Source organism: Pan paniscus, chromosome 10, assembly GCF_029289425.2.
Source record: "Pan paniscus chromosome 10, NHGRI_mPanPan1-v2.0_pri, whole genome shotgun sequence".
In the NCBI taxonomy this organism is placed as follows: Eukaryota; Metazoa; Chordata; class Mammalia; order Primates; family Hominidae; genus Pan; species Pan paniscus.
The window spans coordinates 14,803,755-14,931,151 of NC_073259.2; the positions used below are offsets into that span (position 1 = coordinate 14,803,755).

General features: G+C 39.3%; 3 protein-coding genes and 1 pseudogene across 4 annotated transcripts; 3 read left to right on the forward strand and 1 right to left on the reverse strand.

Moving 5' to 3' along the window:
* Nucleotides 1-14,284: 14,284 nt before the first annotated feature.
* On the forward strand, nt 14,285-14,692 carry LOC100979955 (small ribosomal subunit protein eS17-like). Its single transcript, XM_034934995.1, has one exon. It carries the CDS (start codon nt 14,285-14,287, stop codon nt 14,690-14,692), a length of 408 nt encoding a protein of 135 aa, XP_034790886.1.
* A 1,841-nt stretch (nt 14,693-16,533) lies between these two features.
* Nucleotides 16,534-53,316, forward strand: LOC117975372 (tropomyosin alpha-4 chain-like). 2 transcript variants are annotated; one of them, XM_063592996.1, is made up of 10 exons: nt 16,534-16,757; nt 24,323-24,343; nt 24,919-25,087; nt 25,769-25,853; nt 31,190-31,307; nt 36,572-36,686; nt 38,918-39,027; nt 47,586-47,744; nt 48,658-48,888; nt 52,961-53,316. In XM_063592996.1, exons 3-10 carry the CDS (start codon nt 25,039-25,041, stop codon nt 53,045-53,047), a joined length of 954 nt encoding a protein of 317 aa, XP_063449066.1. In that variant the 5' UTR covers nt 16,534-16,757; nt 24,323-24,343; nt 24,919-25,038; the 3' UTR covers nt 53,048-53,316. The 2 variants fall into 2 exon arrangements, with proteins under 2 accessions (XP_063449066.1, XP_034791217.2); XM_034935326.3 differs by lacking the exons at nt 16,534-16,757; nt 24,323-24,343; nt 24,919-25,087; ... (4 more) ...; nt 48,658-48,888; nt 52,961-53,316 and adding an exon at nt 33,584-35,935 and having other exon boundaries at nt 31,292-31,307.
* LOC117975371 (ran-binding protein 6-like) lies at nt 42,121-44,468 on the reverse strand (annotated as a pseudogene).
* A 319-nt stretch (nt 53,317-53,635) lies between the features above and the next one.
* On the forward strand, nt 53,636-116,479 carry LOC100983219 (ovostatin homolog 2). Its single transcript, XM_063592959.1, is given in 36 exon segments — nt 53,636-53,719; nt 54,063-54,212; nt 54,929-55,099; nt 67,486-67,654; nt 68,466-68,550; nt 72,085-72,202; nt 76,247-76,358; nt 77,127-77,236; nt 77,578-77,736; nt 78,427-78,654; nt 80,129-80,183; nt 80,987-81,132; nt 81,489-81,638; nt 87,440-87,610; nt 88,412-88,556; nt 89,952-90,057; nt 90,496-90,548; nt 90,551-90,723; nt 90,969-91,098; nt 92,670-92,788; nt 93,500-93,551; nt 94,342-94,425; nt 95,148-95,321; nt 96,076-96,157; nt 96,785-96,941; nt 98,935-99,009; nt 100,150-100,315; nt 101,082-101,293; nt 102,293-102,335; nt 110,911-111,080; nt 111,655-111,767; nt 113,189-113,279; nt 113,676-113,744; nt 115,056-115,158; nt 115,848-115,922; nt 116,322-116,479. Coding segments are annotated over 35 exon segments (4,278 nt in total). The 3' UTR covers nt 115,901-115,922; nt 116,322-116,479.
* Nucleotides 116,480-127,397: the final 10,918 nt, after the last annotated feature.

The following is a 127,397-nucleotide window of genomic DNA, read 5'->3' on the forward strand; positions in this document are numbered from 1 at the left end:
GTACCTCTGCTGCTGCTGTACGCTGCTGCTTCAATAAACATTGCTGGCTCTAACACCTCTGGCTTGCCCTTGAATTCTTTCCTGGGTGAAGAAAAGAACTCTCTTGGGCTAAACCCCCATTTGGGAGCTTACCTGCCCTGCATCACCCTTACAGTGTCTGCTCATACTGCCACACCCTGGACTTTTTACATACTCTGCCTCTGGAATCAGTAATTTTTGCCTTTTATTTTTTAATACATCACATTCTACTTTCAGCAGTTCCCCTTAATTATTCTTATTCCACTTCTTCCTTGACGTGTTTTGGGCCTCTAATCCATTGTCCTTGGAAGTCTTCCTTTCTTCAGCCTTATACTGGTTTAACATTCCTCCAGCGCAGTTTACTTTCCACGACATTCCATTTGATTCTCCCACTAGCCAAATTCTTAACACCTGCCACACACATTTTTCTGTTTTCTGTTTGATAAAAGACAACTCTGGATCCTTCCACATCCTTTTATGCCCTTATATCTGGCATTTGGATTGCCGTTGGAAGGACATTACCAAACTAACCAGATAAATACCACTAGATACCCACGAGCCCAACCCTCAAGTGAGCCCCCAGCACTGCCAGACCATCTTACAATTTTCCCCCACTCCACCATTTTGCTTGATGGGTATTTCAAACACTATTCTCTGTTGTATTGTATTCACTATTGTAATCCATGAGAAGAGAAAACCTTGGTATTAGTGTCCTGAAGAGAGTGGTTTCCATATACCTGTTGATTGAATTCTTCACAGATACTTTGTGAATGTGTGTTGTGGCAGTCGGAACGGCATAGTGAATATCTTCTGCATACATTAAGTGTCACCAGACCAGGGACAGGCTCTCCATATGTGTACCTATAACAATAAGGTGGCCATGCGAAAAGCTACTTAATAGAAATAATACTGATGTTTCTTCAACTGATTTGATCCTTTCATACATCCACCTTAAGCTGTTCTATTACCTTCCATATTATTTCCATTTTATAAACACTTCTTCTGAAAGACCGTGTCTTAATTGTCCATAACTCTAAGAAAAAGTACTGGAAGAATCTTTTTGAAACAGCTCCAAATGGAAAATTACCAATTTAGTTTTTCTCAGATCTTTCTTCCCTCTTAGTTGCGGTTTTACTATAAGATGGTCCTATTTCCCTCTTTCTCTGCTGTCAGATTATCTAGGTCATGATTCCAGCTTTGACAACACCTCCTACATTGTCTTAGGGCAACATATTAAGACTATGTAGAGAGTGTATTTCTGAGTTCTCCTTGATTTATAGGTACTTTAAGAAAATAAATGTGAAGTTAGATGGAAAAGTAGTAGCTATAAAACAAAAATGTTGTATCATGACTCAGTTTGATTCTGCCTAATATGATAAAAGGAAATGACACAAAGCCATAACTAATTTGTTGTCTCTCAAAACGTGTTTTGTGGACCACCAGCATTGAAACGATCTGGGATACATGTTGACATGCAGATTTCTGAGACTTTCCTCGATGTATGATTGGAATCTTTGGACATGGGGCCAGAGAATCTGCATTTGAAGTAAGCACACTCCCCACCCCATAGATTCTGTTGAACACTGATGTTTGAAATCTATTGCTTTAGCCCAAATGATGGGGCAGATAAGGTGTAGGGTCAGTTCCCCAAGCTTCTCCTTTTTATAGGATTACTTACAGAATAAAAATATTAGTACACACAAGCCAATTAGAACATTGTCTGGCCCATTTTAAATGTCCAGCGAATGATTTTATGATTAGCAGATGTGTGTCATCTGCTACTGTACCTGCTCCCTACTGTGAGCTTAAGCAAGCTACAAAGAGAGGTATTCCTCTCCTAATTAAAACACTTCCAACTTCAGTAACTGTTATTTACAATACCTCCCCTCAGATAGAGTACGGAAATAGAAATGAGATGAAAAAAAATGCAACTCACAAGGCACAGGTTGTTATCACAAATTTTTCATCTAGAAAACCAATAACCTTGGGCATTTTTACTTGGACCTCAAATTTAGGCAAAACTGTTTCGATAAAAAAGAAAAAAAAAGGTGAGAGTGGGCCAGAGATCTTACAAGTATTAGTAGTAGATGCTATGACAGAACCTTTAACATGTGGTCACATGAAATGACTTCAGCTACAACAGGGAGCCCAGGGACAATACTGAGAAGGAGAAGCCATTCATTACCATGAGCAGTTTGTACTATGTTCACTTGGTTAACTTGATAATACATTCCCTAGACTCTCTTTCTCTGAATTTGTGCCAGATTTCCCAGATAGAGGGAAGGCAGCATGATTAGTCCCTGAAGATCATCACAGTTAGATGTGGTAAAGAGGGACCAATAGGTTTCAATGTATTCTTATTCTTTCCCTCCCTAGGCCCAGCTCTTCTTCCCAAATGCCAGCCCTGCTGACTAACAGAGGTCTGAGGCCCATCATCTGACACCTGGCTATAAGCCTACTAAAGTGGTAGCTATGCAGAGTGCAGAGGTAATAATCTTCCATAGATTCTTCTGTCAGCTCCTCTGCATGGTTGGTGCACTTGGGCAGCTGAGGGTCCCTTGCTTCCCAGACCTTTGCAAGCTCACATTTATACACCCCTAATCATGCTTCAGAACTGGCTAGTAATTTTCTCTCACCTGTCAACTCCTCCTGATGGCCTCTTACTTTTCTAGCTTCTCTCACAGTTTTGTAAGGTGTTATTCCTACAATATAATCCTATTCTGTGATTTTGATGGCAGTTCTGACGAGTTTTGGAAACGATGTTTTGTGATAGGACTTCTCAGCCATGGCATAAAATATTTAATTTACATTACAAAATCCACATAACTGATAACTAATAAGATGGCTTCAATGTCTGACTTAGTAATCAACTATGGTTGAGTACTAACTAGATCAATTGTGTTAAAGTTTAGTTGACTACCATACTTAGTTGAACTATAGTTTAGTTGATTACTAAATTATATGGTTTAGGAATCATAGTTGATTAGAGTAGTATAGGTGTAGGTTATAGACAACCATAAAATAATTCCCGGAAATACTTTCGGTTATAAAATATAAAAAACATACATAGTGTATGTAGCTGACACAATGTATTGGTTAACAATTTATGTTTGAGTATCAATTCAAATCTTTCCTACCCCTTAATGACTCTGTGATTTTTTTAAGTTACTAACTTTTCCAGTACTGATATGCTCATTTGCAAAATGGGAATAATAATAGTATCTGTCCCAGAGGGGCATTGTGAGAATTAAATGAGATAGTACATAAAAAGCACTTAGCAAATATATGGGTAAATTTAAAAGCTTGCTAATTTTCAACTATTGTATGCTAGACCTTTGATTCTTACCTACATGTAAAAATTATCTAATCTTAAATACTCTGATGTTATAAATGCCTTACACATAGAGCATTCTTACTATATTCATTCATCTCAAATGAGTGCTGTATTTTCTTCCCTGACTCTCTCTGCAGCATGATCTTGTGGGAACCCAGAATGGGCTCCACTGATAGCGGGAAAGAGAGTTGGTTGAGTCCCCCTTGCAATTTGAGACTTTGCCTTTGGAAAATTTGGTTCTTCCTGGGGTCCTATAGGTAAAAATATTATGAGTTCATAGAAACAATTGAAATATATACCTTTGAGTAGAAGGGCAGCTTTGCGGGTAAGAACGACATAGGCAGCTGTATCACAGATGGTTGGTAAATTGGCCCAAAGTTATTCGCAAAGTTTTATAGGAATTCCAGCCTGAGATAAGGGCAATAAGTTTACTAGCTATGAGATATTACAGGTAACATTTCATACTGATGCCTCTTTTTGGTATTATGTATATTTATTTTGGTCAGAAATATTGGATGAGTCACTAAATTGCATCATCTCAAGAAATGTTCCTGCATTTACATGTTATCCACTTAGAATTTAAGGTGGACAGAAAAACAGTATTTGTTTAGCTTTGGTGAAATGGTGAGGGAAGGGAGAGAGGCAATTTAATGTAACTTGTAGAGAGTCCTCATTCCAGTTGTAATGTACAACATACCACTTACCTCAACATAAACCACCGGAAACTGAAAAGAAAAAAAGATAGTATGAGCACATGGTAGAATATAGAAGGAGAAAACCATGACACCAGCACTGACAGAGTATATGGGCCAGAGAAAGTAAGTCTCTATATTCCAAATGAGGAAATACCCCATTTGGTTCACAGCACTTTGTATGTTTAGTTTGGGACATACATCTTTCACGAAGTCATGACTTCCCTATTGTTAAATAACATACAATTGAGGAAACCTATTTAGATAAAAAGGTCCGAATAATAAGTTTATTATTATTTCACAGATGATATTTGTTTAAGAGGGAAATCAAATTCACACATTTATTCAATGAAAGTAACTGGAATCTTTAAGAGGACAGCTTCAACTGCATACTGAATTCATTTTAAGAATGCAGTTTATGGAGTGCCTTGATTCTGACATCCCTTATTCTTCTAGCAGAGATACCCTTATGAGATCTTCATGTGGTGGGCTTAAAATACCTCTTTAACTGGTCTCAAGTTTCCCAAAAGAATAGGCCTTCCTTTTTCCCTCAGCCATCACCCATCATTACGAGACTCACCATTTCATCCAAAGGGTGGAAATTGACATCCATAGAGACAACACGGAATTTCACTGAAACAGAGGTATTTTCCTGTGAAATCACCCCGTGGAGCCTGGGGTAGTAATAGCATGCCTGAATTCCCAGGATTGCAGAATAAAGTAATAAAGAAGCTCCTCCCCTCTCCCAAAGTTCCCCTTGCTCATTTGATTCCTCATACCTGTTTGTCCTGGTTTGTATATGGGTTTGTCTGTCTGGACAAAGACTAGGTTCTCTGCTGTAGTTATATATATTGATTTGCTCTTTGTGAAATGCAGAGTTGCCCCCTCTACCTCCACAGCAATGACCACCCAGGAAGATGGTAATTCTGGAATCTGTAAAACCGAAATGAGCTGAAGAATCTGCCCAGACTTACTTCTGAATTTCTCAGCCATTAGAAGTTTCTGTCTTCCTGGTTAGTCCCTGAGAATTAGTAAGGGATAAAGTCAAGGATAATGCTCCTTGTCTTAAAAGTAGATTATTATGATGTTGTAACATGACAGTAACATGATTGAAGGAGAAAATATTGCAATAAAATGAGCTAATTCTTCAAGCCAGTTATGACTGAAATGGGATGCTTGCATTTTCACAGCAAAATGGTGATATTAAAATAATTATTAAATTTTATTTTTCAAAGGTCAACAACATTATATATTATCTGGCCAGGCACGGTGGCTCATGCCTATAGTCCCAGCACTTCGGGAGGCCAAGGTGGGCAGATTTCTTGAGCCCAGGAGTTCAAGACCAGCCTGGGAACCATAGTGAGACCCCCACCTCTACAGAAAATCAAAAAATCATCCAGGCATGGTGGTGCCTATCTATAGTCCCAGCTACTCAGGAGGCTGAGCTGGGAGGATCACCTGAGCCTGGGTGGTAAAGGCTGCAGTGAGCCGTGATGGCACCACTGCACTCCAGCCTGGGTGCCAGAAAGAGACCCTGTCTCAAAAAAAAATTTTATGTTATTATTTGTGGTAACTACATATGATTAAACAATTAATACCTTAAGTAGTAAAAGATTAAAAGGACAATACATGCACTATCAACCATTGGTGAGATCTTAGATAAGTTATTTGACTTTATAAATCTCAGTGTTTCTATTTGTAATGGTATGAATATTATTTACCTCAGAAGTTTAAGATCAGATTAAATCCTTTCTATAACTACTGTTAAATTTTATGCATGGCACTCTGTTTGTAAATATCATGTAAGCTGTGAGCATATTCAGTAGAACTTCCATTCTTAAAATCTAAATTGAGATTCACTCTGTACTTCTCATTTTTCTTTCATTATGCATTTTTTATTTTCAAAGGATTAGAACCGAAGGTATCAGCTAATGTGCTCTTTCTCTATCCAGCTCCCTTATTTCAAGGATCAGTACTGACCATGAAGGAACTGCAGTAGAAATAGTTCCTCTTCGTCACCAGGTCTGTGAGGAGGGACCTCTTCTGCATCTTGTACATCAGAGTTACTTTCAGTGCCACCGTCTCATTCAGGTGATTAAGGATGACACAGGTCTTTTCAGGAACTCCAGTGCAGAGGTGTGATGGGACCAGCACCAGGTACTGCCTGTGGAGGGGAGAAGTCCAGATTAACTATGGAGGGGTCAAAAAGACATCATTATTATGGCCATTTTCTAAATAATCTTTGCTTTTGTCACCAATCATAGAACAGAGACAGATTTTAGCAGGAGTGTATTCTCCAAAGGCCAACCCAAAAGATCTGAGGAACTGAGAAAACCAGAAGTTAAACCCCAGATATGCTTCTCTTCTGTTGTGAAGTACTCACCCACATAATATTAGCAAAGCTGTCAATAGCCATGGGTAAGCAATCCATGAGTTATTATATATTTTGGATAAAAATTTCAAAATTTCAATATGCAAATCAATCAACAAATCATCATTGAAAGCATTAAGAACCTCTCTGCATGCGGTCTTGGGTTTTGCATGGATGATACTACAGATCTCTTTGTTCCAGGAAACTAGGAAAAATATAACATTTAATACATGGGGAGAAGCTGAATTGCTTTTCAGTATGACCTTGGGAGCAGGGCCTTTTCTTTCTTTAGCTCTTTTCTTTTCTTTTCTTTCTTTAGCTCTTTGGTGATGGAGACGAGGCAAGCTGAGCCAGGCTAATCACCAGACATATTGCCATATACACCCGGAAGAAAATACCACTCTCCTCTCACCAATTGCCTCTCACAATCACCCAGACACACTACATCTGGGGATGCTGTACGTGTACACACTCTTCTCTCTCTTCCTGAGTGTCCCTGTCTACCCAGAAAACTTCTGTTTGCTTCATAACACATATCTCAAAAGTGACTTTCTCTGTGCAGAATTTGGTGAGGCCCTCTCTCTTACATCAGGCCTGATGAAGAGTGGGCATTCTTTGGAAGTATTCTGACAGAATCCTGCAATGCCTGCTTCTGTTTTTCTTCTATAGTTCATCCTCTGTGCACCATCTCTCTACTTTTCCATACTGTGAGGTGTTGAGGGCGGCGTCTGAATTTTGCTAATCTGTAGATTCCCAAGACCTAATGCCAGCTCCTAAAGGTGTGCCAAAGGATTGAGTGAACTGACACACAAATCCTGGCTTGTCTGTAGAGCATACATTCATCTTGGCAATCCCTTATTTGAGGAAAACACAGATACTGAGTCATTTCACAATTGTCACGACGTGCAATCCATTTTATGAATCAATAAAAAAAGTATCCCTTTTTGGGTAGGAATTCTATATTCTTTTTTGGTAAATATTTCATAGATGTTGCTGCCTTATGTCTGTGACTTTCCTGAAATTGGAGGATGTCTCTTTCCACATGAGTAGTAATGACTTGCTGATACTTCCCGGCCCTTTTGACAGCAGAAAATTGTGTAGGGAATTAGGAAATACAGATCAAAGAGATAATAGAACGGGAAAAAAGGAGGACAATTTAATTTTCTGGAAATAATGCTTATGGTTCTGCAGCAGCTGAAGCATCACTGGGAAGGAGCAGGAAAAGCAGGATCAAGACTGGCTGTGGCCAGTTGATTTCCCATCACGGTGCAGAAAGGAAGAGGGCAGAATGGGAGCCTGAGCCCTCGATTCTTTTAACCCTGTTCTTGCTCCAACTCACTGGTTTTTATTTCATCTGATGGGCAGTGAAAGTAAACTGCCAATCATTTATTTTTGTAACATATTAACTACTTCCAGCATAAAAAAACAATTCCAGATCATTTTCATGACCATATGTATTAATTTATCCACTTTCCCAAATTTTCTAAATTCCTGAAAAATAGTAGTTTTAGGCTACCACTAGCTCAGGTCATTAATCAGTTTTAAAACTATTTTCATGAAAATACAAAATAAATTACATGGTTTGATGAAATAAACCAATATTCTTGCAGTTTTAAAAAGAGGTATTAATGTAAATCCATATCCCAAATATGTTTTGGTAGTCTAGGAAGCACAACATACATTCTTCACCCAAGATTCATCCTAACTGCCTCTTCAGTGAAACAAGGAAGTGAAATCTGTCATAGAATTTTAAATAAGACAAGTTTGGGAGCAACCTCTCCATTGCTTGAAAGATTCACTTTTGATTTGTATAAGTATTCTTATATTTATTATTTTAAAAAGGGAAGTTCATTGGGTATAACAACATATGTAATATATAATTACTGTTTCTTAATTCATTCAACATCTAGAATATAAATTCAATTAATTTATTTTATTCTCTAAGAAAATGATCTCTCTCTGATGAACATTCTTATTTAATTTTATCCTGAGTGATAGAAAATATTTTATCAACAGTGATGCATCATCCTATTTGCTTTCCAAAGGGGATTCAGATGTTAGAATTTATTTTTATGGAACACTGAAAATAAGAAAGTTCCCATTGTTAAATTAATAAAACTAGGGCCTTATAAAATTGAAGTCTGGATATTTTGAATAAAGAACTGATTTCAACTATAAAATAAGATGTGAAGAGAAATAGGCACTTCTGAGAATGGGGAATATTTTACTGTGTTCCTTTCTAAATTGGGGCTAGGCAGATCTTGACATACACTTTTCTATATGACCTGAAAGAGTGATGGAGAAGTAAAGATGATGTATGTGACAACCCTTGGTGGACTGCAAAACTGTAGATATGTAAGCTATTAAAATTCCAATGATGATAAACTATGGCTAAAAAAAACGCCAAGTCAAATGGAATAAACTGTAGTAATACATTGTGTTAGCCCTTGTAGTCGACAAATACTTGCTTGGGTGATTGTAAAACTCTTCTGCTTAATTTTGGCTCCATTTGTATGCTGTCTTACTTCCACTCATCTTCCCAGCTCTTCCCACATCCCACCCTCACCCCTAGATTACCATAAACGTGCTTATTCTCTATCAGTTTAATATGGGATAAATTAACCTATAATAAGCAGTGAATGACTTTTAAGAGGTCTCTATATTACTTTTTCCAGGCATGATCATACTTTTTAGATACGTACCAAACCTGTATTTGACCAAATGCTGAATGACTAAACATAAAATCCTTTTTTGTACGTATGAAGCAAAAATTATCATCACAGTTTGAACTTCTGGAATAGAAGAATAAATCTCAAGAATTATCAGAATTTTATCATTTTAATTTTTAATTAAAAATTTTAGTTGATACATTTGAAATATTTGACATTATAGGGTAAACACAATACTTTCTCAGCACTGTCAGCTAAGGCTTCTATACTCTTGGGATCTTCAAACATTTTCCTTGTATTCCTTAAAAGAATTTTATTAAACATGTAATATCTTACATATACTTGACATCTAAAATGTTTCACCATTATCAAGATGATAAGTGTAGTATAATACTGATGTTTAAAAAATAAAATGTAATACCACTTTTTAAATGTATCCGATGAAATGTAGACACTGCAGTGATTTTTTTGGCCACCACCGTTCCTGTGAAACACACATGAACACTTTTTTCACCAACAGGAAATTTTATATCACTCTTGTTTCTTTTTGGTCTTATATTTTCATTCTACTTCCTCAGGTAATTTTATCCTGGAGTTGCATACTTCAATATATTTTATTGATCGCCCTATTATATGTTTCTGCAACTAAAGATCATCGAAGATTACTATAAAAATATTCTTGAGCCTGTAAAGTTCTAATTAGTAATAAATGTTTTCTAGGTTGCATTATCATTAAAATTATTATCAATATACTATTTATAAAATTATATATCTGCTATAATCTTAATAGATATTAAAAATGAGAACATTTTGTTCAAAAATAATTTTTTAGTGAAATAAATCATGTATTCCAGCTGGCTCCGTAAGATTGTGTATTCTTGGATGAATATTGCTTATTGCTGGATTAAAACAAGTTTCATCTATTCTCTATTTGTTCTACCCTGCTCTATTTCAATTCTAGAATATTGCTGTTCTGTTTTCTATTGTATAGATGTAAGCACTAAGAAAACCTGTTCACATAAAGAGAGAAATAGAAATAGGGGACGTTCTATTATAACAATGTTATCTAATTATTTAGGCTTCCATGTTAAAAGCCAAAGGTCACATTATAACCATTAAAAATTACTTTTAATTATCTATCAGCTGATAAATCCTCTGTAATTTTATTGAAAGCAAAGTGCTAAACCAGGTCAATTGCAACAGGATTTGGAAATCAGCCATTATGATCATTCTTATTCTCGGTTCCTAGAAAGTATTCAATAAAGGCTTAAAAAGACTTATAAACGGCCACCAATCATTACTTTCTTACTTAAAAACACAACTTTTACCAAATATACTCAGAAAGTTTGGAAATTTTGAAATATCATTTATTTTAATATACTTTGTCAATATAAATCCTCATAAAAGGCTTTTATCTGATCAGAACCATAACCTGCACATTTAGCTCATTTCACTTAAAGAAAGTCTCCACCAGTAACCTGATTTGCAAAGCCAGTCCTTATTGTCAAAATAACCAGTCAAACTGGACTTATTTCTAACAGGAAAAAATGTTGCATTATTTTTAATTTCAATAAACTCACTAATATATATTCCCAGGATGACTCTCCCACTTTGCAATTCTAAGATGAAGAGTTGTGCTGAATATTTGTTACCTAGATGAAGTAAGACAACCCTACTTTGGTATTTCCTTCCATGCTTTCTGCTTTATTCTTATGGAACTCTCAGGGGGAATACAACATTGACAAGAGTTGGAAAAGAGAAGAGGGGAATTTTAAATGTGAATTGTAATCATTTCTGTCACCTCTACAATATGTATGAGTACTGAAAATTTCAGAACAGGCCAAAAGAATCAATTTCTAACATCATGTTTTTCTTATACCAGAAATAGTTTTAAGACAGATGGGTATATGATACCTACAATGGGCTTATGATGCCTTGATTAAGAGAGTTTGTGCAAAAGAGAATTTGTGCAAATATTAATATTTTGATTTATCTTTTTGTAAGAGACAAGCAAGGCGTTTTTCACTCCAAGATACATCTAAAATACATATTATAACTGAAAGAGAAAATGTATATTAAAATCAACTCATAAGTTATGCCTTGATTATATTACAGCATGATGACAGTGGTTTTATAACATTGCTTACAACAATCGTAAGATTATTGATCATGCACAATTTCAAGGATCCCAGAAATGACATTGACATAAACTGAGGGCAAAGCTGACTGTAACTAAAAGATTTTAGCCAAATGTCAAAGTCAAAGATAAATGTCATAGCGCCCTAACAAATAGTATGTGTTTATCAAAAGCGATAAACCTGGAGATGTCATCACAACAACAAAAACTTTCATGAAAAAGACAAGACAAAGGTAAGTTATGACTGTAATTGTAGCATTAAATATAGGGACTAGAAGAGAAGAAATATATGTGAAAAAAGTTGACTTTGTAATTGAGAATAGTTTTGATACATTAATTGTATAACAGATTTTTCAAATGATCCAAAATAAAGCTACTTTTCAAAGGAACTCTACAAAAGACATTATTACCTTTGGACATATTTCTAAACCAACTTTATTTTCAAAGAGAAATGTGTTTACGAAGCATTGAGCAACTTTGAGTGGGTTGAGACTGAAAGTATCCTTGCCACTTGAGTATACATTGCGGGAGGCAGAGTTGGAATCATTGGCATATGTGGAAGGAAATTAATGCATGTATTAGCACATAAGGGATGTCAATAGCAATACTTTTCATAAACAAAAAAAGCAGGATTATTGGTTGTAAAATTTATCTACCATGTTAATATGCTGAATAATCCTGTACGTTTTCTACCCTTGTGAATACTTGGGCTGGCAGAGAACAGGCTGGAAAAATCAGGAGATTACAGACTATGTTTCCATCCTTCAAGTATTTCCCTGCATGGATACTGAGACGTAGAACAAATGATAAAAAGAACATGATTAATGTGCTTTTTGTCTTATTAGAAAGACTCACACTTAATATGACACTATATTAATATTCAGAGATCAGGCCAGTGGGCTTGTCAACTGAGCTGTAATTCCACCAGCCTGCTCTAGTCAATACTGCAATGGTGCTTCCTTCCATACATATTATTAAAAACTGCCCTAGTGGCAAAATAATCTTCTACCAGCCCAGTCTTGCTTTTTATATTAGAATTAAAATTTTTATTCATTAAAAACATTATTAGGAGAGTGAAAGGAAAAGTCACAGAGAAGAAAAAGATATTTTCTGTATATATAATTGACAAGTGCTTATACCCAGAATATATTGAAGACTTCCAGAAATAAATTAGAAAAAGACCTAGCACCTTACACAAAACATCCAAATAGCTAATAAATATATGAAAAGGTACTTGGTCTCCAGAGAAATGCGAATTAATACCACAATGAAATCTCTACATATCCTCCAAAATGGTTAAAGTTAAGATTCATAATGCCAAGTTTTAGTGAGGATGTGGAGCAACCGAATCTCTCATCCAATTGTGAAAATGAATCATCATTATCTACTAGAATTCACCACCCACAGGGCCTCTGTCCCAGCAATTTTTACCGCTACATAAATACCCAGGAGAGTGACAGCAAATGTGCAAAAAGTCACGTATAAGAACATTTGCAGTTGCATTATTTGTAATAGCTCTAAATTGAAAACAACTCAAATGTCCCACAACAGGATATGTAAATTGTGGCATATTCATACAATTAAAACTTTATAGTGTTTTTCAATGAAATAGAATAATGTTAACTGCATCAGTGTCAATGAATCCCAAGAATATAGAACTGAGCAAAAGATTCCACATACACACACACAAACACGTATACACAAACACATTACAAATCATATAATTCTATTTACAGAAACACTGGTGTGTTCATTCTAAGTCATCCAGACTAGTCTTCTTTCTTGCTCTTAGTGAATCATCAATGGTAGTTTTGCTCAGGAGAATGAAATGTCCCATACTTGTACATGCAAACACTGGGATCCCCAGTTACCACAACCCCAACCTGATGGGTCTCCTACCTTCACCTCCTCAGCCATACTAAACTCCTTGCTTTTCTTTGGCAGTTGAGAATCTTTCTACTTGACTTGAAGCCTTCACACCTTTTATTATCTTCTGTTGTATTGTTCTTCTGCAGATGTTCTGATAGCTAACTTCCTTACTGCCTTAAACCTTTGCTCATCTATCAGCTTCTCAATGAGGTCTACCCTGATCACAGCATTTAAAATTGCAAAGTCTAACCCCAATCTTATGATACTCTTGATCTTCCTTGCTGTGCCTTTTTAAAAATAACATTTGTCATTTTATGACATGTTATAAAATGAACTTACTTATATTTCTTGTTTATTGCCTGTCTCTCCTCTCTGGAATATAAGGCAGAGATGTCTTGTTTTTCACTGTTTCTTATTATTCGGAAGTATATCCACTAATAACAAGCATTCAATAATTATTTGTTGAATAAATAAATGAAAAGAATTATGTGCCCATGAGAAACAACACTTGCTTTTTCTTTCTTAAAAGTATATAAAAAGACGAATGGATAAATTGAATTGTATGCATATATTTAATATAGAATGAAGCAATAATATTTCAAGGAGAATGAGTTAAGAATAACTTCAGATGATGTGAAGTCAGTCTTTGTACAAGCAATCACATAACAGAGTCAATTATATAGTTTCATCAGCAGATCACAGGGCCTTGTTTCTCTTTTGTTAGTGACATAGATGAATATATATATATATACACACACACACATACACACACATATATATTCTGTATAATCATTAAAAATGTTACTTAATGTAAGAAAGAATGCGGTTCTCATTTACATTCTTCTAGTTTATTATTATTTCCTGAGAAAATATTGCTGGGTTAATTATAAAATGGTGCCTGTGCTGTGTGCTGAAGAGCGCTTTGCTCAGTACTGATGATGCCAAGGCTGCAGTGAGCTAACTTGCATTTTTCTATCAGCTGAGGGTGTGGTGAAAGCTGAGCACAGAAAGATTGTGAGTTAGTTGAGCAAGAGGGTTACATGTCCTGGACCAAAAAGAAAGGCAGACACATAGCCTATCTGCTTTTTTCTCTTTGCTTTCCTGTTCTCCTGCCAGCCTGACCCTTTCTCCTCAGTTAGGACTCCATAGATAGTATTAAAGTAAGAATTTTTCTTTGACCAAGGACCTGCCAACATGGGGCACGTTCACACCAAAACTGTGAAGAAGGTGGCCCGGGTCATCATAGAAAAGTACTACATGTGCCTGGGTAACAATTTCCACACAAATAAGTGTGTGTGTGAGGAGACGGCCATTATCCCCAGCAAGCAGCTCCGCAATAACATAGCAGGCTGTGTCAAGCACCTGATGAAGTGGATGCAGAGGGGCCCACTGAGAGGTATTTCCATTAAGTTGCAGGAGAAGGAGAGAGAAAGGAGAGACAATTATGTTCCCAAGGTCTCAGCCCTGGATCAGGAGATCATTGAAGTAGATCCTGACACTGAGGAAATGCTGAAGCTTTTGGACTTTGGCAGTCTGTCCCACCTGCAGATCACTCAGCCTACAGCTGGGATGAATTTCAAAATGCCTCCGGGGGCTGTTTGATTCTTTCTGCAATGCTGTAATATTTTCAATAAACCTGGGACAACAACAAAAAATGAAGATTTTGTAAGGTCATAAAAATCTATTTTGAGTCCATGTAGCTTTTACCATAGCCAGTGAATGACCAGAGAATCAAAAGCCAACTAAACGTCATTGAAAGTGGTAAACACGTTTACATTTTCATGATTGATTTTGCAATAAAATGAGAGCACATAATAGCAATAATTCATAGTACTATAGCACTCCTTGGAACCTGCCTTTTTGTAGAAAAAAATGTGAATTTGACAGATGTTAGTCTGCAGTTTACTAAGAAGAGAAAATTCATACATTTTTAAGGAACAACTAAGAGGAACAATAATGGTATTATTTTGAGAGGACGGTGCCCATTTTTGAAAATCTAAAAGGGATCTTTCAGTTCCCCAGATGATATATAGGAGCTCCAAGGTAAAGGGAAGGATAGGTGTTGGGAGAAGAAGCAATAGACATGGTTGTATGTGCCCCTCCCAACTAGACCCGAGCATGGGACAAGGTACATTATGGTAAGCACTTCTTTTTGGGGTGTGAAAAATTCAGAAACAGAACCATTAAAATAATAAAACTTTAGTTTAAAATAAAATAAACCTGCCTCAAAATAGAATTACTGACATAGATAGATATGGACTGAATGTAGAATGGTAATGAGTTAAAACATCCTACCAAATGGTAAAAGTATTCTTAGGGATAAAAATTTCACAGTTTGCTTTTAAATTGAAAGTTCATCTTTTGGGTGTAGAAGAGAAAAGACTTGGGAAGAGTCAGATACGTGGAAAAAGTGATTAGTGGGTCTCCCTCAAACAGGTGCAGGAATTTGCCATGGGCCAAAACAGAAATAAATCATATATTGCAGTGGAAATCCAAAAATAAAGAAATACATATTTCAAATTGCTGTTTTTGATCGAACATGAATAAAAGCCTGTTATAGACAGACAAGTAAATGCAATTTAAGTAAGACTTTTTGAAACAAAATTGCATTAGAGACTATTTCTTACAGGGTCTCTCATTCTTACCAGTAACTTTAACCTTATCAATATTTTTTTTTTATTCTGAAGAGTTAGAAAAATATGAAGTATTTCAAAGAAAACACTAAAATTTTCTCAAAATTGCAGAACCATTAAGCCTGTGCTGATTGAATTAACTCCATGTTTTAGGTTGGTGAGGCAAGAGGACTTGCCTCTCGGGGACAGCGCCCAGGGGACGGGCATTAGAACATCGGCTGATGTTTCATCTGGTCAGGGAACCATCCAGCGCTTAGTACACCTGGCGCTAATCGGCGGGGATTAATCTCATACCCCGCAGCTGGCGGAAAGCAGCGGGAGGAGGCACCTAGCCCTGGGGTTGAGATTCCAGTTCCTGCGCGCGCAAACCACGCCCCTGTAGATTCTGGCTGCTGCGCGTTCGCGCGCGTCCCGGAGTGCGCATGCGCAGCGGCGGGCGTTATTCCGGCAGCCTTTCACTGAGGGGACCCGCCAGTTTCAAATTCAGTGGCGTTTGCCCTGATTCCCGGGGCCTGGCTTTCAGCGTAGCAATTCTGCCGGCGAAGAAGGTGAGCGCAGTGCTGTGTGGCAGCAGAGGTCCTTAGGACGAGGAGCAGCGGGACGAGGAAGGGCAGACTGGTGAAATCGCAAACTGGGCGTCTGTTCCGGCGCCGGACCCCTGTTTGCAAAGGTGGGTGGCCCGTCCGGAGCTGGAAAACATTCCGGAAGTGGAGGGCCGGGCCAGCGTGATTGACAAGCGGGAACCCCTGTGTGGGGACGGGGCAGGCCTAGGAAGGTTGTGCCTGCGGTGGAACTGGGCGGTGCGCAGGAGTGGGCATTAACAGCAGTTGCGTGTCTGGGTCTTAGATTTGGCCTAGCTGTGTTGAGCTTTTCATGGATTATGTTACGTAGATAAGACACTGCAACAGTGAGTGAGCGCTTGTAACCCACCTGTCTCTTACAGAAACTGAGCCCCAGCGATACTAACTTTAGCAAGGATACAGCTGGGATCCTAAACTTGGCAATCAGAGCCCAGAGCCGATAAAGTTAGCTGCGTGAGTCTGGCTTCCCCCGGGGCGGGAATCGAGGCGGAGCAGGGTACAGTACGGAGGCCAGGGATGAGTGCAGTTGACCAGATTGTTGACGGAAGTGTCACAAAAGTGGACTTAAATGTTGATAAGAGCTGGTTGGGTTCCACACAGGGTGCGAGCTCAGGATGCACGTTGGAGGGGACACAGGGCCAGAGCAAGGTGGGAATGCGGGTATTATGGGCCAGGCCATCCTCCAGCTGGTGGAGCACCGCAGCACTGCAGTGTGTGGCCCTGGCTTAACAGCAGTGCGGAAAAGCTTTTCTCTTGGGGCTGTGGTGCTTTCCAGGTGTGTGAAGTTAAAACATTTTAGGGCCATACGGTAGGTAGTACCTGCCACATAGTTGTCTTGGTCAGCCCCGGCTGCCATGACAAAATACCATAAACTGGGTGACTTAGACACAGAAATGTGTTTTCTCACAGTCCCAGAGGCTTGGGATGTCCCACAACAATAGTCTGTACTCAGTAATGAGTGATAACTGGGGACTGAAGAAAATGAACACGTTAAGAACTAATATGTTCCTGAAGTGCTTTCACAACTCTAACCTCGTTTTATGAGCGTGAGCTTTGCTGTCCTGGTGTGTGCCTTGGCACTGGGAGGTGATGGTTGTCCTCCACACAGCCAACCTGAAGAGGGCTGAACAAGTCACTGCAAATGTTTTTAATAGGGCTTAGTGAATCCGTTATACTCAGATTTATCTAAACCTCTATGATTTAGCCTGTGCTGCTTCTGGAATAATGAGATCCATAATTACCACTGATGGGGAAGTGAAATAATACTTACGTTTCTTCTGTATTGTTTAGTGTTGTCATTCTAGAGTTTGGTCACCAAGTCTGTCTTTTTTATCCCACTTACCCTGGTGGGAGGAAAAGTGAGGAGATAGAAAGTTTCAGGTGGCTTGGGGGTCTGGCAGATGTGGTTCAAATCCTGAGTTCAAGCACTTGCTGAGTGACCTTGGGCAAGTCATATAAGTTTACTGAGTCTCAGTTTCTTTCTCTATAAAATAGAGCTTATAAAAATACCACACAGGGTTGTGGGGTTATCTGAAAACGGTTTGAAACCATTAAAGAACTGGCCATTTAACTAATAGGTATTCGAGTCGTGGGACCTCCGTTACCCAGCCTCGGAAGAGAAACCTTTACTTACAGCCCCGATGTCTGGCTGGCTACTCATTCGTTCATCAGATTTTTGTTGAATGCCTATGAGGTGTTGAAGCACCTAGTTCTGAGTCCTGGAGCCAGAGAAGAGCAAGACAGACAAGGTTCCTCTATTTATGGAACGTATATTCCAGTGAGGAAGAATAAATAGGTTCAGATGGTGCTAAGAGCTATGAATAAATTAAATACAGAGTAATGTGATTTTTAAAAAGTGACTTAGAGCAAGCTAGGTGGTGAGGAGTGGGGGTGGTGTTTGACCACTGTCCAGCGGCCAGACAGCCGGAGAGGCTTCTCTGAGGAGGTGAGCCAAAGCCTGGATATTGAGGAGGACTCCTTCTCCAGGCCAAGGGGAGCAGCAAGTGCAAGGCCCGAGCTGAGTAGATGAGGCTGGGAGCCTGACCAGTCTCAGGCTGAGCAGTGCTCTGTCTTGAGAGGAGCTGCTGGTCAGCATTTTGTCTTGGGATTCAGAACGAGGAGACATGAAGACTTTTTACTTGGCAGTGGGAGCTGAAGCTGAAAGGTCCAGGGGCTGATGAGGCCACGTGTAAGCGAAAGTTCGGGATAAGCAGAAACCGAGTGCGCTGAGGGAGTGAGATTGTGGCTGTATCCGGCGCCTGGCTGAGCAGGAGAGTGAACCCCGTGGGTGTGTGTTTGCTGGTGACGTTCCTGGAGCTGTCTTGAAGTCCGAGCTGCCTTGCAGCTCTAGTCTGCTTCTGTTTTTGGCCTTTCCCAGATAGTTTCAATTCTTACTCTCAGTTTGTGAACCTCCCTTCAGTGAACCTCCCTTCACTTATGCTGGATATCTCTTGCGACTGGATGAGCTTCACTAAAGCACAGTCATTTGGACCTGGATTCGAATCCCTGGTTTTCCACTTTTTAGCTGTGACTTATTTAATTTCTGTAAGCATCAGTATCCAGTAGCTGTATCCTTATAGTGTTGTACAGATTAAATGAGATAATAAAAGCAAAAGACCACTGTAGAGTGTTTAACACATAGGAGGTACTCAAAAATTTGTTAGGTACCTTTCTTCCCCTTTCCTTCATGTGTTAAAGCTTTTTCAGTACATACCCCTCTCTCAGGATTGAATTGTAAATCATGTTTTTTAATTACCCTTCTTGTAATAATTCCTCTACCTCTGTAGTCATGTTTTTCTTTTTTCATTTTTTCTTGTCCCCAGAATGGCTAACAAAACAGCCAAATACACCTCTGTAAAGACAGAGGGTAAAATAATGCTAGTTCTGTGAGTTCTCTCTTCTTGTGCAAATCCATAAACTGCCACCAATCTGTAGTCATTTTAATTGCCCCTAAACCGAAGAGCATCGTGGCAACTACCTTTCCCCTCGTAGAGTGACACTATCACTAGTCTTATTGAGGCCAAAGTTATAAAGATGGGCTCTCGATCTACTAATATTAGTAAAATGGGTTTGGGACTTACTAACATTTGTGCTTAGAAGAGACAGACCTGGCAAAGAGCTTGGAGAAGTGAGTTCCAAAGAGAGAGGTGTGGGAACCAGGATGGAAGAGTCAGGCCTCCAGATAGCGTTTACTTCTCCTTTCTTCCTTGAATCACTGTCTCAGAGATAATTAGGTTCAGAAGAGGAGAAAAAAAAAGATGACGTCAACATGGAGCAGAGTTTTTCTTAGACCTTAGCCTAGCAAGGAAAGAGAAATGCCTGGTCTCAGTACTGGGAAGCTGTTTCAGCCAGAGCCTCGTGGCTCAGAGAAATGTAAAGGAATCTAATTTAAAAATCTGCTGCCTACTGAATGTTTACTAAGTGCCAGCCCTGTGCTAAATAAACACTTTCCTGACATCTGGAAGAATAGTATACGGCAGATAGTAGGCTAGTAATATTATACCATTATTAAATTATGTATTGAGTGAATGAGTAATGTTATGTAGAGTGAATATTTTATTTATTTATGTATTTTAGTGATGGAGTCTTGCTCTGTTGCCCAGACTGGAGTGCTGTGGTGCGATTATAACTCACCAGCCTTAACTTATGGGCTCAAGCGATCCTCTTGCCCCAGCCCCCCAAGTAGCTTGGACTACTGGCAGCACCATCATGCCCAGCTAATTTTTTTATTTTTTGTGGAGATGGGGTTTTGCTATGTTGCCCAGGCTTTTCTCAAACTCCTGACCTCAAGCAGTTCTCTTGCCTTGGCCTGCTAAAGTGCTGACATTACAGGCATGAACCAGTGAGCCAAGCCACAATAATACTTTATAATAACTGAATGAGTGAATTACATAACCAGTGAATGAAAGCATTATGGCTGCTTTGTATCTGGAGTTACCAGGGGAGGTATTATCTTAGATCAACTTCTCCAGAATCTGATTCTGAGAGAGGGAAAAACGGACAACTGAATTATTAAGGAAGTGCTGCCGGGGGAAACCAATAAGAGAGTGGAGAGAAGCAGGACAGGGGACGGGAGGAGGCCAAGCATGGGTGCAATCAACTGATTTTGGGCAAAGTCTTCAGACTGACTGGCAGGAAGCTCCGGAGCATAAATTACACTTCACAGTTTGTTCCACTGTAGGAACCAAAGCTGGGCTTTTGTACTCCAGCATCAGGCAGTTATTGGCTCTGGGCATCACCCAACATAGGAATAAAACCCTAGGAACTTGCCAGGAGGCTCCAAAACAGGCCTCTCAAAAAGTTCACAGGTGAAAGCTGTTAGAAGTAAAACACAATGGAGCTGGGGGTGGCTGGAAAGAACCAGAAAAAGGGATCTAAGGGGGAAGCATTGGCCATGCCTGATACAGATGTCACGGGGTAGGTGAAATCGAGACATTCCTTAGGGAACAGAGATGACCAAATGTATAAATTAGGCCTAGAAGATACTGTAGGCAGAGAAAAAATGTTAGTGAAGGCATGTGGGTAGAGAATCAAGAGGATTTAGGGAATAGTCGTAACCCAGCTTTGCTGAAACTTATAACAAATATAGAAAGTCACGTTGAAGGGCTGGGCGCAGTGGCTCACGCCTGTAATCCCAGCAGTTTGGGAGGCCAAGGCGGATGGATCACGAGGTCAGGAGATCGAGACCATCCTGGCTAACATGGTGAAACCCCATCTCTACTAAACACACAAAAAATTGGCCAGGCATGGTGGCGGGCGCCTGTAGTCCCAGTTATTCGTCGGGAGGCTGAGGCAGGAGAGTGGCGTGAACCCGGGAGGTGGAGCTTGCAGTGAGCCAAGATTGCGCCATTGCACTCCATCCAGCCTGGGTGACAGAGCGAGACTCCATCTCAAAAAAGAAAAAAAAAAGGCATGTTGAAAAACGACTTGGAAAGGAGGCTTGGTGCCATATTATGAAGGCACTTGAATTACAGTTAGTCATAGAGGAGCAGTTTGTGTATAGAGCAGAGAAATAACTTGACTGGGGATGTGTTCCAGGACCCCTTCCAATTTTTCCAGATATTGTTCTTTATTTACACAGGGATGGTAAAGGGGGAAGTGTTGCTACCCATGAGGGAAAGCGACGCTGCCTCACTTTCCCTAATGGGAAATTCAGAGAAGTTATTTCATAGATACTGATGTGCAGTTAGGGAACTAAATACATGGTGGGAACATGGTGATGGTAGTCTAAGACAGTATTTCAGCAGAAGACTACAATCTAGCTAGCGACAATCTGAGAACCAAGGCGATCAACAGTGAAAACTGTCAAAAGACAACGAATCATGACCTGGACTTCAGTCCTTACAACAGGATACCTGACAAATTTCATTTCATGTAGTTTAGAAACCTGTTAGAACTAAGCATTCTTTTGTGGTCTCTCAGATCAATCTATCAACTGAGTGCAGTTACGAAGAAGCTTCTGAAGCTTACAGAAGCTGTGCAGATGGTTTCTCTGTTAGTGCCTTTTCCTCCCTCCAAACTGTACTTCATCCTTAAGACATCGACACTTTTAATCCACCTCCTTTCCCCATCTTCTATAGTTATGCTACATTCACTAGACTGTTGCTTAATTTTAATTTCCAGAGCAGGAATCTAATTTTTAGTGCTCCAAAGACCTTGTAGTAATCTAAATCCGAAATCACTTCCGTAAGATAGCATGTGGTTCCTGTTCTCCTTGGTTCATGGTTGAAGCTTCTATTTCTAAGAATGCAACTCCTCTATTTAACCAAGGCAGTGAGAATTTCTACTGCAATCCTTTGACAATCATCCTTGATTGGAAGCACCATGGGGAAGTAAAGGGCTTCTTGAAAATCAAAGCCGCTGCAGCATTATCATAACTCCCTTATTAGTTCTCACCCCCCAATGTTGACTTATTATTGTCAATTAGGCCAAATATGATTATCCAGCTCCCTGCTTTAGTAATAATTACATTTGCATAAGAACAGGATTAATGGGCTGTTCCCTCAAATATGGGTCATAGATAAGAAGATCGTTTGTACCAAATGTTTATGGCAAGGAGTTTCCATGGCACAACAAACTGCATGTGCTTATGTATAGAGATGGAAATTGATGTAGCATTTCCGAAATTGATGGCAGCTAAGAGATTATGTGGTTTTATCTTTCCAAGCCAGTGTTTCTAATTGCTGGACATTATCCGGTTCAGTATTCCATTTAAATCAATAGATTCAATGCATGGCTGGCCTATGAGATTTGGGCATTCATAATAAATTTGACTACATAATAAAAATATAGTAATGATGCAACTGGGCTCATTATCAAATGAGCCAAGATATAGAGCATATACCTAGTTTCTTCTGCCCAAATCTTACATCGGTCTTTTCTTTCATTTTCTGCAATTTCATTACTGGTAGTGCCTTTCTTTTCCTTTAAGTCAGTGTTTTGTAGAATATTCAAACATACTTTTTCCAGAAAGTTTCATTTGCATCAAGAAGTTTCAGATCTTTCTTTAAACTTATCTTAAGACCTGGAACTACTAGTCCTCTAAAAAGAGGCCCTGTGTATGGACAGGGAGAGATAGTATGAACCAGAAGGGGACATGAAGGAGTTGTTGTATTTGTTCTTGGCTGGTTTATACAAGATTTAGTGCAGACAGTCATTAGTGACTGGAGCAGAATCAGCCTCATTTTAATAATTGTTTTTAGAGAAAAATCAAGCAGCTTAGAACAATGAAAATGTGATTTTACTAGGTTCTTGTTCACTAGTTTTTTGAAATAGACCAAGCTGAGTTAAAAAAAAACTAAAAAAAAAAGACAAATTAAGTAATAAAAACTAAATCTGTTGAACACAGTTGAAGCCATCTGCATTGGAAGTATTACAAATAGCAAACAAAAAGGGATAGTACTCTAGGTTCATTTCTCATTATTAGAATCTCATCCAAATGGTTAACGTCTTCCCATGGCACCTTTGGGTAATATATTCTTCATTTTCTTCCTATGAGGAAATCTCACGAGAAGCTCTACCTCTCTTAATGCTTGAGTTAATGTTGCAGCAGTAGCTTTCTTCAATACCATCTCAATATTTCATCAAGATTCAATTCCATGAATTTAGAATAACAAGTAGGCCCTTAATTCAACTGTTATATTTCTCAGTTCCAAGAATTCTGGACAAGGTTTATGAATCCTGTTCCTATCTCCAGACACATTATGTTTTATTAGTGAATGAATGCTGCAATTAGTGGGAAGGAGCACTTAGCAACTTGGGGAGTGGGCAAAGGACCCTATGTACGCATTTTTAAAATTCTCATCAGCCTATTCACATGAGGGCTTCTGGCCTAGGAGTCTTTAATTTCAACTTGTTAGTTTTGAAGTCCTGAGAGAAAACACGAAGAGATGAAAGTGGAACTGTTGACTATAGGTTTAGAGGGGGCAAGAGTGGTAAACATGGAGAGAACTGAGAGGAGATACAGAGAGGTGGAAGGAGAAGGAAGAAGGAGAGGAAACTCTGCAGGGGAAACTTGGGCAAATGTCTACATTTATTTACTTGTCTGATAAGGAAATGGTGGAGTATAGGAATGGCCAATAATCTAAGACAAAAAAAATTAGTGCTAGATACAGAAATCAAAATTGAAGAATTTCAAAAAGAGGCAACCAGCAGTGTAAAACATTGCAACTGTCAGAGTGAAGACTGACCACGAATTTGTTGATAAGGAAGTTATTATTCATCTAAGAGGGCATTTTTATTATGTTGGAGAGACCCAAGGGCAGGGTTGCTTACTGAGACTGCAGGGTGTATGTTGTGAAAGAGAGAGAAGTAAATGAAAATTCTTGAAAACTAGGCAGATGAGTTTCAATATAATCAATAGATATTCAAACTTTCAGTCAGAAATCAGTATTTGTTTGGGTTGTCCTAAATGTGTTTATGTTTCTTTGCTTCATAATAGATTTATAATTAACCTCTTCACTCATCTAGAAAAAAACCCTTGAGTTCATATATTAACATTATTTTTATTTTTATTTCAGTATCCAGTGATCACCCTTCAGGTAAGATAACTAATAGTTGAAGAATGGTTTTCTCATTTTTTGAACATCTCTCCAAACCTCAAAATCAAAAGTCAGCTCACAGGGAAGATTGTCTATTTAAATTGTTGCAGAATTATTAATTTCATGTAGACAGCCTCAAGAGGACAGAAATAGGTTTCCATCCCCACCACCATGTGATTCATATTAGCATGCACCCATTAATACAGACAATAATAATATAGACAACGGACAAGTATGATTGTATTTAATTTAATGTTTAGTTGTTGAATGTATATACATGTACACTTAATGTTTTATGCACTGGGGATAAAATATGGCTCGCCTTTAAGAAATCAGAGATTGACACAGAAAATAAATGTAAAAAAATCACAGCTAGCTCTAAAATATACTAAGTGCTGTAATATGCATCTATGTGACCCCAGATAGGAGAGTAACCAATTCTCCTTGGGTGATGTGAGAACACACTCATGTTTTGAATCCTAAGTAAGTTGGAAACCTAAGTAGGAAACACCTTGCTGAAACTTTATAATGAATAAAAGCATCCAGCATGCAAAAATATGCTTTCTTATTCTCAGGACCCAGAAGGCAATTGAATACAACAGTGGGTGAATGAGGAGTCTGTGGGAGGGATTCTACAACTCTCCTTCCAGTTAATCTCAGAGCCCATCCTCGGATGGTATGAAATCACCGTGGAGATGCTCAATGAGAAGAAAACATATCACTCCTTCTCTGTGGAAGAATATGGTAAATAATAGCAATGAAAATATTACCTATTAATAAAAAAATTATAAAATCTTTCCAATTTTGCAAGGGCAGGATTATTAAATAATGAATTTTCAAGTGAGTATGTCTTCCTTTCCTCTTTTCTTGTCCTCTGTTACTATTTTAGGGTTCTCCATCTACTGTGATTTTTATCTCCTAGTTCAGCCCATAATCTTCCTGCAATTCTCTGTTAACCTAGGCTATCTATCTTCCTTTTGTAGTATCTGGATTCTATTTTATATGATAGTTTCTGGGATGTAAAGCACTTCTTATGAGAAGAATGGAATTAACATTAGTCATATGTTAGCCATTAGTCCCTTCATATTTTCTCCTAAAATCTTCATAAAATTTCTATTGTAGTATCTTTATTACTATTTTAAAGATGAAGATATTGAGAAACACTTTCCCAAGTTCAACACCTGAAAAGTGATGAATTTGGAATTCAAAATATGCATTTTTCTATCCAATTCCAAAATCCAGTCTTAGGCACTTCAGCGTCCTCCTCACACTGTTTATTAATGGCAAACATAAGCAAAGGTTGATGGTTTGTAAAGGAGAAACAATTGTTTTGTATGAATGTATTTATGTTAATATGTATTTATGTTAATAATATATAATATACACATTATAATATTATATATATATATATATTTTTACTGGCAGTGTTACCCAAATTTCAAATGACTGTGGATGCACCAGAAAATATCTTAGTTGTGGACTCTGAATTCAAAGTGAATGTCTGTGCCTTGTAAGTTGAAATTGTACACAATAGAATAATGTATTCATAGAAAGATACTAGAATGGGATAGATGGCTAAAAAGAAGTAAAATATAAATGTGTAGAAGGTAAGGGAAAAAGAAGGTGTGAAATTGTTTTGCTGATTTTATGAATTCTTCCATGCATCTATAATTCTTTTAATGCATGTTATGACACGTGGTTTTATGTAACAGTTTAAGACAACTGACTACTGTCTTTCTTACATCATAAGACAACATATTGTTTTGCACCAGCCAATACAGTAGCCATGACCACATGTGGTTATTTAAGTTTTAATTAAAACTAAATATTCAGTTGCATTAGCCACATTTCAAGCTGTCACATGTGACTAGTGGCCACTGAATTGGAGAGCATAGACATAAAACATAGAACATTCCATCTCCCAGAAATTTCCATTGGACAATATCTTCTGTTTATGACGATTTCTCAATTCAATCTTTATGTATTACATGATTATAAAAGAAAACTGAAGCTCAAGATGTATCACAGAGAAAACTGCTGTAAGAGTTACAAGTGGCTCTAGGGTAATGGCGGGGCACAGTGTGGAGGATACTAAGGGCAGACAGGGACTTAGGGGCAAATAGTGAGGATTAACGTGTGGCAGGAGTAGCAGTGAAGCAGGTCAGGTTGTTTTCCCCTCTTCTTGTCACTAAGTTAAGCAACATTCACAGAGTTTATGTAACCAGCAAAGACAGCCAGGGTACAAACATTAAAACTTTGTCTCCTCAGACCTGATGTGTACTACTTTTCCCTGACTCATGTGTACTACTTTTCCTTTTAATTTTGCATAATTAAAAATAAAAAGTGACCTGGTAATTTCTAGTTATTAGGAGAGCTTCATTACAGTAATCTAAAATTCCATGCCAAACTTTAAGGTGAAAGCTTTGCCTGTCCTCCTTCCTGTGTCTACTTTAGGCTGGAAGTCTTTAAGAGTCAAGAAGAAGCATGGCTAACTTTTTGATGTCACTACCTTGTGCTTCACCTCCAGAGTCGGAAGAATACAGAAAAGGCAGAGACTGAAAAGTCTCATTGTAGTTGGGTCATAGAGGCAGGGAATTGTCAGCATTGCTGGAAAATCCCCTGAGTAACAGAAATCCCCAAAGCCCAAATGTCTAGGTACTTCCCTATCACTGTAGCTGTGTGTTGGCTCCTGTGTCATTTTTACTGGAGAAGTATTGCATAAGCAAAATAAAGCACTCTAGGACAAGCCAGCTGGGAATCCCAAAACATAAGCATGAATCACTAAATGGTTGAAGATTCTAATGACTTGAAATCAAGGTATTAAGCAAACAAAAAAAAAGAGCAATATATACCTGAGAAAACTGTTGAACATCAATCAGAAAAAGATTTAGAAATAAGTAAAATGTGTATACTCAGATATGAGTCAATAGTGTAACTTAAAAAATAATTAAAGACCTTGGAATTAGGCATATTATTAATTTAAAAATATATGTGTAGAAAGGCTGACTAGAAGGATCGATGATGCTTAAGAGAGAATTAGTAATTTGGAAGATGAAATTGAGAAATTGTCATAAAATGTAGCCCAGAGGAATCTACTGTTATTCCTTACAAGCAATTTTGTTCTTTGCTCTTTCTACCTATTTAAAAATTTTTAAATTTTACTTTAAGTTCTAGGGTACATGTGCACAACGTGCGGGTTTGTTACAAATGTATACATGTGCCACGTTGCTGTGCTGCACCCATTAACTTGTCATTTACATTAGGTATATCTCCTAATGCTATCCCTCCCCACTGCCCCCACCCCATGACAGGCCCCAGTGTGGGATGTTCCCCACCCGGTGTCCAAGTGTTCTCATTGTTCACTTCCCACCTATGAGTGAGAACATGTGGTGTTCGGTTTTCTGTCCTTGCGATAGTTTGCTCAGAATGATGGTATCCAGCTTCATCCATGTCCCTACAAAGGACATGAAGTCATCCATTTTCATGGCTGCATAGTATTCCATGGTGTATATGTCCATCTATCATTGATGGACATTTGGGTTGGTTCCAAGTCTTTGCTGTTGTGAATAGTGCCGCAATAAACATAAGTGCGCATGTGTCTTTATAGCAGCATGATTTATAATCCTTTGGGTATATATCCAGTAATGGGATAGCTGGGTCAAATGGTATTTCTAGTTCTAGATGCTTGAGGAGTCACCACACTGTCTTCCACAATGGTTGAACTAGTTTACAGTCCCACCAACATTGTAAAAATGTTCCTATTTCTCCACATCCTCTCCAGCACCTGTTGTTTCCTGTCTTTTTAATGATTGCCATTCTAACTGGTGTGAGATGGTATCTCCCTGTGGTTTTGATTTTCATTTCTCTAATGGCCAGTGATGATGAGCATTGTTTCATGTGTCTGTTGGCTGCTTAAATGTTTTCTTTTGAGAAGTGTCTGTTCATATCCTTCGCCCACTTTCTGATGGGGTTGTTTGATTTTTTCTTGTAAATTTGTTTAAGTTCTTTGTAGATTGTGGATATTAGCCCTTTGTGAGATGGGTAGATTGTAAACATTTTCTCCCATTCTATCAGTTGCCTGTTCACTCTGATGGTAGTTTCTTTTGCTGTGCAGAAGCTCTTTAGTTTAATTAGATCCCATTTGTCAATTTTGGCTTTTGTTGCCATTGTTTTTGGTGTTTTAGACATGAAGTCCTTGCCCATGCCTATGTCCTGAATGGTATTGCCTAGGTTTTCTTCTAGGGTTTTTATGGTTTTAGGTCTAACATTTAAGTCTTTAATAATCTGTCTTGAATTAATTTTTGTATAAGGTGTAAGGAAGGGATCCAGTTTCAGCTTTCTACATATGGCTAGCCAGTTTTCCCAGCACCATTTATTAAATAGGGAATCCTTTCCCCATTTCTTGTTTTTGTCAGGTTTGTCAAAGATCAGATGGTTGTAGATGTGTGGTGTTATTTCTGAGGGCTCTGTTCTGTTCCATTGGTCTATATCTCTCTTTAGGTACCAGTACCATGCCGTTTTGGTTACTGTAGCCTTGTAGTATAGTTTGAATCAGGTAGAGTGATGCCTCCAGCTTTGTTCTTTTGGCTTAGGATTGTCTTGGCAATGCGGGCTCTTTTTTGGTTCCATATGAACTTTAAAGTAGCTTTTTCCAATTCTGTGAAGAAAGTCAATGTTAGCTTGATGGGAATAGCATTGTATCTATAAGTTACTTTGGGCAGCACGGCCACTTTCACGATGTTGATTCTTCCTATCCATGAGCATGGATTGTCTTTCCATTTGTTTGTGTCCTCTCTTATTTCCTTGAGCAGTGGTTTGTAGTTCTCCTTGAAGAGGTCCTTCACATCCCTTAGAAGTTGGATTCCTGACTTCAAACTATACCATGAGGCTATTGTAACCAAAACAGCATGGTACTGGTACCAAAACAGAGATATACATCAATGGAACAGAACAGAGCCCTCAGAAATAACGCCGCATATCTACAACTATCTGATCTTTGACAAACCTGAGAAAAACAAGCAATGGCGAAAGGATTCCCTATTTAATAAATGGTGCTGGCAAAACTGGCTAGCCATATGTACAAAGCTGAAACTGGATCCCTTCCTTACACCGTATACAAAAATCAATTCAAGATGGATTAAAGACTTAAATGTTAGACCTAAAACCATAAAAACCCTAGAAGAAAACCTAGGCATTACCATTCAGGACATAGGCATGGGCAAGGACTTCATGTCTAAAACACCAAAAGCAATTGCAACAAAAGCCAAAATTGACAAAGGGGACCTAATTAAACTAAAGAGCTTCTGCATAGCAAAAGAAACTATAATCAGAGTGAACAGGCAACATACAGAATGGGAGAAAAATTTTGCAATCTATCCATCTGAGAAAGGGCTAATATCCAGAATCTATAAGGAACTTAAATAAATTTACAATAAAAAGCAAACAACCCCATCAAAAAGTGGGCAAAGGATATGAACAGACACTGCTTAAAAGAAGACATTTATGCAGCCAACAAACATATGAAAAAAAGCTCATCATCACTGGTCATTAGAGAAATCCAAATCAAAACCACAATGAGATACCATCTCATGCCAGTTAAAATGACGATCATTAAAAAATCAGTAAACAACAGGTGCTGGAGAGGATGTGGAGAAATAGGAACACTTTTACACTGTTGGGAGTGTAAATTAGTTCAACCACTGTGGAAGGCACAGTGGCCATTCCTCAAAGATCTAGAACCAGAAATAGCATTTGACCCAGCAATTGCATTACTGGGTATATACCCAAAGGATTATAAATCATTCTACTATAAAGACACCTGCACATGTACGTTTATTGCAGCACTATTCACAATAACAAAGACTTGGTACCAACCCAAATGCCCATCAATGTTAGACTGGGTAAAGAAAATGGGGCACATACACACCATGGAATACTAATACTATGCAGCCATAAAAAAGAATGAGTTCATGTCCTTTGCAGGGACGTGGATGAAACTGGAAACCATCATTATCTGCAAACTAACACAGGAACAGAAAACCAAACACCACATGTTCTCATTCAGAAGTAGGAGTTGAACAATGAGAACATATGGGCACAGGGAGGGGAACATCACACACCGGGGCCTGTCGGGGGTTGGGGGCAAGGGGAGGGATAGCATTAAGAGAAATACTTAATGTAGATGATGGGTTGATGGGTGCAGCAAACCACCATAACACACGTATACCTATGTAACAAACCTGCACCTTCTGCACATATATCCCAGAACTTAAAATATAATAATAAAAAAAAGAACAGTTTTACTTCTTTCCAAAACAAACAAACAAAAAGAAATTACCCCAAAATCTGATGGCTTAAAATGACATTTATAAAAAATAAATAAATAAATATAATTTACATTTTAAAAGTAAAAACCATAAAATATGCTCATAATAGCAGTTTAAAAACAAAAAAACTAAAAGAAGCAAAATGTTATTTTATTTCATTTTTTGTTTTTCAATACTCCATTGCTATCAGTATGCAAAAAATATTATTTTTAATGAAATAATGACTGATTTTTTTTTGTTTTTTTTGTTTACGTTGTATTTTAGTGACTTAGATATATAACTTCTACATGCCTATTTCAACCTTTTTAATTAAAATATATTTTTGCCTAAAGCATTCAACTCAGTTTTAGTCCGTACCATTGTTTTAGATTTCCTCCAGAAAATAAAATTTATGGTAACTAGCTATTTAAATGTTGTTACGGTGCTGGTTTCAGCTACTAAATAAAGGTTTCAAAACCCTATACAGATTAAAAACGACCTTGACCTCTGTAATTGTGGTGTTGTTATATTCTTCTATTAGATATACCTATGGTGAACCTGTGGACGGGAAGGTCCAACTTAGTGTGTGCAGAGAATCTACGGCTTATCATTCATGTGCTCATCTTATCAGTTCACTCTGTAAAAATTTTACCATTCAGGTAAGAGGTATATCAGCAAAATTATAAATAGGTTTGCATTAACTTTTTATCCTCACCTTCCATTTACCTTCCTTTCTTGTTTTCCTCTTTACAGTTATAATATATACTTTTATTCTATATTTCTATCCTATTTGTAAATTTTATATTCCTCTTTTGTCATGCTAAGTTTCATTTTCTATTGACTGACAAAAAGCAAATTATAGTATCAGAAACTGAGTAGTAAATTTCGATTCTTAATTAAAAATACATTTGGTTTCATATCAAAATCTACACCCTATCAATTTACTGGGAACATATGTCCTGTTCTTTATTTTATACTTTGTGGATTTAGTCAGGGAGATGTCATGATGTTTCTGCGTATTCAAGAGTATTAGATGTATAATTATTTTCCTCTCAACCTATTCTCACTGGAAATAAGTGTATATAGGAGCTCCAGATGGGAACCCTATCAGTCAGGTTCTTAACCACTAAAGAGAAGAATCAACTTTTCCAAACTGACAAAGGAGGAATTTCCTAAAAGATCTACTTGGAAGGTTTGAGAACCAACATTCAGAAAACGGACACAAACAGGCTGGTCTAGGATGTAGCAAGGCTTTCAGCTATAATCATGCCAGATCTGACTGTCTAATATACAACTGCCAGCTGCAATCCCCATACTATAGTGTGATACCATTTCTCCACACACATGTGTGCACACATACACAGGTGCACACACACAGAGTCACATATTCCTGTCCTGTTTAGAGAATACTTTAGGTTGGAAATAATTAAGAACCTTCTAATTCTTAAATTAAAAAATGTGGACAATAAACACTAACAATAGTAACAATTATAATAATAATAATTGCTAACATTTAATGGATGCTTATTGTGTGTCAGTCACTGAGCTAAGTAGTTTATGTGCATTTGATTCTCAAAACAAATAGTACCCTATGAGGGGGTACTATTATCGCCCCCTTACCGATGAGTGGACTAAAGCAGAAAGAGGTTAAATACATTGCTCAAGATCATGGGTGCAGCAAAACTAGATCATAAATACATGTCAATACATATATATTTTTAGACAGTCTCACTGTGTCGCCCATGCTGGAATGCAGTAGCGCAATATTGGCTTACCGCAACCTCTGCCTCCCGGGTTCAAGCAATTCTCGTGCCTCAACCTCCCAAGAAGCTGGGACTACAGGCGTGCACCACCACGCCCAGCTAATTTTGTATTTTTAGTAGAGACGGGGTTTCACCATGTTGGCCAGCCTGGTCTTGAACTCCTGATCTCATGTGATCTGCCCGCTTCGGTCTCCCAAAGTGCTGGGGTTACAGGCGTGAGCCACTGCACCCCAACCAAGTCATATAAATATTTAAATAACTAGTGGGGCTGTATCTTTAGGGATATCAGGGATGCAAAAATTTTCTCCACAAATTCATTCAACAGATAAATTTTGAGGTCTTTTAATATGCAAGAATAATTTTATTTAGAAGCTTCATTGTTGAGCAAGACAGATCAGGTACTATCCTCATGGGTTTTGCACTTTATGAAGCAGTCATAATCTTTAAAGATGCACACTCTAGAAGAGACTAAACCAATATAAGCCAAGTGCACAGGGTAGGTAGATCCCAGAATGCATTATCGAAGGCGGCTATATTATATAGACGCCCTTCAGGAGATTTGAGAGATCTGGAAATTTAAAATGTACATGTAGGGTGGGAAGGGGTGAGGATCAAAAAAACTACCTATTGGATGCTATGCTTATTACCTGGATAGTGAAATAATCTGTACACCAAACCCCCATGACACACAATTTACCTATATAACAAACCTGCACAGGTACCCTTGAACCTAAAATAAAAGTTAAAATAATCAAATGCACATGTAAAGCAGGAGTGTGGACTAAATAATTTATCTCATTATTCACCTTTAGTATAGTGGAAATTTTTCTAGACCTTTAAGTTTCTGGAAATGGTTCTAGACCTTCTTATGGTTTCAAGGACCCCCTGAAGTGGCACATGATTTTGACATCTCACCCACATCTTGAGGACTAGATTTCCTCATATCATCATAAGATGAAGGAGTAGAACAAGAATTCAGTTTTTCCCCAGTATTGTAGTCCAGGAACCTATGAGCACAATTTATCCCACATTTTAAAAATATTTGACAATTCGTCCTGTTTAATTTTGGTTACTAATTGTGACACTTTAAAATTTTCACTTAGTGAGACATTGTCACTTGACACTGAGAGAAATGTAAAGGAATCTAATTTAAAAATCTACTACCGGTGCAGCTCTCGCCGGAGCCGAGCCCAGCCGAGCGTCCGCCGCTGCCCGTGCGCCTCTGCGCCTCCGCGCCATGGCCGGCCTCAACTCCCTGGAGGCGGTGAAACGCAAGATCCAGGCCCTGCAGCAGCAGGCGGACGAGGCGGAAGACCGCGCTCAGGGCCTGCAGCGGGAGCTGGACGGCGAGCGCGAGCGGCGCGAGAAAGCTGAAGGTGATGTGGCCGCCCTCAACCGACGCATCCAGCTCGTTGAGGAGGAGTTGGACAGGGCTCAGGAACGACTGGCCACGGCCCTGCAGAAGCTGGAGGAGGCAGAAAAAGCTGCAGATGAGAGTGAGAGAGGAATGAAGGTGATAGAAAACCGGGCCATGAAGGATGAGGAGAAGATGGAGATTCAGGAGATGCAGCTCAAAGAGGCCAAGCACATTGCGGAAGAGGCTGACCGCAAATACGAGGAGGTAGCTCGTAAGCTGGTCATCCTGGAGGGTGAGCTGGAGAGGGCAGAGGAGCGTGCGGAGGTGTCTGAACTAAAATGTGGTGACCTGGAAGAAGAACTCAAGAGTGTTACTAACAATCTGAAATCTCTGGAGGCTGCATCTGAAAAGTATTCTGAAAAGGAGGACAAATATGAAGAAGAAATTAAACTTCTGTCTGACAAACTGAAAGAGGCTGAGACCCGTGCTGAATTTGCAGAGAGAACGGTTGCAAAACTGGAAAAGACAATTGATGACCTGGAAGAGAAACTTGCCCAGGCCAAAGAAGAGAACGTGGGCTTACATCAGACACTGGATCAGACACTAAACGAACTTAACTGTATATAAGCAAAACAGAAGAGTCTTGTTCCAACAGAAACTCTGGAGCTCCGTGGGTCTTTCTCTTCTCTTGTAAGAAGTTCCTTTTGTTATTGCCATCTTCGCTTTGCTGGAAATGTCAAGCAAATTATGAATACGTGACCAAATATTTTGTATCGGAGAAGCTTTGAGCACCAGTTAAATCTCATTCCTTCCTTTTTGTTTTCAAATGGCACCAGCTTTTTCAGCTCTCTTATTTTTTCCTTAAGTTGCATTTATTCCTAAGGTAGGCAGGGTATTTCCTAGTAAGCATACTTTCTTAAGATGGAGGCCATTTGGTTCCTGGGAGAATAGGCAGCCCCACACTTTGAAGAATACAGACCCCAGTATCTAGTCGTGGATATAATTAAAACGCTGAAGACAATAACCTTTTGGGTCAACTGTTGGTCAAACTATAGGAGAGACCAGGGACCATCACATGGGTAGGGATTTTCCATCCAGAGCCAATAAAAGGACTGGTGGGGGCCGGGGGTGGCTATTGTGGGAAGTCATAACCCACAGATAGATCAACCTAAGAATCCTGGCCCTTCTCCACTCTCCACCATGCAGGACAAACATCTTCTCAAGCAGTCAACGTAGAATGCTTGGGAAATAGTCATAATTACCCACATATAGTAATTAATAGATGGTAATTAATTGATCCTTGATGTGATGTTCTTTTGCATATTTCCTTCATTCTAAAGTTGTTCCCTGGCCAGGAGCGTTGGCTTTCGCCTGTAATCCCAACACTTTGGGAGGCCAGGACAGATCACTTGAGGTCAGGAGTTCGAGACCAGCCCAGCCAACATGGCGAAACCATGTCTCTACTAAAAATACAAAAAGTATGGTGACGCCTGCCTGTAGTCCCAGCTACTCAGGAGGCTGAGGCAGGAGGATCGCTTGAACCCAGGAAGTGGAGACTGCAGTGAGCCGATATCGCACCACTGTGCTCCAGCCTGGTCGACAGAGTGAGACTCCATCTCAAGAAAAAATAAAAATAAAGTTGTTCTCTGAAGACCAAATATCTCATTCCAGTAATGACCCACTCAGCAGGAATATGGTGGAGTTCAGTCCAATTCAGGTCAGCCATATCCAAAAGACCACAAGTCATTACTAAGTTGAGCAAAAGAGTTTTTATCTATTAGCAGAAAGGGCCTCTCTGGCAGCAGAGATTAAAAACTGGCCCAACTTCATTTCCATACTTCAGGGAACAGCAAATTGAGGATTTACTTATCTAGGACTTGAATTCCTTCTTTGGGACCAAGTTAATAAAAGACCAAGAAACTCCTGATTAAACTGGATAATGAAGGATTCTGTAGACAGGGCTGCACATATCGGCTTTGTTTGACTTCTCTTTTCTCAGTTAACATCTCAGAGCTGGAACATTCCACATTCCCCAGCAGCGTGTGGGGGCTGACTAAAGTTTACAATTCCGACTAAAAATCACCCTGCTTCTGGCTTATCTGAATCCCTTACCCACCCCACCCCACCACCCCACTCCTATTTATTCAGCACCACACTACCCAGGAAATACACTAGCAAATTGTGCAATGGAAAAAAAAAAAAAAAATCTACTACCTACTGAATGTTTACTAAGTGCCAGGCCCTGTGCTAAACACTTTCCAGTTATTATCTAATGTAATACAATTCTACAAGCTCTTTATTAACATCTCATTTTGTATGAAGTAATAAGTGGTAAAGCCAGGGTTCAAATTCTGGTGTTTGACTGTAAAGCCTGTGTTCCTAACTGCTGTGTAAATAGTCCCATAAATGTCCAAGGCATGGTAACTAAATAATATAAAACTCAGTTTCAAAACTGTAAAAGAATATGGCTGAAATTACCAAAATTGCAAATATCATGTGTGAATACATGTGACTAGTGATGGATGTGTTTATTATCTTGTATAATAACAAAATAATGTCACCATGAAGAGTTTTTTAAAACACAATATTGTAAGAGTTAATATTTATTAAAAAATAAATAGTTATAGGTAAATACATGAACTGAAAATATAATTATAGAAACAATGGATTATTTTAAAAAACTAAAACTTGGGTAATACAATATTCTTAAAGTTGCTTCAGTGAGGTCACACATTTTCCCTATTATAGCTATTTCTTACAGTCTTCCTTTAAACTATAACTTTTTTTTAATTGTTCTTTTCAGTTGGGGAAAGATGGCTGTGTCTCCAAGTTCATTAACACAGATGCTTTTGAGTTAAATCGGGAAGGATACTGGAGTTTCCTCAAAGTGCATGCTCTTGTTACAGAGAACGGAACAGGTAATGCTCTCTAAGAAGCCAGACCCCAATGGATATCACTGTCTCATTCGAATTGTTACCTAATTGCCAACTATGCAATGTTAATACAATCATTTTTTCCCTGAGGGCTTTTCATTGGGTTCATCTGATTCAAATTCTGAATGTTTCATATATCAACCAAAATTTTCACACACATGTTGATGGATGGTCAAGTATTACATTCAAATAAGGCTACAATAGAAGTAAGAATGCCAATTTATTGATTTATAATGGGAGTATCTGGTTTTAGATATAAGCATATTCCTTTTCCTTAATCATTCCACAGATAAATATAATTGAGACATGTAGTTGTCGATTATAAAATTTTTTTGGTGAGCATAGAATTAGAACATGGGAAGTAAAATAGTTTGGGGAGAATATTTTACTGAGCCTCTGAAAATAAATCCAGTGAAAAATCTTTATCTCATCCAGGAAAATCTGTCTCCCTCCCCCCTCCCTCCCTCCCTTCCTCCCTTCCTTCTTTTTCTTTTTCGGAGTTTCGCTCTTGTTGCCCAGGCTAGAGTGCGGTGGCGTAATCTTAGCTCACTGCGACCTCCGCCCGCCAGGTTCAAGCGATTCTTCCGCCTCAGCCTCCCGAGTAGCTGGGATTACAGGCGCCCGCCATCACGCCCGACTAGGTTTTTTCATTTTTAGTAGAGAGACGGGGTTTCATCATGTTGTCCAGGCTAGTCTCAAACTCCTGACCTCAGGTGATCCTCCCGCCTCGGCCTCCCAAAGTGCGGGGATTACAGTCGTGAGCCACCTCGCCCGGCCAATAATATTTCTAATGACTAATTTCTTGTATCTCCTGGACCTAATACCCCTTCTTCCTAAAGCACAAAATGGTAAGTCTTAATCCTTGAAATGCTTTTTTCTGTGCTGACCACTTTGTGTTACTATAGTACTTTTAAACTTATGCATATGTAACTGATATTTCAGCAAAATTTCTGTTCGTGAAATATTAAATTACTAATGTACTTATATCAGTCTTCAAAGTTTTAGAGGTATCTGTCACATCCAGAGGAAATTCAAGTATTAAACAAACATTTAATTGATAATTAGGTATATTTGTCATACTGAACTAAATAAATAATAAAAGAATAGCCAGGCACAGTGGCTCACACCTATAACCCCAGCACCTGGGGAGGCTGAGGCAGAAGAATTATTTGAGCCTAGGAGTTTGAGACCATCCTCAGTGGCAACATAGTGAGACCCCGTCTCTACAAACAATACAAAATTAGCTGGGTGTTGTGTCATGCAGCTGTAGTCCCAGCTACTCAGGAGGCTAAGGTGGGAGGATCACTTGAGCCCAGGAGGTTGGGGCTGCAGTGAGCCATGATCGCACCACTGCACTCCAGCCTGGGCAACAGAATGAGACCCTATCTCAAGAAAAAAAAAAAGAAAAAGAGAGAGAGAAAGAAAGGAAGAGAGAGAGAGAAAGAAAGAAAAAGAAAGGAAGGAAGGAAGAAAGAGAAGGAAGGAAGGAAAGGAAGGAAGGCAGGAAGGAAGGAAGGAGGGAAGGGCTTGCTACATGATAATATATGTCCATATTTATATGAGAAATAATGTAGCAATTAAAAATATAAGTTTTTATAAGGTTTTACAAAAACTTTATAAAATAATGATAAGAAACGTAAAACTACATATACATTTGCACATATTGAGTGTATGTGTGCATGTACACATATACACACACAATCTCAAACATATTAATATAAATGATAAATATAAAGAGAAATAGAACTTGTGGGAAAAAGCCTAAAATGCTAATTTGGGTTCTCTTGGAGATATCTGATATTTGGTAATTTGTATTTTCTTTTTTAAGCATTTCCATTTTTAATAATACACATATATTACAATTCTTACTATTAATAAATTAAAGCATGTTTTAGGCAAGCAGAGAGTAAAAGAAATGTTGTTAAACAATCACTTAGGAATAATGAGAAATCAACGTTTACTAATCCATCATGAAGAAATGGTAAGTGAATTGGATATTTTATAATAAGCAGCAACACCAGTTGGCACAAGCATTTTGTGCCGTCTTGATTAACTTTCTTTATAAAAGACATCTGAAGTACCTATATATTAAAACTGCTTAGGAAAGGGAAGGGAAACTATTAGAAGGAATGGTGAGCTTTTGTGGTTTTTTTCAGAAGCTCTGTTTGTCTGTTTTTGGAAGTGACAGTTTCTCAATAATACTTAATTGACTGCAGGTGTGCAGCTTACAGGCTCCAAGTACGTATACATAGACTCATCAGTGGTGAAGATTAGTTTTGAGAATATGGATATGTCCTACAAACAGGGACTTCCTTATTTTGGCCAGGTAAGAAAGCAATCATTTTTTACATACCTTATTCATTCATTCATTTGTTCTTTCATTTATCTACTAATCTTCCAACAGCTATTCCCTAAGAAATTACTATGTAGGAATCTCTGTGCTAAGCACTGTAGGGTGACCTACACTGTTGATTTTCATAGATCTGTCCTGGTGTATATGTTTTATCAAGTTGTAACTGTTAATAGTTACAACCACTTCACTCTAAAAGTGTCCAAGTTTGGACAATAAATTATATAGTCTACATCAGTATTAGGAATAAAATGGTGATGTAGAGAGGCACTTTTATCACTGCTTTTATGGAGTTTATAGTGTAATAGAGATAATAAACATTAAACAGATAATTTTACAAAGAATTATTGTAGTCGTGATAGGTGCTATGTCAGTGAAATACTGACCATTTAACTACTCTCTACATCAGGAGCTGACAAACCACAGCCCATAGGCAAATCAGACAGAGACCTGCCTTGATACAGCCAGTGAACTATGAGTGGTTTTAACATTTTTAAAAGATTATTTAAAAAATAACAAAATATATGAGAGAGAGACCATGGTGTTTTACGAAAGAAGTTTGCTAAAATCTGGACTAAATGATCATGGAAAGTTTCCCTGAGGAAGTAATATTTAGGTTGACACAAGAACACTAAAAAAGAAATACAGAAGTGGGTAGCCTGGCTTACATTTTACAGAGCAATGGTTCTCAAACTGGCATCAGCATCACCTAAAGGACTTACTGAAACAAATTTCAGTAAAAGTCATTTAATGAACAAATTTAGATTGAAATACAGCTTTGGCAGATAGATAAATTTGATGTATGTTCATTTCACTTACTGAATAGTGGTGGATAATGTTAACATAATTTTTTCTAACCTTTCTCTTCACTTTGTACATTTTTGCTTTATATATTTCCATGTTCTGTTACTAAATATATAAAACTGAGAGATATCTTCAAAGAATATAAAATTTTTTCTGAATATAAAATAATTTTATCTAGACTTGAGAATTCTCCATTTCCTCCCTCTTATGTTGTTGTTACCCAAGATGATTTCTTGGGTTCCCATTTGTCTCTTGTATCTTTTCTGTGCTATTTAAAAGTGTTTTCTGTGTAAAGAGCATTTTGTGTGAAAATGTTATATTTTAGCTTCCTTTCTGAACTTAACCTTCTGAGGTTTTTGTTATTAGTTTGTTTTATTCGATTGGCAAAGATCTCCAAATTGAATATTAGAGATGATAGTGGACTTCCTGGTTGTATTTTGCATATTTTGGGGAATGCTTTTAAAAATGTAATGCGTAAACCTACTAAGTAACTGTAGCATTTTGTGAGACATACTTTATCAAGTCAAAAAATTTTCCTTTTTTAGTTCACTAAGAATTTTCTATAATATGTTAGTTTCTGTATCTAGATATTTCTTATTAAATTTAGGTTTTAAAATAGAGGGCATAAAAATATGTTCACTTATGATTTGAAAAAATAAATCTGTCATAATTTATTTCCCCTTTTTTATTACTAGTTGTGTTTGTGTTTTTTTCCCATTAGTTTTTGGATTTGTTAATTATCTTTATTTTTAATGTTATTTTAAATGATTTTCATTTCATCATTTATTTTTATTATATTTTTTCTTCTACCTCTTTTGGTTTTTTTTTTTCTAGCATCTTGTTATAAATACTTATGTTAAACTTCCATGTTTTCAAATTTATACAATTTTTCCTGAATACTACTTTCCTCCTCACAGGTGTTTTTCTATACTATTTTTATTTTTTAAATTATGAAAAAATGCACATATCAAATTTACCATCTTAACAGTTTTTAAGTTCAATTAAAATCATTTTTGATGATTTCATTATTTTTATTTTTATTTTTCCCTAAGAATTACTTAGAGTTTTAAGTTTTCTTCTCTAGTATGTGTGATTATGGTTGTATATTTTTTTAAAAAGTAATTTTTTCTTTTGTAGTAACAGCTACAATTTATTGAGCACTTACTAGGTCTTAAATATTTGCTAAATACATATACAGTACTCACAATAGCCCCAGGAAATGATAGATGTATTTAAGTTTTGGATCAATGATTAATGATTAGCTGAGTAGAAAGCTCTTTTCTACCCTATAATAAGCTAGACATTAGAGACCGACATTCCAATTAATATAATTAACCCTGAATTTATAGAACTGTTTTCTCATAATAATGCACATCTACTGCTAAATGACTACTCTCAAAGTTGCTTTCTTTTTCATGTCCAAAGAAAATTACATTTGCTTTCCTCTGAGTTTTACAATAGAATACTCTTCAGTGCTACTATAGAATCTATTAGGGAATTCTTTGAAATATAAATCAATTTAAGCCCTAACATCAGAGCTTCTCGTCTTGTTGAACTGCTTTGCAGGGGGGAAATGGCATACATATACAAAATAATACTCTCCTGAAACACACAACACTGACTCCCAAGAATACTGATGACTTACTATTTGTCGAACACTGTTACATGCTACCAATGTTAGATGAATCAGTAATCCCTTTTCAGTAACTATGGTTCTTGGAGTCCTGGATAACTTAAAAAAATAGAGACCAGTCTGGCTAAAGAAATTTAAAAGTTCTCTCTCAGCTGGACACCTTGGGAACTAGAATATGGATATGTCCCACCCAGTTCCCAGGAGAACATCATGAAAAAGTTTATATACATCCCACATCCTCTGCAATATCTCAAAACTCTCTCCTAGTTCCAGCATCCTCCCATCACCACAAATATCAAGAGTATTAATCAAGGAGGGGCAAGCCTGCCACTATATCCTTCACTCACAATTCCAAAGATGTTTGTCCTGGAAATTCTGTCTTATTTTCATGAGCTCTTAGCATATCGTGATAGCATGACATCTTCACATCAAGTATACTGCTTGGCTAGCATTGATAATAGTTCAAACAAAGAGCAGCAATTTATATACTTCACATCAACTAGGGGAAAGGTGACAAATATTGTAAGACAGCTTGAAGCACAGGTTATCACCAAGGTCTGTGTTTGGGAGATAAAACATACAAGATAAACAGAGGACTAACATTGACTAATTCTGGAGAAACATGGGAAGAACCATAAACAGCTTAGCAGGGAGAAAACAGTTCACTGATTTATAATAAAATCCATTCACAACACTTATTTGTAGTTACTTTTATGGTAGATAATATTCAAGTTATATTAAAGTGCTTCAAGCAAAATTTAGCAACTCCTGTAAGGCTTCCTGCTGTTCATTATCAAGTTGAGATACACATTCCAACCATAAATCTTCAGGAGTCTGTACCTGAGGCATGACATCATCTAGGCGTTTGGCACAGGGATCTTCATAGTTAATAGTCCCATTAATTTTTTCTTCTGCAATTATTCTGATTATTTTGGGAAAATTGGAATTATTTGGACCAATTACAACTGGGTGGTTACTTTCAATTAGGTCACAGAGAAAACTCAAAGTCTGAATAGCTTCCTATTTATCTTCATGCAGTGGAAGCCATGATAGCCAGTATGAAAGAACTTCATCTACATTTACACAGTTAGGCTTAAACTTCAAAATCTTCCCTCGTGCAGAGATACAGTTCTCTGTAGCAATGACGTTTTTTTTTTTTTTTGTTTTGGAATTTGCACACTTAATAACTTTTACCAGCAGTGGGACAGCTTCTGAACATGAAGAATGATAATCATCTCCACCAAGCTGTGCCATGACACCCAGGCCATAAGCAGCAGCTTGCCTGACTTCAGGGTTGTTATCTCACACATTTAGTAGCATTGGCCACCAAAAATAGTCTACATATTTAAATGAAGTTGGACTACATATTTAAATGAAGTTGGATTGCAGTGCTCTGTGATGTCATCAAATATGCACAATCCCCACTGTCTGCCTAGCCATGGCCGACTTGAACAAATTAGATTTACAATTAATGGAAGTAGTTGTTCAAATCATGGTAAAATCTTTTCCTTATAAGTACTAAATAATGTGTGCAAAATATCTGATACTTTGGTCAGAATATAAACATCACATTCATCCTCATCTTGCAGAGACATCTCAACCTTTTGATCATAGTTTTCTTCCTGACTTTTAACCTGTCACAATTCTTCGTTTTTAAAGTGCCCTTCAAGTTTTGCTCTCAGTGTTCCTCCCAGTTCTTCCAAGTATTCATCATTAAGGCAATCATCTCCCATAACTTCAACGAACTTTGCAAAATAATTCATTATTTCTGAGAGCACATCTGTATCTGGTTCAGTACCAGTAGCCTTGATTAAGGGGTTATGTATGAATTGCCACATCTGTGCAAGATACTCTGGGCCACAAATTCTTGCACATTCCAGGAGAAAAGGCATGGACTCTGCTGCTGCCACTCGAACATTGTCATGGAAATAAAATTTCAGTAAAGGAACCATCAGCTTCACAACTTGTTCTGTATAGTTCACAAACCCTTCCCTTAACTCCTTAGCATAGTAAACCAACATCTGGCAAGCAGTTACTTTTGCTTCAAGTCCTGAAGTTTTAATTCCAAAACGCTGTTGGTCTCCAAGATTTACATGTTGCCAGCCATCATCATCATTCATATTCTCCACATCCTGTGTGTCTAAGAGAGCAACATCAGGTTTAGCTGAAGCAGTCTTAATAAGAGGCTCGATAACCAGGGAAAGGTACTGTTGAAAATCTTTTCCAAGAATTTTATACTTTCTAGCCCATGCTGAAACCATGTAAGAGGTCTGAGGGTCATTATCTTCCGTATTATTTAAGTCTGATTGTGTCTTCAACAAGAGCTGCATCACATTTGATGCATCTTACATAAATTTTTTCTTCCCAACAGCAAGACCAATATGGCTAATGCATGCAATAATTTTTCGTCTCAGAAGCTTGAGTTCCTTCTGAACAGCAAGCTCAATGATGTGCTTTAGTGAGGGCATGAATATATCATAATATGGGACAAATTTTTCTTCTATTGTATCTGCAACTGATGCAATGGTTGCCACAAGTTATTCCAGGGCCAGCTTAGTTCCATTCCGAATCAACTCTTCAAGCTTAATCACCAAGACAGAATGTAGATTTTTCACCATACTATCCAAATATAGAACTAGGAATGATTTGGGGCAGTCTTCAATAAAAACAGTAAGAGCAGAATCTGCATGTGATTGCACCCACTGATTACCTTGATTTTCCGTGGTACGTAACAGAGCCGGAATCACTGTTTCATGAAATTTCTTTTGGAAATTGGGTGCAAAACCTGTAGCCATCTGTCCAAGTGTAGTACAGGCTGGAGCCCTCACCCTTGGATGAGGATCCTGGGATATTTTCACAGATTTCCTCTGCTTGCCTCCGCACCATACAGCTTGGATTGATCAGGTTCTTCAGAAGCTGATAAAACTCTTTGCTTTTCTGACAAGTTCGCCGGCACCCCTGTGGACGTGGTCGCCGCCATTATGCTCTGTCAAAGCTACCATGACTGGGAAGGAAAATAAGTAATTTTTAAATTGCAGACAACACATATATTAACAAGAAAAATAACACTATAAATTAAAATATGAAGGACAATGAGCACCTGTCCCCTCTAATCCCTTCATTTCATGAATACTTCCCCAGAAGCAACTACTGTCAGTCCTCTGTGTTTCCTATAAACCAGTAGTGAGGTTCAGAAGCTTGATCAGATTCAAGTTCATTTTTGGTGGGTACAGTAGGCAAGAATATAATGTAGGTAGTGTCATGTACTTTTCACAGAGAGCACTCTTCCTCTCTTACTGAGATGTTAGCAGACATTGACAAGAATTACTTAGATGCATTGTTTCTCTAAACCATTCTTTCTTAGCCTTGGCACAACTGAAATTTTGGGCCAGATAATACTTTGCTGTGGGGGCTACCCTGTGCATGGTAAGAGTTTAGCAACATCCCAGGTCTCTACCTGGGATGTAGCACCATCCTCTTCCTATTTGTGATAGCCCAAAGTGTTTGCAGACATTGCCAAATGGCAAAATTTATTGGCTAATAAGTTAAAAAGTGATAAATTAGAATTTTGCCACTCTTAGAATAGTGATTCTCAATGAAGGGTGATTTGAGATATTTTAAAAAAGATTACCTAAATCCTATTATCCCCTCTAAAAAATTAGCAATAATCCACTAAAATCTGCCAGTCAATCATGCTCCAGATTAACTCAGGGGTTTTATTTCTGTCTTCTCTAGCATAAGACATGGTTGAGAGGGGTGTGTGTGTGTGTGTGTGTGTGTGTGTGTGTGTGTGTGTGTGTATGTATGTGTATGTGTATGTGTATGTGTATGTGTGTACTTAAGCCCTAGCCTAGTCATTAAGGCCCAGCTCCTTCCCATTCCCTCTCAAAGCTTCTTGACACTTTAAGGTATAGTATTATCTTATCCTATAATCAGGAACTCCAAGACACCTTTTCCTATAGAGGAGAGCTGGGAAAACCAGCTGAGGGTGGTAATAGTTTGTCAGGGAGGTAGGGAATAGGTAGTACCTACATGAATCAGGCATCCGTGGACAAAGTAGTCTGTTATTAATATATTGTAATACAGTACAGTGTCCTGCCTGGACACACCCTCTTCATTAGCATTTGAAAGAATTAGTTCCTGAAAACTCATATATAAGAGCTCTTATTTCCTTGATCATTTTAGGGAGACCAATGGCAGCTATAAACAGATGTGAGTCTCAAACAATAAAATGCTTTAGTTCAAAAATAGGGTTGTATAAAGTGGTATCTTTTGGGTTTTTGGCCATTTCACAGTGGTGAATGCTCTGATCACTTCCAGGAGATGTGCCAGGAGAAACAAGTCATTCCTGTTCTACTTTTGGAAAAGGGACTGGTTTCTCTGTGATATAGTGAGTCACTACAGTAGCTGCATTACTGGAAATTAAAAATGGTTTATCTGGCCATGCGTTGTGTCATAAGGCCATGAAACACGTGGCTCAGTATTGCTAGGGAGTGCTTTTAAAGAGTAAGCTTTATTACCAGAATGAAGGTACTATCTGCTTTTTTAGTGTCCCCTACAAATTTCAAGACCTCAGAGCTATGACTCCAAGAGTAACATATGTGAACATAGAAAGCTGGGCAAGGCGGTGGGCTAACAAGGGTATTTCTTTATAAGTGACAGCAGCAGCATCCGTGGATGGCTGAAATGATACTGTTTAAAATTGTAGGACATACGACAAATACCTTTGCCACAAGAAACATCTGCTAATGAAGTGTTGCATGCCTGGCCCCAGCAGTTGATAATGGGCCTGGTGTCATCACTTGGGGCACTGTTTGGGTTTGGGGACAAAGAAAGAAAGGAAAGTGCCCAGAAATCACATGGCTTGTTCATCTTTCTGTGACTGGAAGGGACTCAAAGGATCTTTCTAGTCTAGGTGTACTAAAATTAGAGCAAACCTCTGTGTGATCATGAAGGCATGGTGTCACGTGTCTGTGGCCTGTGGATTGCTGAGACAAGTTGAATTTTTCTTAGAAGATCAAGCCTTGAGATGAAACTAAGTTCAAAATCTGTGTAGATAGTGCAAATGAGGCATCAGTCTACAGATGCTGAGCAAGAAAAAAGGATTGTGTTTGCTTGGACCAGCAGGAAAATGATAAGTGGCAGAAATAAGATGAAAGGCTCAAAGCAGAAGTTGTTTTGCAGAAACTGACTGAGCTAAAAAAAGGATGTCTCAGACAGTCTTCTTCTGGTTGTTGTGGCCTTAGATGTTGTTAAGAAGGTGCCTTTAAAGGCTTCAAACTGGCATAGATACTGATGCAGGCATTGTATCTACTACAAATCATACAATTTCAGAAGGGACTTTTTAAAGCAATCATTGCCTGTACTAGTAAGAGAAGGAGAAAGAGATTTCTAGCGAATAACCATGGCCTATCAGAGCAGTCACTACAATGTTTTAGGGAGGATAATGCTAAATTTTGCATTTTAGAAAATTTGGTTTGATGCCAGTATAGAGAAAGAACAAGCAAAAGCAATACAGGAGAGAGAGACTGGATAGAAAAAAATAGAAGACGTATGAGGGAAAAAAGATAAGACATTGATACAAGGAATAGCAACAGGAACAAATGTGATCAGTTGGAAACAGAAAATGTTAAAAAGATACAATTGAAAATATTTGATCAACAATTGAAAATTATAGGAGAAGGAAAATAAAAAGTCTAAGATGTCTCTAGATATTTGACTTCAGTGACTAAGTGAATGGTTGAGGTATTCACTGAGATAAATAAGAGAGAGAAAAAAAGGAAGGTTGGGCACAGTAATAAATCATTCCAATTTGAGAGTTTCTGTAGCATTTTTATTATAAAAAATACTCAGGATGATTAATTCTATGGGCCTGAGTTTTCAGAGATCTTCGTGGGCAGGAGAAACAGAGTTTAGGCTCATTAGTATATTAATGGTACATGTCATACACTCAACAGGAATAGATGAAACCACGCAGGAAGTGCATACGCACCAAGGAGAGCGGGGGTCCCCATGATAGAAGCTTGGCAAATGCCATCAAAATGGATTCCCAAATTTACTACATGCTTCCGAAATGTATTTTCTTCCTCTTGTACAGATTAAATTGCTTAATCCAGACAACTCTCCAATCCCAAATGAAGTTGTCCAGTTGCATCTGAAGGACAAAATCGTGGGAAACTACACCACAGATGTAAATGGCATCACTCAGTTTTTCTTGGACACATATACGTTTACATACCCAAATATCACTTTGAAAGTAAGTTAAACGAAAGGCAAGTAAAATAAAAACAAACAAGCAAACAAAAAACTGCACTGGCTAGCTAAGGTTTAGGTCTATGCGAAATTATATTTATGGAACAGAAATGAAAAGATACACCTTGGTGTGAATCTAGAGTACTGAAAAATAGTTAAATATTAAGAATATAGGCCCTATGAAAAGTAGGTTAAAAATTATTTTAAGAGTCCCGGGAAAAGACAGAAGGATAGCATACATACTAAACTGTATAAAGGAGAATTAGCTGAAAATAAGCAACGCTTCACTTTTATTAAGGAAATAGAAAGAGAATTGTGTTTTTATAGAAGGAAATATTTGAGAAACGCTGTAATCTATTACCTTGGAATAATGTAAAGAATTTCTCTGGATATATTCAAGAGAGAAGTAAACTACTATCTGTAATAATTAAATATCAATCCTTCCTAGATATTTTTAAAGGACTCCTCAGACTTTTTGTGTTAATAATGGTAAATTACTATGGTCAGAGTAAACTCCTTGCTGTATTTCATAAAAACTTTCCCATCTTTCAGCAAAACTTCATATTATGTTATCAGTAGCAAGGTAAATGTTTGCACTCATGGGTTCTTCGTATTATAGTGAGGGAGATATAGCAATCTACATGCTAGCAAAAGTAATAATTATAGTAAATAATACAGTAAAATATTTAATGTAATATTATTGAAGTAGGACTTGAATAGACTAAATTGTAAAAACCATAGTGGTCGCTCTAGAGTATAACTAGAAAATGGGGAATTGGGTTAGATTTAATGTAGAATGGCTATAAAATTTTCTTGCAGAGATAAAGCAGCATGATGATAAACCATCTTATCAAATATTCTTTCACTCATCCTTTCTCTTTATCCTAAAATACCCGTAAGTTTGATTTTTTGTCTAGGCAGCCTACAAGGCCAATGAAAATTGCCAGGCTCATGGCTGGGTGTTGCCTCAATACCCTCAGCCTGAGTACTTTGCATATCGATTTTACTCCAAGACGAATAGCTTCCTAAAGATTGTCCAAGAGATGGAAGAACTGAGATTCAACCAGCAGAAGAGGGTGCTAGTGCACTACGTTCTCAATATGGAAGACTTTGAAGACAAAACCTACACAGCCGACTTCAATTATTTGGTATGAGCTGAAAATATTCTTCCACAACCAAAATTGTTTCTTTTCTTTAAAACTTCTTTGAACCTAATGAAATCCCTGTACCTATATGCCACGAGGAAGCTCAAAGTTAACATAAATGATAAAACTTATATAACTGATATCTATTTTTAAGAAAGGAGGGAAAAGGCCATGCCACCACAACCCATATGCACTCTGTCATTCTCAGACCCTTTCTTCAGAGTTACCCATTTCTATTTGGACATTGCTGAGATCAAACCAGAGTTCTGATATGTACTAGCTTTGTGTTACTTTTTGAAAGCCACTTCAACCTCTAGAGAATCTTAGTTTTTTGTAATATATTGTCTAATCATCAAGATAATTATTTAATAATACATATAAAGCCCTTTGCCCAACTTCTGGCACACAAAAGATATTAAGTATTAGTTTGATTTTAATATATTGCTATTATGGATTATTTTACACTGTCTAAATGGATGCATGATACTTCATTGAGATTTATGAAGATGATATAAAATTAATGAAACATGAATTAATTCAATCAGCCAACACTTATTGAATGTTTTTCATATTCCAGGTGCTGTATTAGCAATTGTAACAGTAGAAGAAATAGAAAAAGTATAACTGGGGACAAAACATATATTAGAATTACATAAGTGTTACAAATGAAACATGTATGGCCACTGAGGTGTTACAGAAAAATGAATGATTAACTCTAGCTAGAGTTTAGGACAGTGATTATCAGAGTATATTTCCTAGAGTAGCAGTATCAGCATCACCTGGGAATAATTTAGAAATTCTGGGAATAAGTGGCCAGGCGCAGTGGCTCACGCCTGTAATCCCAGCACTTTGAGGGGCCGAGATGGGCGGATCACGAGGTCAGGAGATCCAGACCATCCTGGCTAACACGGTGAAACCGCGTCTCCACTAAAAATACAAAAAGAAATCAGCCTGGCATGGTGGCGGGCGCCTGTAGTCCCAGCTACTCAGGAGGCTGAGGCAGGAGAATGGCGTGAACCCAGGAGGCGGAGCTTGCAGTGAGCGGAGATGGTGCCACTGCACTCCAACCTGGGTGACAGAGCAAGACTCTGTCTCAAAAAAAAAAAAAAAAAAAATTCCAGGAATAAGTTAGAAATCTTGTCCTCCGAAGCACATTAAAATTTGACAACCACTAGTTTAGGAAAAAGATATATGCCTATATATTTACATTTCTATGTATATACATATTTTTAAGGAAAAAATACATAAAGAGAATATGCCTAAATAGGGTTTTGTGGGATGAATAGGAGTTTTCTGGATGATTAGAGGATATGAGAAACACATTTAGCTTATTTTAGGAAATAATATAAGAGGTCAAAGATGGCTGAAGTGTATTATTCTGAGAACTAAAGGTGTTTGAGTCTATCTATGTGAAGAATGAAAGTAGTACCACATGATTTCTCACATTTTGCAAATGTAGAATTCTGGAATAGTCTTTTGATACTTCTTTTTTTCATGCTATTTACTGCATCACCAATTTCTATCACTTTTTCATTATATTATCTCTCGCATTTTTTCTTTCCTTCATCATTTCCACAAACATTAAAATATTTCAAACCAGCAAGGTATGGACACCAAACCATCAGAAAAGGTATGAGTCATAATTCCACTGAAACCCTTAGCTAAGCCAAGCATGGCTCATTTAGACTGGGGGCAAAGTGGTGGGAGTGGGAGGAGCTGGTTGTGGAGGAGAGGTTCTAGGGAAGCAGGGAGGGGACTCTGGGGAGCTCAGGGAAGTGGCTCTTTACCAACCGGTACAGAAATCCTTCAACATGTCAACACTAATATTGCCATACTGGGGTGTGAGAAATACCAAGCATCCTTGAGTGAGAAGCTGAACCTCTTTTTTTTTTTTTTTTTTTTTGAGACAGAGCCTTGCTTGGTCGCCCAGGCTGGAGTGCAGTGGCTCGATCTCTGCTCACTGAAAGCTCCATGTCCTGGGTTCACGGCATTCTCCTGCCTCGGCCTCCCGAGTAGCTGGGACTACAGGCGCCCGCCACCACGCCTGGCTAATTTTTTTGTATTTTTTTAGTAGAGACGGGGTTTCACCGTGTTAGCCAGGATGGTCGCGATCTCCTGACCTGGTGATCTGCCCGCCTCGGCCTCCCAAAGTACTGGGATTACAGGGAAGCTGAACCTCTTAACTAGTTTTTATAAAGACACTCCCACATGCCCCTGACTTTTGCCTTCTTTTCTGGCCACACCTCTGCTCGACTTAATATCCAGTAATTCCCAATCCAGAGCTGAGCCATTTTGCAGGTCTGTGGTGTGAATTGATCTACTTGTCATCAGCTTCCCTCTTGAAATAGCTTAGGTTTGCCCCCCTCTGATCTGATAAGGCCTTTACAGTTACTTTACCTCATTTCCATTTTAAATGAGTCTGCTAGTAGCCTTTTCCTTCCTCTCTCCCTTCTTCCTTCCTCCCTCCTTTTCTTCTTTCTTTATTCTGGAAATCTAGAGTGATTTTTTTAAAAAAGCAATTAGGATTATTTATTTCACTCCCTTAATTGAAATAGAGTTAATGACTGCCTATTTCTATTAAAACAAATACCAGACTCCTTTCTTTTGCCTGCAACACTGTATCTGCTCTGCACCTGTGAAGCTCGCCCGCTTCATTTTGCATCATTCTACACTTCAGCCTTCTTTATTGCAGACACAGAGGGCTTTCATTTTCCTGGACAAGCCATGCGCTTTTCTGGCTCCGAAGCCTCCCACAGGTTTTCCCTTCTGCCCATAACAATCTTCGTTCCCATTTGCTACCACAGTTCCCAATCTGCCTGCACCTCATTTTCCAAGCTGATTCCTCCTCAGCATTCATCTCTTGGCTTAAATGAAACTTTCTAATCTCCTACACAATTCCAGTCTTCTACATATTCTTTCATAATAGGCTGGGTGGACTTTAATTCTGCCTAGCAGGGTACACATCACAGAGAGAACCCTCAATATCATATTTTAGAATGAATGGATAGAGGCTGAATTAATTTGATTCTCAGGCTTTCAGTAATTAATTTGATACTCAGTCTTTTAAGCTTTTTTCTTAATTGTGTGACCTGACAAATATCAGTACCTCTGTGTGCCTCTTCAGTTTACTCATCTGTTACGAGAGCTGTCTTTCCATTTTGAGAAGTCAGTGAGCTACTACAGCTAACAGTGCTGAGACCTCTCAGGCTCATTAAACTTTGAGCTTTATGCCTTTTTGCAAATGTTCTAGTTCCCAAAACAATATTTTCCAGCTAGTTGAGGCTCAGTTCTTTTTTTATGAACTAATAACCCAAGCTTGGCACTTCAGAGATTTAAAGCAGTTTTAATATTCAGTGAAATATTAAACGGACTAGGAGTACCAGCTCCTGCAATTTCAAGCTGCAAGATCTTATGGAAGCTTTAAATTTTCTGCAAGTCTCAGCATCTTTTAAAATAATATTCTAAAACTGTAATTTAAAAATTCAAGGAGTTTGTACTAGATTTCAAGTCTCCAGCCTTTGTTTGCACTTTAGAGATCATAACAAAAGTCTACTGATGCAAATTTGCACACAGTTGCTGATAAAGGTGAAGTGAGAGAAGCTTTTTTCTGGAGCACCCCCAGCTTGCTACTTTATTTTCTTTTCTTTAAATTTTGGGTGGAGATGGATGAACAGGCCTTGCTTATACCTTGCATATCAAACACACCTTTCAGAAAACCAGACAAGCACTGGGAGACTCTTAATGCCTTTGTGTAACTTTGTTTCACTGAACTAAATAAATTTAGATGTAATTCAGCATTTGCAAATATGAATAAAAAGTTGTTTATTGGTCTTAGAAAACTGTTTTGGAATGTGGAACATTAAATTGCTTTATAGCAAGTTTATCTGTGACTCCTAAATTCTCTTGAATATAGCTATTAGAGTCATATGCTTATTTACTGGTAACCTGAGTTTACTAGTAAACATGTCAATAGTATTGCTCAGACAAGAAAAGGAGGTAAATCACATTCGTTTATAATTAAATGAAACTTAGTTTCTATCCTCTAAACTTTATGATTATATTTTCATTTTCCTAGGTGATTTCAAAAGGTGTAATCATTCTTCATGGGCAACAGAAAATTGAGATCAACGAAAATGGTGAGACCTCTAATTTTAGCATATAATTTAATACAAATAGAATGCTTTAATTGGGATATATTTTACATTTTTCTTTAAAGGCACAATCCTCCCATTTTAGGACTGTTTACTGCCCCCTAAACTACCCTTGGGGAACATGTAAAGACATGTGAATAGGCACAATGCCAAATGAAAAAATAATTACTTAATTAATAGTGCATTAATTATATTCCAAACACTACTATAATGGGAAAGGGTCATTGTCCTTCCCTTTCTTTTCCAAGAACGACAGGTAAGTACTTTTACATTCAAACAAGAAGGGATTTTTAAAAAGAAACAAAAGTAGACTGAAGTTTGACGTAATAAGAAATGTTCAACTATTTCTTTCTTTTATAATTTATGGAATAGGTTATGAACTCCTCCTAGAAATGCTTTATAAATTAAATTTTGTGGGTCGGGGCAGTCTCTTTGGCAGTGGGTAGGATGGCTAGAAACTCAGTGGAGGGTTTCTGCAAGATGACAGTCAGCTATCTCACCAAAGCACTTTTTCGGTTTGAAATTTTCTTTTCACAGGGAGGAAGGGCATATTTTCCATTTCTATAGACGTTAACCCTGAATTAGCGCCCTCAGTAGATATGCTTGTCTATAGCTTGCATCCTGGAGGAGAAATGGTCACTGATAGCACCCAATTCCGAATTGAGAAATGCTTCGAAAATCAGGTAGGTGCCAAAAATGATTCTTTTTTAATTTGGGGGAAAACTAAGGAGAACTTAAGAGACTGTTGGGTTTAAACTCCCAATTTTTCATAGAATTGCAAAATGAAAAATAAAAGAAAGCTATGGAGAAGTTAATATGTTGGATGATTGAAGAGTATCAGGATTATAGCATTCACTTTGGATGTTGTTCCAAATCCAGTTGTTCCTAATAATAATATTATTAGGTGGGTAAAGCACAGAAAGCCCTTTTAACTTATGTGTGTTTTTTAAAAAGTTAAGAATAGTCTAAAAGATGATTCTTCTCATATGGCTTGCCATCCTTTTGCCCTTTTATTTTCATTTTCAGGTCAACTTAAATTTCTCTAAAGAAAAAAGTTTACCAGGATCCAATATCGATCTTCAAGTCTCGGCTGCTTCAACCTCTCTTTGTGCTCTTTGGGCTGTAGACCAGAGTGTATTGCTACTAAGGAATTATGGTCAGCTGTCAGCACAAACTGTGAGTGATTAAAACCATCTTTGTTTACCACCAACAGTATAGTTTTATGTCTTTACCTTTGGATAAAAACAGGGTACCTTAAATAAACTAGAGGAGAAAGAAATTGTCCAGAGTTCCAGGCATAAAAAATATTTTAGGTTAGAAATCATGTACAATGACTCTACTCCAATTATACTGATTCTCTTATGGAAAAAATGAGCAACACTTTTAAAAATAAATAACAATTGCTAAAGATCTACTATTTGACACTTGCTCTACTGAGTATTCCCGTATCTATTATTTAATTTTATTCTCATATTAATCAACCCTATAGAACTAATGCAGTATTCCCATTTTGATTAATGTCTAATCTTAGGCTCAGGGAGATTTAGTAAATTAACCGAGAACATTCTCTAACAATGTCCTTGAATGAGTCCTCAAAGAGTATTGAGCAGTGCCTTTATCTGGAATGTATTAAAATCCAGTTGAGCCTCATGGACTTTTTGTTAGTTTTAATGTGATTTAGCCAGCAATTATTTAACTGATTAAATAGTATTTCAAAGTTTTTACAGATCTAAGATCCTATACTTTCTCAATATGTGTTTATTTGGTATAGGTATGATGACAGTTCTACATAGGATATTCATAGGATTATATAGGTTATTTATATACTGCTTGTGGGGAAAAATGAATTGTTTTCTATGAAAAAATACAGTTGATTCTCTTCTACCATCTAGGTGTACAGTCAGCTATATTCCAGCGAACTACATGGCTATTACTTCAGAGGACTTAACTTAGAAGATGGCCTTAAAGTGCCGTGTCTTGAAGATGAACATATCCTTTACAATGGAATTTATTACACACCTGCATGGGCTGACTTTGGAAAAGATGGCTATGACCTTGTGAAGGTAAGGCAACTAAGTCTTAAAATGGTGAATATATGTGACAATATATAAATAAATAGAAATATTCATGGTGTGGGTTTTTAATCTCAGAATTCTTAGAGTACAAATTTACAATTAGTACTAATGTCTGAGAAATAATATCTCAAATAATGTTATAATAGCGAAAAGACTTAATAAAGTTCTTATATTATAGTTATAATTATATAATAGTTATAATATTATAAAGCTATAATAGTTATTCTGTATAGTTATAATAAATTATAAAGTTATAATATATTTTTTAAAGTTGTATTAATATAATTTTATTTAAAAGTTTTAAAGTTATAATTATAAAGTTATAAGGTTATTATAATGTTATAATAAGGTTAAGTTATAAGGTTATTAGAACTTCATTATAAAACTATAATAATATTTTAAATAACTAATAATATTATAATATTAGGAAAAGAACTAATATGTGAGGGAATTATCAGCTTTCCTGACATAATATTATGTACATTATATACTGGTGTCTAATATAAATCCCCATTTTGCTCCTACATCTACCCTCGAATTTGATTTCTACTATTTTAAAGTATTCTACTATATTTAAAGTGTTTATAAGTGAGATACTATCCCTACTTAAAAATGCCAAATTCAAAGTAGTGAAAGTATAGTGGGATATGATATGAGATGTCTTTTTTTGTCCTCTCTTATTTAAAGGTTTTCATCAACAGCTCTTAATTAGGAAAATAGAGCAAAAGCCATTAGAATTAGAGAAACTAAGGAACTCAAAGACATGAAATTTAGGAAATGTCAGTGAAGTATCTCTAAATATATGACAATTAGAGATGGAGAAAGAAATAAGTGGAAATTGAAAATATACATAGAACAAAAAACCAGTCCAGACTGCTAGTCTTATGTTGTTATGTGATCTAAAATTGATTTTATCTTAAAAGGCAACAGGATTAAAGATTTTTACCAACTCTCACCTCCGGAAACCAGTATTGTGCAAGGATTCTAACCATCTTGACTCTACTGATTACATACCCTTAGGTAAGTCACAGTATAATGCGAAGGGCAGGTGACAGGTTATAATCTCTTAATGCTTTTAAACTGATTGGGAAAAGAGAGGAGGTGATTATTTTCTTTTGCTTTGTCTTTTAATTCATTTAATGTGCCTGTCATATCAGATGTTAGAAATACAGTGAGAATAATGCAGGTAAATCTTTATATTCATGAAGTTTACATTGAATTTGGGATGCAGACAATATACAAATGGCTGCATATTGTCATTTGTATATTTCTTGTGTAGCTGTAAAGAAATACTTGAGGCTGGGTAATCTACAAAGAAAATAGGGGCCAAGTGCGGTGGCTCACACCTATAATCCCAGCACTTTGGGAGGCTGAGGCAGGCAGATCACCTGAGGTCAGGAGTTTGAGACAAGCCCGGGTAACATGTTGAAACCCTGTTTCTACTAAAAATACAAAAAATTAGCCAGGCGTGGTGGTGCGCGCCTCTAATCCCAGCTACTCGGGAGGCTGAGGCAGAAGAATCACTTGAACGCAGGAGGCAGAGGTTGCAGTGAGCCAAGATTGTGCCATTGCACTCCAGCTTGGGCAACAAGAGTGAAACTCCTTTTCAAAAAAAAAAAAAGACAGGAAGAAAATAGGTTAAATTGGCTCACGGTTTTGCAGGCTGTACAGCAAACTTGGTGCTGGTATCTGCTCGGTTTCTGGGGAGGCCTCAGAAAACTTACAGTCATGGTAAAAGACAAGGGGGAGCAAGTGTCTCACGTGGCCAGTATGGGAGCAAGAAGAGGAGAGGCGTCACACACTTTTAAACAATCAGATCTCACAAGAAGTCACTCACCATTGCAAGAACAGCACCAAGCAATGAAGGGTCTGCCCCCCATGACCCAAACACTTCCTGCCAGGCCCCACCTCCAACACTGGGGATAACAGTTCAACCTGAGATTTGAGGGGACAAATATTCAAACTATATCAATGGCATAATTTCAGATGGTATTAAGTGCTCTGATAGTTAATCTTTCCTGAATTATTGCTACATACCAAGCAACATTCTAAGCATTTTACAAATGTCAACCCATTTATTCATCACAGTCTATAGATTAGAAGCTATTATCTGCAATTTAGCAATGAGAAAAATGAAGTTTAGGCAGGTTAAGTAACTTGTCCAATGCAACAGATGCTAAATAACAGAGATGGGATTATAATCCAGACGTTCTGATCCCAAAGACCATGTTTCTCTATCGTGAGTTACTATCTCTGAGAGAACTACTGTAAGGAAAATAAAACAAGATAAAGGAAAAGAGCAGAACATCAGGACGCTATTTTATTTTATTTTTTTATTTTTTTATTATTATTATACTTTAAGTTTTAGGGTACATGTGTACAATGTGCAGGTTAGTTACATATGTATACATGTGCCATGCTGGTGCACTGCACCCACTAACTCGTCATCTAGCATTAGGTATATCTCCCAGTGCTATCCCTCCCCCCTCCCCCCACCCCACAACAGTCCCCAGAGTATGATATTCCCCTTCCTGTGTCCATGTGTTCTCATTATTCAGTTCCCACCTATGAGTGAGAATATGCGGTGTTTGGTTTTTTGTTCCTGCGATAGTTTACTGAGAATGATGATTTCCAATTTCATCTATGTCCCTACAAAGGACAGGAACTCATCATTTTTTATGGCTGCATAGTATTCCATGGTGTATATGTGCCACATTTTCTTAATCCAGTCTATCATTGTTGGACATTTGGGTTGGTTCCAAGTCTTTGCTATTGTGAATAATGCTGCAATAAACATACATGTGCATGTGTCTTTATAGCAGCATGATATATAGTCCTTTGGGTATATACCCAGTAATGGGATGGCTGGGTCAAATGGTATTTCTAGTTCTAGATCCCTGAGGAATCGCCACACTGACTTCCACAATGGTTGAACTAGTTTACAGTCCCACGAACAGTGTAAAAGTGTTCCTATTTCTCCACATCCTCTCCAGCACCTGTTGTTTCCTGACTTTTTAATGATTGCCATTCTAACTGGTGTGAGATGGTATCTCATTGTGGTTTTGATTTGCATTTCTCTGATGGCCAGTGATGGTGAGCATTTTTTCATGTGTTTTTTGGCTGCATAAATGTCTTCTTTTGAGAAGTGTCTCTTCATGTCCTTTGCGCACTTTTTGATGGGGTTGTTTGTTTTTTTCTTGTAAATTTGTTTGAGTTCATTGTAGATTCTGGATATTAGCCCTTTGTCAGATGAGTAGGTTGTGAAAATTTTCTCCCATTTTGTAGGTTGCCTGTTCGCTCTGATGGTAGCTTCTTTTGCTGTGCAGAAGCTCTTTAGTTTAATTAGGTCCCCTTTGTCAATTTTGGCTTTTGTTGCCATTGCTTTTGGTGTTTTAGACATGAAGTCCTTGCCCATGCCTATGTCCTGAATGGTAATGCCTAGGTTTTCTTCTAGGGTTTTTATGGTTTTAGGTCTAACATTTAAGTCTTTAATCCATCTTGAATTGATTTTTGTATAAGGTATAAGGAAGCGATCCAGTTTCAGCTTTGTACATATGGCTAGCCAGTTTTGCCAGCACCATTTATTAAATAGGGAATCCTTTTGCCATTGCTTGTTTTTCTCAGGTTTGTCAAAGATCAGATAGTTGTAGATATGCGGAGTTATTTCTGAGGGCTCTGTTCTGTTCCATTGATGTATATCTCTGTTTTGGTACCAGTACCATGCTGTTTTGGTTACTGTAGCCTTGTAGTATAGTTTGAAGTCAGGTAGTGTGATGCCTCCAGCTTTGTTCTTTTGGCTCATGATTGACTTCGCAATGCAGGCTCTTTTTTGGTTCCATATGAACTTTAAAGTCGTTTTTTCCAATTCTGTGAAGAAAGTCATTCTTAGCTTGATGGGGATGACATTGAATCTGTAAATTACCTTGGGCAGTATGGCCATTTTCACGATACTGATTCTTCCTACCCATGAGCATGGAATGTTCTTCCATTTGTTTGTATCCTCTTTTATTTCCTTGAGCAGTGGTTTGTAGTTCTCCTTGAAGAGGTCCTTCACATCCCTTGTAAGTTGGATTCCTAGGTATTTTATTCTCTTTGAAGCAATTGTGAATGGGAGTTCACTCATGATTTGGCTGTTTGTCTGTTGTTGGTGTATAAGAATGCTTGTGATTTTTGTACATTGATTTTGTATCCTGAGACTTTGCTGAAGTTGCTTATCAGCTTAAGGAGATTTTGGGCTGAGACAATGGGGTTTTCTAGATATACAATCATGTCGTCTGCAAACAGGGACAATTTGACTTCCTCTTTTCCTAATTGAATACCGTTTATTTCCTTGTCCTGCCTAATTGCCCTGGCCAGAACTCCCAACACTATGTTGAATAGGAGTGGTGAGCGAGGGCATCCCTGTCTTGTGCCAGTTTTCAAAGGGAATGCTTCCAGTTTTTGCCCATTCAGTATGATATTGGCTGTGGGTTTGTCATAGATAGCTCTTATTATTTTGAGATACGTCCCATCAATACCTAATTTATTGAGAGTTTTTAGCATGAAGGTTGTTGAATTTTGTCACAGGCCTTTTCTGCATCTATTGAGATAATCATGTGGTTTTTGTCTTTGATTCTGTTTATATGCTGGATTACATTTATTGATTTGCATATATTGAACCAGCCTTGCATCCCAGGGATGAAGCCCACTTGATCATGGTGGATAAGCTTTTTGATGTGCTGCTGGATTCGGTTTGCCAGTATTTTATCGAGGATTTTTGCATCAATGTTCATCAAGGATGTTGGTCTAAAATTCTCTTTTTTGGTTGTGTCTCTGCCCGGCTTTGGTATCAGGATGATGCTGGCCTCATAAAATGAGTTAGGGAGGATTCCCTCTTTTTCTATTGATTGGAATAGTTTCAGAAGGAATGGTACCAGTTCCTCTTTGTACCTCTGGTAGAATTCGGCTGTGAATCCATCTAGTCCTGGACTCTTTTTCGTTGGTAAGCTATTGATTATTGCCACAATTTCAGCTCCTGTTATTGGTCTGTTCAGAGATTCAACTTCTTCCTCGTTTAGTCTTGGGAGAGTGTATATGTCAAGGAATTTATCCATTTCTTCTAGATTTTCTAGTTTATTTGCGTAGAGGTGTTTGTAGTATTCTCTGATGGTAGTTTGTATTTCTCTGGGATCGGTGGTGATATCCCCTTTATCATTTTTTATTGCGTCTATTTGATTCTTCTCTCTTTTTTTCTTTATTAGTCTTGCTAGCGGTCTATCAATTTTGTTGATCCTTTCAAAAAACCAGCTCCTGCATTCGTTAATTTTTTGAATGGTTTTTTGTGTCTCTATTTCCTTGAGTTCTGCTCTGATTTTAGTTATTTCTTGCCTTCTGCTAGCTTTTGAATGTGTTTGCTCTTGCTTTTCTAGTTCTTTTAATTGTGATGTTAGGGTGTCAATTTTGGATCTTCCCTGCTTTCTCTTGTGGGCATTTAGGGCTATAAATTTCCCTCTACACACTGCTTTGAATGTGTCCCAGAGATTCTGGTATGTTGTGTCTTTGTTCTCGTTGGTTTCAAAGAACATCTTTATTTCTGCCTTCATTTCGTTATGTACCCAGTAGTCATTCAGGAGCAGGTTGTTCAGTTTCTATGTAGTTGAGCGGTTTTGAGTGAGGTTCTTAATCCTGAGTTCTAGTTTGATTGCACTGTGGTCTGAGAGATAGTTTGTTATAATTTCTGTTCTTTACATTTGCTGAGGAGAGCTTTACTTCCCAGTATGTGGTCAATTTTGGAACAGGTGTGGTGTGGTGCTGAAAAAAATGTATATTCTGTTGATTTGGGGTGGAGAGTTCTGTAGATGTCTATTAGGTCCGTGCAGAGCTGAGTTCAATTCCTGGGTATCCTTGTTGACTTTCTGTCTCGTTGATCTGTCTAATGTTGACAGTGGGGTGTTAAAGTCTCCCATTATTAATGTATGGGAGTCTAAGTCTCTTTGTAGGTCACTCAGGACTTGCTTTATGAATCTTGGTGCTCCTGTATTGGGTGCATATATATTTAGGATAGTTAGCCCTTCATGTTGAATTGATCCCTTTACCATTATGTAATGGCCTTCTTTGTCTCTTTTGATCTTTGTTGGTTTAAAGTCTGTTTTATCAGAGACTAGTATCGCAACCCCTGCCTTTTTTTGTTTTCCATTTGCTTGGTAGATCTTCCTCCATCCTTTTATTTTGAGCCTATGTGTGTCTCTGCACGTGAGATGGGTTTCCGGAATACAGCACACTGATGGGTCTTGACTGTTTATCCAATTTGCCAGTCTGTGTCTTTTAATTGAAGCATTTAGTCCATTTACATTTAAAGTTAATATTGTTATGTGTGAATTTGATCCTGTCATTATGATGTTAGCTGGTTATTTTGCTCATTAGTTGATGCAGTTTCTTCCTAGTCTTGATGGTCTTTACATTTTGGCATGATTGTGCAGCGGCTGGTACCGGTTGTTCCTTTCCATGTTTAGCGCTTCCTTCAGGAGCTCTTTTAGGGCAGGCCTGGTGGTGACAAAATCTCTCAGCATTTGCTTGTCTGTAAAGTATTTTATTTCTCCTTCGCTTATGAAGCTTAGTTTGGCTGGGTATGAAATTCTGGGTTGAAAATTCTTGTCTTTAAGAATGTTGAATATTGGCCCCCACTCTCTTCTTGCTTGTAGGGTTTCTGCCAAGAGATCCGCTGTTAGTCTGATGGGCTTCCCTTTGAGGGTAACCCGACCTTTCTCTCTGGCTGCCCTTAACATTTTTTCCTTCATTTCAACTTTGGTGAATCTGACAATTATGTGTCTTGGAGTTGCTGTTCTCGAGGAGTATCTTTGTGGCGTTCTCTGTATTTCCTGAATCTGAACATTGGCCTGCCTTGCTAGATTGGGGATGTTCTCCTGGATAATATCCTGCAGAGTGTTTTCCAACTTGGTTCCATTCTCCCCATCACTTTCAGGTACACCAGTCAGACGTAGATTTGGTCTTTTCACGTAGTCCCATATTTCTTGGAGGCTTTGCTCATTTCTTTTTATTCTTTTTTCTCTAAACTTCCCTTCTCACTTCATTTCATTCATTTCATCTTCCATTGCTGATACCCTTTCTTCCAGTTGATCGCATCGGCTCCTGAGGCTTCTGCATTCTTCACATAGATCTCGAGCCTTGGTTTTTAGCTCCATCAGCTCCTTTAAGCACTTCTCTGTATTGGTTATTCTAGTTATGCATTCTTCTAAATTTTCTTCAAAGTTTTCAACTTCTTTGCCTTTGTTTTGAATGTCCTCCTGTAGCTCAGAGTAATTTGATCGTCTGAAGCCTTCTTCTCTCAGCTCGTCAAAGTCATTCTCCATCCAGCTTTGTTCCGTTGCTGGTAAGGAGCTGCGTTCCTTTGGAGCAGGAGAGGCACTCTGCTTTTTAGAGTTTCCAGTTTTTCTGTTCTGTTTTTTCCCCATCTTTGTGGTTTTATCTACTTTTGGTCTTTGATGATGGTGATGTACAGATGGGTTTTTGGTGTGGATGTCCTTTCTGTTTGTTAGTTTTCCTTCTAACAGACAGGACCCTCAGCTGCAGGTCTGTTGGAATACCCTGCCGTGTGAGGTGTCAGTGTGCCCCTGCTGGGGGGTGCCTCCCAGTTAGGCTGCTCAAGGGTCAGGGGTCAGGGACCCACTTGAGGAGGCAGTCTGCCCGTTCTCAGATCTCCACCTGCATGCTGGGAGAACCACTGCTCTCTTCAAAGCTGTCAGACAGGGACATTTAAGTCTGCAGAGGTTACTGCTGTCTTTTTGTTTGTCTGTGCCCTGCCCCCAGAGGTGGAGCCTACAGAGGCACGCAGGCCTCCTTGAGCTGTGGTGGGCTCCACCCAGTTCGAGCTTCCTGGCTGCTTTGTTTACCTAAGCAAGCCTGGGCAATGGCGGGTGCCCCTCCCGCAGCCTCGCTGCCGCCTTGCAGTTTGATCTCAGACTGCTGTGCTAGCAACCAGCGAGACTCCGTGGGGTAGGACCCTCCAAGCCAGGTGCGGGATATAATCTCATGGTGCGCCGTTTTTTAAGCCCGTCAGAAAAGCGCAGTATTCAGGTGGGAGTGACCCGATTTTCCAGGTGCCGTCCATCACCCCTTTCTTTGACTCGGAAAGGGAACTCCCTGACCCCTTGCGCTTCCCAGTGAGGCAATGCCTCGCCCTGCTTCGGCTCACACACGGTGCACGCACCCACTGACCTGCGCCCACTGTCTGGCACTCCCTAGTGAGATGAACCCGGTACCTCAGATGGAAATGCAGAAATCACCGTCTTCTGCGTCGCTCATGCTGGGAGCTGTAGACCGGAGCTGTTCCTATTCGGCCATCTTGGCTCCTCCCCTCCACAGTCAGTAATTTTTAAAAAAATCCCTCACAGGTAAATTATCAGCCTCTATCTAAGCACGTACAATAATGAGGCATTTTGATTACAGAACTGCTCTGCAATAAATGAGAGTTTTAACATAAAAATTGAAAGTACTCACTTTTCAATGTATATCTTCAACCAAAAATTTAGAGCAACCTTTCTCAACTGTTATATAAGAAAATTGCTTAATTGTTTAACTCCACAGAGAATGTTTCGAGAGACCATTTGATGCATAAATAGTACCATTCAGGTTACATAGGAGAGAATGGTACTATTTATGCATCAATAAATGTAATGTTAATTCATTACATTCAGTAGCTGTATTGGAGACTTAAAGATAATTCTGTTACAGAACTCTGGATGATAAGGGCTAATTTAAAGTTCATAGCTTGTTTTTCTTTTCTTTAATTTTCTCAGAACTCTTAGAAGTAATCAGCCTGGTATCGTTCTATAGCAGTGGAAATTTGTGGTCCCCAAATGCTTGCTGTCAATAGGCACTTTGTCAATGGTGAACAGATTATTTGATTATCTTTTTCACCAGTGCGTGATAGGGAGTGCTGAATTTTCATGCCTTGATATTTATATAATTTTCACTGGAGTCCACTTCAGTTAGGCAGACACCCATCCCTAAGGTCTCACTCCTATGTTTCTCAAAGATATTCTGCCTCATTACCAAAGCACATGAGCTCCTGGAAAGATAAATATCTAAATATTCTATAAAATACTGACTATTACCTCACTAATAACATCTGAGATGAGAGGCAAAGATTATGACTATCAGGAATAACCAGAATTTGGGGCCAAATTGTCTTCATTGTAGGTCTAACAGAGACCGGATCCATCTTCTGGTTATTTATTCATTTTCCAAATGTGTAGGTATAATTGACAAGTCTAGCAATGATCAGAATTCCCACTGTGGCTCCTCGTGTGTGGAATAAACACATTGGAGTGGATGTGAAAAGGTTCTGCCTATCTTATCCTCAATGAACTAGAAGTTGCCATTATACTCACAGTTCCCTGAAAATAAACTCTTCCGTGGCCTCCCCATTTCACTCCCTTCTGATTCCCAGTCTCAGAACAGAGCATCTCATTGGTCGAGCCTGTCATTTACCTGCCCCCTGGATTCAAGGTAATCTGGGAATGGAGTCTTCTAACTTCTTTACTGGAAGTGAAACGCATATGTTGGGAAATTACCAAAGTATATGACAAGTCTACAAATGGCCTGAGGTAAAGATGTACACTCTTTTATAAGCCTTAACAAATGTGTGGCAAGATGATCAGGGATTTAGAACAAGACACATTAAGGGACTAATTCCAAGGAAGTTGAGGAATGAAATTATATTAAAGGGCTTGTTTCTGTCTCTTCTAGAGATATGTCTGGGAACCAAGGTACGGACTGGTAGTGGCTTTTGCAGAATACTTGTTTTCCATCCTCAGCAATAGGAGTTGTTTTCATTTAGACCTTTTAGGATCCAGGAAAGAAGTATATTTTCATTAACGTGCTTAAGAATAGTTTCACTGAATTGGAAGCTGAGAGTATTATCTGGCCATTTGGAGATTGCCACATCCAGGCCTCTGGGATAACACAGCCAAACTGTCAAGAAACAATACATTTACTGATATACTTTGGGGACAGGAGGATGAATGCAACTAAATGGATCTCATGGAGCCCCTCCATGTCCCACAATGCAGTCTTCACATTTCATGGAAGGAGAATGTTACCCTCCCACCACGTTCAAGTGGAACCATCTATGGATCAGATTCCTCAATTTGTGAAATTAAGACCACACAACTGGTAAAGAATCTTAAGGATCTACAGGCTTCACTGCAAGAAAAAAAAAGAAAAGGAATAAAAACATCCTAGTAACTTCTTAATATATTCCTTTACTCCTCAAGTTAGCAGGAGAGACCTAATACATTTCATCTCTCAATGTAGATGGCTTTGATAATTTATTTCAAGCAGGATCAGACTTTTTTGTTTTGCTTGTATCGATTGGTCTTGTACAGATTTATAGATTTTTATATTTAAAGAACAATATATTCTATGTAAGTAACATGGATTTAGATGTAAAAATTCTGCTTGGCTCTTCTAAGATTATTTCTCCGAGCTTCTCACATACCTAATCTCCAAATAAGAAGGATCTAATAAAAATGAATGTCAAAAATATGGGGGCCCTTCATTGCATAACTTTTGTAACACTCAATAATTGATCCAATCAATTTTGATTAGGGTTGAAGTTCTGATTTCACTCTGATAAGAACGGATTTGCAATTCACAATTCCAGCAGAAAGAACAACCTGGAGCTAATTATCTCTAAGAATGACAGTATTACACACCAAGCCCTGTGAGTCTTCAAGGCCTAGCTAGTTCACAAAACATCTTTAATTTGTTTACTATACAAGTACTTTATTGATGTACCAGCACTCTTCACTATCAAAATATTGACGCAAAAGGTAGCCCTGTCTTCATATAAAATATAATTCATTATGGATCTTCCAGAATAAAAATCTATCCTAAAACAGTTGCTAAATGAACTTATTATGACAGCTTGTGTGTGTTTATTTGTGTAAACTCAATGTAACATTTTGGCAAAATATATATTGAACTATCCATCCTAAACATAATCTAATAGGGCTATTTTCTTCTTGAGATTACTTCTGCAACAAGTTAGCAAAACTATAGCAGAGATGGCCAGTTTTATTAGTACATCAAAAAATAGACCTATCAGAATAAAATTTTGGCCTGAATTCTTCATGTTATGTATTTAAATATTTAGACTAGGACTGGTCACTTCTAGATGTAATTCTTCCAAGGGTTCATATTTTTTTTGACTTGGCCTGGGAAGAGATAGAATTAAATATACAAGGAAAATTTAAGTAAATTTTGTTAACGTGTAATTCAATTTGATTAGAACAACAATTATTAAGCCAACACTTTACTTAGACATCTATACCCTGATTACAGAATGTGAATTGCAGCCATAATGCAAGAAAATTATATGACTATAATAACAAGGAGCACAATGGCTTAAAATTTTAAGCTAATATGGGCTGTGAACATGTCATCTACATTTTTGTGCCTTGAGCACTTGGATCAGTCCTTGGAACACATCTGACACTCTACGAGTGTTTTAAAATTTTATTTAATCTGAAAAGAATGAAGAAGGAATGAGTTCTGGTGTTCTATTGCACAGTATGATAACAATAGTTTACAGTAAGATTTAGCAAATTACAAAATAGCTAGATGAGAGGGTTTTGAATGTCTTCACCATAAAAAAAAAAAAGGTAAATGAATGAAGTACTGGTAACACTGCCCCAATATGATCATTATACTACATATATAGATGTGTGTGTGTGTGTGTGTGTGTGTGTGTGTATTGAAACATCAAATTGTACCCCCCCACTTTTTTTTTAATTTTTGAGACAAAGTCTCACTCTGTCACCCAGGCTGGAGTGCAGTGGTATGATCTCGGTTCACTGCAACCTTCACCTCCCACGTTGAAGCGATTCTCCTGCCTCAGCCTCCCAAGTAGCTGGGATTACAGAGGCACACGCCACCATACCCAACTAATTTTTGTATTTTTAGTAGAGATGGGGTTTCACAATATTACCCAAGCTGGTCTTGAACTCCTGGGCTCTAGTGATCTGCCCACCTTGGCATCCCAAAGTGCTAGGATTACAGGTGTGAGCCACTGTGCCCTGCCAATTGTATCCTTTAAGTATGTACAATTACAATACTTTAAAAAAAGAAAAAAGAATAAAGGCAGTACAAGTTTGTATGACCAAAGCATAGTGTATAATCCTCTAAGATTTATAGACATTAGGGTTCTTAAGCCCTCACAGGCTCTACCAAAAGCTACTTGTTTGTTTCATAAGAGAAAATATTGGCCTAAAATAACCCTTGTGAAACTATCCGAAACTATCCGAAATATGGCAGCAAAGGGTAATACTCTCATACAAATTCTGATTGTTTATATTTTTTTCATTATTTTCTAGGATCCTCAAAACAATCGGACTTTTCAATGGCAAAATGTGACTTCTTTCCAAAATATTACCCAACGCTCGTTCCAACTGATTTCAGAACCAATGTTTGGAGATTACTGGATTGTTGTGAAAAGAAACTCAGGGAAGACAGTGACACACCAATTTGCTGTTAAAAGACATGGTAACCAGTTGCTATTTGTAGCTGTCCTATGTAGATGAAGAGTTTAAAGGATGGACCAACACAACATTTATGTTAGACTTAGGCAGGAGTAGGTGAAGCTAGAACTGGTTTTCTTTGTCTCCCTTCCTTGACCTGGTTGGCTTCGTCATCAGCACTTTGCTCCTCCTCACTCCTTCCCCAGTATCCTTATTCTGATTCCTGCCTTCTTTTTCCCCCTAGAAAATATACATTTTTTCTAGAATCCCCACAGTCTCCTAGGAGAGATCTAAGAGATTGCAATAGAAAGAAAATGTGAGGCCGGGTGTGGTGGCTCACGCCTGTAATCCCAGCACTTTGAGAGACTGAGGTGAGTGGATCATGAGGTCAGGAGTTCGAGACCAGCCTCACCAACCTGGTGAAACCCAGTCTCTACTAAAAATACAAAAATTAGCCCAGCGTGGTTGTGCATGCCTGTAATCCCAGCTACTCGGGAGGCTGAGGCAGGAGAATGGCTTGAACCCTGTAGGCAGAGGTTGCAGTGAGCCAAGATTGCACCACTGTACTCCAGCCTGGGCAACAGAGTGAAACTCCGTCTCAAACAAACAAAAAGAAACAAAACGTGAAATTCTGAGGATAGGGAAAAGAAAAGAAAGAGGAAGAATTAATCATTAGTGAGACACCACCATGTAGAATGGTGCCACACAATTTGGGGCAAATGATACATAGCTCATACAGATGGAGGATACAAGGAATCATAGTAAGCTATACGACTGCAATAAGGTTTGCTTGCCTGTGATTGTGCAGGCTAACATATATTTCTCTTCGTTTCCAGTGCTGCCCAAGTTTGAAGTTACGGTCAATGCACCACAAACAGTAACTATTTCAAATGATGAATTCCAAGTGGATGTATGTGCTAAGTGAGTATTTATTCAGGAGATTTACCTTCACAAGAAAACACAAAGCTCAGAGAGAATGAGAAGTGAGATTAACCATAAAACCGTAATTATTTATATGCTTACATTAATGTTATTAGAGAAGCAATGAATCCTCATTGTAGAAAATTTGAAAAATATAGAGAAAAACACAAGACATTACCTATTATTAATTTGACCAACTGCCATTAACATTGTAATGTCACTAACATTCTAAGTTTCCTCTAATTTTAACGAATATTTTCCATGACTGCAATCATACTTTTCTATTTATAATAATTAAGAAAACATGCCTTCATATTATGCCAATCTTTTCATGAATTCCAATTTTCTGCTGCACATATTTTTATGCGACTATACCAAATTTAATTATTATATAATATGTCGGCTGTTTCATTTTGTTTTCCTGGTAATTAATAATTTTGCAGTATATGTCTTTGTGTATAACATATAATAGGTAGCTTTTGAATGAAAAATTATTTACTTAAGAAAGATTTCCAGACAAGGAATTACCAAGACAAAATATGTGACATTCTTTTAGTCTTCTGATTGCCATACTCCTCACTAAACATGTTGTGCCAGTGTAGAATTCTAGCAGCTGGTGTGAAATTCTCATTGAAGCTTTACTATCATGGCACATTTTCATTAAAATTAGAATATGAGCTATTGAAATGGCAAAGTGAAGATAAAGCATCTTATCAAGTTAATCTGAATTATTTGAATTCTCTTAATGTAAAAATACACGATTTCAGAAATTTGTATTTTGTTTTTGGAAAATTATTTTTAATTTTTTTTTCTTTTTTAGTGCCTTTTCTCAAATTTCTAATAATAATTTATAAACAATTGTCCAGGCACGGTGGCTCACACCTGTAATGCCAGCATTTTGGGAGGCCAAGGTGGGGGGGATCATCCGAGGTCAGGAGATCGAGACCAGCCTGGCCAACATAGTGAAACCCCGTCTCTACTAAAAATACAAAAAATTAGACGGGCATGGTGGCAGGCAGCTGTAATCTCAGCTACTCGGGAGGCTGAGGCAGGAGAATTGCTTGCACCCAGGAAGCGGAGGTTGCAGTGAGCCGAGATCATGCCACCTCACTCCAGCCTGGGCGACTGAGTGAATCTCTGTCTCAGAAAAAAATAAAATAAAAAATAAAATAAATGTTTTTTGAATGTCAACTAGTTTGTTAAGCTCTGCATATATCATTACCACAGTGCTATGAGATAGGAGCTGTTGTCATCTCTATTTTATAAAGAAAGATAATAAGACACAGAGAATTAAAATAACTTATCAACAGTAATGGAGCTTGTTGATGGCAGAACTAGGATTTAGACCTAGGTTTTTCAGCTTCAAAGCTACTCTCCTAATCAATAACTGTCATATACTTTATAAAAACAGTTAACAATATTAATATTTGCCATATTTGTTAAGCACTTTGTTTAATTTATGACATGAAAATTACTTGCCTTTGAGTATTTCCAGCAGTCTATTAAAGATACATTGATTAAAGGGCTGTCTAATGAACGTGCAAGGGTGGTTCTTAAGATGCCTTTGATGCCCCAGAGAATCTTGCAAACCAGTTTTCAGCCTTCTTTTTTTTTTTTTCAGTAGCATTTCAAATCTTCTTTTGACTTTAGGAAATGATTATAAATTTTTTTCTAAGTTTTAATGAAGAGTAGTTGAAAATACCAGAATTTAATATACGTAATAGATGAGAGACTGTGTAGATCACTGATGTTAAAAATGATGAGGTGATAAATTCAAGCTGGAAGAAATCCGGAATCCTAAACAGGTTTCACTAGAAAAGCCAAACGCAAAGCCAGAGCTTTCAGTGGCATTAACATCTCATTTATTTATCTGCACAATAGTATGCTAAAAAAAAAACCCACAACACATTGGAAGAGCAAAAATGTTTCTCAAGCATGGCCTTTGGAAAATACTTGCAAACCACATGCTAACATGGAACTGGTAGTTCCTTAGCAGTATGTCAGGTTACAATCCGTGATCCTGATTTCTTGAAATTTCTTTGATATTGTATTCTGGATAGAGTTACATTAAGGAGTAAATCAGTATCAGCAATAATAATATCCTGCCAGGAGGCCAGGCAGCTAGACTGGAGCTGTGCTTGCTACAAAGTTATTTCTGGGCAGATTGTGAGAGCACTGTTTCTAGAAGGTTCACGTCAGTTGTATACTGTGTCTCAAATTGTATGATACTGTGTCTGTGTTTCTTTAGTCTTTTCTGGGATTTAGCTTGGAATGACTAGAGAAAACAAAAAAATTGGATTATTTTAGCAAACAAAGTCAGAGATGACTTAGGCTTTTAAGAGGGAAGAAAATTTACCTACAGACAAAGAGATTTTAATACACTGCATTAGCATTCACTGAAAGCTTTTCAAATCACGAAGGGATTATTCTGTCCTGTTTTTAAAATTTAAGCTACATGTCTTATAGGCATATGTTAGCTTACAGATAATACTACAATAAGACTTTTATTGTATAAATAAAAGACATTAAGTAGAAATAAGAAGAAATGTTCAGGTATAATATGTGTGGCCAGATCTAAGTCTGGCCTTTATATAATCATGAAACCTGACACATGATTTTATTGGTATGAATTGACTCAGAATCTCAAAAGTGTTAGGAATTAGTAATAGAAAGAGAAAAAGGTGAGTGGAAAGAAAAGGGCACAGGCTATGGAGTGAGGCAGATCTGAGTTCGAATTTTAGTTTCATTAATTACAATGTGGAGAAGTTACTTGACCTCATTTTACAAATCAGGGTCACTGGGAAAAATAAATGATATATATCAGTGTCCAACAATTAGAAAAAAGTATTATAATCTGTGAAAATAATATTCACTTTTATTATATGCTAGTTTTACGTTTGTTGTCTATTAACAAAACAAAAAACTCCAATTGACTGGATTTGCCTTTGGTTGAACCTTCACAAATCTTGTATTGTAGTTTTGTGTTTTAGGAGAAAATGAGATACTCAAACCCACCCTGTAAGGTATTATATTTTTGGTCAAAGCATAACCAGTTCATGCCAGCCCCATAGCCTTTATATTTATTGAGTGGTAAATAAAAACTTGTGTTTAAAATGTTGATCTGGAAATGTTTCAAGATCCTGAATCATCCAAGTTTTATATACATATATATTTTTCTGATAAAAGGGAAAGTGCTACAATGTTATAATGTTTCTATCAGATTAAAATATATTTTTAAAAAACTCAATTTAAGCATTAAATCATATTCAATGAGATTTTAGATTATTTTAGATTCTGCCTTACCCTGAATTCGATTTTTTAAAGGCAGCCAAATCCTCCTGAGATCAAATGCCCAGTTTAACCTGAATTCTGTGGGGAACCTAAACCCTCACCAATAGGGAGAATTCCTAATTCAATTTGGTTAGACTGGGTTACTCACAGTTTAAAGACTTCCTATATAATTTCTGAAGAAGATCATAAAATATTGCTATGATATTGCTTATCTGTAATCATAACTACACCTTCCCCCATTAGGTACACCTTTGGCCAACCTGTGCAAGGGAAAACCCAAATCCGGGTGTGCAGAGAATATTTTTCTTCAAGCAATTGTGAGAAAAATGACAATGAAATATGTGAGCAATTTATTGCACAGGTACAGACCATGATCTTTACTCCAAAAAAAAGTTCTCACTCATTTTTCATTCTTATTCTTTCTTTGATTTCATTTATAAGGGGAACTTAACAATACTATTTTCATTTTATTGATAATGGGGTTTGCAGCTAAATAAAGTGAAGAAAGAGAAGAAAATACAGTGCTTAAAGCAGTTTTTTATTCCATAGACCATGTAAATTGTTCTCCACCTATAGATTCATGGGATTTTTAGAATATGAAAGGTATCGTGGGCTTTGTTGTTTTATATATCGCCTAGGTAGCCTTCCTGATTTTTCTTTGGAGAATCGTTAATCATCCTTTAAATGAGTCTGTGATATTACTCTCCATGCCACCTGGATTTTTTTTTTTTAGTGGAAACAGCTTACTTGCAATCAACTGCAATTCAGAGTACCCCCACTATATTACTTTAGACTTGCAGTTCATATGTGAAGTCATCATTTACTGTATCTGCAGCATCCTAACCTTAAGTGAACAACTCTTCCTATCTCTTTGAAATTGTCTTTTGACTCCCCAAAGTGAAGCTTGTGTACGCCACATAGTTCATATTTTAAGTCCAATTGTCCTAAAGTTACTCATCAAATTTAGTGAACATCCTCTAGGTAAATATCAATAATTGACAAAGACAAGCAGAATCCTACCTTTACACAGGAAATGCAGGCAAAGAAAACTAGGGTGGAATTTTTCCATGTCAGCAGTACATTCTGATAGAGTTCAGTCAACCGTTTTACACAATGATGGGTGTTCCCTCAGCAAATGGTTTATTTTTTTCCCCCATGTGAAAAAAATACCCATAAACAATCTGGTAGAGGCTAGGAGCAGTGGCTCACAGCTCTAATCTGAGCATGTTGGAAGGCCGAGGTGGGAGGATCATTTGACTCCAGGAGATCGAAACCAGCCTGGGCAACATAGTGAGCCCCTTCTCTACAAAAATTAGCCAGGCACAGTGGTGCACATCCCTGGTCCCAGCTACAGGGAGGCTGAGGCAAGAGAATCACTGGAGCCCAGGAGGTCAAGGCTGCAGTGAATTGTGTTCGCACCACTGTACTCAAGCCTGGGCAACAGAGCAAGACCTGCCTCAGAAAAAGAAAAGAAAAAAAAAATCTGTCTGGTGGAACTGTCTTTATATATGAGAGGTTTTATTTACTTGAAATAAATTTCTTGGAGTGAGTTTCCTGAGTCAAAGGAAACATAGATAGTGTTCATAGACAGATAATTTTAATTTTAATAAATATTAGCTTATTGCTCTCCTAAAAGTTTTTAGGCATTCAAATTCCTGTCAGAAGTACATGAGAATACTATATTTTCCAAATTACTTTCAGCAATATATTTAGAAGTTTTAAAAGTTTTTGTCATTTTGAGAGACACAAATTTAGCTTGTTTTAACTTGTGCTAATTTCTATTTAGTTTGAGCAACTTTTCATATTTTTGTTATCAATTTGGATTTGAGAACTCTTAATTACCCATGTTTTTCTGTTCATGTGAAATGGAAACTTTCATTGTAAGTACTGCCTTCCATCCTCCAAGTATTTTTTTTCAAGCCTGTTATTTAAATAGGCAACTCATTTACTTTGTCATATTTTTGACATACCCACCTTCCTTATGTTCCTGGGTTTCCAGCCTTAGAAAAAAAATCTCACTGGCCCCTGTGTTGTACATGTGGCTATCTAAGTTTGCTCTTAAGATTGTTTACAATTTTCTAATAGACATAAAGTTCACTTCCAATGATGTTCTAAAATGGGAACTTTTCTTCCAGATGTGGGCTGTGTGGTGTTAGCACCTATCTCACAATTTTGTTCTCTCTCACTCTTTGTCCTAAATCATGCCCACGAAAGTTTCGTCTATTTTATTGGTTCTTATTTTTACTATTTTCTTTCTTATATTATTTTGTGTTCCTAAATAATTTATTTTCTCTTTCATCTTATTCTTTTTTCTAATATTTGTAGTTGATTTTGTTGGGGTTTAAAAAATATATTAGCTGTTTCTTTTAGTAATAAGCACATTCACTGTTTTACATTTCTTCTGAACTGCAGCTGAATACCATTGACTTTGATGCGAAGTATTTTTTCATTACTCTAATATCTGGATTCTTATTGGTTTACTTTATGTATTCTCTTTGTTTCAAGGATTCCTGAAAAAAGGCTTTTCTCTTATTTTCGAAATAATTAAGGTTCTTCTGATCACTTTCTATGATTTCATTTTAATTTGACTATATTATCATTAGACAAAGTAAAATTGCTTTTGTTGTGGATGTAGTAGCTGTTAATTTAAGATTGAGAAGCACATACTCTGCAGCCAGAGCAGCTCCTCAGCACCACTGTCTCTTAGCTGTGAGATCTTGGACAGGTTACATGATGGACCTATTTTAGTTTCTTCATCTATATAATAAGATAATAACAGTACCTAGCTCATGTAACAGTTTTGAGTATCAAATAAACTGATATATCCTTATAACATTTTAAATCTGGAATAAACACTGTGTTGTAAAATATAACTAAATTTATATTTCTCTAATTATTGACATTACTGATGATAGATTAATTACAGATTTTTTTTGTTATTTTAAATGAGCAATATACCTTAAAAAGTGTTTGTTTTGTTGTTACACATGTGCTGAGCGCTTCTGTTCCATCTGTTTTAGTGCCTTTCTAGATGATTAGAATTTCTTCCTCTTAAAACACTGTGAGCCAAAAGTATCTGAGACAGATGTCAATCAATTTGCAAAGCTTATGTTGCCAAGGTGAAGGATGTACCTATGACAGCCTCCAGAGGTCCTACCAACATGTGCCCAAGGTGGTTGGGGTACAGCTTGCTTTTATACATTTCAGGGAGATGTGAGACATCAACAAATATGTGTAAGATGTACATTGGTTCGGTCGGAAAGGCAGGACAATCCAAACTAAGGGGGTTTCCAGGTCATAGGTAGATAAGAGACAAACAGTTGCATAAAGAAGACGTCTTTGAGGCCAGGTGCAGTGATTTACAGCTGTAATCCCAGCACTTTGGGAGGCCGAGGCGGGCGGATCACGTGAGGTCAGGAGATCGAGACCACCCTGACCAACATGGAGAAACCCCATCTCTACTAAAAATATAAAAGTTAGCCGGGCGTGGTGGCAGGTGTCTGTAATCCCAGCTACTCGAGAGACTGATGCAGGAGAATCGCTTGAACCTGGGAGGCAGAGGTTGCAGTGAGTCAAGATTGGGCTATTTCACCCCAGCCCGAGTGACAGAGCAAGACTCCATCTCAAAAAAAAAAAAAAAAAAAAAAAGAATAAGTCTTTGTCTTTGATCAGCCTTTCACTGAATACACAAATTACATGTGAGAGGAGGATAGAGGAATAGTCACTTATGCCTTAGTGTGGCTCAGTAAATCTGCATTTTTACATAAACTATTAGGCAGAGGAAGCAATCAGATAAATCAGATACGTATTTGTCTCAGGTAAGCAGAGGGATGACTGAGTCTGTCTTTTGTCCCACGCCTGTAAAGAGAAGCTATGAATTTATATTGCCAGGGTGAATTTCCAAAGAACTGTTTTAAGGAAAAGTTCTTGAGGTCCACAAAGAATTTCCTTGTGGGCAAATTGTGAGGGAGGTATGTAGTTTTTATCTTTGTAGCTACCTTATTTGGGAATAAAATGGGAGACAGATTTGCCCAGCTGTTCCCAGCTTGCCCTTTCCCTTTAGCTTAGGGATGTTGGGCTCCTGAGATTTACTTTCCTTTCACAATACCATTCGGCTTCATTTCCATCCTTTAATCTTTTCTCATCTATAATGTTTCCAGGAGAATTTCCTTGAAATCTGTAAAATACAGATTACCTCCTTCCCTTATTTAAAATGCTGATGTAAATATTCGCCTCCTCCTACTCCTCCTTTAATTCTTTGGCCATTTCAACAAGTTTATGAGGTAGAGCCGTGGCACGGGGTGGGGATGTTAATATATTTGTGCAAAAACCAGATTTTAAAAGACACTTAAAAAAACCTCTTGGATCTCTAACATTTTAATTATACCTTCTCTTTATTTTTCAGTTGGAAAATGGTTGTGTTTCTCAAATTGTAAATACAGAAGTCTTCCAACTCTACCGTTCGGGATTGTTCATGACATTTCATGTCGCTGTAATTGTTACAGAATCTGGGACAGGTAATTACTGTATTTTTTGGACGACCTGGGGATATATGTATGGCAGCTTACTGGGAGAAGCGTGTTGAGTTAGCACTAAGTACAAAATTCAGATTATTTCTAATTTAATACAACTGGGAATAGTTGCAAGTGCAAAAATTATTACTGAAAAATTTACAAGATTGCACAAAGTGAGTGTTCAATAAGTATTTGTTAAAAGAATGAAAGAAGAGGCCGGGCACGGTGGCTCACGCCTGTAATCCCAGCACTTTGGGAGGCCAAGGCAGGTGGATCACCTGAGGTCAGGAGTTCGAAATCAGCCTGGCCAGCATGGTGAAACCGTGTCTCTACAAAAATACAAAAAATTAGCCGGGCATGATGGTGAATGCCTGTAATCCCAGCTATTCAGGAGGCTGAGGCAGGAGAATCGCTTGAACCCGGGAGGCGGAGGTTGCAGTGAGCTGAGATCGCACAATTGCACTCCAGCCTCCAGCCTGGGTGACACACCAAGACTCAGTCTCAAAAAAAAAAAAAAAAAAAAAAAACAAAACAGAAAGAAGGGAGAAAGAGATTAATTATTTCATTTGGAGTGGGAAAATCAGATTTAACTACTAATTATTTCTTGTTATTTAAAAAGGAGTTTGTGATTATTCCCTTGTAAAGTGCTCTATATAAGCATACTTGATCAATATCATGATGCTATTCACACTGGGCAAGCTGGTCACATTTATATTGCTGTGGATGGTAACTTAGACATTTTCACTCTGCTGTGTTCATCATTCCTTACAGGTATGCAGATCAGTGAGAAGACCTCAGTTTTTATCACTCAGTTGCTTGGAACTGTAAACTTTGAGAACATGGATACTTTCTAAAGAAGAGGGATTTCTTATTTTGGAACTGTAGGTTTGACTAAAGAATACATGCTTCCATTTCATTTTCTTGGATCATAGATTGCCCTTTGAAAAATTCTGGTCACTTTTTTCCTACTTTTATAATACATTTTAAGCACTACTATGTCTGAGGTGCTAGAAAGTGTCCTAGATTGAAAGAAGCAATAGATAACAGTATCGTTTTTTCCATACTTTATATTATATATCTATGTATTTAATAGAGCATCTTTCTGTCTGTTGGAATTTAGGAAAATGACTAGGGATCACATTTATGAGTAGAAAGCTATTTCTCTGTAAAAATGTAAACATTTTGTGTTTTAAGTCATATTAATTATTCTTTTCTTGTACAGCTTAAATTTTTGGATCCCAATAATGTACCTATGGTGAACAAGTTGTTGCAACTGGAGCTCAATGATGAATTTATAGGAAACTACACTACAGATGAGAATGGCGAAGCTCAATTTTCCATTGACACTTCAGACATATTTGATCCACAGTTCAACCTAAAAGTAAGACATCAAAGAACAGAAGAAGACCACTGGACATCCCACAGAGGATTTGGATATCAGAAATGTTAAACATTAGGAATATCTCAAAAGATAGCTTGTATACAGAATATATTTTAAAGAAAATTTAAAATGTAACTTATTTTATAAATTTGCTTGTTCACTAAATAATACATGAGAATACTTGTTCAAGAAGATGGGAAGCTAAGTCTATCACGATTGTTATAAATTTGCTAACAACTAATATTTTCCTCTAGGAAACAAGAAGTAGCTCATGAGGATGATCTGACTTTCTTCCTCAGATCATTTCATGCATAGATAGGGGAGATCCTATACTTTCTGTTTATTTTCTGCTGCTTAAACAGAATTTTGCAGTTAAATAATTTGTCAGTGTTCACATGTAGCTGAAAGAAACAGAACGGAAACCCAATTCTGTGGCTTCAATTAAAGAGTAAAAAACATAACAATTCACCATCAGTCTAATGAAATATTTACACAATCTTTCATGGTCACGTTTTGTATACAAAGAGCAGAGTGCTATTATTATTTTGATTCCAATAACTTAACATTAAAACGTCAGCCACAAGCTGAGATTCCTCCCTACTCTGGAGAGTTGAGAAGCCTCCATTCTCAGTAACAACTGTCTTCGGATGTCATGATACTAACACCCTTCACTTTTGTTTGTCATCTCAGGCCACATATGTTCGACCTAAGAGCTGCTATCTTCCCAGCTGGTTGACGCCTCAGTACTTGGATGCTCACTTCTTAGTCTCACGCTTTTACTCCCGAACCAACAGCTTCCTGAAGATTGTTCCAGAACCAAAGCAGCTTGAATGTAATCAGCAGAAGGTTGTTACTGTGCATTACTCCCTAAACAGTGAAGCATATGAGGATGATTCCAATGTAAAGTTCTTCTATTTGGTGAGTCTCAGTTAGTGGGTTCCTGGAATCCTGTTCAATTGCACGTCTGCTTAGCCCAGCACAGCTTAGAAAGCATGCATCAGTCATGCCACGGTGACCAGAGTAAGGGCAGCCTTCTCACTTTGCTGGTGAATACTGTTCAATCCATTAACAACAAACAAACACATAGAACGATCTAAGGCAATTAAAGTTTCCCTAAGGTTGAAGAACTTGCTGTTCAGAGTCCACTTGTTTAAGCATTCAAATGTAACTCATATCAAGTATTTATGACACTCTGTAATAGTAAAATATTGGGCAGATGCCAGATAGGTGGAAAGCTTATTTTGATAAGCAGTAAAAGGACTTTATTCTCTTGGTTCTGTCCATTTTGTCTTTCTAAGGAGGAGCCCCCAACCTTTGTGGCACCAGGGACTGGCTTCATGGAAGACAATTTTTCCACAGATGGGGTGGGGATGGTGGGATGGCTTCAGGATGATTCAAGCATATGACATTTATTGTTCACTTTATTTTTATTATTATTACATACTCACCATAATGTGGGATCAGTAAGAACCCTGTGCTTGTTTTCCTGCAGCTAGATGGTCCTATCTGGTGGTGATGGGAGACAGTGACAGATTTTTAGGCATTAGATTCTCATAAGGAGCGCACAACCTAGATCCCTCACATGTGCAGTTCACAGCAGGGCTTGTGCTCCTATGAGAATCTAATACCACTGCTGATCTGACAGGAGCTCAGGTGGTAATGCTTGCTCACCGCACTGCTCACCTCCTGCTGTGTGGCCTAGTACCTGACAGGCCATGGACAGGTACCTACCGGTACACAGCCTGGGGACTGGGGCCTTCTGCTCTAAGGCCTGTTGAAGAGTGATAAGACACAGACCTGGAAATTAAGACATTAACTTGAATCCCCCACCCTCTCCTAGTTAGCATGCAAGTTAGTGCATCTTGGACGGATTGTTTGAACTCTTTAACCCTTGGCTTCCTCAGGTGTACAGTGTAATTGGAGATTATAAGACTTACCTCTTAGGGTAAGTGTTCTGTGTCAGGCACTGTTATAAGGATTGTATGTGTGTTAACTCATTTAATTAGCCTTATAGATATCTCCATTTTACAGATAATGGAACAGAGGCAAACAGGTAAAACATCATGTTTTAAGTCACAAAGTTAATGAGCAGGTGAAGGTGTATTTGAAACCGGACAGCCTTGACAATTTCAGAGCTTTATGTGCCACTTTGCACAGTGCATTGCACATAGTTCACAAAGTTTCCAGTACATGATAGAATCTCAATCAGTTTTAGTCACTTTCTCTGCTCTTTTCCAACTTATGCAAAGTCTATTTTTAATATTTGCTTGTGGAAGCTACCCTATCTTATGGAACAGAATTACCATTAAGTAATGAATTACCTAATCGCAATATGAGAATATGATGACATCAGATAATATATTGCATGTTATGTTTTCTTTGTTCCACACAGATGATGGTAAAAGGAGCTATCTTACTCAGTGGACAAAAGGAAATCAGAAACAAAGGTATACATAATGTATTCATTTTAAAATATGTGCTCTAACTTCATTTTTTCTTGTTAAGGATATATAGACATTATATATATGGGAATTATATATATTAAGAAAATATATTTAGTCAAACATATGTGTGTGTGTATATATATGTGTGTATATATGTATGTGTGTATATATATATAGTGAAAAGAAGTTAGAACAAGCACTTATTTCAATTTGTGGATGAAGGGAATAGTTAGCACAGCCTGAGGGAAGCTACTAAATGTCTTGACGAAGGAGAGTTCTACCTGTTTCTTTTATTGTCAGATCATTGAGTACATTAGAAAAGTGGTGTACAACCGCATATTCTCACTCATAGGTGGGAATTGAACGGTGAGAACACATGGACACAGGAAGGGGAACATCACACTCTGGGGACTGTTGTGGGGTGGGGGGATGGGGGAGGGATAGCATTGGGAGATATACCTAATGCTAGATGACGAGTTAGTGGGTGCAGTGTACCAGCATGGCACATGTATACATATGTAACTAACCTGCACATTGTGCACATGTACCCTAAAACTTAAAGAAGAATAATAATAATAAATAAAAAATAAAAAAAAGAAAAGTGGTGTACAAAATCCCAGTATTGTTATTATCTAAATTATGCAGTCTTCTTTATTTGTATATGTACTTCCTATTATTTGATTTATTTGTCTTGAAAACAGGGCCCAATTTACTCTTTCTGTCCATGAGCCATTCTCTTTTATCTAAGTGTACCAGTGATTCAGGAAACTTTCAGCATCATATCTCTTCGTCTCCTATTTACACAGCCTGGAATGGAAACTTCTCGTTCCCAATCAGCATCAGTGCTGATCTGGCTCCTGCAGCTGTCCTGTTTGTCTACACCCTTCACCCCAGTGGGGAAATTGTGGCTGACAGTGTCAGATTCCAGGTTGACAAGTGCTTTAAACACAAGGTGATGTTTCTCCTATTTCTGGCCTGAGAAGTGGGAACAGTTTGCTCCCTGCTGTCTTCTCGCCTGACTGCTATCACCTTCACGTGGGAAACTCACACTCAGTGCTGGCATAATTGAATTATTAGGGGATGTGAGAATCACCAAACACAATGCATGATCCTTGGCAGCAGTGCCAATCCTGACACGGCAGCAGGGTGGTGAAGGGGGTCTCCTGCAAGGAAAGCTGAGGGTGAGAGTGGGCAAGGGAAATAGGGTATAGAAATCTATAAGGATTTATTCAGGAGAGATTAAATGTATTCAGATCATCTTTACATAAAATGGTCTCTACTCTCATCTCTTTTTTTTCTCTATTTTAGGTTAACATAAAGTTCTCTAAAGAGCAGGGCTTACCTGGTTCCAATGCTAGTCTCTATCTTCAAGCGGCCCCTGACTCATTCTGTGCCCTCGGGGCTGTGGATAGGAGCGTCCTTCTACTGAAATCTGAACAACAGCTGTCAGCTGAAAGTGTAAGCTCTCTGACTTCCTCGTTTTTCATGTTTCTCTGGACTACCAGAAGTCTTATCCTTCAGATGATGTCTTGAACATGTTGAAAATATTCAATGTTTTCTTCCTTTGTTCCTTCATGGATTATATACTTATTTTTCTTGGCTATCCTAAGAACATGCTTATAACAATACAGAATTTGATAGATAATTATAACAGTTTAGGAATTTTACAACTGTGATTTTTAAAAATCATAGGTGTAATCACAGATGTGGAAACCTGGAATAAAATGAAATCTCTGTGTTCAAGGATATGCTTGGATTCAGTGTAAAGTTATTATCTATAAATGGATATTGTATTTTCTTAGACATTTCCAGACCTGGAATTCCAGAAGTTCACATCCAATTTATTTCGGTTAACAATTGTTGGGTATTTTCCGTTTATTTCTAACACAATTACATATAAATAACTATTGAAATTTATGATCATATTTAAATCTAATTTAATAATTTAATTTTTTCTGATTAATATTATACCTGTATAATTTGGAAAATGTGCAAAGTATACAAAGACATAAAGAAGGAAATCTTTAAAATCATTTATAGTCCTAACACTTAGGCATCTTTATAGTTTTGCTGTAATTTTTCAAATCTCTTTTCTGAAGGCATATATAATTTACAAACTTGAGATCTCACCAAAAAATACAGTTTTGTATTTTGCTTTCAACATTCTGTAGTAAGTCCAGTTTTAAATATAAAATTATAGAATTCAGTAATAATATTGAATAACTATGGATCATTATATAAAACATATTTTTCTCAATGCAAAACATAAATACATTTAAGTTTTCTATTACAGGGAGCAAAAATACTTTTAGTTAGAAACTTTCAGAATCTGAGGGGGCATCAACAAATAAAGGATAAATTTATCTATAAATATGGAATGTGGCCATGTGCTGTGCTCACGCCTGTAATCCCAGCACTTTGGGAAACCAAGGCGGGCAGATCGTTTGTGCTCACGAGGTCGAGACCAGCCTGCACAACATGATGAGACTCTGTCTCCCCCGAAAATATAAAAAATGAGCAGGGCACAGTGGTGTGCACCTGTGATCTCAGAAACTTGGGAGATTGACATGGGAGGATCACTTGAGCCCTGGCGGGGGCAGAGTTTGCAGTGAACCAAGATCGTGCCACTACACTCCATCCTGGGTGACTGAGCGAGACCCTGTCTCAAAGAAAAAAAAGGAATATGTATATGTGTGTGTGCATGTGTATATATATATATACACACACATGCACACACACATATGTGTATATGTATATATATATACACACACGTATATGTGTTTATGTATATATACACACACATATATGTGTATATATGTATATAAACACACATATATGTGTATATATATGTATATAAACATATATATTTACACACACACACACCTTTTTTTTCCCTTGAGAGTTTCATGGATTCAGAGTAAATAGCTTCGCTCATTCTTTCTACAGTTGGAGGTGGCAATATCTTAGGAAAACTGCCTCAAGAAAAGACCATCAAGGGACCTCAAAAAGAAAATTCTAGAGGCATTTTTCAGGGGTCTCAGAATATATCAGAGCCAAAAGAGGTTGCCCTTGTTTATTATTAATAGCTATATTAATAGTATAAATCAAGTGAAGTTCTATAAATGGGTGAATTCCAATTTATATTCTATAAGTTTGTTATTTTTTGTATTATCTTATGTAAGCTTAGTTTTTAGTTTTAAATAATTTTTAAAAGTGCAAGAATTACACAGAGAACTCCTATGTACCCTTGGCCTGATTCACCAGTTTGTGAACATTTCGCCGTACTTGTTTTCTCGTTCTCACTCTCTCCACCCCTACACACACACACACACACACACACACGCACGCACGCACGCACACACACAGAGTTTATGGCATTTCAATTTTTTCTGAATCATTTGAGACTAGGTTACATACATCAGTCTATTGTGAAAGAAAAATACAAACAACTCCGGACCCCAATTCACGATGCTAAAAGGACAAAAAATGAGGCTGAAAACTGAGTCATGGAAGAAGTTGTTTTTCTTTTGTTCCTAAGCAGATAGCTACTTTTTCTTCCTTGTTAGATTAGTTAGTGGTTTACCTATTTTGCCGAGTTTTCCAAAAACATATAATTTTAATTTATTAATGTGATGTAATATGATATGAGGTTTTTTGCTACTCCATCACATTAATTTCTATTTGTAGCTTTATTATTTCCTTACTGGTACTGTATTTTGTTGTTATTTTTAGCTTTTTCACTTAGAAATTTACTTCATTTTCATTAATTTATTTTACTGGGCTAGGTATTTTTAAGCCTATAAGTTTTTCCATGATTTCTGCTTTTGAAGTATCTCATAGATCCTGATACATAGCAATTGCACCATTTATATTTTTCAGAAATTCTGTAATTTCTGTTTGTATTAACCCTTTCACTGAAAATTTACTTACTGGAGTACTTTATAATTTTGATGTAAAAAGGAATTTATTTTAGAGTTTTCTTTTAAATTTCAAGTTCTATATCTTCATGGTCAGCAATATTTCCACCGGTATATTTTTGTGCCCAAATATATAATGAGTTTTTGCGAATATATCTCATGTGTTGAGAAGATATAGTCTCTATTATCAGTTTGTTTTCTATCCATGAGGTTGGATTATTTTGATCCTTTGTATTCTTACTTATTTTGTAAAATTTATTTAACCTTCTTCTGCTGAGTGATGTGTTTTAAAATACCCTACAAATAGTGCTCTGTTTCTTCTTGCATCTTCTGTAGTTTCTGCATAGATAATCATAACTGTTGTGCCTTTACTATGAATTGCAGCTTTTAGCAGTAAGTATTCTTCTCTATCTTGTTTGATGTCTTTTGGCCTTACTTCTACGATTTCCGATAACAGGAGGATTGCAGCCTTTGCATTCTTATTATTTTCCTTTACTTTTCCTTTGGATTTCACCTTTTGAAATATGCACTTCACTTGTTTTTTGTATGAAGTACAACATTGTGTTTTGTTTTAAATATGCATATCTTTGTCTTCTAAAGGAGAATAAAGTCTATTCACTCTATTGATATGATGTATGTGTTAGGCGTCAGCTCTATCATACTATTTTTCTTATGATTCTGTATTGTATTTAAAGCTACTTTATTTCTTTAGCTTTTATGTTTGTTTGTTTGTTGTTATCTTGCTTAAAGCTTCTTTGAGTATTCAGGCTAGCTTGAATTTTTATTTTAGTGGTTATTTTTATATTTACATATTTTATAATATCCTAATATCCTAATCTCATTTTTTCTTGCTTAACCTTAATATCTAGTCAGTTATGGCCGGGTGCGGTGGCTCACACCTGTAATCCCAGGACTTTGGGAGGCCAAGGCAGGTGGATCATGCAGTCAGGAGATCGAGACCATCCTCGCTAACACGGTGAAACCGCGTCTCTACTAAAAATATTAAAAAATTAGCCGGGCGTGGTGGCGGGTGCCTGTAGTCCCAGCTACTCAGGAGACTGAGGCAGGAGAATGGCGTGAACCTCGGAGGCAGAGCTTGCAGTGAGCCGAGATCGCGCCACTGCACTCCAGCCTGGGCGACAGAGCGAGACTCCATTAAAAAAAAAAAAAATCTAGTCAGTTATTTTTAATCTTTGAGTCTTAACTGCTACCTACACAACAGTCAGTAATCTCTAGTTTCCACTTTTCTCTCCCTCTTCTTTCATTTTATTGTTGCATCTTTCCTTTTTTGTCAGAATATATAATGTTTACATTCTGTATTGTTTCTCCTATTCATCAAGTCTTACTAATTTCCTGAGTCATCTTTTGGTTACATAAAGCTCATTCTCCAGGAGGCTGGGGCGGGAAGATTGCTTGAGCCTGGGAGATCGAGGCTGCTGTGAGCCATTATCATACCACTGAGCTTCAGCCTGGGCAAGAGAATGAGAACCTGTCTCAGAAATAAGTAAATAAAAATTTTTAAAAAGTGCATTCTCTACTAGAGTCCTCAGGATATCACATAAGTATAGAGTTCTCTGACATTTTCATATTCAGAATTATTTTTTCTAAAGCCTTAATAAATGAAAGACAGGTATTTGTATATTAAATCTTTGGTTTATACATTTTAAAATTTTTTGAAATGCTACCTTACTATTGACTTGCTTTGAATATGCCTTTTAATAGTGCTGACATTAGTTTAATTCATTTTCCATTATGGGCTACTTTATCTCTATGTCTGAAGGCCTTGAATGTTTTTTCCCCTTTATACTTTAATCTAATAGTTTCAGTAAGAATGTTATTCTGTAGAAGTTTTGCCAGGTACACAGTGGAGTCATGCAATATGTAAGCTCAAATCTTCTTTTATTTTCAGATAGTTCCCCTGAATTATAATTGTAAATATTAGTCTTTCCATTTTTTTTGTTCTAAAAAAATCTCTGTACATTTGTTGGATCTTCCTTGCCTGCTTTCCAATTCAATCACTTTGTGACCTGTTTTAATTCATTCTTTTTCAGGTTTGTTCTTTTGTTTTTCCTCTATGCTGCTTTTAAAGTTTTCTCTGAACAATTTTCTCTTGATGTCCTTGTACTTTAGAGTTTATTTATGATATAATTTTGTCTAGTTTTCCTGAGTTCAATAAAGCCTCATTTTATTTCTTCTTGGGTTTTGTCCATTTCTGTATTTTCTTAATTGAATTTCTGACTCATGGTGCCTTTTAAATACCTCAAATACATGCTTGAGAATATTTCACTCATGTTAAATTATTTTGGCATGGCTTTTCTTTGTTTACTTATTTACTTAGTGACTTTAGTGGAGAAGTTTCATTAGCTGAAGTGTTTTGGTTTGCATTTCCTATTTTCTCTTACAGCAGCTTTGTATGGAGTTGATTTTTTCTAGTTCTTGATATTTTGTGCAGGGTGTTCATAGGTGAAGAGCGCCCTATTTTTTTTTTTTAGTAAAATGCATTATTTTTAAAATGTTGGTGATGGAAATGAGGGTAGAGGGAGTTATTTTATCCTATGACATCCTTTCCTTTTTTAAATTCCCTGTCTCCAAGGATCTGCATACCTCTTCTTGTGATCTGATTATTTCCCCTTAGCTTCCACTTCCAGGCCCATTCATTCCAAGCCCTTTTCCTGTGTGCTGTACTGGGAACTGTTGAGTCCGAAAACTATGATTTGTATTTTTAACAATGCTAGACTTTCTCTTACCTGGAGTTGACTTGGTGTGTGTTTCTTCTCATTTCTCCATGCCATTCTGCTCTGTTTTTCTCTGCAGTCTCTTAAGCCTTCCCTCTGCAATAGCAGTAGAAGCTCTCTTGGAATTTGGTGTTTGTTTCTCTACTAAGAAATAATTTGAAGATCATGGTATTCTCTGTATTGTAGTAATGTTAAAGATATTAGTCATGAGTATCTCTTTGTTGATTTTATGTTTTCTTCAGAAGATTATGTAAGAAGATTTAAAATCAGGCAGCTAAGATTATTCTCCAGACTTAGAAATTCTAGCATTATAATTGATTGTCTGTACAATGGGCCTTGGATTAATCAATAGTCAGGCATTGCTTTCTTACATTCTCTCTTAAATCCTGCGCCCAAGCTGAGAAATTCTGTGAACATGACATCAGTTGCCTAAAACAAAACTGGTTTGCTCTTTTGAAAGGAAGAGCTTATGTGAAAATACTGGATTAAATATGATGGCCGTGCTCTTAAAGAAAAGAACAAAAATAAATGGTACAGTAGACAATTTGCCAATTTTGTAATTTTAAAAGAAGTGCTGAAAATTACTGGGAAACGTTTTTTCTCATAGGTGTATAACATGGTTCCAAGTATAGAGCCGTATGGTTATTTCTACCATGGCCTCAATCTTGATGATGGCAAGGAAGACCCTTGCATTCCTCAGAGGGATATGTTCTACAGTGGTTTATATTACACACCTGTAAGCAACTATGGGGATGGAGATATCTATAATGTTGTCAGGGTAAGATCACTAAGGATTTTGGAAAATATTTCGTCGCAATTTTTAGTATTCATAATGCATATTAATGTTTTCTTAATTATGTAGTTTTCTTCCTATACTTTGAGATTCGTGTCTGTAATCTGCCAATAGAGTACATAGAAATTCTTATAAAAAGGAGATATTAATTTTGTTGATTTTAAAATTTTCTGCTGAAAATAAATCATGTAGCTATAATTACAAAACCTCACTTAAAAAAATGAGACAGTCTCCAATTAATACAATAAATCTTATGCAAAGATAGTCAAATCAAGAGGCTAAGAGAGTGTGGACTCCAGATATCCCTAGGCCATTAATGAGACATGCTGAGCCTTCCATGAAATAATCTTTATAATTAACATCACAAGTGTGTAAGAAAAGGGTATTGAATCAGACAGACTTTATCAGGTTCCAGCCCTTTAATTTACTGAGTGTGCCGTGTGTGTGTGTGTGCGTGTGTGTGTGTGTTTGATGTTAATTAGGGTAATGATAGTGCTGATCTCATAAGTATTTTCCACTTAGGATGAAATGGAGAATAATGGAAAATACTTAGAAAAATGCTAGCACATAATAAGTGCTAGATAAATCATAGTGATTATAATTTTTTCTCTAGGGATTTTCCATAAGTCAAATAGAGGTAAGTTGACTTGTAACTTCTCAGGCCTTTGTTAACACATAAAATATGGATACTTATGATCCATTTATCTTTGCAATATAAATAATAGGCCTTTTATAGTTCTTGCATGAAAAGAATGAACAATATTTTTGTTGTTTGTTTCTTTAAAGAACATGGGTCTAAAAGTCTTTACCAATCTCCATTACCGAAAACCAGAAGTATGTGTGATGGAGAGAAGGCTGCCACTCCCTAAGCCGCTTTATCTAGAAACAGAAAATTATGGTCCAATGCATAGTGTTCCGTCTAGAATTGCATGTAGGTAATCTTACATTTTTTTGTTGGGGGATGACCAAACCGGTTTGTGGAATTTAGTGTATCTGGGATAAACTACACAATTTTGAAATTTTATATGTGAATTATGCCATGTTTTTGGCTACAGTTAGACATCCTATAGTTGGATAAAGCAGACTAAGACAGACTAGACGTGCTTTTGGCTATAACAAGAAATTAGCTTCAGATGTGAGATGTAGTTTATTTTTATTGATAAAATACAATGTCAGAAATACAATCATGCTTCACTTAGTGATGGAGAATTTGTTCTGAGAAATGCATTGTTAGGTGATATTGTTGTGCGAACATCATAGAGTGTACTTACGCAAACCTAGATGCTGTAGCCTGCAACACACCTAGGCTATGTGGTACAGCCTATTTTTCCTAGGCTACAATCCTCCGCAGCATGTGACTATACTGAATACTGTAGGCAGTTGTACCACGATGGTAACTATTTGTGTATCTAATCATTGCTAAACATGGTAAAGGCACAGTGAAAATGTGGTATACAAGATAAAAAAAGTTATACTTTTATATAGGGCACTTCCCATGAATGGAGCTTGCAAGGTTAAAAGTTACTCTGAGTGAGTCAGGGTACAAATATATTTTCTTTCTTTACATTCTTATTCTATAAGCTTTTTCCTATTTTTTAATTTTCTTTAACTTTTATACTTTTTTGTTTAAAATGAAGATGCAAACACACACATTAGTCTAGGCCTATACAATGTCAGGATCATCAATATCACTGTCTTCTACCTCCACATCTTGTACCACTGAAAGTTCTTCAGGGGCAATAGCACGCATGGAGCTGTCATCATCTATGACAGCAATGCCTTCTTCTGGAACATCTCCTGCAGGACCTGCCTGAAGCTGTTTTGCAGTTAATTTTTTTGATAAGTAAGAACAGTACACTCTAAACAGTAAACAGTATAGTATAGTAAGCACAAAAACCGGTAACATAGTCATCATTATCAAGTATTATGTACTGTACAGAATTGTGTCTGCTATATTTTTATAGGACTGGCAGTGCAGTAGGTTTGTTTACACCAGCATCACCACAAACCCATGACCAATGCATTGCAGTACAACGTTATGATGGCTTTGATGTCAATAGGTGGTAGGAATTTTTCAGCTCCATTATAACTTTATGGGACCACTGTAGTCTAAGTGGTCTGTCATTGATCACAATGTCATTATGTGGTACCTGACTGTGTAGAGGAACAGGCAATGTATGGTGATACAGGAAAACAGTCATAGTAAGTGACTGTGATACAGGAAAGTGAGGTGTTTTATGGAGACCTTACACCCTGCTAATATATAGACCATAATTTGCAGAGTCCAAGGTCTGAATAAGGTACTTCTTCCTTTTTTTTTTTTTAGCTAGTGGAATCAGAGGGGAGAATGCTGACTATGTAGAACAGGCTATAATTCAAACAGTAAGAACAAACCTCCCAGAGACATGGATGTGGGACCTCGTCAGTGTCGAGTGAGTTTTAACCATTTTCTCTCCTGTGTATCTTTATTTCTATTTTCTTTTTCTTTCTTCACGTTTATTCCTGGGTATATAAAACAGTACCATATTTGTAAAATATGTATCATTGATTTGCGTGTACTTATCATACATTTTATTTTATTTTTTTCTCTAGCATTGTTTTCCCTTCACCAAGAGTTTCTCTTCTATTCATTTTATGCAGACAGATTTAACCTGCCCCAATTAAAAAAAAATGTGGCGTTTAAAGAAAAATGACCTTTCCATACTCAAATTTTATAAACATCCAGCTCTCATTATTTTTATCTAACACCCCATCCAAACAATATAACTCACTTTTGAGCTTCAGTCAATACTTTTCTGCTTGCTCTGCACTTAATTTTAAGTTCTTGGTTCAGACAAAGAATGTGTTTTACCGATAACCTCTTCTTCCAGTTCCTCAGGCTCTGCCAATCTTTCGTTCCTCATTCCTGATACGATAACCCAGTGGAGGCAAGTGGCTTTTGTGTGAATGGCGATATTGGATTTGGCATTTCCTCTACAACCACTCTAGAAGTCTCCCAACCTTTCTTTACTGAAATTGCCTCACCCTTTTCGGTTGTTCAAAATGAACAATTTGATTTGATTGTCAATGTCTTCAGCTACCCGAATACATGTGTAGAGGTGAGTTGTTCTGTTTGATCTGGAGGCAAAAATCTAACAAAGCTAAAATATTTCTTAATATTTCCATATTCTCTTTATCCTCAAATGCAAAATGCTACTATAAAGGTGTAAGACTTAGGTCCATATTCCTCAAACAAATACAATTGCTTTCATTCACAGTGACAGTTTAAACAGTGTATTGAGCATGGTGTTTCATAGTGATGTGTGTTCCAGTGCTATCCTCATTGCCATGATTGTTTTCTTAGATTTCTGTTCAAGTGGAGGAGTCTCAGAATTATGAAGCAAATATTCATACCTTGAAAATCAATGGCAGTGAGGTTATTCAAGCTGGAGGGAGGAAAACAAACGTCTGGACTATTATACCTAAGAAATTGGGTAAGCAGCTATCTGTCTACACCAGTCACTCATGGAAAACCAGCCCATATTTATTGTCTCCATTTACTTTCCTTAAATTGTCTATACAAACGTGATATTCTCCCTCACATTTTTAAAATTCTTATTGTAAATTCTCCATTAGAAATTCTAATCTATAGTAATCTAATTCCTGGTTGTTAATGCTGTGTAGATCAAAACCACCATTCATTTTTACAAGAGCGTAATGTAATTAAAATACAATATAAATGCTAACTGGCATGACCTATCACGGACTATATGTTTGGCATATGCCATATCCCAAATGAAGGCCATGTTATCATTAATGCCACCTTAATTATTTGACTTCTCGCTGGGTCCTTCACCTACCATCATGAACCCAGGCCACCTTCACGAAAATTGCTGCTCCATCACAATGACCAATGAGGGAATTGTCAGGTTTGTAAATTTACTAGATGTGCCATGGGGATACCAAAAACACTAAATGATTGGATTGAGATCAAAAACTGAGAATATTGTCTTAGTGCCTATGCTATCTGCAAGATGGAAAAATAAACTTGTCTCCTATTGAAATATTGAAAATACATGGAATGGAAAAAGTTTAAAACTCTAGTAAACAAGGAATGCTAGATACGATGTGCGTGACACTTTTAATCACTACTTTTAAAAAATGGTCATTCAAATTTTCTTTAATGTACTATATTCATTGTATTATTTTAACAGCAAATAATATATCTATGAGATTATTTTAGCTCAGTTGTGATGCTGTTCTCAGACTATTTTTCTATTAGATTTGAAGTTTCTCAATATTTCTACTGCACAAGATCTTCAAAATCTTACCTTGGCGATTGAGACAGAATACTGTACCAACTTGTATAGTTTTATGACATTAAGTCAAAGACACAGTTTTAAGAGTGAAATAGCAAGCTTCCTGAGACAGAGAAACAATAAAACACAACAACAACAACAACAAAAAGAACAATATATTGGTTATGTATATTGGTATATAGTCACGTAAATAATAATAACCTTAAAGAATGATTGTTTTCAATCCTGTAATTTTTACAAGCAAGGAAACTGGAGATCAGTTCTAATTACATAATGTGAAATCAGGAAGTTTAAAAACAATGGATTCCTTGCTAGGACATTATTTCAATCCAGTGCCTATCTACTATATCATATTTTACTATGCTTGCTTGAGTTTGGGAAGTTAGGAGCCCTAGTTCGCTGACATTATTAGCCTATATTGTCATAAGTAACCTTTATAAACAATCAATATCAAGAAATTGACTCAGACAACTTTGTAAAATGTTACTTTTCCTAAAATTTCTTAAGTTTTAATTAAGTAAATTTATCATTTAATGTAAGGAATGATGAAAATCATGGAACAGGTGAAATGGAAGATGCCACATTATACCTAGGAAGGAGAAGAAATAAGTTATTTTGTTCTAAGCATTAACTTAATGATAGAATTTGGTTAATCCAATTCAAGACATGGTTCACAGACTCTAGTCATTTCTCATTACAGAAGGGACCAATGATGAATTTAATTTATATTTGGGAATGTCTTCCAGGTAAAGTGAATATCACTGTAGTTGCTGAGTCCAAACAAAGCAGTGCTGGCCCAAATGAAGGAATGGAGCAGCAAAAGCTAAACTGGAAAGACACTGTGGTCCAAAGCTTCTTAGTAGAGGTATGGATATGCAAACACTCAAGCTTTTCCTGAAAAGAAACAGACATCTAAGAGGTTCTGTATTAAAAGATCTTCTCATTGAAGAGACTTAATTAGTTGGCAACATTTACTTTTGACACAAGACATGCCATTTTAAATGAATTAAAACAGCATAAAGTTCATCCTTTCTTTAATTAATACCTCACCCAGGATAGTAAAACTTAACATTTGAAACAGACTTGACAATTTTTTGTTTGTTTCTGAGTCAAGATGTTTCCTGTACACCTATTTCTCTTCCTTCTCTTTTTCCGATTCTCAAATTGAAGAGACAAATCTACTTGTCCTACACTCCCGTGCAGTTCCCGTCATCCTCAACAAGAATCAGCGCTTGTCAGAGGAACACTCTTGATTTGCCTCTTGGCACATCCCTGCTCCACAAAGCACTTTTAGTTGTTTACTGGAGATGCTATACAGGATCAGAGGAGCTGAGAGTGTCCCACAGTAACATCAAGATAATGCCTGTCCAAGCTACAGAACGCAGAGGCTAAAATGGGTGCCGGTGATGTCCCGTGCCTTCCAGATATGAACAAAAGGGGACCATGAGTTGGATCTTCTCTCAGGGATAAACTTGCACCAGCCATGCTTAAGTGAGCTGGTGCTTAATCACTTTTCCTTCATGGACAGAGGATCTAGACTCATTCTTCTGTGCTTGTTTGTGTTATTCTTTGACAGCCTGAAGGTATTGAAAAGGAAAGGACCCAGAGTTTCCTTATCTGTACAGAAGGTAAGAGGATCTTTTAGGGAGTCAAATTAGTCCTAAATAAAATTCACCAAAAGAATCAGTTCATGTCCTCTCCTTCCACATGAGTCCATGTGCCCTGTGATTTCACTTTAAATAACTCATGGAGGATTCTTGTGTTTCATGCTTTATCTTTATGGTATGATTTTAGCCATCAAAAAGAATATTCAGGAGGTGGTTTTTAGTTCACTTTCTGAGGCTGGTCTGCTCCTATTTTTTTTTTTTTTTCCATCATGTGTATTCTTAGCTCCTCTTATGATATGGTTGTCACACAATATTGGACAATGAGATATTAGGATTGAGGTCCAATAGCACATAATATAATCTTGGCTTTTGTGCTCTTAGGAGAAAATAACCCATAGATACATCACTGCCCCTGCCCCTCAGTCTCCGGTTTTATGGCCATGAGGGGTATTAATTTAGCTGGTTGATGGTGATCTGATTATACTCCTTCATCAGAGTCCTCAAGCTTTACCTTTTGTGTGTGTTGTTTTATGTGTTACAGTCTGTGTAGTTTTTACATTTTTTCATACATAAATAGTTCAGGCACTAAACCAGTGAAGAACGGGGGCCACAATCTAACACACAGATTTATATGCCATTTTCTGAATGTACTATTATCCTAAACTGGGTCAAAACTCCAAATTCATCTCCTCTAATAAACAACTTGTAAAATAAAAATAAGTAATGGAATCTTATTTCCAATATGTTTATCCCCCAAATCTGCTGATATAAAGAAGCCATCACATTTTTTAAATCAGTGTTTTCATTCTAGGTGCCAAAGCCTCCAAGCAGGGAGTTTTGGACTTGCCAAACGATGTAGTAGAAGGGTCAGCCAGAGGCTTTTTCACTGTTGTGGGTAAGTTGATTAAATTTTGTGTTTCACTATGATTTGAAAATCTTGGTTGAGGTGGTCTTTAAAAATCCTTAAAATAACAGAATAGAGAGATTTTCCTAAGCTATCAATTGGAGGGAATTATTGTTCAGATCATCCTCTATGTTTCCTGATGGGATCTAAAGGGATTACAGTACGTTTCCGGACCTGTATTCCCAGGAAACCTTAGCTTGGGTAGATGGTAACTAGTGTTCAGAAAGCAAGAGGTTCTTTATAATTATTAATCTGAAATATGAAATTCACCTCTTGGAGAATCGAATTAACGTTGCCTGTTAATGATGTTGGGAGTTTTCTCAATAAAAGGAGAAATGTTTGTTGTTGATACAAAAGGCAAACTTCTTTGTCTGTTATTAACATGAACATCTCTTGGAAGGGATGGATTACACTTTGTAATTCATAGGATTGATTGATTAAAAAAAAAAACTAGCAAACAAGCAAACAAATGCATTCTCCTAACTTCCTCCTCTCTCTGGTAATGAGACTTTCAGAAATATTTTTCATAGCAGTTGAACTTCACCCTTCATGGCTGTCTCCTCTTTCAAATTGCTTCATAAAACTTTCTTTGTTTCCACCATTTAGACTTAATTTTAAATGTTACCTATTCCACTATGCCTCTTTTGTCTGTAGTTATTAATGCTGAGATGGCAACTATAAACAATACAGCTTTCTGCTTTTCCTGTTTTTAGGGGATATTCTAGGACTTGCCATGCAGAATCTGGTTGTTCTCCAAATGCCCTATGGAAGTGGAGAGCAGAATGCTGCCCTACTAGCATCTGATACTTATGTTCTGGACTATCTGAAATCTACTGAGCAACTGACAGAGGAAGTTCAATCTAAGGCTTTCTTTCTCTTATCTAATGGTGAGAAGATTTAAGTAATTTCTGCCCATAATTGTTGAAAGCAGTTGTTACTCATACCAAGATGTCATAAGCTGTTTTTATGCAGTAGTCTGGTGAAATAAAAGTGAACCTGAACCGAGGAACTCTCAGTCCTAGCGCTGTTTTCCGTCTGACTTCAAAATCTGTGTGGTCAGCTAGCTTCATAATTTACAGCTGCAAAGTTTTCAAGCTATGCACTTAATTTTTTTTAATGCCTGGTATTTTGCAAGCTACCTTGTTTATTGTTGTTATTATTGTTTTTGTTAGGAGTTGTCAGTGGTTCATCTATCAACGTCTGTATTTGTTTGCTCAGCTGTGGTCTGTTGCAGTGAAGTGATTGGCTTTGTATACAGAAAGAGGGCCAATGTTGTGAAATGTGAGGTTAAGGAAAAGTCCAGGAGCATAAAATAATCTTCTTTGGTTTTTCTTCTCAGAAAGATAACACTGAAATAAAATGACCTTAGAGGAAATATACTGAATAGTTAGTAGGTACCAATGACGAGGCAATTACTGAGCCAGACATATCCATGTGTATTATCTTGTGATCAAAATCCTATAAAGTAAGAGTTATTTTTTCTCCCTTATGAATACAGAACCTGAGTTTCAGAAGTTCAAATGGAAATGATCATCCTAGAGATTTGTGTCTAACACCAATACCTAGGGCTTGCACTGCACTATTCTTTCTCTTCTAACTTTCTTAGGTTAAAAAATAATTTCCTACAATGTTCTATTTTAGGTTATCAAAGGCAATTATCTTTCAAAAACTCTGATGGTTCCTATAGTGTGTTTTGGCATCAGAGTCAGAAAGGAAGCATATGGTGAGACATAAAAATTTTATTTTATATAATATAGGAATTACCTGAGGAGGGCTTGCAAGGAGGTGAAGGAGGATAGAGTTCAGTGGGGATTTAGAAGCAAAGTGGGTTTCAAAGTCAATTTACAGAAGAGAAATAGATAAAACTAAAGATTTAGTGATTCCAATTCTAATGCAACAATGTTCCTTCAGTCTCATGACGATTTGCTTAGCAGTCTGATCCTTTCATGACAGCCCCTATACATGCACTGCTGGTTAACTCCACCGAAGAGGGCACGTCTTACTCTGTGCTTCTCAGAGTCCCATATAGATTCGGGAAAGTGAAATTAGAAGGACCCAAAATACCTAATTACATCATTTCTCTCTCCATGTGCAGATAATCTAATGGGCTATATACAACAGGACCTTTGGGTGCAAACATGCTGAAAATTACCTACTCTAATTTCCACTTATTGCTAGTCATAATATTTTCCTGACCCAAAGGAAAGGGCCACTAACAATAAAGATGGTTTACAGTAGATGAGTTGAATGTATCCTTTACTCAAAGGGAACAATGGTGATGAACCTGTGGAATTGCTGACATTGTCACTTCCTCTTTATCTAACTTTTGCTTTGGTGATTTGTATTACAGGCTCAGTGCTCTTACTTTTAAGACATTGGAGAGAATGAAAAAATATGTATTCATTGATGAAAATGTTCAAAAACAGACCTTAATCTGGCTTTCAAGCCAACAGAAAACAAGCGGCTGCTTTAAGAATGATGGCCAGCTTTTCAACCACGCCTGGGAGGTGAGAGAGGAGAAGCACCAGGCTTTCCTTGTTCCTGGGCATTGCCTGCCTTGCCCTGCCTCTGGCTTTCCTGATCTGGAATATGAATATTCTTCCTGTGCATATGAAACCTTCTGAGGCACTGCAGTCCTGGGCCTGTGGTGGGTTGGTCAGCAGCACCATTCCTGCTTCGTGCATGTTTAACTACAGCCTGGATGTGACTCCTTCTGAGTCTCTTGTCTGCCTTATTCAGTCTCTAGTCCTTCCCGAGTCAGTCCTCTTCAGAAATTAAACTAGAAATAGAAGGGAGGGGAGAGAAAGGGAACCTAGAAAAGAAACTTTCATAAATTTGGAGACAGTCGATGTATAAAGGGAGGGGGCTGTGAGTGTATGAGGAAGGAAAGTTTATTCCTGTCCATGAATGGCAAGAAAGTTCTGGGGAGAATATCTAGTAATTCCTATTGTTTCAATGAAGCAAGTTTTTCTAAGACCCTCTCAAGGAAAAATTCAAAGGCCAAGCTTGCCCCGGGGCCAAAGTACAAATGAGGTGAAGTATATCCTTGGCAAAATCCAACCCTTTTCCCGTCCATATTTACGTAAATCCCTCCCTTCCAACTTCCTTTCTTTGCAGATACCTGTCCATCTCCAGCCCATCTTCTATCTCCTTTCCCCTCCTTTTTTTCCCTGTGGTTGCTCAAAATCTCCTATCATGGCATTTTAGCATGCTCTGATGGCCCCTGAAATACCCTGAGCTTTTCTTCAGCATCCTTCCTCCTAATCATCACTCCTGTTCTTGAAACCCAGAATGCATATCTAATCCACACCAAAATATGAATGAAAACAGACACTCTGATATTTAATTTGCATGCAAATTGTATTCAAATTGCTTTGTGGTATTTTTAATGTATTCCAAACTTATTCCTTACAACAGGAGGACCCTGATGGAGAAGAGCTCTTACTCCTTCATAGAAAAATCCAAAACTTTCCCACGTTCTCTTCTAAAACATCTTCACATCTTTCTTCTTATTGGATTCATTACTGGTGAATCATTGCTGATTACTGCTACAGTTTGTCTGATCTTACCTAGTATTTTCTCTATAATTAAATATCTGTGTGGGTGGGTGTCTGTGTGTGTTTTGAGTTGAGAGAAAGAAAAATGCAAGGGAAAAATCAAAGCTTACACTGCAGAGGAATGGTGATCCCACTTGCTGTAATTTAGATGTACTGACAGTCCTCGTACCTCATGTTAGTGTCTACCATATGCTGTTATTTCCATCTTAAACACTTGGTTTCTCAGAAGTATTTCTTTTCTGAAGAAGACAGGAGTTGTCCTTTGCTTAAATAGATAAAATGGGAAGCTTCTACAAGATCAGTAGATCCCAGATGCCATTCTGAATGCTATTTGCATCAGAGTCACTAGAGCACCCATTAAAATGCATTTCGCTGTCGTATTCCCAAGTTTTTTGAACCAGAATCTCTGTGTAGACACTGGTTGATTTAAATACCCCAGGGGACTTTTATGCACAGTCAGTTTGCAAACCACATGATTTATAAATGAGTTTCTCATTTTACACTGTAAGAATCTGAGACTTGATTCTAGTGATCTCCTAGGGTGCTTTTCCAGGAATTTCCAGGAATCTTCACGGCAACTTTCTGCTTCACCTCATTAGAAATTCTTTGTTGGCTTTTTTCAGATTTATACCAAGCGGAGACAAATAGAGTCCGGTGAATTCCTTAGAATGCATGCTTAACACCAGGCCACATAAATACGATTGAAATTAATTGTTATAACAACTTAATAATTACGATTTAATTATTGCATAGAGTCTGAATGAATTCTTGCTTAGATAGTATGATTATTAACCATCTAATTTAAAAACTACACATGTTCGGGTGTTTTTATGAATAATGGTATTTGTTCCAGTATTTTTTTCATACCTGGTTTTACTTCAAAAGAATACTTGCTATTTTGTGCTCTGCTGTCCTGAATGACTCCTTGTTCCTTTGTTTTCAGGGTGGAGATAAAGAGGACATTTCACTCACTGCATATGTTGTTGGGATGTTCTTTGAAGCTGGGCTCAATTTCACTGTATGGATTCCCGTCATTTCTGATTTCAGGCAGCTGAATGCACATTCAATAGACTGTAGAGTCAGAGTCACTTGAGATTCTAAGACTGGATGAAACCCCGAGATAACATTTAGTTTATTACCACCCTTTAAATTCATGCTGTTCAAACTGTTTTTCATTCATAGACAGCTTTGAAAAACAGGATTGGGTTTCTCCCTAGGGAGAATACACATATGCACACAGAAAAGAGTTATTCACACAATTGCAGGCATTCACATCTCTCCTGAAGTTCAGCCATGAATTTCAGATTAAGAACCACTGTTCTAAGTAAAGCCGTAGCCTAGTATTCTGTTTCTCTCTAAACAATAAGTGAGTAAACATTTTCAACTTAAGTGTGGCTCACCCTAGCCACCTCCCAATCCATAGATTAGATTTCCAAAATCTATTCCTGAACTAAGATGCTAGGAATTGTCCGGGTCATTAGTATACCCTGAAAATTATCTTCAGAAATGTAAGCCTCTATTTTAGGCATTAGAAAAAAAAAAACTCTTAGGCGTATGATAAATTTGGATGCTTTGCCGCATAGAAGACATTCATAACTAAAATATCACTGATCAAATATAAAAACTGCCATTTTCTTACTAAATTTCATTGGGCCTGGCATGGTGGTTCATGCTTATAATCCAAGCACTTTGGGAGGCTGAGGTGGGTGGATTACCTGAGGTCAGGAGTTCAAGACCAGCCTGGCCAACATGGTGAAACCCTATCTCTACTAAAAATACAAAAATTAGCTGGGCTTGGTGGTGCATGCCTGTGATCCCAGCTACTCGGAAGATGGAGGCAGGAGAATCGCTTGAACCTGGGAGGTGGAGGTTGCAGTGAGCTGAGATCATGCCACTGCACTCCAGCCTGGGTAACAGGGCGAGACCCTATCTCAAAAAAAAATTATTGCTTAGGTACTAATAATGACATTATAAATTTATTTTAATGATATTTTTGAAGGATAAAATATATGTGTGTATATAAATGGATTTGTATGTAAAATATACTTTGAGGATATATTATATATATTATAAACAATGATTAGTTTAAATGTTCAACAAGTTCATGGAATGTTCGGGTATCAGTTTGCAATATATGATTCTTCTTCCTGACCAACAGTTTCCTGCTCTACAAAACGCACTCTTTTGCCTTGAAGCGGCATTGGACAGTGGTGTCACTAATGGCTACAATCATGCAATTCTAGCTTACGCTTTTGCCTTAGCTGGAAAAGAGAAGCAAGTGGAATCTTTACTCCAAACCCTGGATCAATCTGCCCCAAAACTAAGTAAGCGTTATTATTCATTGTTGCTAATGGAGGTGATCTTGGAGCACAGTGAGGAAGCGTTCTAAGCAGTCACATAGCAGCTCCCTCTTGACCAGTATGTTTCTGTTTCTCTTATGGAATTTATCAGTGGCCTTTATACCTTTCAAGAACGCTACATATTCTAGACTTTCCTCTTTTGCTTTATGCTAGCTTCCTCTCAAATGAGTGATGGCAGGGGAATCAAGCCTGGTGACCAAGCCATAGGCTATCAAAACTGCTGGGGAAGCTTAATCACCTGCTACTTAGAAATTTGCTATTTAAGGCTGTAGTAGTTTGCTATAGCTGTCATAAAATACCACATACTGGATGACTGCAGCAACAGAAGTTTATTTTCTCATGCTTCTGGAGGCTAGAAGTCTAAGTTCAAGGTGTTGAAAGTGTGGTTTCTTCACCTGCAGATGACCACATTCTTCCTTTGTCTTCACAAGATCTTTTGTGTGTGCACAGCCCTGCTCTCCCTTTTGTGTGTCCAAAATTTTTCTTCTCATAAGGTCACCAGTCAGATTGGATTGTGGCCCATAAGCTTCATTTTAACTTAATCACCTCTTTAAAAAGTCTTATCTCCAAATACAGCCACATTTTGAGGTACTTGGTGTTAGGGCTTCAACATATAATTTTAGGGGAACAATTCAGCACAAACAGAGGTCGGGAATGGAATTTTCATCCTTCTTTATGTGTAACCCATGACTTTTATACAGACTATGTGAAAATTCTTCCTTTTTCTCAGATAATGTCATCTACTGGGAAAGAGAAAGGAAACCCAAGACAGAAGAATTTCCATCCTTTATTCCCTGGGCACCTTCTGCTCAGACTGAGAAGAGTTGCTACGTGCTGTTGGCTGTCATTTCCCGGAAAATTCCTGACCTCACCTATGCTAGTAAGATTGTGCAGTGGCTTGCCCAACGGATGAATTCCCATGGAGGCTTTTCTTCCAACCAGGTGATTAATGTAGGCCTGATATTAATAGCAATATGTTTAATGCAGAAGCTGTAACTCTATGACGAGTGAGATATTAATAGTACAGCTATCACAACAAACCCTTTCTGAGAAGAAGAATCTTTGGTAATAAGATTCTTATTATCTTATTAATCTTATTTTATTTCCTCAACAATTATTTATTGGCCAGTTATTGTGTATCAGGCACTCTACTAGGAAGCCTCTAAATAGAAATGAATGAAATGAAGTCTCCTGTTCCAGAATTTATGACCATTTGTATCTTCATTCACACAGCAAACATAGAATAAGTCTAGAGGACATTTTTGTCGTAAGCACCACTCTTGGTGGTACATTAGACATCTGATGATACTCTGTTCAAATTATATACGGGCCAAAAAGAAAGCTTTCGCTCTAGTTCTGTGGGCTATACACTGGGAAAAGCAAATGAAAAGAAGGCAAACAGGAGAAATGGGGGGTATGAGAAACAATGACATGTTTTTCCTTACTTGGAAACAAATTGAAAATGCAAAAAAGCAGTTTTACCTCCATGAGAAAAATCTTCATTTCTCTTTGTGTTTGGTCTTAGTTTCGGAGTAAAACCATATGCTAATGAATTTCCAAAGATCTTTTCCTGATTCTGAATTCCCTTCTTTGAAGATGAACAGAAAAAAAAGAATTATCCATGGCAGCCACAGGGGCCACTGAATTATGTAATGCCTTAACTTTTAGAAAAGGTTTGACGCCATTTTTAACCAAGGAGGCTATATTTTATTAAAAACTTTTAGAAAGTAAAAATATAATTAACATTTGTTGAAAAAAATTAATTTAAGTGGAAACAATTTGCACAAGCAAGGATATTTTCCCATCAGGATATTGCTTCTTGGTGTTTTGCTGACCTATTTTAGGAACATTTCTAAGGGTTGATATGAAGTCCATGGTCAAATGATGACCAATATTGTGTTGTAACTGAGCTTGGATCATTGTTTGTGCTGTTCTGTGCAGGAGACTGCAGTTTGTCTTCTTGCCATAACCCGCTACATAACCCGTGAGGCGGGGACTGAGAGCCAGGAGGGGAAGAGGGGGAGAGGATGATGATAATTTCAGCATCGCCGGCTGTGTTCACCCAGCCTGTGAAATTGTTATTAATATCCTGAAAGGGAGACAATGATATTACTCCCCATAATAGACAGATATGACTCCGCATAATAGAGCACAAGGTGTACACCCACCCTGTGATATTCTTCCTCATATTCAGAGACCGAGAAGTTGATATTACTCGTAATATCACAGGACGTATACACCCTCGTTAGATGGTCCTTAATAATATTCCAAGGCAGAGTGGGTGATGTGACTACATATATGGCAGAAAGGGTACACCCCCCTGGGATATTGTTCCCACGATCCTGGAGGGAAGAAAATGATATTACTTTCAATATGACAGAAGGTGGACACGCCCCCACTGATATTGTTTCTAATTGCAACATGGGAGAGGAGGATGTGACACGCGATATCGCAGGGAGTAGAAACACCCCTGTGATACTGTTCTTAATATTCAGGGAGGAAGAGGATGATATTACTCCAATACAGACGGGTGTACACCCTCTGTACACCAAGGGTGTCCACCCGTCTGTGAAACAGTTCATAATCTCCAGAGGGGGAGATGATATTACTCACAATATGGTAAACAGGCTGTGAGTCCACCGCGGATCCTAAGAGCCGGGGGGGAAGAGGGGCTGGCTCTCAGTCACCACAGCATGGGGGGCCTTTATGTTCAGGTTTTGCCCAACAGTCAGCTTATTTGCTTCTAGTACTAGCAGGGAAGTTGCTGCCAAGGCCCTCAAACAGGGGGGCCATCCTTTAAAAACCCTGTCTAGTTGTTTAGAGACGTAGGCCTCTGGCCTCAGCCAGGGCCCCACAGTTTGGGTTAAAAGTCCAGCTGCCATCTTTTCTCTCTCTGACGCATACAGTGGAAAAGGTTTTGTCAGATCGGGTAGCCCCAGGGCTGGGGCTGCCAGAAGTTTTTCCTTTAACTCATGAAAACCTTGCTGTTGGGATCCCCATTGGAAAGCTTCCCGGTCCCCGCCCCCTTTGTGACCTCATACAAAGGCTTGGCTAATACTGGAAAGTTTGGGATCCACTGTCGTCATAACGCCACAGCTCCTAAGAATTCTCTCACCTGCCTTCTGCCCTTAGGCTCTGGTAGATTGCAAACGACCTGCTTTCTTTGTGATCCCGGGCTGCATTCGGACCCCTGTCGGACAGTAAATCCCAAGTAAGGTACCTGCCGTCGGCAGATCTGAGCTTTCTTCTTGGACACCTAATACCCACAGTCCTCCACTTGGGTCCTAAGGGTCTTAGGATCCGCGATGGGGGTAATAGCCAGGGGGGGAAGAGGGGCTGGCTCTCAGTCCCCGCCTCGCGGGAGGTGCCTCCCCCTCTGCGATGTGGGTTCCAAGAGCCAGGTGGGGAAGAGGGGCTGGCTCTCAGTCACAGCCTCGTGGGGGATGCCTCCCCCCCTGCGATGGGGGTTCTAAGACCCAGGGGAGGAAGAGGGGCTGGCTCTCAATCCCCACCTCGCGGGGGGTGCCTCCCCCACTGCGATGGGGGTCCTAAGAGCCAGGGGGGGAAGAGGGGCTGGCTCTCAGTCCCTGCCTCGCGGGGGGTGCCTCCCCCCTCTGCGATGTGGGTTCCTAGAGCCAGGTGGGGAAGAGGGGCTGGCTCTCAGTCACCGCCTGGTGGGGGATGCCTCCCCCCCTGCGATGGGGGTTCTAAGACCCAGGGGAGGAAGAGGGGCTGGCTCTCAATCCCCACCTCGCGGGGGATGCCTCCCCCACTGCGATGGGGGTCCTAAGAGCCGGGGGGGAAGAGGGGCTGGCTCTCAGTCCCTGCCTCGCGGGGGGTGCCTCCCCCCCCTGCGATGGGGATCCCAAGAGCCGGGGGGGAAGAGTGGCTGGCTCTCAGTCCCCGCCTCGCAAGGGGTGCCTCCCCTCCCTGCGATGGGGGTCCCAAGAGCCAGGGGGGGAAGAGTGGCTGACTCTCAGTCCCCGCCTCATGGGCGGTGCCTCCCCACACTTCGATGGGGTTCCCAAGAGCCGGGGGGGGTAGAGGGGCTGACTCTCAGTCCCCGCCTCGAGGGGTGTGCCTCCCCCCCCCGCTATGGGGGTCCCAAGAGCCAGGGGGGGAAGAGGGGCTGGCTCTCAGTCCCCGCCTCGCGGGGGGTGCCTCCCCCCCTGCGATGGGTGTCCTAAGAGCCAGGGGGGTAAGAGGGACTGGCTCTCAGTCCTTGCCTCGCAGGGGTGCCTCAGCCCCCTGCGATGGGGGTCCTGAGAGCCAGGAGGGGAAGAGGGGGAGAGGATGATAATAATTTCAGCATCGCTGGCTGTGTTCACCCAGCCTGTGAAATTGTTATTAATATCCTGAAAGGGAGAGAATGACATTACTCCCCATAATAGACAGATATGACTCCGCATAATAGAGCACGAGGTGTACACCCACCCTGTGATATTCTTCCTCATATTCAGAGACCGAGAAGTTGATATTACTCGTAATATCACAGGACGTGTACACCCTCGTGTTAGATGGTCCTTAATAATATTCCAAGGCGGAGTGGGTGATGTGACTACATATATGGCAGAAAGGGTACACCCCCCTGGAATATTGTTCCCACGATCCTGGAGGGAAGAAAATGATATTACTTTCAATATGACAGAAGGTGGACACGCCCCCACTGATATTGTTTCTAATTGCAACGTGGGAGAGGAGGATGTGACACGCGATATCGCAGGGAGTAGAAACACCCCTGTGATACTGTTCTTAATATTCAGGGAGGAAGAGGATGATATTACTCCCAATACAGACGGGTGTACACCCTCTGTACACCAAGGGTGTCCACCCGTCTGTGAAACAGTTCATAATCTCCAGAGGGGGAGATGATATTACTCACAATATGGTAAACAGGCTGTGAGTCCACCGCGGATCCTAAGAGCCAGGGGGGGAAGAGGGGCTGGCTCTCAGTCACCACAGCATGGGGGGCCTTTATGTTCAGGTTTTGCCCAACAGTCAGCTTATTTGCTTCTAGTACTAGCAGGGTAGATGCTGCCAAGGCCCTCAAACAGGGGGGCCATCCTTTAAAAACCCTGTCTAGTTGTTTAGAGACGTAGGCCTCTGGCCTCAGCCAGGGCCCCACAGTTTGGGTTAAAAGTCCAGCTGCCATCTTTTCTCTCTCTGACGCATACAGTGGAAAAGGTTTTGTCAGATCGGGTAGCCCCAGGGCTGGGGCTGCCAGAAGTTTTTCCTTTAACTCATGAAAACCTTGCTGTTGTTGGGATCCCCATTGGAAAGCTTCCCGGTCCCCACCCCCTTTGTGACCTCATACAAAGGCTTGGCTAATACTGGAAAGTTTGGGATCCACTGTCGTCATAACACCACAGCTCCTAAGAATTCTCTCACTTGCCTTCTGCCCTTAGGCTCTGGTAGATTGCAAACGACCTGCTTTCTTTGTGATCCCGGGCTGCATTCGGACTCCTGTGGGACAGTAAATCCCTAGTAAGGTACCTGCCGTCGGCAGATCTGAGCTTTCTTCTTGGACACCTAATACCCACAGTCCTCCAGGTGGGTCCTAAGGATCTTAGGATTCGCGATGGGGGTAATAGCCGGAGGGGAAGAGGGGCTGGCTCTCAGTCCCCGCCTCATGGGGGATGCCTCCCCCACCTGCGACGGGGGTCCTAAAAGCCAGGGGCGGAAGAGGGGCTGGCTCTCAGTCCCCGCCTCGCGAGGTGTGCCTCCCCCACCTGCGATGGGGGTCCCAAGAGCCAGGCGGGGAAGAGGGCCTGGCTCTCAGTCCGCGCCTCACGGGGGGTGCCTCCCCCGCCTGCGATAGGGGGTCCTAAGAGCCAGGGGGAAAGAGGGGCTTTCTGTCAGTCTCTGCCTCGCGGGGGGTGTATCCCCCCACTGTGATGGGGGTCCTAAGAGCAAGCGGGGGAAGAGGGGCTGGCTCCGGTAGATTGCAAATGACCTGCTTTCCTTCTGATCCTGAGCTGCGTTCGGACCCCTTTCGGATATTAAATCCCAAGTAAGGCACCTGCGGTTGGCAGATCTGAGCTTTTTTCTTGGGCATCTAATACCCACAGTCCTCCAGGTGGGTCCTAAGGATCTTAGGATCCGCGATGGGGGTCCTAAGCCGGGGGGGAAGAGGGGCTGGCTCTCAGTCCCCGCCACGCGGGGGGTGCCACCCCCCCTTGCGATGGGGGTCGTAAGAGCCAGAGGGGGAAGAGGGGTTGGCTGTCAGACCCCGCCTCGCATGGGGTGCCTCCCCCCACTGCGATGTGGGTCCGAAGGGGGGGGCGGGGAGAGGGGCTGTCTCTCAGTCCCCGCATCGCGTGGGGTGCCTCCACCCCCTGCGATGGGGGTCCCTAGAGCCAGGGGGGGGAAGAGGGGCTGGCTCTCAGTCCCCGCCTCGTGTGGGGTGCCTCCCCCCGCTGCGATGGGGATCCCAAGAGCCAGGGGGAAGTGGGTCTGGCTCTCAGTTCCTGCCTCGCAGGGGGTGCCTCCCCCCTTTGCGTTGGGTGTCCTAAGAGCCGGGGCGGGGGGAAAGGGGCTTGCTCTCAGTCCCCGCCTCGCGGGGGGTGCCTCCCCCCACTGCGATGGGGGTCCTAAGAGCCACGGGAGGAAGAGAGGCTGGCCCTCAGTCCCTGCCTCGCGGGGGGTGCCTCCCCCACCCTGCGATGTGGCTCCTAAGAGCCAAGGGGGGAAGAGGGGCTGTCTCTCAATCCTTGCCTCGCTGGGTGGCCTCCCACCCTGCGATGGGGGCTCCTAAGAGCCACGGGGGGTAGAGGGGCTGGCTCTGAGTCCCCGCCTCGCGGTGGGTGCCTCCCTCCCCCCCTGCGATGGGGGTCCGAAGAGCCGGGGGGAGGAGAGGGGCTGGCTCTCAGTCCCGAACTCGCGGGGGGTGCCTCCCCCCCTTCGATGGGGGTCCTAAGAGCCAAGGGGGGAATAGGGGCAGGCTCTCGATCCCCGCCTCTCGGGGGGTGCCTCCCCCCCTTGCGATCCGGGTCCCAAGGGCCAGGGGGGGAAGAGGGGCTGGCTGTCAGTCCCCGTCTCTCGGGTGGTGCCTCCCCCCACTGCGATGGGGGTCCTAAGAGCCGGGGGTGGTAGGGGCTGGCTCTCATTCCCCGCCTCGTGAGGAGTGCCTCCCCCGCTGCGATGGCAGTTCTAAGACACAGCGGGGGAAGAGGTGCTGGCTCTCAGTCCCCGCCTCGCGGGGGGTGCCACGCGCCTGCATTGGGGGTCCTAAGAGCCATGGGGGGGAAGAGGGGCTGGCCCTCAGTCCCCGTCTCGCGGGGGATGCCTCCCCCCCCTGCGATGGGGGTCCTAAGAGCCAGGTTGAAAGAGGGGCTGGCTCTCAGTCCCCGCCTCGTAGGGGGTGCCTCACCCCCTGCGATGGGTGTCTTAATAGCCAGCGGGGGGAGAGGGGCTGGCTCTCAGTCCCGGCCTCCTGGGGTGTGTCTCCCCCTCCTGCGATGGGGGTCCTAATAGCCCGTGGGGGAGAGGCGCTGGCTGTCAGTCCGCGCCTCGTGGGGGGTGCTTACCCCTCCCGGGATGGGGGACCTAAGAGCCAGGGGGGGAAGAGGGGCTGGCTCTCAGTCCCCGCCTCGCGGGGGGTGCCTCCCCCCCTGCGATCGGGGTCCCAAGAGCCTGGGGGGGGAAGAGGGGCTGGCTCTGAGTCCCCGCCTCGCAGGAGGTGCCTCCCCCCTCTGCGATGGGGGTCCGAAGAGCCTTGGCGGGGAAGAGGGGCTGGCTCTCAGTCCCCGACTCGCGGTCGGTGTCTTCCCCCCTTGCGATGGGGATCCTAAGAGCCAGAGGGGGAAGAGGGGCTGGCTCTCAGTCCCTGCCTCGCTGGAAGTGCCTCCCACCCCTGCGATGCGTGTCCTAAGAGCCAGGAGGGAAGAGGGGCTGGCTCTCAGTCCCCAACTCGCGGGGGGTGCCTCCCCCCCTGCCATGTGGGTCCTAAGAGCCAAGGGGGGGAATAGGGGCAGGCTCTCGATCCCCGCCTCTCGGGGGTGCCTCCCCCCCCTTGCGATCGGGGTCCTAAGGGACAGCGGGGGAAGAGGGGCTGGCTCTTAGTCCCCGTCTCTCGGGTGGTGCCTCCCGCCACTGCGATGGGGGTCCTAAGAGCCGGGGGTGGGAGGGGCTGGCTCTCATTCCCCGCCTCGTGAGGAGTGCCTCCCCCGCTGCGATGGCAGTTCTAAGACACAGCGGGGGAAGAGGTGCTGGCTCTCACTCCCCGCCTCGCGGGGGGTGCCACGCGCCTGCATTGGGGGTCCTAAGAGCCATGGGGGGGAAGAGGGGCTGGTTCTCAGTCCCCGACCCGCGGGGGATGCCTCCACCACCTACGATGGGGGTCCTAAGAGCAAGGTTCAAAGAGGGGCTGCTTCTCAGTCCCCGCTTCGTAGGGGGTGCCTCACCCCCTGCGATGGGTGTCCTAATAGCCAGCTGGGGGAGAGGGGCTGGCTCTCAGTCCCGGCCTCCTGGGGTGTGTCTCCCCTTCCTGCGATGGGGGTCCTAATAGCCCGTGGGGGAGAGGCGCTGGCTGTCAGTCCGCGCCTCGTGGGGGGTGCTTCCCCCCACCGATGGGTGACCTAAGAGCCAGGGGGGGAAGAGGGGCTGCCTCTCAGTCCCCGCCTCGCAGGGGCTGCCTCCTCCCCTTGCGATGGGGGTCCCAAGGGCCACTGGGGGAAGAGGGGCTGACTCTCCATCCCCCCCTCGCGGGGTGTACCTCCCCCCACTGCGATGGTGGTCCCAAGAACCAGGGGGGAAGTGGGGCTGGCTCTCAGTCCCCACCTCGCATGTGGTGCCTCCCCCCTCTGCGATGGGGGCCTAAGAGCCAGAAGTGAAGAGGGGCTGGCTCTCAGTCCCTGCCTGGCGGGGGGTACCTCCCCCCCTGCGATGGCAGTCCTAATAGACGGGGGAGAAGAGGAGCTGGCTCTCAGTACCCGCCTCGCATGGGGTGCGAAGCGCCTGCGATGGGGGTCCTAAGAGCCCGGAGGGGAAGAGGTGCAGGCTCTCCGTCCCTGCCTCTCGGGGGGTGCCTCTCCCCCCTGCGATGGGGGTCCTAATAGCCAGGGGGGGAAGAGGGGTTGGCTCTCAGTCCCCGCCTCGTGTGGGGTGCCTCCCCACCCTGCGATGGGGATCCCAAGAGCCGGGGGGAAGTGGGTCTGGCTCTCAGTTCCTGCCTCGCTGGGGGTGCCTCCCCCCTCTGCGTTGGGTGTCCTAAGAGCCAGGAGGGGGAAAGGGGCTTGGTCTCAGTCCCCGCCTCGCGGGGGGTGCCTCCCCCCACTGCGATGGGGGTCCTAAGAGCCACGGGAGGAAGAGAGGCTGGCTCTCAGTCCCTGCCTTGCAGGGGGTGCCTCCCCCACCCGCGATGTGGCTCCTAAGAGCCAAGGGGGGAAGAGGGGCTGGCTCTCAATCCTCTTCTCGCTGTGTGGCCTCCCACCCTGCCATGGGGCTCCTAAGAGCCGGGGGTGGGTAGAGGGGCTGGCTCTGAGTCCCCGCCTCACGGTGGGTGCCTCACCCGCCTGCGATGGGGGTCCGAAGAGCCGGGTGGAGGATAGGGGCTGACTCTCAGTCCCCGCCTTGTGGGGGGTGCTTCCCCCGCCGGCGATGGGGTACCTAAGAGCCAGGGGGGGAAGAGGGGCTGGCTCTCAGTCCCCGCCTCGCAGGGGGTGCCTCCCCCCCCTGCGATGGGGGTCCGAAGAGCCTGGGGGGGAAGAGAGGCAGGCTCTCAGTCCCCGCTTCGCGGAGGGTGCCTCCCCGCCCTGCGATGGGGGTCCTAAGAGCCAGGGGATGAAAAGGGGCTGGCTCTCAGTCCTCGCCTGGCGGGAGTGCCTCCCCCCCCGCGATGGGGGTCCTAAGATCCTGGGGGGGAAGAGGAGCTCTCTCTCAGTCCCCGCCTCGCTGGGGGTGCCTCCTGGGTGTGCCTCCGACTCCTGCGATGGGGGTCCTAAGAGCCAGGGGGGTAAGAGGGGCAGGCTATCAGTCCCTGCCTCGTTGCGGGTGTCTTTGCCCCTGCGATGGGGGTCCTAAGAACCAGGGAGGGAAGAGGGGCTGGCTCTCAGTCCTCGCCTCTCGGGGAGTGCCTCCCCCCACTGCGATGGGGGTCCCAGGAGCCAGGGGGGAAGTGGGGCTGGCTCTCAGTTCCCGTCTCACGAGGGGTGCCTCCCCCCGCTGCGATGGGGGACCTAAGAGCAAGGTGGGGGAGACGGGCTGGCTCCGGTAGATTGCAAATGACCTGCTTTCTTTCTTTTCCCGGGCTGCCTTCGGACCCCTGTCGATTGTAAATCCCAAGTAAGGTACCTGCCGTGGGCAGATCTGAGCTTTCTTCTTGGACACCCCATACCCACAGTCCTCCAGGTGGGTCCTAAGGATCTTAGGAACCGCGATGGGGGTCCTAAGCCCCGGGGGAAGTGGGGCTGGCTCTAAGTCCCCGCCTCGCGTGGCGTGCCTCCCCCGCTTGCGATGCCAGTCCTAAGAGCCGGGGGTGTGAGGGACTGGCTCTCAGTCTCCGCCTCGCGGTGGGTGCCTCCCCGCCCTGCGATGGGGATCCTAAGAGCCAGGAGGGGAAGAGGGGCTCTTCTCTAAGAATCAAAACATTGTCACCTTTAGCAGTGAAGGATCCAGTGAGATTTTCCAGGTTAACGGTCATAACCGCCTACTGGTCCAACATTCAGAAGTAACACAGGCACCTGGACAATACACAGTAGATGTGGAAGGACACGGTTGTACATTTATCCAGGTAACAGAAATCTGCCTAAGAGGGTGATGAGTGTTTGCCAGTAAAAGAGTCAGACTGTCTGTTCAGTTCTACGTGAAGTGTTACTTGACCATTTTGTGTATTTACGTGATCAATAGCCAAAATTGCAAGTTACTTTATGAAAAGCTACTCAGCTGTCTAAGAGAAGTTTCTTGAGGAATATTGCTATTAGAAAGTATTCTATCTTCATTAAATTACTTTATTCTGAAAACTAAAGAATTTAACCTGATTCCCTGATGATAAAGATGTAAACTGCATTAGTAATAGAAATAAACAATAGGTTCTTTCTTTTTAAAAATGTTTAATTTTTAATTTTTGTGGGTACATAGTAGGTGTAAATATTTACCGGGTGCATGATACAGGCATGCAATGTGTAAGAATCACATCAGGGCAAGTGGGGTATGCATCACCTCAAGCATTTATCCATTGTGTTACCAATGATCGAAGTATACTCTTGGTTATTTTAAAATGTAAAATCACATTACTACTGACTCTAGTCAGACTGTATAATTCTTAATACAGGATGGGTTTTCTTATAATTTGCTATCCTTTCTAGGCCACCCTTAAGTACAATGTTCTCCTACCTAAGAAGGCATCTGGATTTTCTCTTTCCTTGGAAATAGTAAAGAACTACTCTTCGACTATTTTTGACCTCACAGTGACTCTCAAGTAAGTGTCATATTTTGATAGTAACTCCCATGTGAACAAGATGGTAAAATATTTTAAAAGTTCAAACAGTAGTGAAATAACAAAATATAAATCATGGTAATATGATGAGTTCTCATGTTGGTGGTGACAATTCTACAGCACAGTCACTTTTTAGCCCTCTGTCCGGACACCACAATTTAGTACATCTTCAGCTAAATCAGAGCTAAAATGAGACAAGAAAACATGCAGTCTATGTGAGCAGGATTTGAAAGCTTTCACTGCACTGATGTTTCAATGATACTTTTTATTCTGTTGTATGGAAGTACTCCTAGTTTTGAAAAACAGAGATTCTATATTTCTTTCTCAAGACAAGCATGCATGGTCATATAGTAGCAAGCCCACAAATGTTTCTTTTGTAACTGTAAAGAGTAACATTTTAGATTTTTACTTTTGAGAATAGAAAAACAAAATGATCCTCTTGAATTCAAGCATGATTTATAGATGCTAAAGGCTTTTAGCCTTAGTTAATATGTGGAAAACATTGAGTAAAATTAGTTTGGGAGATATTTTTTAGAATTTCTAAATAAAAATCGCTTGAGCTCCAGGGCTAAGAACTCAATGAATTGGGGAACTCTTTTTCTTTTTTGTTTTTGTTTTTGAGACAGAGTCTTACTTTGTCACCCAGGCTGCAGTACAGTGGCACAGTGGCACAATCTCAGCTCACTGCAACTTCCAGCTCCTGGGTTCAAGGGATTCTTATGGCTCAGCCTCCTGAGTAGCTGGGATTAGAGGCGTGCACCACCACATCTGGCTGATTTTTCTATTTTTAGTAGAGTCAGAGTTTTGCCATATTGGCCAGGCTGGTCTTGAACTCTGACCCTCAAGTGATCCACCCACCTTGGCCTCCAAAAGTGCTGGGATTACAGGTGTGAGCAACCATGCCCTGAAGAACTATGGAACTCTTAACTTCACACCCCAATAGTCTTATCCAGAAGCAGGAAACTGAGCTAGAAGTTCTCCTGGGGACATATCTACTCTATAATTATGCTCATATTACCACCTTTTAAGCAAAGATGTCCTCTAAGTGTTATGCAACTCTAACACTAACCTAAGTAGATGTAAAAGATTTAGAAGCTCTGTTTATCAGTTCAAACTTTGAGACTGCAGGTAAGCTTAAAAGCAGGGTTTGGGGAAGATTTCATGTCCAGATAATTCATTATTTGCTCCAATTTCTGTTGCTATGTATCATCTCTTTCATTATCATTCTGGTCGTGCCTATTCACAGATGCTTGAAAATGACTTTCTTCCGATGTTTTCTCTTCAGCTTTTACCTGTCCTCCAGATTTCTAGCCAATTAGTATTTATCCACCTGGCACTCTCATTATAAGATAAGTCACTTTTTAAAATTGATATCTAAACGAGTGTTTTCTTAAAATTTTCAGATACACTGGGATTCGCAATAAATCCAGTATTGTGGTTATAGATGTAAAAATGCTATCAGGATTTACTCCAACCATGTCATCCATTGAAGAGGTAAATAATAGAAGCCTAATCTTTCAGCACAAAGACAGCTACATAGAGTATAAAGATAAAATAAATACTTGTTTAGCCGTAGTTTAGCAAAACAAAACTATAGAATTCTTCTTCAACATTCACCTTTGTATTTTTGCGCTAACACTGGAGAGCTGGTGTACTTCATTTGTACCAATTAGCAGTCAGTATTTCCCATGGTTCATCATATGTTTTTCTTTAGTTGCTACCTGTGTTTATGAAAACATCATGGCACCAAGGAATGTTCCATAAAACAGAACGAGGAATGTTCCATAAAACAGAACGTGACGTAGAAAAGAGTGGACATTCAGTTCTGCAGTGGCGCTGTCATTTGTTCTAATATCTATTCTCCATCCTTCCCTAACAATTTCTTCAAAGCTTGAAAACAAGGGCCAAGCGATGAAGACTGAAGTCAAGAATGACCATGTTCTTTTCTACTTGGAAAATGTAAGTTTAGCAATATTTTTTTTCTTTAAAGTTTTTCTTTTTTCCTTCCAAGGATAATTGGATGCTTCATTTTCTTATAGATATGTATGATAGGATTTGTAAAAGGAAAAAATAAGGGACGTTAAGGATTACCAGTGTTTTATCCCACTGATGATCTTCTCCTTGCTAGTTCCAAGGCTATTTCATATATGCCCTGGCTATGTGACTAGATAGCTTTCCATTTTAGAAACATCATCTCCCTATCAAACACAGTCTGGTCACAGAGTAGATATGTAATTATTTTATAATTTGACTAAACTCTTACAAAGTTTGCCATAATTTTTTGAAAGTACAATTGTGTATTGAAGGTATGTGGTGTGACGTTTTGATATATATAGTGAGCTGATTGTTATCACCTAGCGTGACTATATGTGAATTAGCTGACTAACACATCCCTCTCTTCACACAGTTACCTCTTCTTTTTTTGTGACAAAGCACTTAAGATCTACTCCCTTAGGGAATATTACATATACAGTACAGCATTGTTAACTGTAGGCCACCGCTGTACCCGAGATTTGTAGAATGTATTCATCCTGCACAGCTGAAGCTTTCTATCCTTTGACCAGCATCTCCCCATTTTCCCATCCCTGATAACTGCCATTCTACTCTCTGCATCTATGAACTCAACTTTAGATTTAACTTACAGGTGAGATCCTGCAATGTTTTTTGTGTGTTTCTGGTTTGTTTCATTCCACATAATGTCCTCCAAGTTCTTCAGTGTTGTTACAAATGGCAGAAATTCTTTCTTTTTTTAAGGCCGAATAATTTGTATGTGTATATGCCTCAGTTTCATTATCCATTCATCTGTTTCGAACACTTAGGTTGATTCCTTATGTTGGCTATTGTGATTAATGAAAGAATTAGCATGGGACTGCAGCTGTCTCTTCAAAATATTCATCTCATTTTCTTTGGATGCATACCCAGAAATGGGATTGCTGGATCATAGGATAGTTCTATTTTTATTTTACTGAGGAAACGCCAAACTGTGGCATGCGCTTTAGAGACATCCTTTCTGTGTGTATTGTTACCACTCACATAAATGCCTACATTCCTCTAAGACTTCCAGCTAAATTCCTCTCACCTCAATGTAAGCAAAGGAACTTGAAATTTTATATGATTTAAGGTTAACAACTCATTATTTTGCCAATATGTAAGTTAATCATACCCTAGATCTATTTAATTATGTAGATCATAAACTTCTTCGGATAATTTTCTCAGTGATGATCTTTTCTCAGACCTGCTACAATGTAATTATAATTTGTGTCATGATAGGTTTTTGGTCGAGCAGACAGTTTCCCTTTTTCTGTTGAGCAGAGCAACCTTGTGTTCAACATTCAGCCAGCCCCAGTCATGGTCTACGATTATTACAAAAAAGGTAGGCAAGCAACAGCCATGCCCTAAGGTTATTGAATGTGGTATTTATATCTAACATTCCCTGAGCTACTAAACTTTCCAAAATCAACCTCCGTCTTCACAGAGTAAACAATAGATGGCATTACTTTGTATACTGGTTTCTTTATCCCATGATGTGTCTTCTGACTCAACCCATTTTCCAGTTACCAGAGTTTTTCAACACCAGAATCCTTGCAATATAACCTGACAGGGCTCCACTTGAACTTGAAATACAAGCCACACTAAGCTTCCAGGTCTTTTTGTTATTGTCATTGTTGTTCATGCTAAGACTGACTGTTCCAAGCTACTTCTGTGGACTTTGACTTAAAGAGAGGAGTGGGGAATATTCTGAAATGTTAACTTAAAAATTTGATAGATTAATTTCTAAAACATATACTAAGATGTTGTAGAGACCATACAACTGTTCCCTGGAAAGTTGGTACTATTTATTTCTTGTTGAATGCTGTGTGAAGTTTGTGGAGTGTTTGAATTCTGTCTCTATCATTTACTAATAGAATATATTTCATCAAGTGTCTTAAATATTATTAGCATATTTCTGGATGTATAAAATGGGAAAGTAATTGTCTCTATTTCAAAATTATTGGAAGGATTAGATCTAATGTGCTTATATCATCTATTTAATAAAAATACATGTTCCCTTTATTTTTTCAGAAGAATATGCCCTAGCTTTTTACAACATCGACAGTAGTTCAGTTTCCGAGTGAGACAAAGCAATTACTGGAAGAGGTAAAGAAATTTTATTACGTCATAAACCATTGAAAACACATCTAGTAAGAAAATGAAAACCTGAATAAGATAGGACAATAGTTGAAGAAAGAAAAGTGTCTGGTACTTCATTAGACTTGTGTAGCTGTGTACTGCATGAGTAATCTGATAATCATTAAGATTAATTTCTTTAAAAATAGCTTTAAAGAATTCACAGCTATATATGTACCTTTTATAAATCTCTCATTTTTGTTTTGTAAGTTGACAGGTCAGTAAAAATTTAGGCATATATATTTGTACATATGTGTGTATATGTATGTACATGTCTATGTGCCTATATATGCATGTTTTTATATCTAAATATCTATTTATATATACATACAAACGTGTTTATTGTTTAAACGATGTTTTAAATCCCAGGTGGAGAAGCATTTCTTGTAACAAACCGATTCTTCTGTATCAAACCTGGAAAAAAATCATGAACCATCTGACATCGTGAACAGTCTGCAGTGGGCTATGGTTTCTTGTCAAGTCTTATTTCCTTATCATCCCATTAAATGTTGTCATTTTGCATCTGAGTCTATGACTTTTGAGTCTATGACTTTTTTTTCTTCCAGTACTCTATTCACAGTTTTAATCCTAGAAAACGCAGGGATTTTTTTTTTTGACAGCAACTTGAATAATTTGCTGTATGGCTGTCAACTCTAAATTTGAGTATTTAGACATCATGGAACACAGAGTTACAATTCTTCCACATACAAAGAAAGAGAGAGAGAGAAAGAAGTGGGGGAAGAGAAAGAAGGAGACTAAGTGAAAGTTGAAATGGACTCCATGTTAATTCAAGGAAACAAAAATAAATGCACAAAACACATAGACTCGAATGTATCTTCTGAGATCAAATCTGCCTCAGGCCTAATCCAATGTTGCCCATCCCGTTGGAGCAAAGGCATTGCTTGTGCAGAGGATCGGCCAGGACGTCCTATGCTTGCATCCTTACTCACCAGGTAAACACGCTCCTCATGCTCCAGATGTAGCCGGTCATCACCCCCGAGGGATACTGGTCAGGTACTCAGGGATGGTTGAGAAATGGTTGTGGCCCGCCTCAGACCACCCCACGCAGTGGGCTGAGTGAATTTCCAAAGCACAGAGACAGCATTGCAAAGGCACAGTGTGCCGGGATGGGCCCTGGACATACACTGTGCAATCCATCTCAGATGAGGTAACGGGAGCAAGTTGGTGTGTCCCAGGCCACAGGCACTTCTCACATCCCACCTGAGTGGGAGCCATCACAGGCTAGCATCCTCTTGTCCTGCCCTGATCCTGGTTTTCTGCCTGGCTTTGCAGGTCAAAGGGCATCCTTCCACCTGGAAGGATCCTGGGGGAGACATCTCTCAGAAGACAGTCCCAGAACATGGAATGTGACCTTGTTTGGAAATAGGGTCTTTGCAGATGTTACCAAAGTAAGAGAAGCTCACAGTGGATTAGAGTGGGCCCCATCTAGTCTAATGATTGCTGTCCTTAACACACACATCCACACACACACACACACACGCGCGCGCGCGAATGTGCCCGTGAAAAAGGGAGGCAGAGGTTAGAATGATGTGTCTACCAGGCATGGGAAGTGAACGGTTGCCAGAAGCCAGGAGAGAGCCATGGAGTTGATCTGCCTCACAGCCTCTAGTTGGAACTCATCCCGTCAATACCTTGATTTTGCACTTGTAGCCTTCTCAACTGACAGAATAAACTCCTGTTGTTTAAAACCAGCCAGGTGTGGCATGTTTTCACGAGAGCCCTAGGAACCCAATACATCGACTTTCAAGGGCCGCATCCCACTGACTTCGAAGCAGGCCTGGATCCGTGTGTTGTCTCAGTTCTGGGAGCTCCCATGAGCCTGCAGAGAGACTGCAGGGTCTTCCTGGACAGTTCCTGAGGAGGAAAGAGAGACTCAGAGGATTGCCCCGATGTTGCCCCTCCCTCCTCCTAAACTCTACTGGGCTCTCCCACTCCCCCAGGAAGACTTCCCTGCTAACTTCTGCCCTGCAAGTTGACCCTGACATTTTCAAGTGCCACCTGCCCCTGTGAACTTGAATGGATTGCACTGTTCTTTGCACAAGAACAGAAACGTCTGCCTGGAGTGCAGCTTGTCCTAGTGGCTGGGACTTCCCTGACACACAGCTCCCCTTATCTGTTGTGGAGCGGTCTCACTGACATCTGAGCAAGCAACTGGAAGAAGCTTCAGCCCCAGTTCTAAAGGTTCACAGTGACTGACAGCTGGGGTTGAGACAGACCCGCCTTCTGTAGGTGGACTTTGGCGCTGGCCTTAGTTATCCTTTTATAGACATTACCTTTGGAGGGGGCACAATTTTCACCCTCCTGCCCTGCCAGTGTGGCAGAGTATTTTTTATTCTTTGTATCCAGTTATTTCTTGGTGTTTCTTGGTGAATTGAATGGAAGAAGATATGCTTTTTCCTAAGCATGGCTATGGCACAAGAGGCTTTCCGAAGCAGCTGCTCAGGTGGCTCAGCCTGGAAACTGGGGCAGGCTGGGAGGGAGCGTCTTCCTGAGCCCTCAGTATGTCATCCATGAGGGACAGGATGGGCTTTGGGGACTTGTTCTTCACCCCTTCCAGAGCTGAAACCAGAATGAGACTACCTGTGTCTCCAAAAAATAAAAAAAATTATCTGGGCTTGGCAGCATGCACCGGTAGTCCTAGCTACTGGGGAGGCTGAGGCAGGAGGACTGTTTGTGTGTGCCCAGGAGTTTGAGGATACAGTGAGCCATGATCGCACTTAAGCCTGGGTGACAGAGAAGGACCCTGTCTCTTAAAAAAAAAAAAAAAGAAGAAGAAAAAGGAAATCACCTTGTTTGTGAATAGAGACAATTTCTTTCTTTCTAATCTTACTACCTTTATTTTGTGTCATTTTCTTCCCTTATTGTATTGGCTAGGACTTCCAGTACCATGTTGGATAGGAGTGATGAGAGTAAACATCCTTGCCTGGTTCTCAATCTTATGGGGAAGGCAATCAGTTTTTCATCACTAAGTAAGATGTTTGCTGTAGGCTTTTTGAAGGTGCCATACATCAGGTTAAGAAGCTTGCTTCTATTCCTAGTTTGCAGAAAATCTGTAATAGGAAAATATGTTGAATTCCGTAAAATTTTTTTCTATATCAATTGATGTGATCATGTTGATTTTCATGTTAGATTATTACTATGGCAGATTACATTGACTGATCTTCAAGTATTGAAGCAGTCTTGCATTCCCAGGAAAAACCCACTTGGTTATGGTGTATTACAAGGACTATATAAACGCACGCGCATGCGCACACACACACAAATTCCAGAAGTAGCACAAGTTCAAAATACAAAACTCAATTTGTATATACTAACAATAACTAACAGAAAATCAACATTTAAAAATAATTGCATTTGTTCTATCTCTGAAAAAATGAAATGATTAAGTCTATATAAGATCTGTATGCTGAAAATTGTACAAAATGCTGTAAAGAAAATCACAGAAGACCTAAATCAATGAAGAAATACATGGATCCATGGGTAGAAATACTTAATAAAGACTTCAGTTCTTCCCAAATTGATCTATACTTTTAATACAACTCCATCGAAATCCCACCAAAGGATATGTTGTATATCAGGTAATCTGATTTTAAAAGACATGCAAAGATTAAAAGGTAGAAAAAAGAATGATGTCAGAAAAGCGATGCTACACAGTTTTAAAGTTCTGCTCCAATGCTAAAGTAGTCAAGACAATGTGATTCCAGCAAAGGGATAGACACAGAGATCAATGGGACAGACTGTATCCAGGAATGGATCCACACTGACATGGAAAATTGATTTCTAACAAAGCTGCAAAGACAACGCAATAGAGAAAGGACAATCTTTCAACAAAAGCTACTGAAACAACTGAACTTTCATAAGCAAAAAATTGAACCTCAACCTAAAGCTCCTACCTTTACATAAACATTAATTCAAACAGCACAGATTTAAATAAAAAATGTAACACTATGAAACTTTTAGAAGAAACCATAGGAGAAATATTCAAGACTAAGTTGTTAGACATGACACCAATATAACAATTTGTAGAAGAAAATACTGACAAAATGAACTTCCTCAATATTTAGGACTTTTGCTCTGTGAAGGATCTTATTAAGAGGATGAAAAGACATGCTACAGGCTGAGTGAAAACATCTGCAAACCATATAGCTGACAAAGGACTTGTATGTAGAATCTATGAAGAACCTTCAAAATTCAACACATTTAAAAAAAAATCCGGTGTAAAAGTGGGCAAAAGACATGAAAAGACATTTTGTCAAAGAACATGAACAGCAAATAAGCACAAGTGAATATGATCAGCATCAGTAACCATTAGAGAAATGCAAATTAAAACAATGAAGTATTGCTATGTCTGTTAGAAAGGATAAGCTCAATGATGACACCAAATCCTGGCAAGACTGCTTAGAAACCAGACAACTCACACATCACTGGCATCACTTGAACAAGGTATAGCCACTCAGGAAAAGAGTTTGGCAGTTTCTTATAAAACCAAAGGTACATGTCCTATGTGACTCAGCAATTTCACTCTTCAGGATTTAACCTGAAGAATGAAAGCAGGTTCACAAAAACCTGTACATGAATGTTCTTAAAAGTTTTATTCAAAATAGCCTCAAACTGGAAACCACCCAAATATCTTTCAATGGTGAAAGACTCAACAAATTCTACCATATCCATATAAGAGACTACTACCCAGGAATAAAAAGCAAGAAATTATTGATACAGGCAAAAACTTGGAAGTTTTGTTAGAGCGTGAAACTTGGTGAAAAAAGCCAATCTTTTGTTGAAGATTGGCTTTTGGCTTTTGTTGACGAAAGAAAAAACTTTCTCTTATGAAAAAAGCCAATCTTCTAAAAGGTTTTACACTTATAAGCTTCCATGTATAAAACATTCTCCTGTCGTGGGATAATTTAGGAATCAGAGAGACCGAGGGGTTGAGGAGGATTTATTATTATTATTTAGGTGCATTGGCCCAGTCGGATTAACATCCAAAGGACTGAGCCCCGAACAAAGAGTCAAGTTACCTTTTAAGCATTTCATGGGTGGGGGAAGATTTGTGCAGGTGGAAGCATATTACAGAAGCGAGAAACAAAGACAGTTATTCAATTGAGACTTGCATTACATTATTTCTTACTTTTCAAGGAAAAACATGTTTTACAACTTGAGTTTATCTGTCTAGTGACCTTGGAGCTGCACAGCTAGAGAAACAGGGTCTTCACAATGCCTGGGAAAGGGAGAGATAAGGCTCACTAGACACAGAAAAACAGGCAGTTAATTTTTAAAGGACTCCAGCTCTTTCTCTTCCTCAGGGGGAATTGGGTTTTCTTACATACAACTGAGTTTTTGCTTACACATTCTTTAATTTCTTTTAATTCCTGTTCCACTCCAACTAACAAAACTATAGAGATGGAGGACAGATTGGTGGTTGCCAGGAGACAGGGACAAGGTACGAGGATGTGACTAAAAAGAGGTAGCACAAGTGAGTTCCTCTCAGTGATGAAACAGTTCTTTGGCAAGGACAGTGGTGCAAGTGGTTACAGGATACTACACATGAGATCACCTTGCATAGAACACACACACACGAAGGAGTGCATGCAAACACTGTGAAAACTGCATAAGGTCTGTAGTCTAACAATAGTCAGACAATGCCCGTGCCCTGGTTTTGATGGTGTCCTGCTGTTCTGTAAGATAGCTGTTCTGTTAGGGAAAGCCGGGTAAAGCATCCAAGGGACTCTGTCTACTACTTTTGTGACTCTCTGTGAATCTACAATCATTTCAAAATAAAAACTTTAAAGAAAAGCAACCAAGTGATTTTTATATAATAAACGTCAGGTTAATCCTCACCTTGGGAGGGAATAGAGACTAGGGAGCATCACAATGGTGGGTTCTGGAGTGCTGGCAGTGTCCTTTTTTGTTTTTCTAACCTAGATGATGATGACATAGATACTCCTTTGTGACAAGTCATTGAGGTGTACGTATTGTTTCATAAACTTTTCTGTGTGTTAAACTGTCGAAAAGAATTATTTAAGTTAAAAGAAGAACTTTAAGGTAAATACAGCATTTTACATAAAAGAAACATGGAGCTGTATTTTTGTTAATGGGTCCAAAACAGAAAAGCAGAGATTGATTTAAACAACTCTCTAGATAGGTTTCACAGCAGACTAGGCACAGCTGAAGAGTGAATGAGTGAATTGGAAGACAGAGTGACCAATTTACAGCACAGATATGTAGAAAGATGAGCAAAGTAAAACAGAGTTTTACTCCAATATGTGCTTAAGGGGAATTAAAAAAAAAAATTGAGTAGTTGGGCAAGAGGTAATCATTGAAGTGACAATGGCTGAGAATTTTTCAGAATTAAAAAAGATATCAACCCTCGGGTTGAAAAGGCACATCAAGTCTTTTACAGGATTAAAAATACATATTTATTTATTAGATAGTAGATAAACCCCTAGACACATTGGGATAAAAGAAAAAATTTTAAAAATGAGGAAACGCCAAAAGGTTAAAAGAAAAAAAGAAAGATTTGCTGCAAAGAAAAGATTGCCAAGCCAACAGCAGACATCTCATCAGCAACAGTAGATGAGACAATGGAATAATAACTTCCACGTTTTGAGGGAAAATAACAATGAGCCTAAAAATTTATCCCCAGCTACCCCAGTATTCACGAGTGAGGTTATTTAAAATAATTTTATAAAATGTGGCTATTTTATAAATGCAGTTATTTAAAATAATTTTATAAAATGATATTTGATGATGGGGAAATGTTCACACATTAAGTTAAAAAAGACAAGTTAAGGAAATGGATAATGGGTATAAAAATACAGTTAGAAGGATTATGACCTAGTGTTCAGTAGCACAATAGGGTGATTGTACTTAATAATTTATTGTATATTTCAAAATAACTGAAAGAGTGGAATTGGAATGTTCCTAATACAAAGAAATGATCAATGCTTCAGGTGATGGACATCCCAAGTACTCTGGTTTGATTATTACATTTTGTATGCTTGCATCAAAATATCACATGTACCCAATAAATAGGTACAACTGATATGTATCCACAATAATTAACAACAAAAAAAGTAAGACAGGTTACAAAAAGTATGTATACTATTGTTGTAGACATAGCCAATGATATGGATAACAGAGGTGGATATATCCAGATTATACACTTATGTGTATACTACATATATACACACAACTATACACATATGTATGTGTACATACACTCACATATGAATGCACAGATAAAACTGAAAGGACATACATCAAAATGGTAACATATCTATTAGTTTTTGAAGGGAAGGCGAGGGTTAAAAAAAGACAGGGAGTGCTGGCAGCTCGACAGCAACACAAGTTGATTGCCAGAGCAACCTGCTGAGGTGGGGGACCAGCTTAACGCCAGAGCCCACCACCGCTTACAGGCTAGGGGTACTTACAGGTATGGGCGGGAAGGGTCTGGGTGGCGTGGTTTGCTGCTTGACAAAGATGTTCCTTCAGTTGGGCCTTTGCTCGGCAGGGTATGATAAGGACATTCCTGTGCCTTGTGGTCAGGTGGTGGGGCAGGATATTTCTCACGGTGGAACCCCCATGGAATGTTTTGCTCTGCCAAGGTCTGTGAAACGGCAGGGGGCTTACAAAACAGTGCAGTTTGGACTAACAGTACCCAGATTGTACATTTAAAAATCATTTTTCTGTTCTTCAAAGGGCTTTTCAATATGTTCTGTATAGTCTAAAATAAGCATATGTTACTTTGTCACATTTAAAATGTTATTTTTTAAGTATGTTCTCTTCAAAATGCATTTAAACTGTTTGACAAATTAGAAAATTGTTTATTAAAAGCAAGGAGGCTTATAGACAAATCCTAATTCAGGTGGATTCAACAAATATTCTTTAGGCATTTTCTATATGCTGGCAATTATAAGAGTATTTAAGATAAGTGTAGTATAAATCTAGAGAAAAACATGACAAATACTTATAACATAGGATAACATATGTGATATTATAGGCACACACAATGTTCTGAAATAATACAGAGGAGGGCATAATCATACACCAGCTAGGAGGAGGTTCAAAGAAGAGGGCCTACTGAGTAGGGCTTTCCAGGATGTAAAGGAATAGAGGGAATGGCGTGGGAGGAGAAAGAACTTCTCAAAAAAAGACAGCAGGGCCAGGAGTGGTGGCTTGTGCCTGTAAGCTCACCACTTTGGGAGGTCGAGCTGAGGGGATCACTTGAGCCCAGGAGTTCGAGACCAACCTGGGCAACATAGTGAGACCCCTGTCTCTATTGAAATAAGTTTAATATTTTAAAAAGACAACAGAGTACACAAGAAGCATTGAGGCAGAGAAAACACGACATGCAGAAGAAAGCAGAGTCAAGTGGGTAACATTGTTTCTGGGTAACATTGTTTCTAACATCAAATGATGAAAGCAGCATGAGGCTGTTAAAAGTGGCATCAGAAAGTGCATTCAGTGACTTCAATCTTCAGTGGAAGTTCCTAGTGTATGAAATGAACAGATGAGGAAAGGCCTTAATTGCTGTGCTATGGGAATAGGGAACCACTAAAGGGCTAAGGATGAGAGGATCTGTAATTCAGAGAAATCGCTCTGTTGGTAAAGTGGAGGGTGAATTTGAGGGGAATGAGACTGGAGGCAGGAGCAAGGCAGTAATGAAACGGCCTCATTGACTGGAGTATCACCTGAAGTTTGTGGTCTCACAGCCATGGAGAACAAGGATGCGGACTCACAAAGAGTGAGGTAAGAGTGGAAGTTCAACAGGCAGAAGAAAAGCTCTCTGCTGCAGAGAGGGGTCACAGAGAAATGGATTGCCGGTCCACGGCCAAATGCAGAGGGTTTTATAGATGAGCTGGTGAGCAGGTGGTGTCTGATTTACACAGGACATGAAAGACTAGTCAGACCAAGCATGCCATTTGCATAGGGCGTGAAAAACTGCTTAGACCAGGTGTGTCGTTTGCATAGGGTGCGAAATTCTAGTCGCCCTCTCCCTAATCTTGTATTATGCAGGTGGGTTCTCTGCCTGAGCCGCGCCATGTTGCCCATTTCTCTATTACTGCACACGTGGTGACAGAAAAGGGAAGATGGGCCCTCCATGTTGGACATGCCCGACCCCCAGGTAGCCCTTTTCTATTGGCACAGCTGCCAGCATTCCCCCGTGCAAGCTTCCAGCTTGCTTATCTACGTTTGCAGCTCAATTTTTCAGGCTGCTCTTTGTTAGAAAAAAAATTTGTTGGGCTGCTTTTTGTTAGAAGGGAAGCTCTGCCAAGGACTCTGTTCCCCTCACTATCTGCCTAAATAATTTCTTTACCTCCTGTATCAGTAGCAGTGGAGGTGAGGAGAAAAAATATGTCAGACTTGGCCACTGATTAGAAAAGGTGAGAGGAGGGGTCAAGGAAAGGGAAAAGTGCTGGATCACGCCCAGGTTTCAGGCTGGAACAGGGCAAATGGCAGAAGCATACAATGTTGAAAATAGAGGCAGAGAAGACCACTTGAGTGGAGAGGGATAACGGGGCATTCTAGGACAGGATGGGTTTGAGATTTCCTGACCGTATCCAAGTGGATCCAAGTCTTGGGAGCATGAGGATTCACCAGAGCTCAGGGCAGAAAACAGGGAATGTGGAGTCATCAGCTTGCAGGTGATGGCTGAATCCATTCTCCCACTTCAGCAGAGAAGCACCCAAGCAAAGTGCTGAGAATCCTGGAGAACACCAACATTCCCCAGTGAGCTGAAAGAGAATTTAGAGGAGGTGCAGAGGGAAAATTAAATGGAAGAGAGTGCTGTAGAGAGCACCATAATCCAGGGCTTGGTCTGGAGGCAGGCTGCTTGAATAACCATTTCCTTTTCTGTAAATCAGAGTAAAATTATCTACCCATGCATGGAAAAAAAAAAATTCTCAACAAACTAGAAACAGGAAGGAACTTCATCAACATAATACAAAGCATCTGTGAAAACCTTACAGTTAACACATTTAATGGTGCAAGGCTGAATGCTTACCCCCTAAGATTGGGAATAAGACAAGGATGGCCATGTTCAGCAGGTCTATTCAGTTTTGTAATGAGGTTTTGGCCCAGGCAATTAGGCGATCCATATACAACAGAATCCAGACTAGAAAAGAAGTAAAACTGTCTTACTCACAAATGACATGATCTTGTATACAGAAAATCCTAAGGAATCCCCTAAAAAAAAAACCCTAGAACTAGTTCAGCAAGTTCACAAAATCGGCATAGAAAAATCAACTGTATTTCTATACACTAGCAATGAACAGTCCAGAATGAAATTAATTAAGAAAATTATTCCATTCACAACAGCATCCAAAAGAATAAAATACTTAGAAATAAATTTAACAACAGGAAAACTTGTACACTAAGAACTTCAAAACATTGTTGAAAGAAATTAAAGACCTAAAGAAATGAAAGATGTTACTTGTTCATAGATCTGAAAACTAAATGTTACTAAGATATCAACACTCTCAAAATTGGTCTACAGGTTCAACCCAATTCCTGCCAAAATCCCAGCTGCCTTTTCTGCAGAAATTGGCAAGTGAATCCTAAAATTCACATGGAAATGCAAAGGACACGGAATAAGCAAAACAATCCTGACAAAGAACAAGGTGGGAGGACTTACCATCCTAACTTCAAAACTTACAAAGTAATCGAGAGTATGGTACCAGCATAAGGACAGATGTATAGGTCAATGGAATGTAATTGAAAGCTCAGGCAAGTACTCTCACCTGTAATCTCAGCACTTTGGGAGACCGAGACAAGGGGATCCCTTGAGGCCAGGAGCTCAAGACTAGCCTAGGCAACACAGTGAGACCTGTGTCTACATACAAAACATTTTTTTGTATCAATGTACCAAAATCAATTTAAAAATTTTGCTTTTAATTAGCCAGGCATGGCGGTGCACACCTGTAATCCTAGCTACTCAGGAAGTTGAGATGGTAGGATCACCTGAGCCTAGGAATTTTGGCCTTCAGTGAGCTATGATTGGCTACCACACTCCAGGTCAGGCAACAGAGAGAGAGATCGTGTGAGTAAAGAAAAAAAATAAGTAAATAAAAAGCCAAGGATGGTGGCTAACACCTGATATCCCAATACTTTGGGGGGCCAATGAGGGAGAATCCCTTGGAGCCTGGAGTTGAGATCAGCCTGGGCCACATAACAAGACCCTATCTCTACAAAAATAAAACTAAAAATTAGCTGGGCATGGTGGCACACACCTATAGTCCCAGCTACTTGGGAGGCTGAGAGGGGAGGATGACTTGAGCTCGGAGTTCAAAACCAGTCTGGGCAACATAGTAAGACACTGCCTCCAAAAAATTAACTAATTTAAAAAATTGAAAGCCCAGAAATAAACCCTTACATTTACAATCAATTGATTTGACAAAGGCACCAAGAAAAATCATTTGGAAAGAA

Excerpts from the sequence above, each read along its gene's own strand:
- LOC100979955 (XM_034934995.1), top strand. The coding sequence starts at position 14,285 with ATGGGGCACGTTCACACCAAAACTGTGAAGAAGGTGGCCCGGGTCATC.
- LOC117975372 (XM_063592996.1), top strand. The coding sequence starts at position 25,039 with ATGCTCAATGAGAAGAAAACATATCACTCCTTCTCTGTGGAAGAATAT. Across the intron at positions 25,088-25,768 it reads CTTCTCTGTGGAAGAATATG|TGTTACCCAAATTTCAAATG; the intron begins GTAAATAATAGC and ends TTTTACTGGCAG. Across the intron at positions 31,308-36,571 it reads GTAAAAATTTTACCATTCAG|TTGGGGAAAGATGGCTGTGT; the intron begins GTAAGAGGTATA and ends TGTTCTTTTCAG.